Source organism: Schistocerca serialis, chromosome 5 (genome assembly GCF_023864345.2).
Source record: "Schistocerca serialis cubense isolate TAMUIC-IGC-003099 chromosome 5, iqSchSeri2.2, whole genome shotgun sequence".
In the NCBI taxonomy this organism is placed as follows: Eukaryota; Metazoa; Arthropoda; class Insecta; order Orthoptera; family Acrididae; genus Schistocerca; species Schistocerca serialis.
The window spans coordinates 567,302,944-567,447,122 of NC_064642.1; the positions used below are offsets into that span (position 1 = coordinate 567,302,944).

A 144,179-nucleotide genomic window follows, 5' to 3' on the forward strand; every position below is an offset into this window, starting at 1 on the left:
GAGAGGTTCCCTAAAAGTTTTTGACATTGTCTTCCATTCTCTTCACATTGCTATTCGAGATTTCTCTTGGAATAAACTTCGGCTTACTTTGTTCCCCATGCAATTCAGATTTCTTCTTCTCTGGGTGGGACCCTTATTCATTTTAGGGTATCTTAAGGTGTTCATTAAGGACCACCTGCCAGATGATGAAAGGGGAGCCATCTCAGGAATGATTTCACATTGTTCTTGTAAAGTCCTTCGTTGACTTTCACTCTATCAGTTAGACTGGCTTCGTCCAGTTGCATTGCAGGCACACCTTGCATCTCAGATCAGTAACGGCAGATCACGAGCATATACATCATATCATATGGGCAGTCATCACCCTCCATTATCCACACCATGAAGTCTTTCATGCCACCGATTGCTGTTTGTGTAGGGCAGGGTTTTCTTCATCAGTGGTGTCACTGGGAGCAAAAAAATTCAGGAGTAATGACTTCGGGCTGAAAGTGGTAAAGTCTTGTGCTCCGGAACCCATCAGTTACATTTTTCGGTGGCAGATCTATATGCCACACCTTTCAGAAAAGATTCCTGAGTGATACTTTTGTTATTTTCCTGTGAAGGTTGTTTGACTACAAACAACTTTTCATCCTTCCTGCACATGTTTTTTCCATTTCTAAAAAGCCCATTTTAAAAAGGAACTCAGAGGTTTTACTATTCTCTACAGGTTTCCTTCACAAGCAGCTAAAAAAAAATAATTACCCCAGAGCTTAGGAAAAGCTTATCTTAGTAGCTTAGCAAAACCCACCAAAACCAAAGATTCTCATCTGCAACTGAACAACATAAAACATGGCATCTCTTCTTCTCTTTTGTCACTAGGATGCTATTTCCGGTCATATAGGTACTGCCATTTGGCAGATTTGACTGGAAGTTTCTAAATTAAAGTGCAGTGGCCTTAATAGGGACTGTGTCCTTGCTTGGCATACCTACCTTATGTCATCAAAAGTGTTACAAAATAACTAAGTGGAAGGGCTAGGCTGAGGTGACATTACATTTTTATTTCCAAAACTCCCATTAAAAGAAAATAATATTCAAACCTTCATTCAGTTTAGAAATAACTTAAGTTTAAAACATTAAAGTCCTTCATTAACTCCTCAGGAATTACAAAATGCAACTACAATAATTTGTGAAACACACAATAGTCAAACAAGTCCAGTAAACAAATTTATAAATCCCCGATCATCCATGAATGGAAAAATACTGTGTGACATGAATGACATTAAGCCTCAATTAGATTTAAAAAATTTGGCTTTAATGGGCTTTGGCAGCAGACAAATGATGCAAATGCATTTGATTACAGCACAACACTGCCTGCAGTGCCTCTCATGGGTTCATGACTATTTTGGCTGTACCCTAAACGATAGAAAACATTGACCTGGTCATATGAGTCCCCATTTCAGTCGGTAATATCACATGCCTGAGGAGCTGTAAACTGCGTAGCAGAGGAAGTTTAAATTAATAATGAACCATTTCACATTTTTCCCAGAGGCTCAACTTCCCCAAATTTGTCTTCAATGTTTTTGACACAAAATAATGTTTTGCTGCAGTAACGTATCCACACCAGTCTGAGAACGTACCAAGTACTGTGTGAAGTGTTTAGCTCCCAGACATCTGGCTAGTCCCATTTTTCCATGTCATAGCCAGGGAAGGAAATCTCCCCACACTGTAATAACCTTTACCGCCTGAAGAGACTGCTGGGGTCTTGCAGCCACCAACAGAAGAAAGTTTAATTCACTTCATGTGTGAATCATCTGTCATGGTACCACCCATTTTAAATGGGGGCATTCCCCAAGGGCGCTACCCAACCACAGCAACAGTTACCTGGCTAGTAAATCATTGCCTAGAGTCCCCGTGCCCCAGCCTTGATGGGCACATACTCCTTGGCTTGCTGTCGTGCTTGGATAGTTTCTAGCGCAGGCACCAACATTGCGATCCCAGTATGGTCAGATATCTACTACCATGCAGGTACTTGAAGACTGCCCTCCTGCCCCCCCCCCCCCCCCCCACACACACACACACAGCAGAATGGCTACATGGTGGCTTTTGGGCATAGTACCCGTGCAAGAGAGGAAGGAAGCAAACAGAGACAAAGGAATAAAATGTGGAATATAAGCCACACTGAGTGACTTTCTCTGCACAATCCATAGCACTCCGTCTTCAGGCCACGAGTGGCCTACCGGGACCATCCGACCACCATGTCATCCTCAGTGGAGGATGCGGATAGGAGGGGCATGGGGTCAGCACACCACTCCTGCACAATCCATAGATCTGTAAAATTTGGAAAAGGGATAGCAGGTCAGACCCAACAATGGGGATCATATAGCTAAGGATGAAAATTTGTAGAATGTCGGAAGCAGAGAAGACAAGTGCCCAAGATCACAAACCAAATCCAAGCACAACTGGCACCAAGAAGGACATCAGATAGAAAGGCACAGAGGTAAAAAGAATTGTAGGAGAACAGAGAAGTGGAAAGTGAAGTAGCATGTGAGGGCTGGTGTCTCATGGTGGCCAACTACATATTCACAAAAGAGATGTGAGCCCCCAGGGAGGGGGGAGGATGTCGCATTCCTAGGTATTTTCAGCTGATTATGGAAGATTTCAATATCCCACAGTTAGCTGACAGGACAACAGAAGAGAGCAGTCGTCCCTGGAGTGCAGGAATCATGGTCGTACCAAAAAAGTCTACGGGTCTTTTTAGACAATACAGGTTCTGCTGTAATTACTGTCACCTGAACAGCAAGACTGTAATGTATGCATACTGAGACCATTGATAACTTGGGACAATGTCAGTACTTTTTTAACATGGATTTGAGGAGTGATTACCATCAATTGGCAGTTGTTCCTAAAGACTGGCCAAAGACAGCAGTTTTGGTACCATGTGCCTACAAGCAACTATGAGAACAAATGATAAGTGGTGAAAGTGATGTCACATACACAATGGAATAGAAAATGGATGTATATTGGGGATGAAATTTTGAAAACTGTTTGGAATGGCAGGTATGGGTGATATTAAGAGAATTAAACAAAACTGAGGAAGTAGTAAAAAATTTGGCAGATAGAAATAAATTAGCAGAAGAACGGCACACTACACAGTCAGAGAACTTGGAGAATGAAGTCGTTAACAACACATAGTTATTATGGAAATTAACAAGTCAAGAAAAGGATTACACTAGGGCATCATAGGAAGTGACGAATCAGAATCCAGGAGTGCTGCAAGCATGAGTAGAAATGTTGGAGGAGAGAATTATAGTCACAAGGTTTTGCAGGCATTAGCGGATAGCACATGGGATGCACAACAGGCAGTGTGCATACAGAAATGAAAGAGGAGCAGTTACAACAGTGTCGAAGGGGGAAGGTCACAGTTTGTCCAACCCAAGTAACACAAACCAGCCAGAGTACTTGAGAAGTCCAGTTGTTCTTAGCCAGACAGAAGGGACTAGATTGTCTGAGAGATATTGTAGAACCCAGAGTGCATTTCCAGCAAGCAGGTCTTAATTGGATTTACTCCATTTATGATGACTTGCATCCACATTTGTATTGGCCAGATGTAGCTTTGGGGTTGTTACCAGTACCAAAAATAACATTTCTGAATCAAACTCTAGAATCTAGCATAATCCATTCCCTGTATTAATTCATTGCCCCACAGTAAGAGCATATTTCAGCCAAGCAGTTAATGCAACATTTAGAGCATTTTTAGAGAAGGATAATGATGAGTGATGGTGATTTTGAGCGCCATAGTAATAAGTGCCACAGTGGCTTTAACTCTGCTGTGCATAGCTTTTATTCTTTTGAGGTGGAAAGCCAATCATCCAGATCCAGTAGACTGGATCCATACAGCCCAAGAGAAAGTAAGGGTGTAACATAGTAGTGTGAATGCAAAATAGATGTAAATTTAGTGTTACCAGAAAAGGAAGCTACGCAACAAGGCATCATGGTTTAAATTGCTAGAAGCGAAAACAATAATGATAAGTAGATTTGTAAGCAAGTAATATAAGCAGCATAGTAAGAGTGGATGTAGTATCTAACCCAAGTGGGAAAGCTGCCAGTTTCACCGTATTTCATAGGAACACATATTGTGATACAAAACTGCTCTTCAGATGGACCCAGGGGACCATATCTTGTCCATAGAGGGAGTAATGTAGCATAACAACCATATATGGCAATATTGCAGCAGCACTGACAGCGGGTGAGAGCAGGACGTTGTCACTCTAATAAATTAACAAAGCCAGAGCAATGTTGCAAGGCAGATAACTTGTTGAAACAACAAACTCAGTGGTACTCCACAGACTTATGCATTGAGGGCAAGACAGATTTCCACACTGATAGTGGGAGTATTGTCTTTTGTCTTCATATACATGGCTAATAGTGGCACATGTCCGCAAGAAGTGAGCTACTGCTGACTGTGAGTATTGGTCATTTTTGTAATATATTTATTGTGAGTCTTGCAGCCCACCCAGGATGATGGGGCTTTGCTGGATCTGGATGAGGATGCCATATGGACCTGCCAGCAGAAGCAACCAGTTCAAGGCCAAGATAGGGCAACAGCTCTACACACATTATCTCCTCCAACCCTCCCCCACCCCCCATCACCTCCCGGACTTAGTGCTACAGTGCAGCTGGCCACACCAAGTCATCTCTATCAGCATGGCCAACTCCTGTCCAGGGCACAATGGGTCACTTCCTGTGCACATCAGCCATCAATCTGCCATCACGAGATGGACACCTCTGTCTGGTAGGTATCCCCCACTGTGACACAGCCATATTTCACCAAGAGCCATAGCACATATGCCGTCATTAAGAACATGACACTGGCATAGAAACAGTGTATGTGGATTATGTAATGCAGGCACTGGCTCAGTGCAGGAGCTGCGTCAGCATTGGGGCATACGGGCCACCACACAGCAGAATTCAGCAGCCAGCCAACCACTGACTTAGTGTGTCATGAAGAACAGATTCACCAATAAAAGAATTTGTCGCATTTGCAGCTTCCTTTCTCTGGAGCCTTCATGGCTTCCACCTTGCCTCCACCATCCTGGCCCACAACCGCCCCACCCTACACCAAGGGATGCTATAGACCCTTTAATAACTCCCATTGGCAATGGGTTTTATTTGAGTTGTTCATTGTGCTGAGGGTCTTGGTATTTGCAGCATGGCTTGTTGTTCTGGTGTACCTTCCCATGGAAACCCAGAGGGCCTGTGCGCCAAAGCATGTGCACAGGTGCTGGATTTGTAACTTTGGTCCTTTCCAGACATCCTAACTCATTGCTTCCCTTTCCATGATTTCTTTTGGTAACTCCCTGCTTTTGTTCTCTCTCTCTCTCTCTCTCTCATCAATGATGATTTTTTAAGCTTCTCTCCCAAAAATCAAAACATTGTCAAATATCTTCTACAAAGAAACACCCTTGTGCTATAACGTAAGTGTAGCTACAAACTGTGAATTTTTATTTGGACAGAGCTCTTTTTAGGAACCTAGATTTAATGTTCTCTAGTTTTTTTAGGTTTTTCACCATCAAATGGGTCCATATTAGTGGAATTCTATATGTAGCAGATGGCATAACTTTGAGCTTGAACAGCATTATTGCAGTTTGCAGAGATAAATTTTGTAGCTTGGGATGTTGTAAATGGCTTCTGTTATGCGTGTTGCTTGCTCCTGTATATGCAAGTGGTTCAAGTCATTTGTATCATTACTCCCAAGTATTTAAAGCTGGATATGAATTATAATGCTGATCCACCACACTTGAGTCAGACTCTCTTTGATATTCTTCCTCCTCTACTAAATTTCATTGCTTTCATCTTTGAGCTGTTTATTTCCACTGAGTATCTTAGTGCCCACTTTCTGAAGGTTTTCCTTGGCTGCTTGTAGGTCTTCCTGGCTCCTGGAGAGGATGAACATGTCATCTGCAAACACAAGCAGTTTTAGGTTTGTTGCATCTATAGTTTGTATGATATCTGCTGTCATTACATTAAAGATTACTGGACTCACCAGACTCATTGGATTTCCGGGTAGCACGCTCTTGTTTGGATGATGTCCTTCCATACTGATATGCCATCGTATATTGATACATGGTTTGCAACTGGAATCAACTACCTATTTCTAGTTCATGGCTTGATTTATCTAGCATATTCTCTAGCTTCTGTACGAGGACCTTCCTGTTCATACTGTTGAATGCTTTAGAGTAGTCTACAAAGACGCGTACAGTGGGTAGTGGGTTGTGCTAGGGTCATTATTTCTTAAACGACTTCTTCAACAGTGTGCAGTGTTGATCCACCTGAAGGATAACTATATTAATTCATTGGGATATTAATGCATACTCTTTGTTGAATGTGCCCTAATTTGATTTTAGAGAAGAGTTTTTGTGGGTGTCAATAGTGGCTCGCATTGCTGGCTGGAGAGCAGAGGAATATTTGTGGATGGGTCAAACACAGCAGTGCGTTCTGACTCTTGATATGATGTAGACATGTTGATGTGTCACACTTTGTGGGTGTGTGTATTGTGTATTGAACTGGGGATCTAGAAACGACGGAGAGGCTTCGTCCCCCCCTACCTCCCCCCCCTCCCCCCCACCCTTCCGAACATCTGATACCAGATGAGTGTAATCCCAAATGTTTGCATGGTAGACTAATTATGGTGTATGCGTATGTGGAGACAGCGTTTGCATAGCAATTGCCGACATAGTGTAACTGAGGCGGAATAAGGGGAACCAGCCCACATTCACTGAGGGAGGTGGAAAAGCGTCTTAAAAAGCATCCACAGGCTTGCCGGGACATCAGACCGCGACACTAATCCATCGGCACACCTTCCCACTCGGGAAGCACTTTGTGGGTAGTATATTCACTATCAATGGTCTTGACTTCAGTACTGGGACATTCCCTGTCACCCAGTAAGGAAATATGGTCATAAATTTGAATATAATGCTCTCCAGAGAGATTCCTCAATAGGAGTTTGGATCATCTGTCCTACCTTTGCCTTTGAAGAGTACAGTTATAATTGTCTTCTTCTGCTGTTGTGGTACTGAGCTGTTCTTGAGGCATCTGCTGAAGAGGCACACTAGAGGTTCTGTCAGATCTTGGATTATATCCCTCAGGTGTTCCATTTATATTCCACCCGGCCGGGCTGCGCTGTTATTCTTTCTGTTCCATATAAGTTGGGTGGCTTCCTTGGCTATAATTAGAGCCATGACCTGTGCATTTGCCACAGGTGGTGTGAATCAGTGTACATTTTTCTTCTTCTCTGAAGAGGTTGCGGAGGTATAGTTCCCATTACTCTATGTTTGCACATCACTTTTAGTACAGTAAAATAGATAGGGGCGGTCGGGGTTAACTGGACCTAGAGTTTTTTCTTCCCTTGAAATTTTAATTAAAAATGTTTTTTTTCTTTTTTTAAAATTTTTATTCATGAAACTGAAGAAAAACATGTACAAAAGCTATAGGTACTTTCATTTTTTCATTATCTCACAAGGATTTAACAGAACTGGAGAAGAACTTTCAGCCTACTTTTGGTCCATTTTACCCCCAGTAGCTGGCTTAACTGGACCATATATCAGGATTAAATGGACCTCTCAGTTAAATAAATGAATTTCAGGATACTAAATATAAATATGTATTGCAACAACATTAGTAACAATGCTAAACACGCAAACACAGCACCCCTTCCACACCAAAAATCCCCCCCCCCCCTCCCCAAACAGCCTGGCTACCCAAGGACAACACATCTCCACCATACCTACCCCAGTATGCTGAGGGTCTCACCAAGGCCTACATTGACAGGATTTACCCTCAGGCCTAGTCCGCAAAAAGGAGATCTTCCATGCCATTTCCCCTCACATCCTCAATCCTCACAACATCCTCAAGAACCAGCTTCAAAGCTTCATCACTCAATACTACCCCGGACTGGAACAAATGAACTACATCCTTTGTCAGAGCTTTGATTACCTGTCATCAGGCCCTGAAATGAGGGACGTCCTACCCAGGATTCTTCCCATCTCTTCAAAAGTGATGTTCCATTGCCCACCCAACCTCCACAACATCCTAGTCCACCCGTATGATACTCCCAATCCTCACCCCCCCAACCCCTTGACACAAGGATCATCTCCTGTGGAAGAGGACCCACTCAGCAGTTCCCATTCCCATTCCTACCTATCAGAGGTCGCACCACCTGTGAAAGCAGCCATATCATATACCAGCTCTATTGCAATCATTGCACAGCTTTTTATATTAGTACGAGTACCAATCATGTGTCTAACATGATGAATGGCCACTGCCAAACTGTGAACAAGACCAAAGTAGACCACCACGTGGCACAGCACGCAACTGAACATAACATGCTTGATTTCAATGGCTGCTTCACTACCCAAGCCATCTGAATCGTCCCCTCCACCACCAGCTTTTCTGAACAGTGCACATGGGAGTTATCCTTACAACACATTCACCACTCCTGAAATTATCTGAGCCTTAACCTATGGCAACCTACTGTCCCCACACACTCCACCCAACTGTTTCTACTCCCACTTACCTTACTACCTCCTCCCGATTCTTCTCTCTTTGTGTGCAGCCCTCTGCTAATGCACCCACCTGTCTTTTCCCTCTGCTGCTCCTCTCCTTTTTTCGCTCCCCACTCCCCCCCCCCCCCCCCCCGCCCCCTCCACTCCCCTCCTTGCCCTCTGACATTGTACTTCTTGGCAATCTAGTCCCGGCACACACTGCCAGACAGCACTCTTCCCTCCCCACACTCATACCCTGCTATCCATTCCCCTTCCCCGCCCCCTCCAGACTACTGCTTCCCCTCTATGTGACAGTTGCATGCCAGTCCAAGATGCCAAAGATGGTGGTCATGTGTGCATGAGGTGTGCCTACTTGTATGAACGAATGTGTGTTTGTTTCCTTTTTGGTGAAGGCTTTGGCCGAAAGCTACGTGCAAGTGTCTTTTGTTTGTGCCTGTCTGCAACTCAGTGGGTCATTTTTACGGTGAGTAGCAATATATCTTTTCCTTATATTGATAAACACACATTTATGAATACATTGATGAAACAAATCATGGACATAACAAAACTAGTGCACACTGAATTTATCAACATCAACCTGGAACAAAAGCATATTTTTATAGCGGGTCCTAGTGAAACTTATTGGATTCGGTAGTATGGCAGTTATTTCATTTGAAGCAACAAAGGTGTCACCTACTTCCGCAGCTGCAAATTTTGTAGTACAAACAATATTCCTATAAAATTTTACTTCACAGCCCTCATTTTACATTTGAATGACTCAATCAATCAAATAGACTACTCGTGGCAGTTTTCCTTTGTTCCCTAACTACTATGAAGTCCTCTTACTTCACTGTTTCAACAGTTACATCGCCACTTGTGCACAAATCAGCATTAGACGAATCAACATACTGGACATGTTTACATCTTCAGAGTTACTATTGCTCTCTTCCAATATTTGGCATTTGAATGATGGCTTTATTTCGTTCATTTTATGCTTCATTGGCAATTGCTTTGATCTTCTGTATTTTGCTGCTGCCTCTAACTGTTGTTTGAAAGGTGTGTGATAAAGGCAATTGATTTTTCCTTTCTTTCTGCCTCTTGGTGTTTTCCGTGCACCAGTCTTAGAATATGGCCAAATTGGCACATGATGTGAAATTTCTGTTTGCTGATGTAGCTGGGGTTCAAGATACTCCACATTATCATCTGCTGGTGTGCTTGGATCTTCTCCGAGTGAATAATCTGCTGTTTGTTGGTGAATGGGAAGAGGTATGTCCATTACACAAGATGATGAAGTCTCATAGTCAGTAAATATGTTTCAATTGGGAAAATTGATACTACTGACACCATAGTCTTTCAAGATGTTTGAGGTAATAAATGCCAAAGGATATGCTACACCTACTAGGCCTGAAGTGTCCCATATGGCGATTCTTGGCCCAGTGGTAGGTGTTTCTTTCAAATTAGTGTTACATTTAGCCTTTAGAGTTGCAAATACAGTCAACTCTAATTCTTGTGTTGTACCTGCACAATTTACAAGCATTTTCTGACAGAAAGTAAGTTAAACTATAAGTAAAATTGTTTTCATCTACGAAGGGCAAAGTTTACATATACAATATTTAATTTACTTCATGTTTGTATCAATTTTATTTACATTCATCAGCAACTTTCTGGGGTTTAACGTAACCAGTCAACGTAAATCCAAGCTTTTTCTGGTCTAGTCAACCACCATCAAAACGGATGGAAAGTGGCTCCATGCACAGCTTATATTTCATGAAGCACCCTACAGTAATAAAGACTGAATAATTCACACAGCTCAGCTGATTTAATGAAACACATTTATGGTATTAAAAAATAATTTTCCTTCTTAAATGGTTTATTAATGTGATGTCAAGTTAACTGTAATGTTCAGCTAACCACAACCTCCCTATGCCTTACAAAAGGCAGGGTAGAAGATTTTATTTATTTTTTAACTTGTCCATTTGATTGGAAGACCAAATTTTGTGTACAAAATTTATGTGGGCTATACTTTATGTAGTCTAAAAGCTTTGAAATTTCAGATTTTTTCAGTTTTTTCAAATATTTTGTGCTCCTAGCATACAACTTTTTTTCTGCACTCCAAACCAAGGGTGCTCCATAGACAGATTTATTCATCTTGTAACATACAGTTTTAAACCACTGTTGATTTGATGTGTTGGAGGCATATCAGGGTTTTTATTTTATTTTATATACCTTTCCAAGACATTTCTATACAATTACATGCTGCAGTTTCCAGTACGCAAAAGTAAATGTATAATTTCCTTGTTAAACTGTCACAGAATTCTTCAATAGAATAGTAACACTTTTCCACAAGACGGGTATAGAGTAATCTTTTCATTGGACCTAACTCCTTGTTAAACGTATTACTGACTTTCATTTTATGTTCATTAGTAAGCCTTCCTGTGAAAGCCATATTCTCATGAAACAGGATAGTTTAAAATTAGGCTAGTATTAAAAGACAACTCGGTATCAGCAGTGATATTTTCTAAAGCTCTCTCTCTCTGTCTCTGTTTTTCCAGTAGTTTTTCCTTATTCGGAGGTGTTTTGGGAGTAGCAGACAGTGAAATTGTTTGAGTAACATCTCGGACTGACACTGTTAGTTTCAAAACAAGAAGTGAACATCCACTGGATGTAAAACTGGAGAAGAAGGAAGGAACTTTAACATCTATCAATGTCAGGATCATTAAGGATGGGACATCTGAAAAGTTGACCCTGATAGGCAAGGACATCAGCAGCAGCCTATTAGACTAGGACAACAGAATAACTGATTTAGGGAAGCCAAAAGAAACTTAAAACTCTGAGCAATTAATGACAAAGAAAGAAATTTACAGAACCTAAATCCATACTGTTTCAAAAGGAGGGGGTGTATACGTCTTTGAAATGATGATCCTCATTTGTCTCTCTCTTCTTATGTCACTTCTTTCATCCCATTCCTCTTCCTGGCCTTGCTGTGTTAAGACGTGTGTATCGTCGTAAATATATTGGTGTGAATAATTATCCATCTTGTACCTTTAATGACTCTTGTTTTATTATTTCTTAACATTAATCTTATTCTTGAGTTTTTAAAAGATTACCTAGTGAAAAAATGGGTGTGTTGTACAAACTGTGATAAGTATCTTGGGTGAAGCTTGTGTAGCCACCATTGTGGCCATCTGACCGAAATAACTCCCAATTGTAGTAATTATTTAGAAATAGCTCTTCATTTAATTAAACATAATTCTGTTAAACATCACACTTGAAACATTCCAAACTCACAAAGCTGCGAAAATACTAAGCCAAGCCAGTTATTCTGAGAGAGTAATATTTTGTGTCTTAGTATCCTTAAATCTGTTAACTTCTCACCAATTTAACTTACCCAGTTCTTTTTACGGTGAGTTACAACCTATATGGTCTTAACCCTTCCTCCCTCCTTTTCATAGTACTAGTGTACTCAGATAGCTGTATTAGTACCAGCTACTAGTGCTGAATAGCAAAAGTTAGCTTATGAGCTTGATTTCCCCAATCTAGAGTGGATGACATGATAAAACATAGAATGAAATTTTTCACTCTACAACGGAGTGTGGGTTGATATGAAACTTCCTGGCAGATTAAACCTGTGTGCCGGACCGAGACTCGAACTCGGGACCTTTGCCTTTCGCGGGCAAGTGCTCTACCGACTGAGCTACGCAAGCACGACTCACGCCCCATCCTCACAGCTTTAATTCTGCCAGTACCTCGTCTCCTACCTTCCAAACTTTACAGAAGCTCTCCTGCGAACCTTGCAGAACCAGCACTCCTGAAAGAAAGGATATTGCGGAGACGTGGCTTAGCCACAGCCTAGGGGTTGTTTCTAGAATGAAATTTTTCACTCTACAGTGGAGTGTGCGCTGATATGAAACTTCCTGTCAGATTAAAACTGTGTGCCGGACCGCGACTCGAACTCGGGACCTTTGCCTTTCACGAGCAAGTGCTCTACCGACTGAGCTACCCAAGCACGACTCACGCCCCGTCCTCACAGCTTTAATTCCGCCAGCACCTCGTCTCCTATCTTCCAAACTTTACAGAAGCTCTCCTGCGAACCTTGCAGAACTAGTACTCCTGAAAGAAAGGATATTGCGGAGACATGGCTTAGCAAGTTTGGAAGGTAGGAGACGAGGTACTGGAGGAATTAAAGCTGTGAGGACGGGGTGTGGGTTGTGCTTGGGTAACTCAGTCGGTAGAGCACTTGCCCGTGAAAGGCAAAGGTCCCGAGTTCGAGTCTCGGCCCGGCACACAGTTTTAATCTGCCAGGAAGTTTCATATCAGCGCACACTCCACTGTAGAGTGAAAAATTTCATTTCAGAAACAACCCCTAGGCTGTGGCTAAGCCATGTCTCCACAATATCCTTTCTTTCAGGAGTGCTAGTTCTGCAAGGTTCGCAGGAGAGCTTCTGTAAAGTTTGGAAGGTAGGAGACGAGGTACTGGCGGAATTAAAGCTGTGAGGACGGGGCGTGAGTCGTGCTTGGGTAGCTCAGTTGGTAAAGCACTTGCCTGCGAAAGGCAAAGGTCCTGAGTTCGAGTCTCGGTCCGGCACACAGTTTTAATCTGCCAGGAAGTTTCATGATAAAACATGGTGGTTTTAGACCCGTAGGCTTCCTTTGCCTCAATACATGATACCAAGCTTCACCCAAGTCAGTTGGGTAATTTATTCTCTTTTCTTCACACAGATCTGTTCTTGTTCTCAACAGGATGCCTGTCAGACCAGTTACATCAAACATATGGCCAGAGGCTGCCTTCGTACTGATGTAAAATACTGAAAACAATAGGAAACCAAAATGCCAAGTGAGTTGGTGAATGAGAGAATTGGATTGCAAAAGAAATCAGCATGGAAGTAAACTTATGCAATGTATGACTTTTAAAGTTGTGGAATATACAATTAAAAATTTTACTCAATTGTCTTGGGGATTTAGGATAATTAATGATGATCTAGCCATAAATAAGAAAAAAATGGACATCCAGTTTCTAGAAGCACTTATTGTTAGGGGGAGGTTGACAATTACTTTGAGATTCTTAGCCTCAGAAAACTCCTCTACCAACTTCAAATATCTTTTTGACACCTCCAAACAAAATATTGCAAATAATGCCTGAGGTCTGTTATGTCAACATCGAGGTCGTGAAAGAACATATGCAGGTTGGTTGGTTGGTTGGTTTGGGGAAGGAGACCAGACAGCGTGGTCATCGGTCTCATCGGATTAGGGATGGGGAAGGAAGTCGGCCGTGCCCTTTCAGAGGAACCATCCCGGCATTTGCCTGGAGCGATTTAGGGAAATCACGAAAACCTAAATCAGGATGGCCGGACGCGGGATTGAACCGTCGTCCTCCCGAATGCATTTGCAGGTAAGTGAAATAAAACACTGTAACCACAGAACAGTATAAATTTAATTTTCTTACCAAGGAAGTCAGTAACTATATCTTTTTTCCCAGTTCCAGAAATGGCAACTTCGTTTTGCTACCTACGTCCTCCCATGCATTCTCATAAGTATTTTCGTTGTGTTTGTCTCTGTTCTTTGGATTCTGCATCATTTACTTTTTCAACTATTCTGTCAGGGCAAAACATATTTCACTGTTCATTTTTATTGTACATGAACAGATGAAATACCATCTCAACTGAACAAGCAGAGTACATTGAAATTGCTTAGCTGCAGGATGGTAGACTGGTCTGCCTTGGGTTGCTGCATGGAAAGTTGACTGCAGCAGCCATGTGCTGCAACATGGTTCCAAATGCACGAGATACAGCTGCAATCACTGCAACAGGTGGCTGCCACGTTCAGCCGATATGCAACTCAAGGACCCATTCAAACAAAGGCCACAAGTTCCGCTGCTTGAGGTATATTTCAATCCCACATGTAGCTACATTATTATGTAACTCATCCAGATGGAGTACTGCTTGCCTGACTATGCTTATTATGACGGAAGTATGGCAGATGTTACAGTGTGTGCCTGATGTCACACTCATCTTTGGTACATAGTAGCCACTGGGATTCCCTTCATGGAGGTTTCTATTATTCTAATGTAGCCATTTGTAACCTTCCATATTACACTTAATAGTGATTGCTGAAGCATGCCCATAGTTTATGGTAACTGTGATTCTTCAGTTTCTCCCTGCGTATTTCTTGCTCGAACAGTCCACGGGTGTCGGCGATCAGACATGTCACCATCATCAGGTGCACTGACAAACTGAGCTCCCGAGGGCGGGTGTCCGTCTTAAATCCCCTCCCCTCGCAAGGCATTGTCTCCGTGGTCTGCGCCTGTGCCTCGGTGGTTGCTGAGACGCTGGCATCGGCATCTGTGGTGGCATCAGTGTAATTGCCTCGTCTGCCCTAGTTGCTCGTTTGTTTCCTTTGCTGAGCATATTTTTAATTACACTCAGTGCCGGTTCACATGCCCTGCTGAGGTTGTACCCGCAATCTCAAGGGCGACTAGGGCAGATGAGGCAATTACACCGACGCTACCACAGACGCCAATGCCAGCGTCTCAGCAACCACCGACGTGCGGGCGTGGAGACAACACCTTGCGTGGGGAGGGGATTTAAGATGGACGCCCGCCCTCAGGAGCTCAGTCTGTCAGCGCACCTGATGATGGTGACATGTCTGATCGCCGAAATATTGTGCCCATTGGACACTATAGACTGACAGTACACCCATGGACTGTTCGAGTATATGGTAACTGACCTGAATCCACTTATTGCAGGTGATATCCCTGAGGGGTATGTCACTATTATACATGATCTAGATGAATTTAGAAGACAATGGAAACAGTACTATCATAACCTGTGTCTGTGTTCACTGACTTTACCAGTTATTAATTAATGCCACCAGATTTATTTCTGCTGTCAAGGTATACATGTTCTAACATAAATTACTAGGAAGTATGGGGGTCATTCAGTAATTAAAGAGACAAACTGCTCTGGAGAAAAAAGCGTTTATTTTTGCAAAACAATACTTTTTCTACTTTTCAACACAATCCCCTAGAACATTTATGCACTTGTTCCAACAGGCTACAAGCTTTTTTATTCCAGCTGCAAAGAACTCTTTATCTTGATGTTTGAACCAATTTCCCACTAACTTTTTCATGACCTTGTTGTCCTGGAACCTCTTCCCATGTAATGCCTCCTTCAGTGGACCAAACAAATGGAAATCACTAGGTGCTAAATCAGGACCGTAAGGGGGGATGAGGCAGAACTTCCCAGCCCATTTTGTCGATGGTTTCACACGTTAGTTGAGCAATATGAGGAAGTGCATTGTCTTGCTGGAGAATCACACATCTCCTCTGAGATCCACGACATCTCTCTCTCATGGCTGGTTTCACCTTGTTTAAAAGTAAATCCGAGTAGTATTGGCTGCTCATTGTACGATGCTCTTCGAGAGAATCACAAAAAAAACTGGACCTTCAGCATCCCAAAACACCGTCAACATGAGTTTTCCTGCTGACGCTTGTGTTTCAAATTTTTTTCTTGACAGGTGAATTGGTGTGCTTCGATTCCAGGCTTTGTCTTTTTGATTCTGGGGCATAACAGTGAACCCAAGCTTCATCACAAGTTAAAATTTTGTTGAGGAAGTGCTAACTTTCTCTTTCATAACATTCCTTTAGCTCTGTGCACACTCTCATTCTTGTTTCCTTGTGCAGCAGTGTCGACTCCTTTGGGACCCATCTTGCACATGTTTTGCAGAACTTCAGCTTGTTACAGATAATGTTATGAACTGTACCAGTAGTAACTTGAACCTTATCAACTGTCATTTCCACAGTTGTACGGGGGCTGGTATGAATAATGTCATCAATTTGACTTTCAAGTGAGGGAGTTGAAAATGCAACTGGTTGGCCAGAACGGTGTTCGTCAGTCACTGAGTCGCGACCATTTTTGAACTGCACTTGTAAAAATTTCCATAATTCATACAACATTCACCATAAACTTTAGACATTCTACAGTATATATTCACTGGTTCCTCACCTTCAGCAAGTAAAAAATGAATAACAGAACATTGTTCAACTAATGTTGATGCAAGCAGACTCGCCATCTTGAAATGTATTTTTGAGGTTATAAACAAAACAATGTTGATACATCAACAGACCAGGGCTCATCTCAGTGATGAGCCATAAAAGTACCAAACTTGCCATACTAACAGTTTTTTACCCAGACCAATTTGTCTCTGTAATTACTGAATAACCCTCGTAATAGGATCTGTAGGCATTCATTTGTAATGTCAAAATAACGTGCTCTCTGATTTATCTCATAATTTGGAAAAAACATTCCTCTGAAATATCACAGAGATTTTGTGCCATAAATTCATGTCATTATGACTTTAGTGCAGAAATGTATGAGTAGAAATATATTCTTTCCAGAAAAAAAAAGAAAAGAAAAAAAGAGCAAGTAGACAGGTATATCCGAGATCCGTGATGTACTATATTTCAGAAAATAAAAATCAAGCAAAAATAAATTAACAAAACCACTTTGATATCTTTCCACCCTGTTGCTCCCTACGAAACAATGAACACAAATTATCAAATTCTGTACGTCTTGCAGTTGGTAGAGTTGGTGATGAAGTACTGCAGGTTCTGGAGAAATCACCTAAAACTGTTATTGTTTCCTGGGACTCACATATTGTCTTTATTTGAAATGAGCCAAATACTTTACACAAAACTTGCATAAAAGCATCTCACAGTGTCTTCAAACAGTAGAACACCTACAGCCACATTCAGTTTATACAGAAACAAATGGATGAACAAGTTCATATTTCCCGGAACTGCATAAACAAATGAATGAATACCCAGTTGTATACAAAATTCAACCCTCCCTCTCTCTCTCTCCCTCCCCCCCCCCCCTCCCCACACACACACACACACACACACACACACACACACACACACACACACACACACAACAGAAATTTTACACTGTACAAATAAAGAAATGATAATTTCGCAATTACATTACAGTCCATAAAATAATATATAGATTACCCCACATTCAAAAGACATCCACTTCCTGAAATGTAAGCATATCTGTGTACAGTTAATAATGATCTGCATTTAATTTTGGATATATATTTCCTTTACAAAATGTGTGCCATTTAATTGACATGATTTCATGTGGTCTTTGTAAACTGAATTATTAAATAATAAATGGCATACATGGGTCTTGATTTGTCACACAACTTCCACTGCAAAAGCAATGATCTTTATCACTCACAACAGAAAACAAACAAAACAGACAAGACATAACACTTGAAAATATAATACAGTTCAGTCAGTTGCTTGTGCAAATCTCTGTAATCTTCTTCGCCTGATCTCTTCTTGTTCAGTGGGACTTGAGTTATTAGCATCACTGGATGAATTTGAAACAGGATATGTTTCTGCTCTGTGAACATAAAAAAATCAAATGAAATGAATTGCAAAAGTAATCTAAACAATGTGTAAATGAAGTAAAATATTTTGAAATATTGTCTCATGCATCTAAAGAATCAATGTTCTCTCTCATTTGTACTCAAAAGTCAATGAAGATTTTCAAGTCTTCTATATGTTCCAATGAGATATAACAAAAATATAGTTTACAAAGAAATGTGATTTGATCCTACCTTCTCGTATCATTGAATTACCAATGTGAAAACTAAAATACAAATAACTTACATAGCAAGGAAGCACAAGAGAACTGAGAAGGTCACAATACATACTTCACCGAGTTTGTGAAAGTGAGCAAACAAATAATGTGTGACAGCCATTTTAATTATTACTCTTTAAAAGTAGATGAGAAAATAAAGACACACAGTTAAGGAAGGAAAGCAAAGCAGTAAGCTGAATACACAACACACAGAAAAATTTAGTGGAAGTAATATTCTCCATGCCACATTCTCAAAAAAGAAAAATATATAAATAAATTAAAAAAGGAAAAGCTGATAATAATTCCAATTGTAAAATTAAAAATCTACTACCGTGCAATATACACTTACGAGCCAAAACATTACGACCACCTGCTTAATAGCTTGTTTGTCCATCTTTGGAATGAAATACATCACTGATTCTGCATACCAGGGATCCAACAGCTTGTTGGTAGGTTTGTAGAAATATGTGACATTAGATGTCTACACACAGGACATGTAATTCGTGTAAACGATGGGCCACTGATTTGCGTACGCCATGATGCCGTCCAATAGCGACTGAATGGGTTCCGTAGGATTTACATCAGGCATCAATGTGAGTTCACTTTAATGCTCCTCAAACCACTGTAGCACAGTTCTGACTCCAAGACACTGACACTTATACTGCTGAAAATGACATTGCCATCAGTGAAGTCATCAAGCATGAAGGAATGCAGGTGGTTTGCAGCTGTCAGTGTGCCCTCGATTACTATCACAGGTCCCATCCAACGCAGGACAGTGTATCCCATAGCAAAATACTGCTCCCACCATTCTCCATTTGTGACACGCTTCATGTTTTGAGCCGCCATTCACCTCAACGGTGGCGTTTGTGGAGACAACCATTGACCTAGTGCAGCAAAAGTGTGATTCACCCAAAGCGCCAGCACATTTCCACTGATAGATGGTCGAATCCTGACAGTCCCATTCTCTATGCAATCATAACTAACGATGTCATTGGGTCAACATGTGAACTCATATGGGTGGTCTGCTGTGGAGCACCATGTTTAACAATGTATGTTGAAAGGTGTGGTCTGAAACACTTGTACATCCACCAGCATTGTGCTCTTTTGGCAGAGATGCCACGGATCACAGTCTATTCTACTTTACAGAGCAGAAAAGCCTCTGAACCCCACTTTCTGTGAAGAGCTGTGGATGTCCAACTGTTCCACTGTCCTCCAACCTCTTTCTGTAGATTGCTCACAACAGTAGTACATAAATATTCGACCAGCCTTGCTATTTTCGAAATATTTCCCGCATAATTATAAACTGCCCTTCGTCAAAGTCACTTATCTCAATGGATTTCCCCATTTACAACCCATATCTTTGCTAGGGTGATCCCTCATCCATGTCTGCTACAATTACATACTTCTGTTATGGCTTTACGTGCCCCCAATGCCACCAGGTGGCATCCAACATTGTGGGGGACCGTGATCATAATGTTTTTGCTTATATGTGTGTAATGTTCTTACTAGCACATGTAACATCAGTAATTGACCTAAAGTATGCAATTATTAGGCCTTTTTGTGGGAACAGTGATTCCTTATGTCAACAACAACTAGCCACTCTAATTACACAATTTTCCCCAAATTTTTGAGAAGGTAATGCAGTCAAGAGTTGTCACCTTCCTGTGCAGTTATGTGCTACTTAATCAATAACAGGCCAGATTTTAAAATGGCCTTTCCAATAAGACAGCTATTTATATGTTTACCAAGCACATGACAAAGCTTTTAAAGGAGAAAATTATCTCTAGTTTGGACTGCTATTTTTCAAGGAATTCCACTGTCAATTATTACTATAAAAGCTGCCTTCTTTCATTAGTATTTCATGCAATGTGTAATTGGTTTAGCAGTTATTTAAGAAACACAATTTAGCAAGTTACAGAAGGCTGTTTAACTAATTTACAAGCATATACCACATCAGCCGGAAATAGAAATTACAGTGCACATTCAAAAGGTCAATCAAATATCCGCTACTAGGGGCATGAAATTTTGCGAAAATGATAATGCAAAAAATAATGCAAAATTATTGGATTTTTGCCAATTAAAAATTTTATAAATCAAAAGATGGCAGTTTACTAATATTCATAATTGATACTTGTTGTTTGTTTGTTGTGGTCTTCAGTCCTGAGACTGGTTTGATGCAGCTCTCCATGCTACTCTATCCTGTGCAAGCTTTTTCATCTCCCAGTACCTACTGCAACCTACATCCTTCTGAATCTGCTTAGTGTATTCATCTCTTGGTCTCCCTCTACGATTTTTACCCTCCACGCTGCCCTCCAATACTAAATTGGTGATCCCTTGATGCCTCAGAACATGTCCTACCAACCGATCCCTTCTTCTGGTCAAGTTGTGCCACAAACTTCTCTTCTCCCCAATCCTATTCAATACTTCTTCATTAGTTATGTGACCTACCCATCTAATCTTCAGCATTCTTCTGTAGCACCACATATTCTCTTCTTGTCCAAACTATTTATCGTCCATGTTTCACTTCCATACATGGCTACACTCCATACGAATACTTTCAGAAATGACTTCCTGACACTTAAATCAATACTGGATGTTAACAAATTTCTCTTCTTCAGAAACGCTTTCCTTGCCATTGTCAGCCTACATTTTATATCCTCTCTAGTTCGACCATCATCAGTTATTTTGCTCCCCAAATAGCAAAACTCCTTTACTACTTTAAGTGTCTCATTTCCTAATCTAATTCCCTCAGCATCACCCGACTTAATTAGACTACATTCCATTATCCTTGTTTTGCTTCTGTTGATGTTCATCTTATATCCTTCTTTCAAGACACTGTCCATTCCATTCAACTGCTCTTCCAAGTCCTTTGCTGTCTCTGACAGAATTACAATGTCATCGGCGAACCTCAAAGTTTTTATTTCTTCTCCATGAATTTTAATACCTACTCCGAATTTTTCTTTTGTTTCCTTTACTGCTTGCTCAATATACAGATTGAACAACATCGGGGAGAGGCTACAACCCTGTCTTACTCCCTTCCCAACGACTGCTTCCCTTTCATGTCCCTCGACTCTTATAACTGCCATCTGGTTTCTGTACAAATTGTAAATAGCCTTTCGCTCCCTGTATTTTACCCCTGCCACCTTTAGAATTTGAAAGAGAGTATTCCAGTCAACATTGTCAAAAGCTTTCTCTAAGTCTACAAATGCTAGAAACGTAGGTTTGCCTTTCCTTAATCTTTCTTCTAAGATAAGTCGTAAGGTCAGTATTGCCTCACGTGTTCCAGTGTTTCTACGGAATCCAAACTGATCTTCCCCGAGGTTGGCTTCTACTAGTTTTTCCATTCGTCTGTAAAGAATTCGTGTTAGTATTTTGCAGCTGTGACTTATTAAGCTGATAGTTCGGTAATTTTCACATCTGTCAACACCTGGTTTCTTTGGGATTGGAATTATTATATTCTTCTTGAAGTCTGAGGGTATTTCGCCTGTTTCATACATCTTGCTCACCAGATGGTAGAGTTTTGTCAGGACTGGCTCTCCCAAGGCCGTCAGTAGTTCCAATGGAATGTTGTCTACTCCGGGGGCCTTGTTTCGATTCAGGTCTTTCAGTGCTCTGTCAAACTCTTCACGCAGTATCATATCTCCCATTTCATCTTCATCTACATCCTCTTCCATTTCCACAATATTGTCCTCAAGTACATCGCCCTTGTATAGACCCTCTATATACTCCTTCCACCTTTCTGCTTTCCCTTCTTTGCTTAGAACTGGGTTTCCATCTGAGCTCTTGATATTCATACAAGTCGTTCTCTTATCTCCAAAGGTCTCTTTAATTTTCCTGTAGGCGGTATCTATCTTACCCCTAGTGAGATAGGCCTCTACATCCTTACATTTGTCCTCTAGCCATCCCTGCTTAGCCATTTTGCACTTCCTGTCGATCTCATTTTTGAGACGTTTGTATTCCTTTTTGCCTGTTTCACTTACTGCATTTTTATATTTTCTCCTTTCATCAATTAAATTCAATATTTCTTCTGTTACCCAAGGATTTCTACTAGCCCTCGTCTTTTTACCAACTTGATCCTCTGCTGCCTTCACTACTTCATCCCTCAAAGCTATCCATTCTTCTTCTACTGTATTTATTTCCCCCATTCCTGTCAATTGCTCCCTTATGCTCTCCCTGAATCTCTGTACAACCTCTGGTTCTTTTAGTTTATCCAGGTCCCATCTCCGTAAATTCCCACCTTTTTGCAGTTTCTTCAGTTTTAATCTACAGGTCATAACCAATAGATTGTGGTCAGAGTCCACATCTGCCCCTGGAAATGTCTTACAATTTAAAACCTGGTTCCTAAATCTCTGTCTTACGATTATATAATCTATCTGAAACCTTTTAGTATCTCCAGGGTTCTTCCATGTATACAACCTTCTTTCATGATTCTTAAACCAAGTGTTAGTTATGATTATGTTGTGCTCTGTGCAAAATTCGACCAGGCGGCTTCCTCTTTCATTTCTGTCCCCCAATCCATATTCACCTACTATGTTTCCTTCTCTCCCTTTTCCTACACTCGAATTCCAGTCACCCATGACTATTAAATTTTCGTCTCCCTTCACAATCTGAATAATTTCTTTTATTTCATCATACATTTCTTCAATTTCTTCGTCATCTGCAGAGCTAGTTGGCATATAAACTTGTACTACTGTAGTAGGCGTGGGCTTCGTATCTATCTTGGCCACAATAATGCGTTCACTATGCTGTTTGTAGTAGCTTACCCGCATTCCTATTTTCTTATTCATTATTAAACCTACTCGTGCATTACCCCTATTTGATTTTGTGTTTATAACCCTGTAGTCACCTGACCAGAAGTCTTGTTCCTCCTGCCACCGAACTTCACTAATTCCCACTATATCTAACTTCAACCTATCCATTTCCCTTTTTAAATTTTCTAACCTACCTGCCCGATTAAGGGATCTGACATTCCACGCTCCGATCCGTAAAACGCCAGTTTTCTTTCTCCTGATAACGACATCCTCTTGAGTAGTCCCTGCCCGGAGATCCGAATGGGGGACTATTTTACCTCCGGAATATTTTACCCAAGAGGACGCCATCATCATGTAATCATACAGTAAAGCTGCATGCCCTCGGGAAAAATTACGGCTGTAGTTTCCCCTTGCTTTCAGCCGTTCGCAGTACCAGCACAGCAAGGCCGTTTTGGTTATTGTTGTAAGGCCAGATCAGTCAATCATCCAGACTGTTGCCCTTGCAACTACTGAAAAGGCTGCTGCCCCTCTTCAGGAACCACACATTTGTCTGGCCTCTCAACAGATACCCCTCCGTTGTGGTTGCACCTACGGTACGGCTATCTGTATCGCTGAGGCACGCAAGCCTTCCCACCAACGGCAAGGTCCATGGTTCATGGGGGGGAATTGATACTTATTGAATGTTAAAACTGCACTTTAACTTCTAATTGCCTCAAGGCTGAGGTTCGTGCATAATCTTAAACTGGCAGTTCATTTACTATATAACAAACTTTGATGTGATGATAAAAATAGCACAGAACTTAGCAAAAGTAATATGGAATTTGACAAAAAATGTCAAATTTGACAAAAAACAAAAAATTATCAAAATGAATACAACACCAAGTTTGGCAAAAAACGTAGCTGCATTGGGAGAAAATAACACCAACTTTGGCAGAAAATAATATCAAATGTGGCAAAAAAGATAAAAAATATGGCAAAAAAACAACACATTTGGTAAAAACAACACTAAATTTGATAACAAAGTACCAGTACATTTCACAAAAAACAGCCAATTTAAGCAAATAAACCAACATCAAATTTGGCAAAAAGGTAACACCAAATAGGGCAAAAACACTAAATTTAGCAAAAAAGTTCATCAAATATAGTAAATTAATAATAATGAATTTGGTAAAAGTATTAATTAAGTTGCAAAATAACAATGAATCTCACAGAAAATAACACTGGTTTTGGCAAAAATAACACTGAATGTAGCAATAATGCAAAACAATTTTTTCCCGTCCCTATCCATTACTAGTATATGCTGATGAATATTCATCTCCATATTTGAATTAGAGGCAGAATTAATCCTATTTGCAAAAATTTACAAGTTTTCTAATTAAGCCAAGCAAAGCACTATCACTGGAGAACACTGTATCTGATATTTTTTTGTGAATTAGGTGTGCACAAATGGGATAGCTTTAAACTTTCAAAAATACATCTCTATAGTCAAAAATTCACAAGATTCATTAGCATAATGGACAAGTAATGACAAACAGGATAGAAAGTGCTAAGTTCATGTATACTGATTAATATTTATACTGTAACAGTAATAGCTTCAGGTACTTCTCACTTGAGAATAATGGCCAACTTGGAAGACATAGAAGTAAATAATCTATCTTTCCAAAAGCCTCACCTTTTGGCCCACTCCAAAATTCCAGTGGAAACCATTTTTCACTATCAACTCTACAAATCAAGCTCGACCCAAACCCAATATTGAACCGCGTCTCTCACAATTTACTTTTCCACCTAATGTAGTGATCCATGTCAGTTGTGGAAGGGCATGTATCACGCACTTCAGATATAGAGCTCACAGTAAAGATGTGCGTGACTGCAATTAGTTTACAAACATTGGGCCACATATGGTTGGGGAGCATTTGTAATCTCCATGGAGCAAGGAGGAAAGAAGGAGCTCTGGTACCATGGAAGACCTCCGGCACAAAGGAAGACGAATATGCTGTATATAAGTGAGTGCTGTTTTGTACTGTTCAAAGACATGTTAATGAGAAGTCTTTGAGACAGTAATATTAGTTAGTTCTGGGAGCAGTATCTTGCCATGTAATGTGTAACAGTTTATGGAAGCTTGTGACATTATACAGAGTTAATTGGAACTATTCAACACATTATTTAAGTACAACACATTATTTAAGTAGAGTAGCAGTGTTTTGTTTTATAGCCACTTCACTTTTAGAAATCTATATGGAAGAAAAAAGTTTGATGACTAGGAAGAACAGGGCACAGCATAGCTGGACTCTGGATTAAATCACAGGAGTTGCAAGGCTGAACCTTTACACCAATCTAATAAGTGTGTGTTAAGGCGAAAGTGTTAGGTGTAGCTGTATGGATTAATAGGTCTAGAACAGATGTTCTTCAAGCATTCAAAACATCGCCAGACAAGCTAAATACAGCAGTTATCAGCCATTAATAAACACTCCATGTGGCATGGTATGGTTATAAGCAGAGAAAAAACAGACTGAAAGGAAGAAATTCCGCAATAGATCAGCAAGAGATGTGTTGCCATGGATCATAAACAACAATGTTGATGGGCTAGGGCTAAACACATCCATCTAAACCGACAAAACATGCAGCCGTATGTGACCCTCCAAGAGCCAGCATACAACCAGCAACGTCTGGCCAGCATGCAGCCCTCAATACATCACCAGTGCACACACTACACCACCACAATGCCAGCATATAGTCTACTCCAACGCGACGCCAGCACACAGTCTAAACCATTGCATCATCATCACACTACTGTCGACTACCAGACCATCGCCAGCATGCGGTGCAACTATGGTGACCTATGTCAGTATTTCACTTCAAAATTGTTTTTGTGGGTGTAGCGCAGTGATTCGGTAATATTTGTGAGTTTGTTTATGTTGGTGATAACAAGGAAAATGTTGACAGAAGTTAATATGGAAATGTTTCTACAAGTACTGGAAGACATGCAGAGACAGTCAAATGAAAAGTTTTCAAAAGTAATAAAACAATCCAATGACAAATTTTCACAGATCAAAAAGAGATTCGTACAGCCATGGTAAATTTCAAGACAGTATTAATGATTACTTTGTGCAACTATGTTAAGACAGAAAATCAGATTAAAGACACTCATTAGCAAGAAATGGAAAATGAAGATAGACTGTGACAAGAATTAGAAACTCAGATTAAAGACACTCATGAAGCATTACAGGCACGTTTAGGACATAAGCTAGATCGAAGACACAGTGTGTTAAGAGAAGGAATACACACAAAAGTCTTGGTACAATGTGACTTGGTTCAGGAGGAGATACATGAACATATTAAAAATTTGCGCATGGATGTAGATAGTTTACGTAACTTTGCAGAAACAGAAAGAAAGTTGGTAAAAGATCAGATATCAGATATACAAAGAAATTTTAGAACAAAGAAGCGACGAGACAGAGATTCCATACATCCACACAAGATACAATCAGTTTCGGAGGAAAAAATAAAATCATTGTTGGATCAGAAATTTCAGGAGACTTTACACACTTTAGGAAATGGGCAGCTTTCTGGCGAGGAAGTTACTAACACCACCAACGAGTTTAAAAGACTATGGGATGAATTGGCAAAAACTAGAAGGTAATTAACAGTAAGTCAAGTTAAAGGTAAATCTTTCAATGCAACAATACTGTTAGAGGAACTGCAGAACTGCAGTTGGGAAGTAGAATGAACTTTTATAAGCATTTTCCAAAGTTTAAACCAGATGGGGAAGTACATCCAACATACTATAGACAAAGTACATCTAGCAAAGATATTGGTAAGACATTTACCATACTATGTAAGAAAGGAAATTTTATACAGAGTTTGGTCTACCGTAAATCAATTTCTGTCATTAGTTGAAAATCTAGATATGATTAATAATGAGCACAATAATCCCAGTCATGAGGATATGTGCCAGGAAGAAGATCAGTTTAACTCTAAATATCAGAAAAAAATGATAGGTTAATTATTGTCAGGTAAATAAAATTCAGAATAGTAAATCTAAACAACAAAGATGTGGAGTACAAAGCACTGATACACAAACATTTACAACTAGTGGCCTAAAGGAAGGTGCTAGAATAGTGTAGCATCTTTTGACACACCACACAACGATAGTAATGGAAAATGATCAACGTCTTGGTCTAGGGGATCACGATTCAGGAATGCCCAACTAAATGAGGAACCATAAGAAAAAAAGTTCGTTGTGTGGTGTCACCGCCAGACACCACACTTGCTAGGTGGTAGCCTTTAAATCGGCCGCGGTCCGGTAGTATTCGTTGGACCTGCGTGTCGCCACTATCAGTGATTGCAGACCGAGCGCCGCCACACGGCAGGTCTAGAGAGACTTCCTAGCACTCGCCCCAGTTGTACAGCCGACTTTGCTAGTGATGGTTCACTGACAAATTACGCTCTCATTTGCCAAGACGATAGTTAGCATAGCCTTCAGCTACGTCATTTGCTACGACCTAGCAAGGCGCCATTATCATTTGCTATTTATCTTGTGATGCATGTACCGTCAGACCGATGTTCACCAATTATGGATTAAAGTTAAGTATTCCAGAAGCTACGTACCTTTTTTGTTAGTATAATTACTTTACCTGTTCCAGACCTCACGCCAGCCTGCGTGAGCTTAAACGCATGCCTTTCGGCTACCTCCTAGTGGCTTGGCTGTCTTGCCAAGTCACAACAGTTTGACGACGAGGATTTTGCGTTCGTATTGATACCCTGATTTACTTGTCATGGCTTCGCCACCATCTCCAGATGTACTGTCCGAATTTTATCGCTTACAGAACCAGCAGACGCAGGCCTTATTGGATGCCCTTGGACAGCTCATCCAGGGTCAACGTACAATGCAAAACGATGCGGCCGCCGCCGCTCCACCGCTCCCGCAGCCACAACACACAGTTGCACCACCTTTCCGTCCTTTTGATGCGGCACTGGAAAGCTGGACGGAGTGGTCACGCCAATTTGGTTTCCATCTCGCCGCCTACAGAATTCAAGGTAACGAGCGGCAGCCTTTCTTATTATCGTGCGTCAGCATGTCCACGTACCGTGTGATAGTGAAATTATTTCCCCGACGCGACGTAGCAACTCTGTCCTACGACGAAATTTTGTCTGCATTAGATGCATATTTCAAAGAATCAGTCAATGTAGTTGCCAAACGGTATACGTTCTTTCGTACAAAACGTACGGCTGGTCAAACTAATAGGGAGTGGGTTGCAACTTTGCAAGGCCTTACTAGGGATTGTGCTTTTGAGTGTGAATGTGGACTCCCTTATTCAGATACTATGGTACGTGATGCAATTGCACAGAACGTTTCTGATGTTCGTATACGGGAACAGATTTTGAAACTAGTCAATCCCTCCCTTCAACAAGTGATAGACATATTGGATCGACAGGACACACTTGACTTTGCTCAGGAATCATTTGAAACTTCACCAGCCGTGTGTCACGTTAACCGGCCCGCCGGGCGAGCTGCATGGAACAGTAAACAGCCCTCGCGCCCGTCCGCGCAGCTGCCGCCAAGCTCTCAGCCACGTGTGCCGCGCAAGCAAGCAAATGCAGTGAAATCATGCCTGCATGCCTGCGCTGTGCTACTAGACATTCGCATGAGAATTGCCCGTCACGCCAAGCTATTTGCTTTTTCTGTAATAAACGAGGACATTTTCAAAGTGTTTGCCAGAAAAAGCTCCGATCGGACACTCACATCCATTCCAGGCCCTTTGCTTCGCGCCGGAATTGGAATCGAACCCAGAATACTCAGGCTCGTGAACCTTCGCCCATGGAAATTCATGTATTTCATTCCACTCCGCCCAGTGCCACTCTCTCTAACAGTGATTGTGTTCGTCCCACAAATAGTGTGCGCCGACATCACCGGAAATCCCGTCATGTCACAAGTGATTCTGTACCAGTGTCAGTTCACGTTGCACGAGACAGTCGCTCTTGTCGTCAGCAGGACAATAAACTTTTTGTAGACTTGGACATTAATGGCAACGTGATACCATTCCAGCTCGATACCGGAGCTGCAGTTTCCTTGATCAATCAATACACGTACAAATAGCTGGGCACCCCTCCATTGCATGCCGCAAATGTTAAGTTAAGTAGTTATTCAGGACAAGCAATCCCTGTGTTAGGACAGTGCAGCCTTCTTGCAACATACAAAGGACAAACAAAACTTGTGTCATTGTACGTCCTTCGTTCTTCTTCTGCAGTGAACTTGTTTGGTTTCGGTTTGTTTCAATTGTTTAACTTGTCTATAGTCAATCTGGTCCTATCAGTGAACCAGACTGTGCCTTCAGACAGTATTTCTCGTCTACATGAAGAGTTTGCAGACATTTTTGCACCGGGCCTTGGTTGCGCTAAGAACTATGAAGCACATTTGGAACTGAAAGTAAAAGCACAACTGAAATTTTTCAGAGCGCGCAATGTTCCCCACGCATTGCGTGATGAGATCCCAAGAACATTAAACAATTTGGAATCACAAGGTGTAATTGAACGTGTGCCGGCTTCTCTCTGGGCATCACCCTTTGTAATTTTGCAAAAGCCTTCCGGAAAATTGAGACTTTGCGTGGACTTCAAGGCAACAGTGAATCCACAATTAGTGACTGCAACTTTTCCTTTACCCCGCCCAGAAGATCTTTTTGACAAACTGTGCCCGGGTAAATATTTTTCGAAGCTGGACCTAGCAGATGCGTACTTGCAAATACCGGTGGACGAAGAATCCCAGTGCGTTTTAGTGGTTAACACACATCTTGGTTTGTACCGATTCAAACGACTGCCAGTCGGGTGTGCATCCGCCCCTGCATTGTTTCAGCAATATCTACAAACTGTTTGTGCGTCGGTCCCTACTACAGCAAACTATCTGGACAATATTGTGATCTCCGGAAAGACGGAAGAAGAACATTTAGCCAATCTCAGAACATTATTTCAGGTCTTGCGACAAAATGGTCTTCGCTTGCGGAAGGACAAATATGTGTTTTTTTGCTCAGGACTTACCCTACCTGGGCCATGTAATCAATGCCCAAGGCATACATCCCAGTCCAGAGCACCTCCGTGCCATACAAGACTTGCTTTCGCCGCAGAATTTGAAGCAGCTATAGAGTGTGCTGGGAAAAATAAATTATTATCATCGCTATGTGCGCCACGCCTCTTCCATTTCAGCTCCGCTTCGTCGCTTACGCCCTAAGGGTGTTCCTTTCGTCTGGACGACGGAATGCGAACGCGCCTTTCGCCAGTTGAAATCGGCGTTGCTTTCCAATACTTGCCTTACGCCATTCGATCCCCGGAAGCCCCTTTTGTTGATGGTGGATGCCTCGGATTTCGGGATCGGTGCTGTGCTTGCGCACAAAGATGGTTCGCACAATCGCCCTATTGCCTTTGCGTCCAAATTGCTCTCGTCTGCACAAAGAAATTATTCACAGATCGAGAAAGAAGCATTGGCTCTCGTATTTGGTGTTACAAAGTTTCATGATTTCTTGTATGGTCGTCACTTTACCATCATCACAGACCACAAACCTTTGACATTGCTTTTTCATCCGAACAAGCCTGTACCTCCACGTACAGCGCAGAAATTAATTCACTGGACTATTTTCCTCTCGCAGTGCCGCTACGATATCTTGTATCGGTCCACTGCTAAGCACGGAAACGCCGATGCGTTGTCCCGTTTGCCTGTTGCTGAGGCTAGAGCATTCGATTCCTCCGAACTTGCTTGCATGTTCATTGATTCGGAAACCGATGACGTGGTCGATTCGTTTGCAATTGATTTTCGTCGTGTAGCTACAGCCACAGCTGCTGACCCTGTCCTTGCTACCGTTCTGCGTTTTGTTGCTATGCAATGGCCCTTGTCAAAGTCACGGATCGGGGATCCGTTGGTTCGCCGATTTTTTGCTCACAAGGAGAGACTTTTTGTTCGACGTGGTGTTTTGCTGTTGCATTCTGATAATGATCAGTCCAGGGTCGTGGTCCCACATTCGTTACAGTCCTCTGTCTTACAGCTTCTCCACCAAGGACATTGGGGTATAGTGAGAACGAAACAACTTGCTCGTCAGCACTGTACTTGGTTCAGAATCGATGCTGCGATTACGAAAATGTGCTCTTCTTGCATGGCGTGTGCCGCACAACAATCCGCACCACCGCAGAAATTCTTTGCATGGCCAAAAGCCACTTCCCCTTGGGAACGCTTACACATCGATTTTGTTGGTCCATTCTGGAATGCTCGATGGTTGGTTGTGGTAGATTCATTCAGTAATTTTCCTTTTGTTGTCCGGATGTCTTCCACGATGTCTTCTGCCACCATACAAGCATTAGCCACTATCTTTTGCATTGAAGGTCTTCCACAGACTATTGTTTCCGACAATGGCCCACAATTCATGTCCGCTGAATTTCAGTCATTCTGCAAGGTCAATGGTATTCAACATCTGACATCCGCGCCATTTTCGCCACAGTCCAACGGTGCCGCTGAACGTTTGGTCAGGACTTTCAAGTCCCAGATGTTGACGTTGAAAGAGTCGCATTCTCGGGAGGACACGTTATTGCTCTTTTTGTCCTCGTATCGCTCTCAGCCCCGCGATGGTCGCTCGCCGGCTGAGTTGCTTCACGGTCGCCCTCATCAAACCTTGATGTCTTTGCTACATCTGCCGCATCAGGTTCCTGTGCAGCGGCAGACACCTGCTTTTGCCCCAGGCGATGTGGTATACTATCGCAACTATCGAGGTTCACAGCGTTGGCTCGCAGGGCGCATTCTTCGCTGCCTCGGCCGCGCTATGTATCTGGTTTTTGGGGCCTCTGGTGAGGTGCGTCGGCATCTCAATCAGCTGCGCCTCTGACGTCGCATGGGTTCTGCCGCTCCCCGTCTGCTTTCAGCGACGGTGCCGTCCGGTCAGCGCCCTGGGGACCCATTTACTGGCTCGCCACAGCCCCAGGTGTTACCGACGATGCCTTCCCTTTTGCCCCATGGCGACACGCCGCCACCGCCACCGCCGCCTGTTCTCCCGCCAGCGACGCCCGCAGTGGACGCGTCGCTGCAACTGCCGGGCGCCTCCCTGGGTCACGCGCCGCCGATCGCTTCCCGTGATCCGTTGTCCTCCGCCATGGACTTCTTGCCCGCTCAGGACCACAGGACGTCTTCGCCCGTTGGGTGCCCCAACCCGATGGAGGTCGACCCTTCGGTCCCTCCTGTCTCTCTACGAGCGCATACACCGTATGTTGGCGTGCACCCTGGAGTAGGTTTTCAGGCGTTTCCTAGCTCCCCTTGGACCGAATGGCAGGGTGTGGGTGGCACAGCCTCGCCTGTTGTTCGGCTCCCCACCTCGTCGCATACGTCAACATGGGGTCCTCCCCACGGCGGGCGGAAGCCTTATAACACAACCGTACGCCGATTTGTGGGGGAGGAATGTGGTGTCACCGCCAGACACCACACTTGCTAGGTGGTAGCCTTTAAATCGGCCGCGGTCCGTTAGTATACGTCGGACCCGCGTGTCGACACTATCAGTGATTGCAGACCAAGCGCCGCCACACGGCAGGTCTAGAGAGACTTCCTAGCACTCGCCCCAGTTGTACAGCCGACTTTGCTAGCGATGGTTCACTGACAAATTACGCCCTCATTTGCCAAGACAATAGTTAGCATAGCCTTCAGCTACGTCATTTGCTACAACCTAGCAAGGCGCCATTATCATTTGCTATTTATCTTGTGATGCATGTACCGTCAGACCAATGTTCACCAATTATGGATTAAAGTTAAGTATTCCAGAAGCTACGTACCTTTTTTGCTAGTATAATTACTTTACCTGTTCCAGACCTCACGCCAGCCTGCGTGAGCTTGAACGCGTGCCTTTCGGCTACCTCCTAGTGGCTTGGCTGTCTTGCCAAGTCACAACAGGTTGCCTTTATTGAGGTAAAACCACTGTGAAATAAGTTACTTGCTGATGAAAAGGAGAAAGAAACACTTATCAAGTTTACTAACCCAGTAGTTTCAGGAATGACTGACAATCAGGAATAGAGTGTGTAAATAGATTTGATGAGTGAAATCCCTACACCAATGTAATAAGAGTGTGTTAAGGTGGCAGTGTTAGGTGTATCTGTACGGAGTAATAGGTCTAGAACAAATTTTGCTCAAGCAGTCACATCATTGCACAAGCTAAATACAGCAGTCATCAGCCATCAAACAATACTCCACACAGTCATTCAAATGCCACTTCTGTGGAAATTTTTGCTTTCTCAAACGCCTTCAAACTTCATGACATGACTCTCTATTGACTGTCTGACAAGGAAGGATGAACTCTGAGTTATTTGTGGTCAAGATGAAAAGGAGCCTTCCATTGTGACGTCTGTAACTTAATTTCATTGTCATAGTCATAAATCGATTTTGGAGACCAGTAACAAACTCTGAAAGAAAGTTTGAATTGCCTTGAAGCAGCAGTTTAAGATCTGTGAAAACATTGGTATGATGTTTCCTCTAATCCTGATGCAGCTATCATGGCATAAACTTAGCAACAATTTTTTTTCGTGTTCAGTCATTTTGACAGAATACATTCATAGGTATCATCCACAAGGAAGAGGGGAGATGAGGTACTGGTGGAAGGAAAGCTGTGAGGGAAGGTTGTGAGTCATGCTAGAAAAGCTCACTCGATAGAGCACTTGCATGCAGAAGACAAGGTTCGAGTCCCGGACTAGCACACAGTTTTAATCCGCCATGAAGTTTCACATGTATCATAACCTATCCCCATAATGTTGGAAAGCTTTGATGCCTCTAAAAACTTCCTTTGACATATATTGCATTTCTTCAGCAGATTTGCAAAGTTCAAAACAAAATTTTGAACACTTAATCTATTCTTCCAGGTCAGTCATTGCAGAGAAGCAAATTCAAAGAAAAATGGCAATGGAAATATACTCACCAACAACTAACCAAACCACTCAGTTCACAGGCAATTGCCACACAAGAAGGAAGTCATGGGGAGACACATAGCGGTATTTCAGTGTACTCTTAATGATTTGCGCTTAAAATCCAAATTTCTGGAATTTTTGGATACCAGCTCATTATCATTCCAAAAATAAAATAATTTGGTGAAGCACAAGACAATTTATCTCTCATTAATCCCTCTGGGAGAGCTATGAATTACATGCCATCATCTTTGAACTGCCCGTCATGGTGGTGTAGCAGAACACCCAAGAAATCTCTACGACATGTCTATATTTCATCTAGTTGACTAATTTGTTTCTATTATGTGCAACATCAGAAATAATATGTTCACTCAGAATAAACTGTTCTTCCATTAATATGATATTACAAATCTGATTATACGCCAATTGGTAATGCTGTACCAATTGGACAGCTGAAAGTTTTATCCTTTTAGTCTTCTTACTTGTCTTCATCATCTTCACGTACTGACTTTCATTAGTTGATGCTGTTATTTTAAACTTAGTATCATTTATATTTTGAAAATAATGTAGATAGCTCAAATTCGTCCATGCATGAAGTTTTCAATCATCTTCATTCTGGTGGCCTTTATCCAGCCAATGCCAGGTAAGAAGTGATATGGGGATTTTTCCAGTTTCAAGGAGAAAGAACCATACCTGTATATAGTCCATTATTATGATGGAGTCACCATTTCCAAAGGCACTCCCCCCTTCCCATGATGAGGAATCTGTGAATCCATTCTGTATGCATGTTGTTTACTCCACATGGCCAAATGTAACAAAGTTTTTCAAAGTGTTTGTGCATTGTGTAACTGAGATGGGATGTGGGAACCAACCTAGTATTTACCTAGAAGGACATGTAAAACCACCTGAAACACGCACCCAGGCTGCCTGGCACACCGGGCCCATCCTAATTCGTGAGGCAGATTCGATCTGTAGCTGGTGTACCTCCTCAAGTCCCAGAAGTGGGTGCTTTGAAGAATGGTCACCTACCCGGGCATGTTACCAAATTTTCGTTATGTGGTATAATTATGAGAGAAGCGTGCTACTTAAAATCAAGCATAAAAAGTACAGCAGCTACAACAATAATGAAAAACTTAACATAAAAGAAACTTCATTTGCTCATGCAAGGGGGAAAAAAAACATCATTATCTGTGACAAAAACTGACATTACATGTTACAGAACTACAGTTTCCTTCCTGATGAACTGTGAAGAAAAAAAAAAGCACAGAAGAGTATGACCAGTGAGAATGTGTCTTTTAAATACGATAAATATTCAGTATTAGTTTCTCTAGGAATAGAATGCAACAGCAGGTCACTTGAACAGCATGAAGAAAAACAGAAAGCCTTACTAAATGGACATTTTACATACTAAAGCAAAGATAAACTGTCTGCTAACTATAATCAAATGTTAATTACAACACACTTTGCAACAGGATATTATATATGTAGCTTTCAGTATTCTGTCATCAAACCCCTATTTAAAATGCAGACACCCAAACAAGAAACTGAAAGAAAACTATGTTACTACTGTTTTTTTACAAACTGATAAAGGCACTTTCTGTGTGGAATAAAATGCAATCTATACCAAATCTCAACTACCAATGAAAAGTGAAGAGAGTGTACGGCAGGATACTGATTAACTACAACATGCTGTGCCATTTGTTATTCCAGGCTCACTGCCCACCTGCTGCTACTGCTGCTGGAGCTGCTAGCACTGCTTGCAAGAGCAGATGCGACATCAGTTGACCGTCTTGTTTCACCTGCAGCTCCTGTCTCTGTAGTTGCTGGACCCGTATTTGACTCTACATCATTACTTCCTGTTCCATTAACCAGCACCTGATCATTACCTACTTTTGTTGTCACTTGTTCTATCCTATAGCAGACACATAAGCAACACTTAAATATATGCCATGTTTGTAACTGCAGAGGAACTTTAATATAGATGAGTCGAGCTACATAACACATGCAAGAAGATCCTTATAAATAACAAATTAATTAGGCAAATAGTCAATAAGTCTCACAAATGACTGTTAGTTGACTGGGACATTCAGCAGTTCTTTCAAACTCAGTTGCAAGAATATCAACTACCCATTCTCATCCTTCACTCAGCTACTCATGCTAATCCAAAAATATACATCCATTTACTCATCAGATACACATACAGATGAAATAAAAATGTTCTGTTACCAACAATGGCACTTGCTGGAATACTATATTAATCTTTGTGGTTTTTTTGTGTGCCTACAACTAGTTTTTGTAGAAAACCTCAAAGGATCATGAAGATGAATAAAGTATTACAGCTGTTGTCATATTGTCTAAGTCTACAAATACTGTTGCAGAAATCTAAAATTGCTAAAAAGCCATTGTGAGCTTATAGTTTATTAGTCAATGTGTCTGTGGAAAGATAGTTTAATCAAATTTCCAACAAGGTAAATGATCTGCATTATTGCAAGAAGGAAATTTCTTATTGGTCATTGCTACTTCTGCTTTGTTTCTGAAATTTTGATAAAATAAAAACTGATTTGTTTCTTATTCCAAAAAAAGCAATTATTTTATATACCACTGATGGTTCAACATCTATGCAATAAATACATGTGCACTTGTTCATCTTCGCTACTTTGAAACACAACTCTTCTAATGAATAAGTGTTCATAACTTTTAAGATATCCATTTTAGAGCATATATTTACTGAACTTTTTTTCATGTTCTGGTCCATACTACTACTTCGCAAAATATGGAAAGCAAAGGGGCAAAATATGGAAAGCAAAGAGCTTGCATCAGAAGAGATTTGTTTCACAGTATTGAAGATCAAGAATTGCTCATAGCTCTTAAGGTGTGCATTTTAGAACCAATGTTTACTTGACTTTTTTATTTCGAATGATCATTACTGTCATACCCCTGAATATTGACCATCACTTCTGAAACACCCTGTAGACACGAATTACTGTGGTTCCACTACATCACTAACATTACTTGCGCCACAAACTGTACGAGGGTTATTTTTTTTCTCAGAATATATTTATTGTTAAGAGTCTGAATTTGGTGACAATATACATCAACATGTCTTGTCCATGTCCTATTTTCTATGTAGTTTCCATGATGTTCTACGGCCTTACGCCAACATTGTGGAAAAGCATGTATTCCCTGCTTGTAAAAGCTCTTGTCCTTTAGGCGTAGCCATGTTTTCACTCCATGACTGACACTTCCATCATCTTCAAAGTGTGTTCCCTGTAGAGGCAGAGGGGGTTGCCTTGAATTTCTTATTTTGTGGTGAACGAGGATGATGCCACTCCACTGTCTTTTTAATTTTCAGTGCGAAGTGGTGCACCCAGCTTTCACTCCCCTGTAATGATTCGTGACAGAAAGGCCTCTCCATCGGTCTCAAAATGCTCCAACAATTCATATGAGATGGCCATTCTTTGAATTTTGTGGTCTGCTGTGAGCATTTGTGGAACCCATTGTGAGAACCTCTTTGAATATCCGAGTCTCAATCCTTGCAGACACACTTCTAATGCTGACCCACAGCTGTAGAGCCAACTGTCGAATTGTGATGCGCTGGTCAGCGCAAATAATGGCATCTGCATGCTTCAGCATGTCTGGAGTGGTGGCTGTGACAGGACGTCCCAGGCATGGCTGATCATGGAGCTCTGTTTGTGCATTTCTTGAGGCTGTAAATTTCTTTACCCATCGCCCAACTGTACTCCTATCAACTGCAGCATCGCCATACACTGCACACAAACATTTATGGATGTTCACCACAGTTTCTTTTTCTGCAGACAAGACTTCAATAACAGTACACTGCTTGTAACGTGAGTCATATGTAGAAGCTATTTTGATGCTGTACTACAGCTCTGCCATCTGCCAGAATGTTACAAAGTTCACCAGCGCACAGAACAAACATCAAATGTGAAGCACGAGCAAGGACGTTTGTCTACGTATATTAATGGATTTTTAAAAAATGTGGGGCATTACTTATTGAACAACCCTCATTCATCAGAGGGCACATATAACACAGACTCAATTGCATAAAGCATCTCTATCATAAAGATTCTCGAAGCAATACTACGAACATGCAAGATTTTCCCCACCCTGGTTAGAGGGACGGTGTGTTGTACTACAAATAAAATTATGGCTTCCTCTGAGTTTTGTAGAATTACAATTTGTACCACTCTCCCTCCTGCCTAAAAATAGTCTTCTACAATCATTTACTCCATATTTGGCATGGGAAAATATCTTCCTGTAGCAGGATGCAGTCATCCAGTCCCAAGTATCTGAGAATGCCTCCATACTCAGTGGACTTCAAGCAAATCTTTGAGCAAATTTAGGCCAACAACTCAAGTCTTTGGTCAGAACTCCTTGGGCAAGTCCTTCCTAAATGACAGCTCAGGCCTTTGGCAATGTTGTAAGTAGATCACTTAATGCAGTAACATGAAGTCATCAAATGGTTTAGTCTATTCTTCCTCTGTACAACTGGATTGGATTTTAGTGACAATGCCATGCTGAGAACTACTTCATCAAGCTATGAGATCCTAAAACTTTCCATGAACAGTGTTTGGCAGTGAATATCATTCACTGCCATCATATTCCCACCAAGCCAAAACGGAAGCACTGAGTTTCCATGCGATATCTTGTTTAGTGAGATACTATTTTGCCTTGAGTGTCTGCCAGAAATCCTACTGATTTGTGTGTGGTACGGAAAGAAGCAGGGTTGCCATCCTCCAAATGTGAGTCCAGTTTCTAACTACTCTGCCACCTCACAAGTCTGATGTATAACACTTCAGCACAGTCAATGCCAGTGGTTGAAAATGGTTTCAATGGAAAGTCTCAAACAGCAGATAATGGAGGGTCTATTTCTTAAGTAAAGTGAACTTTTACTGTCTCATATCGAAGACATTCAAGTAGCACATTCGATTGTCTGTTGTGCTCTAAGGATTTATAATTTTGCTGTCATGTCAAATGAAACTATGCACATTCCAATGTGATGAGAGTAATACAAATTTGCTGGGTGAGCAAGTGACAAATAATGTATCAAATAGGCTAGGATGGCACTGTTGTGTTTAAGTAACGCTACAAACAAGAGAAGGAGGAGGAGGAGGAGGTGGTTGATGATTATAGAGGCAGGGAAAGGGTGGGTGGAGATGTGTGGATCGAAGAGGGTGCGCAGAAATGATGGGAAGGAGGGATAAGGGGGGATAAGGGGAGAGAAGGGGAGAGTCAGACGGCTCTCAACAGCAGTGTCAGGTTCACGTGTGAATTACAATAATGTCAACAATTGTAAAATTTAAGGGGGGGTGGAAATTCATTGTTGAATCGAAAATTGCAAGAAATGTAAGAATGAGACAGGTTAGTAGTGAGGGGCAAACAGAGTCAGAAGGGGATGGCAGAGAATGAAGACTAGAACTGGTGTATGCAAGGATGGGATTTCAACTGAAAATATGCTCGATGGTCGTCATTAATGCCTATTTCCTCAGGCATTGTTAAAAATAAATATTCAAGATTTCATGGGCAAAATGATGATCGTAATACCACTGTCGAATATGTTTGTCTCCTTCAAACCTTATGGTGAGAATCTAAGTAACACTGCGAGCTACAGGGTAGTAGGCATTACAACATATGGAAGTTTGGGTCAGCCCGCGAAGTGAGCCTACATAGTCAAAGTGGTTAAGGCGACCACTCACGACAAGTGGAAAATCTGGGTTCAAGTCATGGTCCAGCACAAATTTTCATTTATCATCAACAGATAATATCTTCATACCTAATGCAGCTAATGTCAGAAAGATTTCTAACTGTGAATACATTTCCAAAAGTATTGAGCTTCAAATAAACCCCTTTGCGTACAGCAGAATTACATTGGTGTATACACTCAACTTGTTAACTGCTTCTACAAAATCCTTTTAACCTGTAGCTTTATATACCACACAAGAACCTGAGTTTATGGATCATGGGATCAGCAAAGAAAGAAATAAACTTGGTTTTCAGTACTTGTCTCAGCATTCATTTCAATTAATTTGATGACTCTTTTCCACAATTGAGAGTGACAGTGTTCCTAAAGAGGAAAAACTGATTAACAGTGAAGGAAAAACTGTAGATTATTTACAACAGCTAGTGAGGAGTACACATACATATAAAATGAAGTTACACTGTAGTGCAAATAAGAAATAACTTTTTCTTTTTACAACCATAAATTAAGTAACCTACATGTATGAGAGAAATTATTTTTAGAATTTCAACATTTTGTCCCTAGCAGCATGTCTCACTTAAACTACATTAAACATTAATTTCCCAAAAACTTGCAACACATCCACTTCTATCCATTCCCAAAAGCTTTTTGTATTACCTGACTGCCACTGAAGCATATTGCTGCATCATGGCAACTGAAGCATCAAGCAGTAATTGAATGTTACGAAGGCACTGCAAGCGAGCTTCCACAGCCTCCCTGGTGTTGCCCTCCATACGATGAAGCTCCTCTGTAGTGAATGCAGCAAGATTAGGTGGTGGAACAGGTGGTGGCGGAACTGTTAGAGAGCACAAACATTATATTAGTTTTATGCCTTCAGTATACAACATGTTGCAATTACATAAAAAGACTTGTTTGAAAAATGTGATTTATAGCAGCCAAAGTCACAACTAACTTTTATCGCCTTCAGCATATACTCCATTCCTATCTATACACCACTGCATACAAGCCTTCCATTGTTCAAAGCAATGCAGTAACTCAGCACTTACCACCCATTTCAACAACTCCGAAATGTTTGCTTTTAACTGTTCCATAGACTGATACGTCCCCCCTTAACCCTTTGACTGCCGTTGACAAGTTAACTTCATTACACTTGTCCGCTCCCCAGGGTGCTGTTGACGAGTTTAAGCATGGCCAATGGGCATTCCTTGAGTGCTATAGCCAAATTAATGGCCAATGGGCTTTCCTTGAGTGCTACAGCCAAATTAACACAGCCTGTTAGCTATGGCCACAGCACTAATGGTGAGTACAGTCATACTACCACTCAGGTATCTCTGTTTTGTTTAAGCACACAGCAGATTTTCCACCTCTCATCTCAGCAGCTTTTCATAGTTTTGGTTGCTAAGTTGCGCAGGGGCATTTTGTCTGTTGTGGAGCCATTTTGTTGAATTCGATTTTGCTTTACATCTTACAGTGCATCAGGATTGGCATAAACATTTTTCTCATCAACCGTGCTACAGAGGAATAGACTGTCGAGGTACTAATGAAGAGTGACAGTGAGGATGAATTATTTGATGTTGATGTAAACAATAATTTCCCACATATTCTGAAGGGAACAGTTTTAAGCTGTCTACATCAGGAGGAGTAACACGACAGTCTCATGACATATAACTTTTCTGAGTATTATACCACGTCGTAATGTAAAATACTGCACTGGAGAAGCCAAAGTTTGAGCCATGGTTACAGTGGCCTCCTTTTGGGTCTAATGATGTGCTGTAGTTGTGAGGAGTCATTTACATTTTGTCATTGTCCATCACTGAGCATGACGTTATGTCATAATTTGAAAAGGTCGTAGTTATGATTGATCAGCTGAGGCGAAAGAAGCAGGAACTTTATTATAAAAGGTTGCTGTGGTGGAGGGACTGGAGATCTGCTGTTATCTCTTGCTTCAAGCATTGGTTACTATGATTGGTGCTCACTGGTGAATGAGGCAGTGGAAGCAGTTACTCGCTGGCAGCGATCCAGGTACGTGTTGTTGGTGTGCCCTGTTTGTCTCCAAGGGCTGGCAGCCCGGATGGGGCAAACATGTATCCACTCTCTTTGTTCATATTGTTAGGGTGTTTTATTATTTCTATGGCTTCTCTGATCTAGTGTTTCATCAAAGCTGGCTGTTTAGCTAGTATGCAGGTTTCATTAACCAGCTTATGGTTGTAGCCATTGGTCATGAATGTTTTACACAGCCTTTAGAGCTCATGTGTTATGTTTTGAGCATTGCTTACGTGCTGTGCACAGATGTCCAAAGAATGGATAACAGAGTTGTTCTGTGCTGGGTGGTGGCTGGATTGGGTGGGCAAATACTTGCCCACATGTCTAGACTTCTAGCATACTCTGTGTCCAGCAGGAGGGAAACAGGAGCCCACACCTCACTCGTCAATGAGTACCAATCACACTAAACAACGCTTGAAGCAATAGATAACAGCAGATCACTAATCCCTCCACTGGAGCAACCTATTATAATAAAGTTCCTGCTCCTTCCACCTCAAGTGACCAATCATGACTATGATATTTTAAAATTATGATGTAAAGTCATGTATAGTGAGTGGCAGTGACAAAATATAAGTGATTCTTCACAGTTAAAGCACATCGCTAACCCCAGAAAAAAGCCACTGTAACTGTGACCAAAACATTCATTCCTCCAGTACAGTTTTTTACATTATGACGTGGTACGATATTCAGAAAACTTTTATGTCAACTGACTCTGGCTGCGGAAGCCTACACAATTATACTACAGACTCACGTTTCACAACAGATGTAACTGATGGTTCATCTGAATCCGAATAATCTGAAACTGAATGTGTAATGTATAGGAAGAAATCACTGTTTACTGACACATTTGATAGGAACAAAAATGATTTTTGTCCAATTACTCGTGTATTTGAGCCTTGGGGACACAAGGGTCAACTAGGGAAATATCCAATTATTCTGCCATTCTTCATGTTCTTTTTGATAGAAGATACTATGATGACAATTATACAACTGGGGGTTTGTAGTGCTGTGATGTGTACTTTGTTAGTGAAGTACACAAAAGTAAAAATACAGTACACATTGTGACAGACAGACAAAAATAATATATCATCATCTATTTATGACAGGGGATTATTTGAATATCAACAAAAACTATCCATACATCTCCATTTCCATAGCCTAGACGATTTTATTACACAATTATACATGAAGCTTATCGTTTTCATATACTTTCATTAACTGTTCAGGCCCACACCCATCTTGTCCTTTGTGACCTTCTACAAGAGAATTTTTGTGCCAAAAGTAGACAAGAAAAGATGAACATTTCGGAGAATATATCTTTATTTCAAAGGTTACATTAAAGTTACAAAAATATTACTAACTGCATGAGAGAGAACTATGTCGTCCATTTCTGAAGGACAAGTTATCGAAAATTTAAGAAATGCATTATCAAATTTCCAACAGGATGAGAGCTGTACTGCAGATCTACTGTTTACATAGTGTACCTATTTCAGATAAGCAATCTCTCCTCCTCCAGTGATAAAGTACTTATTAGCAAGTGAAAAATCATTCATATAGCTGCCAAAGAAGTCTCATGATACAATGAAAATTGAAACATTGTTAATGTAGTTTATAATGAATGCCAATATCTGAGAACAGTGTCACAGACAATCAGTGTATTTTGTTCACCATATAAAGTAACAGGAAGCTTTTGACTACAAAGGTACCCATAAATGAAAACTATTATTGAGGGCTTTCATAACTCATGCATAATGAAACAATATAGTCTGCACACAACAGAATGTAACCAACAATATGTGTTACAAACATAAAAATCCAAATTCCTTATTTCATTATTTTGTAGAGTGAAGTATACATACAGTACAATAGATATTACTGATGTGTAGCCATGGAAGCACGCTGAACTACTGGTGTGTTGGAAGTAACACGTAACTATCAGAATCGGATACCAAAAGCACATCAGAAACTACTGAAGGAAAAGCCATGTTCACATCCCCGTGGATTTGTAATAATCATTAACCAGCATGCAACCCTCAATGCAAGAAACCAATCTTTACACATGTAACTATGTTCCACTCGGCAGTGACGAATCTTACAACAGTACCAGGAGACAACATGGACAGCACTCCAGAAATATTCAGCACTGGGCAAAGCAGGCCACTCAGGTAGCCCCAGCCCAGATAGAAGTCCACACACAGATTACTATACATTATACAATAATGATACAGAGTTCAACTCAGAATATAGCAAGCATGTCTGCAGCAGCCAAAAGGTTAAATGCATGTTTCACTTTTGGGGGCAACTCTAAAGCACTTAGAGCAATATCTGGCAAATAAGGTGGACGATGGAGCACAAGAATGCATTTGTCTGCTAAAAACACAGACAGGGCTCTGGTGCATCTTCTTGGTGCAGAATCTGTAAGTTTTTCTTCCCCAAATCTGGTCTTCTTTACTCTTTCCCTCCACTAAATTACGACTACTACTACAGTATTTCTGATTACTGGTTTGACCTTCATGCTCCTGTTCAGTCATAATAACAGACTTGAAATCAACAAAAGACATCAGCCTTTCCTTTAGGTCTGACTTGCTCATTTGTGCTTTTTTCATTCTTGGTGATCAAGGAGTCTTCCATTGCATCAACTGATGAACTGTTTCGGAGCCGTATAGAAAAACCTGTACTTCATCACCTGTAATGACATCTGAAAGCAAAGCTCGTTGTTCTGAGAGTTGTTCCATGATGTCAGCACAAATGTTTTTACCACTGTCTTTCTGTTTCAGAGTGAGGGTTTATGGGAGCAATGCTGCACAAGAAATTGTTCTTATTCTCTAAATGATTAATGGAAAATCTCATATAAAGATGTTAGAATTTGTTCTTATTCTCTCTTTGTTTTTACCATGATAGTGGTCAACTGAACACTCAGATGTCAATCTTCCTGCACAATGTCATTAATTTTCTAAACTTTTCCTTCAGTTCATGCAATCACAGGTCCATTAGGATGTTCATCATCTTCAAATTCTTCCCAAACTTCAGAAAACAGTTCGTGCATTGAAAAACTCATTCACATGGTATATTACCAAACACCCCCTTTAATGTTTGAAATCATTATGCCTGCACTTTTTTAAATTACAGGAGACATTTTAGGTTAATGCACAACTCAACTTTTAAATGAACCAGGACTATGGCACTAACATCTACATCTACATCTACATCTATACTCCGTGAGCCACCTTGCGGTGTGTGGCGGAGGGTACTTATTGTACCACTATCTGATCCCCCCTTCCCTGTTCCATTCACGAATTGTGCGTGGGAAGAACGACTGCTTGTAAGTCTCCGTATTTGCTCTAATTTCTCGGATCTTTTCGTTGTGATCATTACGCGAGATATATGTGGGCGGTAGTAATATGTTGCCCATCTCTTCCCGGAATGTGCTCTCTCGTAATTTCGATAATAAACCTCTCCGTATTGCGTAACGCCTTTCTTGAAGTGTCCGCCACTGGAGCTTGTTCAGCATCTCCGTAACGCTCTCGCGCTGACTAAATGTCCCCATGACGAATCGCGCTGCTTTTCGCTGGATCATGTCTATCTCTTCTATTAATCCAACCTGGTAAGGGTCCCATACTGATGAGCAATACTCAAGAATCGGACGAACAAGCGTTTTGTAAGCTACTTCTTTCGTCGATGAGTCACATTTTCTTAGAATTCTTCCTATGAATCTCAACCTGGCGCCTGCTTTTCCCACTATTTGTTTTATGTGATCATTCCACTTCAGATCGCTCCGGATAGTAACTCCTAAGTATTTTACGGTCGTTACCGCTTCCAATGATTTACCACCTATGGCATAATCGTACTGGAATGGATTTCTGCCCCTATGTATGCGCATTATATTACATTTATCTACGTTTAGGGAAAGCTGCCAGCTGTCGCACCATGCATTAATCCTCTGCAGGTCCTCCTGGAGTACGTACGAGTCTTCTGATGTTGCTACTTTCTTGTAGACAACCGTGTCATCTGCAAATAGCCTCACGGAGCTACCGATGTTGTCAACTAAGTCATTTATGTATATTGTAAACAATAAAGGTCCTATCACGCTTCCCTGCGGTACTCCCGAAATTACCTCTACATCTGCAGATTTTGAACCGTTAAGAATGACATGTTGTGTTCTTTCTTCTAGGAAATCCTGAATCCAATCACAAACCTGGTCCGATATTCCGTAAGCTCGTATTTTTTTCACTAAACGTAAGTGCGGAACCGTATCAAATGCCTTCCTGAAGTCCAGGAATACGGCATCAATCTGCTCACCAGTGTCTACGGCACTGTGAATTTCTTGGGCAAATAGGGCGAGCTGAGTTTCACATGATCTCTGTTTGCGGAATCCATGTTGGTTATGATGAAGGAGATTTGTATTATCTAAGAACGTCATAATACGAGAACACGAAACATGTTCCATTATTCTACAACAGATTGACGTAAGCGAAATAGGCCTATAATTATTCGCATCTGATTTATGGCCCTTCTTGAAAATGGGAACGACCTGCGCTTTCTTCCAGTCGCTAGGTACTTTACGTTCTTCCAGCGATCTACGATAAATTGCTGATAGAAAGGGGGCAAGTTCTTTAGCATAATCACTGTAGAATCTTAAGGGTATCTCGTCTGGTCCGGATGCTTTTCCGCTACTAAGTGATAGCAGTTGTTTTTCAATTCCGATATCGTTTATTTCAATATTTTCCATTTTGGCGTCCGTGCGAAGGCTGAAGTCAGGGACCGTGTTACGATTTTCCGCAGTGAAACAGTTTCGGAACACTGAATTCAGTATTTCTGCCTTTCTTCGGTCGTCCTCTGTTTCGGTGCCATCGTGGTCAACGAGTGACTGAATAGGGGATTTAGATCCGCTTACCGATTTTACATATGACCAAAACTTTTTAGGGTTCTTGTTTAGATTGTTTGCCAATGTTTTATGTTCGAATTCGTTGAATGCTTCTCTCATTGCTCTCTTTACGCTCTTTTTCGCTTCGTTCAGCTTTTCCTTATCAGCTATGATTCGACTACTCTTAAACCTATGATGAAGCTTTCTTTGTTTCCGTAGTAACACACTGTACAATCACAGTTCAAAAGCTAACTGAAGCAGACAGAGAGGTGAAATAATGGTTGGTAGCTCCAGAAATATCAAGTTCAGCTACATTCAAATACCAAACTCATCTCATGTTTCTGCACTGAAGACATGCTGTCACATTAATCAGTTATCACATCTCGTATTTTTACCAAACATTGCTAGGGACAAAGTATCAACATGAAATTTCTGTTCTGTGACCTTTATGCCTGCTTCATCATTTAAGCTGTTTGGATTTTACACCACAAAAATACTGTAGAACTTCACAAGTGGGCATCTGCAACATGGTATATGCTCAATTCGTTACTCATCTCGTTGTGCCTCATACTACAGCGCCCTGATGGTGTCACTCCCTTTTCACTTCCCTGCTTATTATTCCTCCAAGTTTCTGACATTGCTGTTCTTTGTATCAAGATTCCTTTCACTTCTTTCATATCAATGCTTTCCTTCTTCTTCTTCTTCTTGCGTTGCGGCCTCTGTAGGACCACAGCCAGCTCCTTCACGGACTGCATTTTCCTCTTCTTCTTCCAGAACCTCTTCATTCTTTCTCTTCTTCTCTCCCGCTCTTCCTCCGAGATCTTCAGTGTCCTTTTCTCCTGTTGTCTCCACTGGAGACACTCTAATCTTTTCCTGTATTGTTCTCTGTCATTGATCTCCGGCATATTGTTCGATGTATATTTGTTCCTCCAATTTTCCTTTCCTTCGACCTTGATCCCCAATTCCAACCACTCCTCCTGAAGTTTGACAACCAACTTGGTTCCTGTCTTTCCCCTTGTCCTCCCTGTTGTTTCCCACACTGTATTTGTCATTCTGTCCATACTCATCCTAATTACATGTCCAGCTAACCTTGCCCTTTTGAGTCTGATTTCCTCGGATATTGTTCTCATGCTCCGGTACAGTTCTTCCCTAGGTCTTCGCATCTATCTCTCTCCACCTCTTTTGGGACCTAGTATTTTTCTCTCTTCTTTCTCTAGTTTTTCCGCCCCATTTCTTCCTGGTGTCATCGTCTCAGCAGCATATAATACTGCATTCCTCACCGTTGCCTTGTAGTGGCGTATCTTTGCCTCTGTGGATATATTCTTTTTATTGTATATTTCTCTCATCATACAGAAGGCTGACCCCATCATCTTTATCATCTCTGTTATTCCCTCCTCACTCCTGTTCCTTCCTGTTATAAATTATCCCAGGTATTTAAATTTGTCCACCATTTGCACAGTGCCTTCCGATGTTTCCCTTTTCCTTTCTTTATTTCATTTTTTCAGTTTCTTGATTGAATTTTCTCATTTTGCGATTACCAAAGAAGTGATCTGTTTCACTTGCTAAATACATTCTACAGCGAAGATTGTATAAATATTTATTTATTTAAAATGATTGGTTTTGACAGACACAAGGTGCTATATATTTTTAGATATTTTAGTTATGACAGAGCTTTTATAATGTGCTGATTTTTATCCACATAACAACTTGGTGTGAAGTCCTATGTACAATGAACATGTTTCATAACAAAAAGATTTTTTCAGGTTTGTGAAGGTACAGTTCCACTTTCATTTTTTGTACTGCCAAACTGAAACTTGAATGTCAAATATTATGTCTTAAATCATGTTATGAGATGTATTCTATTTATATGCACTTTCTTACAGACTTCAAGATGAAAGCACAGTTTGTCGAACCTGGTTGTTTTGAATAAACAAACATTTATGCACTCTTGGCTCTTGAATGTTTCTTTTTCAGTTTCTGTTGTTTTCCTTCCTCCTGACCTTCACATCTCAGCTAGTTTTTACTTTTCTTTTTTCTTTACCACTTTATTATCTGCACATCTACTCCCATAGTACTTCCCTCCCAAGATTTATGCATTATGGACTGTTGAAGCTACCACTTCTAATTTTCAGATTATCAAGAATTAATCTATTGCTCGTATCTCACTGCAGGTTCCTCTCAACCCTGAGCATTCTCTTTCATCTGATCCAATACTGACTGGTTTTTATGGGCAATTCTTAAATCCTCTGAAACTTTCCCTTATTTACTGGAAATGCAACATTTATTTCAAAAAGATACACCACTCCTGTCAATTTATTTTACAGTTTTCTTTCTTTCCAGGTGTATAAGTAATGTTTTTTTGTTATTAATATCTACAATGTGCTACTAAAGAAAATATTAACTGCAAGTTTATATTAAATCTTTTAGTTTTCTTTCAAAGAATTGCTAATCCTATTGAAATATAAAAAAATGAGAAGACATTTTTAAAAGAACAAGGCTGTCTTGAGTGATTAATAAAAAGTACCATGATGTGGAACAATGGGACACTAGGAACATAATGAACAAAAATATTCATCAGATTATTTAGAAGCAGCACTGCCAAGTGCTGATTCAGTTGCCAAAGAAGAATTGAAGTATGGCATCTTTTATTTTTAAATTCTTATCAGAACACACTTTTGGTTAGTAACACAAATGAAACTATGGTTATTAGCTTTCTCTTCATTTAGAGGTGGTAAATGCAGTGTAACTTGTATGAAATGTAAATTCAATTTAAAAAACTGCTAAAGTCACAATGTGACTTAGTCTGAGCAGTATGTACATCCAGGACATGCAGTTCCCAGTATCACTATTATAAATGCATAAAAATGGGACTTCGTATACACAGCACCCTTTTCTGGGAGAAAAGAGAAAATAGTTGGGAGACACTGGTATAGGGTCCAGATTATAATTCATGGTGTGGAGAACTATGTGCCTAAAAATGGATTAAGGATGGAAAAGAACCACCTTGGTTTAACATCGAAATCTGGAAAATGCTGAGGAAGCAAAGGTTGTGACACTCTTAGTTCAAAAGAAAATGCGCAAATGACACCACATAGGTTAACAGAGATTTGTGAGTCTCTGAAAAAATCTGTGTGTGATGAATATAATAACTCACCAACATACATTATCGAAAGATCTGTCCGAGAAAATTCTAGCCCTAAGTAAAATCAGTAAGCTGGGCTATGGCTTTCATCCTTTCACTCAATCAGTCTGGTCTGGCAGTTGAAGATAGCAAAATGGAAAGCTGAAGTTTTAAATTTCACATTTAAGAAATTGTTCATACAGGAGAATCATACAAACATATCATTGTTTGACAATCAAACACACTCCTGTATGGTTGTCATAGTAATAAGCATCTCAGCAGTACAGAAACAACTGAATGAGTTGAAAACAATTAAGTTGCCAGGTCCAGATGGAATCCCAATTCAGTTTTACAAAGAGAATTCTATGGCATTGCCCCATTACATAGCTTGCATCTATTGTGAATCTTTGCCCTGGCGCAAAGTCCCAAGTAATTGGAAAAAAGTGCAGGTGACTCCCATTGTAAATGAAGAGTTAAAGAAAAGACCTGCAAAATTATAAATTAATATCCTTAACATTGGTTTGCTGCATAATCCTTGAATATATTTTCAATTTGAATGTAATACATTTTCTAGAGACTGAGAAGCTTATATCCATGAATCAGCAGTTTTAGAAAACATCCCTTGGGCCAAAATCAGCTTGTTCTTTTCTCACATGACATACTGCTAACTATGGATGAAGAGCCATGGGCAGGTGCCACATTTCTAGATTTCCAGGAAGCATTTGACACAGTGCCCCAGTGTAAACTGTTAACAAAGGTATGAGCATATCGAATAGGTTCCCAGATATGTGAATGGCTTCTATTATTTTCTATATACTCAAATGCTCTGTTGGGCACGGTGGGCAGCATCTGCAGCTGTCTGCTGACACTGCTGTGGTGTGCAGGAATGTGTCGAAGTTGAGTGAATGTAGGAGGATACAAGATGGCTTAGACAAAATTTCTAGTTGATTTTTCTAAATACAGAAAAATGTAAGTTAACGCGGATTAGTAGGAAAAACAAACCCATAATGCTCAGATACAACATTAGTAGTGTGCTGCTTGACACGGTCATGTCATTTAAACCTGGGCATAATGGTGCAAAGCAATGCAAAATGGAATGAGCATGTGAGAGAATTGTGGTAGGGAAGGCAAATGGTCAACTTTGGTTTATTGGGAGAATTTTGGGAAAATGTGAGTCATCTGTAAAGGAGACCACATACAGGATGCTAGTGTGACCTATTCTTGAGTATTGCTTGAGTGTTTGGGATCCACACTAGATCAGATTAAAGGAAGATATCAAAATAATTCAGAGATTGGCTGCTAGATTTGTTACCGGTGGGTTCGAACAACATGCAAGTGTTATGAAGATGCTCAGGAACTGAAATGGGAATCCCTGGAGGGAAGGTGATGTTCCTTTGAGGAACACTGAGAACTGGCATTTGGAGATGTCTGCAGAAGATTCTGCTATTGCCAGCATACATTTCACATAAGGATGACAAAGATATGTGAAATTAAGGCTCCTACAAAGGCAAATAGACAGTCCTTTGCCCCTTACAGTATTTGTGAGTGAAACATGAAAGGAAATAGGTCACCTCACCAGGTTTATTAAAGGAGAAACTGAGGAAAACTAAGGTCAGTAGTGACACAGAGAGACCTCCAACCAAGTCTAAAGAAAAATTCTGTAGCTTACCTAAAGTTCAAACACAGCAACATATTACGTAATACACACAAAATGCAAAATCACCACAAACCCTTTTTTTTCACTGCAAACTTTTTCGAATTTCACATTGTATCTTACTTCCATGTAAACATCACATTAACTACAACCATTAAGGAAATGATAACCACATCATCATGAACCTGACATATAAAGCTATAGGTAACACAAAAATGATTTTTCTTTAACCGGATAGTTCCTGTAAAATCGTTTGAGAAAGATTGATTCTGTCATCACCAACCTGCCAAAACGTGGCAAATGCCATTGGGGTACCCTTCCGAACAAAGAAATGAACTTCTCCTAGGTTTCGGGCGAAAATTGGTGATTATACATCGGCCAATGTATCCTGCATGGACTGTAACTAGCACATGTACAGGTTACCCTCTACCACACACTATATGATGGCTTGTGAAGTATGCATGTAGAGAGGAGTGGAGGGAGAAATAAATGAGATCCTAAGTTAAGGAGGACACATCTGTTTGTGTGATACTGATGTATGACCCCTTTAGTTTTGTGATAGTTACATGAAAGGCTATGATTACAAGTTCTGCAGCTCCCTCCCGCTTTCACCAACGAAGAAACATTGTTCTGAACTCTATGAGTCCTATGTTCTGTTTTATATTTCTATAAGCAATACTGTGTGTTTTGCCTCTTGAAGGTAAGAACTGGGCAATATTTCAATTAGTCTTAATAGAAGCAACATTTTAGGTTTCAGAAACAAAATAAAAAAAGGTATGGGCAATTAAAGTGAACATGAGAGGACTGTAGTTGACAACACTTCACTCACATGTCTAATAGACAGTAATATGACAAAATGAATACTGAGATCTTGAAATAACAATTACAACATATCAATAACAGTCATAATGTAACATTAAGATACCCAGAACACTGTATCCAAAGTGGAAAATTTAGCAGTCAATCAAGAATGGATGGAAAAAAATACTGAGTTTCACATCCCGTGAACACCAAGGTGAGCACAAACTCAACTTGACACAGATGGGGAAGGAAATTGGCTGCAACCGTTACAAAGGAATCATTTCAACAATCAACTTTAGCAGAATTTGGGAAAACACGGAAAACTTAAATCTGGGAAGATACAAACAATAACATCGTGTACAAGTAAAACAGATAATTTGATGATGAGTCTATACTAATAAGCAGAGACACAGTGGAAAAGGACAGATGAATTCCTCAACAAACAATGGAAAATCTGGGGTGGAATGTAACAATATTACGAAAAGGATAGTTGCTACTCACCATATAACAGAGATGCTGAGTCACAGATACGCGCAACACAAATGACTCTCAGAAAATGAGCTTTCGGCCAACAAGGCCTTCATCAGAAACACACACACACACACACACACACACACACACACACACACACACACACACACACTCTCTCTCACATACACATACAATTACAACCATCTCTGGCTGGGCCTCAGCAGCCAGAGACTGTGGTCGTGTGTGTGTGTGTGTGTGTGTGTGTGTGTGTGTGTGTTCCCGATGAAGACCTTGTTCGTGGAAAGCACACTTTCTGAAAGTCTTTTTGCTGTGCCTAACTGCAACACAGTATCTCACTTATATGTTGAGTAACAACTATCCTTTTCATAATGTTGTTGAATTCCTCAACATTTTTATGCACACGAATAACAGTATGGAAAAAATTGTTTTACAACTGCAACAGATACTCACTCTTGAAATAATACTCCAGAACTATCATTATAGGAACTGTTGGTGATGGTAATAAAACTACAATGCAGATGAGGGGAATAAAGAACTTTAATCAATGCTAGAAATCAGTTGCCATAAAATTGTGATAGAACACCTACAGCTTTAGAGAACTATTACTGTAGAGTTTTTGTGCCAGCTTCAAATGGTATGGAATGTACTGAAAGCAAACCCATAGAACATTTCTCACAGTAATTGTTGGAAATTGCAACTGTTGATTGCATCCCCAGACTGATTTCTATAGATTCCATAAATAACTTTCACATTTTCTGTCACATGTTTTGTAATTAAATTTGATTCCTAAAAATGTCCTTTTACTTGATGAATGACACATTATCTGCCAAGTAACAGTTTGTAGCAACTTGATAATATTACTGCAAAAGGAATGTGACTTCCTTAGCTTTCATCTAACAACAATATAAAACAGGACAGATTGCTACCCACCACATAGAGGACACGATTGGTGGCAGAAAGGCAGAATGAAAGAAGAATGATGTATATGATTGGCTAAAAGTCTTCTTTCAATGTGCCTGTTAGCTGCTCAATGCTTTCTTTATGTGAGAAGTAGCAATCTATACAACTGAATATTATCATTATTCCATCTCATGTTTTGCACCGTATGATTTTATCTTTAACCTAAACATTAATAAAACTATAACACTGCCTCTTCATAAGCACTGAAGCATAAGAACAATGCCACAAGATAATCAAGAAGCCACAACAACAGTGTCTCAGTGTCCTGCAGAATAAAACAAGCAATTAAGTGCAAATTTTGAATCTTTTCAACTCTCCCTCCCCCCTTTCCACTCCTTCCCATCCGCTCTTTTCTGTTGTGGCGACATTAGTTATTTATACTCAATCTTCCACTCCTTCCCATCCACTCTTTTCACATGTGGCAACATTATTTATTTATTTATTTATACTTAATCTTAGTGGAAACCTAACCCTCTGAAATTATGCAATAATTTGTAATCATTCTGGTTTTCTCAGCAATATGGTCAATTTATTAGTTTGCATCAGCAGAATTACTTACTAAAGGGCATGAAAGGGAATGGTGGGCAAATAAAAGGCATTCCTCCTGTCCCAGTTCCTCCCACAGATGTTGCTCCTGCAGCTACTCCTCCAGCTGCAGATCCTGAGGCTTGTTGCTGACTGGCAGTGCCATCCGCCGATCCACTAGCAGCAGCTCCTTCCAAGAAAGCATGCATATGTATTAGATTGACAGATTATGGCTAACCTACAAAAGGGAGTATCACAAAGGGGCTTGACTGTTCTTAAAATAAAATAACTGCCCACGGAACATCTTTGTTTTAATTCTATTTTAAAATCTCTGCTGCAGCATGAAGATTCATTCTGGTGATTTTATTTGACAATTCATTTCTCCATGAGGTGGAGGTTCAGAATTATATGAGGCAAACCTAAGTATTTTGAAGTATATCAGAAAGTAACCAAAGAAACCCTTTTCATACAAAAAGTAATGTTTTCAGAATTTATTTTACTAGCATTATGCATCTTAAAACATTTTCCTATGTGGTTCTTCAAGAATAATGAATACCAAGAGACTAGTTTCCTTTTACTACCCCTGAAGAGGGGGGAAAACCACTACTCCTGCATACCCCAAAATGCTGACAATAAATGGATCTTCTCCAGTTGAAGCAAGAAAGTATCTGAGGAATAGGTTAAGTCCCAATGGAATTTGAGATTATTTTTCCCATCAAAAGTTCTTGATCAAATTTCTTGTTTCTTAAGTTGCAAACTGGCTGACAATAACTTGTCCATCTATCAAACTTTATTAAACTTTCACAAAAATGTCTTGGCCATTTCACCAATTATTTGTTGATCATCAGAAGCCTCTCACATTGCTGACAGTGAATGTGTATTGGTTTCATTTTCGTTGTAATCAGAAAATGATAACAGATAAGATTTTACAGCTAGTTTGCTGATCAATTTTTGTAACCTTTTGGAAGTACACATCAACTCCATATTGATAGTCTGAAGTTTTCTTTGTCTGATAGTGACTTCCAGAATGAATCTTTCACTCTGCAGTGGAGTGTGCACTGTTTTGAAACTTAACGGTGTATAAGAACTGTGTGATGGACTGGGACTTGGAACCACTTCTTACGCAGGCACTACTCGTAGCATCTGAGCTATTGAGTTACACCTCACAACCTGCTTTCACAGCCTTGCATGTGACAGTACTTGTCTCCTACTTCCCAAACTTCACAGCACTTCTCCTACATTCATAGCAGAACTAGCACTACTGAAATGAAACAATATCAGGGAGAAATGACTTAGCCATAACCTAGGGGATTGTTTCCACAGTGAACCTTTCAGTCTGCAGAAATGTATGCACAGTCATTAAACTTCCTGGCAGAATAAAACGTGTGCCATGGAGGAACTTAAATGATTCTGTCTGGTAACAATTCCCTTAGGTGTGGCTATGCCATTCCCCCATGGTATGTAGTCCCACTAAATTCGCAGGGAGAACTTATGTAGAGTTTCGAAAGGAGAAGTAAAGCTGTGAGGGCAGTTAATGAGCTGCCAAATAGCTCAGTCAGAAAGAGAATACACTACAAAAGATAAGGCCCATGTTCAAGTCCTGTCCAGCACGAGGTTTTTAAGTTGGGAGTAAGTACTAGTGACCTTTAACAACTGGATGAAGCTATCGGTAACTAACAAGGTCAGAACCAAAGTACTATACTGACACTGATGGTAAATTTCCTGAATGCACCAAATTTTTCCAAGAAAAACACAGAATACATTTTTGTGGACATTTTGATGTATACCAAATGACAAAAATAAATAATAATAAACTGCATATGTAGACCTATGAGTGTTACCTGATGGTGCAGAAGTGCCTGCTGCTGCTGCTTGCTGTGTTGCTGCTGTGGATGGCTGGTCTGGCCTCTGTTGAGGTGGTTGTGGCTGTGGCTGTGGTTGAGCTTGTACATGTGGTTGAAACATTTGCCAGAATGGAAGTGGACCAACAAATGGTGGTATGTTTAGGCCACCTGCATATGTGCAAGAAACAGGCATTTTGAGACTGTGTGGCAGATAATTCAGTGGTTATACAACAATATATTTACAATATGAGAGTATTTTGTGATACAACAACCAGAAAATCCTTTCCGCTTGCCAGTAAAGACAGCTAGATATATTTTAGCAAGAATGGTGCCTAATTAACTCAGGGGTATAAAACTTATTTTGTGGTCTTAGCAATGATACCATAAGCTTTACTGAAGAGACAACAGAAGCAAAACCAGAATAAAAATTTGTGAATAATGTAGTTACTTGTATTTTTAGCAACTGCAACTAGTCATGGAACTCTTATCAATTTATTTTTATTTGACAGGAGGCAAATTGAGATCAACAACTGCTGTAGCAGAACAGACACTGACACTTCACACTCATCAGGAGCTAGCAGAGGCACACTAACAGATATAGCTCACTTTGTTTATAATGAATGTCAAAAACACGGAAAGTGTGATAATCCATTCTGAAATTCATCAAGCCTTGAAACCAAATAAGCTATTTTATTAGCATAATAACAGACACTATCTTGTCAGGTGCTACAACTAATTGTTATGAATTCTCTGGGAGTGATTTAAGGGAACAGCCAGCTTACAGGATTTATTACAGCAGTAACCATCATTATCATCATGATCAACTGGTCTGTCTATGCCTTCCTTGATAAAGGTGAACAGCCTCCATCTTCCCCTTTTCTGTGATTTTCGTACTGATACAGATGTTCTTTTTGACAGAGTAATTTAGTATATGAGGGGTAGTCACAAAGTTTTAATTATCACCTCAAAAAATTCAAGTTGTCACCATATAACTGTATGATGGTGTGAATCCTCTACAAATTCACTCTTCAATGCAGTAGGCTTTTTCAAACAAATGATAACTTTGTGGAGTCTGTGTTTGTTGAAGTCTGCATTTTGGCTGTTCAGTAAATATTCCCAGGATGCACTGTCCTGACAACCTCCCTTAATCTCATCAGGAGGTTTCAGCAGTATGCTCCTGTGATGGTTTGTCCCTTACAAACATACACTGAGGTGACAAAAGTCATGGTATACCTCCTAATATCACGTCGGACTTCTTTTTGCCTGGAAAAGTGCAGCAACTTGACATAGGATGGACTCAACAAGCTGGTGGAAGTCTCCTGCAGAAATACTGAGGCGTGCTGCTTCTATAGCCATCCATAACTGTGAAAAGTGTTCTGGTACAGGATGTTGTGCATGAACTGACCCTCGATTACATCTCATAAATATTCAATGGGATTTTTGTTGGGCGACCTGGGTTTCCAAATCATTTGCTTGAACTCTCTCGAATGTTCTTCAAACCAAATGCGAACAGTTGTAGCCAGTGACATGGTGCATGAAGTCCATGAATGGCTACAAATGGTCTCCAAGTAGCCGAACATAATAATTTCCAGTCAATGATTGGTTTAGATGGACCAGAGGACCCAGTCCATTCCATGTAAACAAAGCCAACACCATTATGGAGCCACCACCAGCTTGCAGAGTGCCTTATTGACAACTTGGGTCATGGCTTCATGCGGCTTGCACCACACTCAAACCGTATCATCAGCTCTTATCCACTCAAACTGGGACTCATTTCACCAGGCCAGGGTTTTCCAGTCATCTACCGTCCAACGGAAATGGTGATGAGCCCAGGAGAGTTGATGCAGGTGATGTTATACTGTTAGCAAAGGCACTTGCGTTGGTTGTCAGCTGCGATAGCCCATTAACACTAACTTCTGTTGCACTGTCCAAACGGATACGTTCATCGATCATCCCACATTGATTTCTGTGGTTATTTCATGCAGTGTTGCTTGTCAGCTAGGACTGACAACTCTACACAAACATCATTGTTCTTGCTTGTTAAGTGAAGGCCATCAGCCACTGTATTGTCTGTAGTGAGAAGATACTGTGTTGTCTGTGGTGAGAGGTAATGCCTGAAATTTGGTATTCTCAGAACACCCTATACACTATGGATCTTGGAATATTGACTTCCTTAATGATTTCTGAAATGGAATGTCCCATGTGTCCAGCTCCAACTACTATTCTCTGTACAAAGTCTATTAACACTTGTCATGCAACCATAATCATATTGGAAACCTTCTTGCATGAATCACCTGAGTATAAATGACAGCTCCGTCAATAAACTGCCCTTTTGTGCCTTGTGTATGTGATACTACCACCATCTGTATCTGTGCATATCACTATCCCATGACTTTTGTCACTTCGATGTAATCCGTTAGCACCACACCACGGCAGTCCCAAAACACATTTAGCACCACCTTGTCCGATGATGGTTGGATCTTCATCTTTTTCAGAAGAGTTTTGACTGCTCACTTTGCTCCTTTGTCTCAGCATCATAGAGTGATACATGCAGCCTACATCAATGGTGATCAGGTAGCTACAACAGTCACCTGGATACTACATTCCACTTATACCTCAATTCAATGGGCTGTTGAAATGGGTGTGAGCAGTAGCAGAACTCTATCACATTCAAAATGATGTGCAAGATGTTAAAAACTGATCCATTACTGACTTTTTAGCTTTCTCCACTATCGCTGAAGGAGAAGTTTCACACTGCAGAAACCTTGGAAAGCTTCTACAAATATTTCCCACATGAACAGTTTCCATTATTATTTAAAATAGCTGCTCACGTGCGTAATTTTTTTGGAGCAACATACCTGTGCAAAAGTGTTTTCTCCATAATGAAAGTGACAAAATTGAAGCTTAGGCGTAATCTTACTGATGTTCATCTGATTGGTGCAGTGCACCAAATGACCAGTAATTTCACACCAACTATCATGATGCTAGTTCAAAATCACTGTAAAAACATCCAGGGTGATGTAAATTAATGCCTATGTCCTATTTGTATGTAGTACCCCTCCTCTGAACTACACATTTCTGTGTAAATATAATAAACATTTACAATACAAATGTTTTCGTTTCTTAATCCTTTATGTCTGTATACTACTTGTGGCCATGAAAGTAGAACATGTTACAATGATTCGAAACTGCGTTTCACCCATACATGACCAACCGTTGCATGGCACAGGATACACAAACTTTGGGTAAGCACATTTTACACTTACGTCCCACACACGCATGTTGTCCCACATATGACTGTGTATCAGTGTCATGTTCACGGACGCTGCATATGCATGAAACGACCTCGGACATGTGTGTGTTCCACCTGCACTATGTACGTTAGCTTGTCCATACTCAGCTGTGTGCATGAAGCGCTCTCACAGCAGCACAGTTGCCCCCCCCTCCCCCCACCTCACCTCCTCCCATGCAGTGTGCATACCCAAGTGGCCAGCCACATCGCACAGCTCTGCTACCCCCACTACATGCCCTCACAGCTGCTCAGCATTGCCCTCATGGCTCACAGTGCTCACAGGCAACCATGCAGGCAGTTCTTGTGCACACCACTGATTTGGAAGTTTATTTTACTGACCTATAATGGGCTTGGTTACTGGGACTACTTGGTCGAAATATAATATGGATCTTCTAATATATCTTCCCCTCTCTCTTTCAGCTTTTCATGTTGTTATTTCTTTTTACCCACTTTATTTAATCTTCTAGAACATGACATCATGGACAAGGAATTCTACAGTACCTACATTAAAACGAATTATTGAAATAAGCAATATTTTAGATGCAATAGGGTACACAGCTAAAATAAATTATTTTAATGACAATAATCTTCACACTGGATTAGAATATACCTTCCTTTTGTCTTTTTCCAACAGTGCACAGTTTTGTACGGGCAGCCATTTTCAAGTTTATGCTGTAACCTATCAAGTAGAGATATTTGGGTTACTGTTGGAATGTTGTTGCTCATACATTTTAAAACTTTAGTTGTATGGTCAGACTTTGCTTTGAAACAAAAAGTGGCATCTGGTGTATTAGGGCCTTATTAGAACAGTTTGCCAGTATGTCTTTGTCTTAAGAAGTACACACAGTTAAGTGAAGTCATCTATAATTTTTCTCAATTCACCTGGGAGGTGAAGAAAATGTGGCCTTCAGCGATTTACTTGCTCAAAGCGAGCATCCCTGAGCAGAAAAAGATAGCAACACAGCAATCTGAATGGAAAAATTATTCTGCGATCAAAGATGTGGACATACAATTTCCTGTGAAATGGTTTTTCATCAAAGAAAGTAGGTCCTATAGTAACGGAGATGGAGTGCCTGGTGCTAACAGGGCACTTACAATAAGAACACGAACATGATGGCAAAGCAGCCTTCTAAGGAGAGACAAAGTTTTAGGAAGTTGTATTGGAGGACGTGGAGCATGTAAGGCAACAGTGAGTGGTGGTATAACAATACTGTGTACCACTGCCCACAATTACGTACTCACTTTATGTGATTCCTTCAACAGACACATCTTTTATTTGATTGTATGCTAAACTTAACTTTTCATTCTCTTTGTTCTCTCTGTTGCTGTATATCTTTGTCTACTCTAAACCTCCACCTCACACTTCTCACCACTTTATCACAGTCTTATTTACTCCTCTCTCTACTCTCTTAACTTCTCAAGTTTTTAAAACACATTTATTGGTGGCATTTCATCGTTTGATTATCTGTCACTTGTTTCAGATTTACCTGATTTGTTAGGTTGGTATCTTTATAACATTCAGTTAATATTTTATAGTTCTTTCTACCCTTTTCGGTACTTCTGAAATTCCCACTACCCCCCCCCTCCCCCCCCCACCCTCCCCTATACTGTGTCTCCCACCATAAGAACTTAAATCTTTGTTGTCTGCAGCCTCACTTTACAATGTGATTAATACTTTTAAGAATAGAAGGTATAACAAGGACAATGTGGATGCAATGAATGGAGGAATGGGGAGGGAAGAGTAGAGGTTGGGGAAGGAAGTTTGAAGGTTTTGGAGTGAAGGAGTGGGGGAAGTAAGAGTACAGGAATGGGGAAAGAATAAGGGAGAGAAAGGGCGGAGAAAGAAGAAGGAAGTAGAAAGGTGGAGACGGAAGAGGGGAGGGAAGGGGTGAGGTAGGAAGAAGGGAGGGATGGGAGAGGAAGGGAGTGGGAAGGAAGGGATGGGAGAGGAAGGGAGTGGGAAGGAAGGGATGGGAGAGGAAGGGAGTGGGAAGGAAGAGTATGGGAGGAGGGCGGGAGTGGGGAGGAGTGGGTAAGAAGAGAGGAGCATTTGGAAGGAAGACGGGAGGAGTGGCTAGGAAGAAGGGTGAATTTGGAAGGAAAAGGGGAGAATTTGGAAGGAAGACGGGAGGAGTGGCTAGGAAGAAGGGTGAATTTGGAAGGAAAAGGGGAGAATTTGGAAGGAAGAGGGTAGAATTTGGAAGGAAGAGGGGAGGATTTGGAAGGAAGAGGGGAGGATTTGGAAGGAAGAGGGGAGGGGAAGGGTGAGGGTACCCTGTTGCAGCCAGGAGTTTTTAATAAAGTAGTGGTTTCACACCATATATTCCAAGATATATCTCTGTTATTCTCTGTCTCATCCTCAGGATGTGATAAACTCCTTCTTTCTTGTAATAAGCTTAAACAATATGCACAATTCACATTTTGCATGTGGGAACGTCAGCCGATTCAATTGAAGAAAAGAAACTGATTTCAGTTCCACTGACCATTGTCCAAAGTCTGTAGGTTCAGGCATTGAAATCAGCTGCACTTGGGCCATGCACCTACTGGCATAATGCTTTGAAAAGATCAGTCGTCTTCGGCTGATGTTGGTTGTCGGTGCAATGGATCGATGTCGGGCCACTATGACTCCAGCCTATGGGATCAAGGGAGCTGGTGAAGGTACACCTCCCATCTACACAAAAAAACTAGTGCTAGGGCAAAGAATCTTTCACAGATTGGATCAGCAGTGAATACAGTACCACTTCGAGAGAGAGTGGGACGATTAAGTGAAAAATATTCCACACCTCAGTACTCAGTGCCTTGACAGAGGGAAAAAAAAACAACAAAAAAAACGCTTTACTCCTACCTTTTCGGGTAACAGTAGCCCCCCTCCCCCCCCCCATAAAGGACTTATATTTACATGTGAAACTATGTGTCAGTACGCTGAATGATGGCATGAAATCAGTCCTCCATCTGTGTCTGACTGTTTTACTCACACATTGTTATCAAAGTTAATGTTTACATAGTACACGCACATTAAAATTTACTCTATACCTGGTGGTGGCATCTGGGGGATTAAAGGAGGTGGTCCCACCAGAGGAACTTGTTGTGGCTGCTGCTGTTGCTGCTGTTGTTGTTGTTGCTGCTGCTGTTGTTGCTGCTGCTGTTGTGCAGGTTGTGACGGTGCTGGAGTGCGAAGTATGTTGAGTCGGCACGTGGGGCATGTCTGTTGCCTTTGGAACCACGATCGTAAGCATGCCGTGTGGAAGATATGATTGCACGGCAGCTTTTTAGATGCTGTAACAGAAGATAATGGAATAATCAACGCACTGCATAGAAACAAATGTTTTTAGCCTAATATGAATGTCAACACCTAGTTTTTTCTCAGGAAGAAAACAAGGAGGAAGAGGTAACAGTATCAGTGGTATCAAACAGTTTGGTTATAATTTTCATGAAGCAGGGTACTGAATATTTCGTTTATAACTTTCAAGATGTGGATTATTAAACAATTTATTGCTAGTTTTTGAGTTTCATAGTACTGAATCTTTCTTATATGGATGTGGTTCTGCCAGTTTAATTCAGTTTTGTCACAATTCTACACTTTGTAATAAATACATAAATTAGACACATCAGTGTGAAAATCACTTTTATTTTTCACGTTTCTAAGGTTTATGTATTATTTTACAATGAACTATGTAACAAATCATTCCACTTATAATTTTCCATAAGAAATTCAGGAACTGTAAAGACACACATGATCATGATGTTAATAATGATCAAATTAAATAGAAGTGTTATAGAAACATAGTGCTCAAAATTAGAAGCAATTAAAAAGCATTAATGTGTAACAATGACAAAAGTTTATACAAATCAAAACATTAATTGCTCTGCTGCATTACTTTGCTTTGACACCATTGTAGCAGTGTTTAGTGAGACCTTATGGTGAGCAACTGTTTGAAAAGAGTAGTGTGGTAGACAGACTGGGACGTCAGATGTAAATTATGCGAGACATGGAGAATGAGCACCAACTTACTGTATCAAGGATGTGAATATCAAGGATAAATAAAAGAAATTAACGTGAAAGGTATTCAAATATGGGTACTATAAGCAACATCAGCACCTACAAAATGATTTTTGCCATTTAGCACTTGCACCCTGGAGAAGACTATATCGGAATTCATACAAAAGCCAACAATCTGGATGAATACAGAACCTAAGTACTATTCTTCAGTTAATACTGTACGTCCAGATTTCTAAGATCAACTTTTTACATCATGTGTATTTTGGGCTAATGCAATATTTTTTGTTTGTGCACACATTTATTGGAAATTTTGAAACTTATATAGATTATGGTTCAACCTACAGTAAGTGATGAGTTCATTAGAGATGCAGCACAAGCTCAAAAAGGTGGAGGATTGAAAGGAAATCGACCATGTACTGTTTAAGAAATAATGTCACCATACACCCCAATTGGTCATCCTGGGCAGATATCTTTGGCATGAATGAAACAGTCTCCATAAGTACTCTGTTTAGAGCAATACATGTTTGCAATTCAGATGACAGCTGCTGCAAAACTTTTCATTTTCTGTGCATGCGTAATCCCAATACACTACACATCAAATGCGTGTCTACAAGCTACTGCAGTTAGTAATTCCTTATATTCAACAGACAGTCATGAAATAAAAATAGTGGGAAGCACTACAGTCAATCCATGAAAGGTGACTGTGAATTGTTCCTCAGCATAGCACCATCAATAGCAGTACTGAGACAGTTGTTTGTCATGACAACTAAACCTACTTACAAAAATGTTTCTCAAATGCATTACTCATTCAAAACTTCACAGCACCTGACGTATGCCTTTATGACAAATAGTTTCGTATCTGAAAATGCTCCACTTACAACAGTTCAATTTAGACACTAAAGGTTAAACTCAAATCACCATTAGGTGAAAATTAACAAGCTACATCTGTACTCTACATTACTGTATACTATAGTGAAAAGCAGCTGGAGTAACAGCATTTTTTTGCTTCCTTTCTATTCAACTCAGGGTTGCCATGTTTTTTGTGAACAAACTCGACATTTTTACAAAACCTGGACAAAACACACTTAGATGTAAAACTCGAAATACAATATAGCAAAGCACTGAATTTTATCTTATTGATATTTCTGCTTTTTAACCTTCTTAGTAGGACTTCCCTTCTCCTCTGTCAAGAAGATGACGAAACTGCTGGCATGTATACGAGTAATTCATCTTCACCATTAATTCAGCTTTTAATGTAGTAATTGACAAACACTTTCTTTCAGCTTGTCAAGTGTTCCTCATAAGGCTGAAAATTCTTTCTGGACAATCTATGAGGTACAGAAAACATGAAACAGACAAGTTTGAAGAGGTTTTCATAAGGATGGAAAAATTTCATCCAATTATCATCACACTTGAGCTTAAAAAAGTTCTCATCTTCTTCTGTCAATAGTATGAAAAGGATAGTTGCTACTCACAATATAGCGTCGATGCTGAGTCACAGATAGGCACAACAAAAGGACTGTCAGAAAGTAAGCTTTCAGCCAACAAGGCCTTAATTGGAAACGGAAACACACACACACACACACACACACACACACACACACGAAACCATCATTTGTCAAGATAGTCTAGACCACACTGCAAGTAATCAGATGCTTCTCTTTTGAATATTTTGACATGAGGGGGCATCATTTATCGATTTCAAGAAGACAGAGAGTGCCACAGAGCCATAAAACTGATCTTCTTTTCTTTGTTTCAGAGAGGTTATAAAGTGATTCATAAGTCTGTTATAAGTACATCAACAGACTGAAGTTTTGCATTTAATGATGCCAAATAACCACCCATGTACATTATAAAGCCCAGATATGCCACCAAAGATAATTCACCTTCGGAAAAGTCTCTGAGTATCTTTGGTGTGTACTCCTGTGAGAGGAATTATGATTTGATTGTTTCAAGTTTTCCACTACTCATTCTATGGCTGGAGATAGCCAGCATTTTTGCATGTGTTTGAAAATCTCCTACCATTCAACATCCATCCAAGTAAAAAATTCCTTTAGTTCACCGACACTTTTAGTAGACCGATGGAATTCATTATATATCTTGAGAACAATGGCTTCTACATCAGTCTGAAGTGCATTTGCTACTTGCTTTTTGGTGTTATTCAAGAGAGGACAGTTAAATTCTGCTGCTAACATGTATGGATTCGCTTTGCATAGCTCAATGTACACAATTTTATTCTTTCCTAAATTAACACAGGAATTATCAGCAGAAAAACGGCTGATATTCCTCAGTGACAAAGATGTTTTGGTACGCTCACTTTTTATTCCTACCACAATTGAGTAAGACATTTCACTTTCATTGCTATAAAATGACGTAAGTCTTGTACATACACCTTCTTCACAAGAAAACTTGTGTACTGCCAGTGGAAAGGTTTTAATGTGTCCTTTGTTGGATGCCCCGAGGAAAAGAGTAATACATAAAGTTGTCCAACTGCTTAACTGTTAGCTCTTCTGAATACAGTCCCAGTACCAATTAAATCATTTTCATTGCTTTAGTGAGTCCCCATGAACATTTCTCAGATATTTTTGAATTTGGAAACAGCTGTGAGGACAAATTGCTGCAGCAGTCCACAGAAATATAACTATTCCTATGTGTACTGAGTTAAACACGAAGGATGCTCCTGCAGCTGTTATTTTTTTCTTCCTCAACACTTCCATGAGAGGTAAAAAAAGAACTTACTTTCATCTGTTTTCATGGACAACTGTTGAATGGAAGGTTCTGTGTGTTGCAGTGTTTGTGTGTTTTTTTAACATCATTTTGGCCTCGATGGAAACACTGAAATAAGAAGGGCACATAGTACAGTGGGCATTATGATCATTTTTACCTTTTCGAAGCTATGAGTAAATTTTACACCATTCCCCATGTAACTTAGCTCTCACCTTTTGTTTCTTTTTTGGCACTGACAAATCTTTAGTTTTGCTGTCTGATGACAAACCGGTATTTCTACAAATGCTTCACACAGCAAACTGCACAACACTACTTACTTGCTTTTGCAGAGAATGACTAAGCATTGTTTCGTTCGACTTCTGACAAGCTATTTGAAAACAATGGTTGTTAAAACAGGTTTGCCAGCTTAGCTCCCCAATTAAAACCAAAACCAGAATTTTAAATTTCAGTAACTTCTACAAGATTGCCTCTCAGTTTTAAACCCATAAGAACAGTTTAAAGTGGAGACCATAGTATTATACTGTCCATTTTTGTGTGGTTGGAATTTTTATCTATGCTGACAAAGTTTAATTAAGAGAGGGGTTTTCAACTGGAAATCTGGGAAAATCCTACCTAAATTGGGATACCTGGCAATCCTGATTCTACGAATGAACTGCATGTGGGTAGAACCACCATTACTATGCCTCTCTATGAGCCTGAACTAGTCTAATTTATCATCAATGTCATAACAAGTTGGATGTGGGAGGAAGGCAAATGTATTATTTTATATCCTTGAATATTATACAGCTTTCCTGTATCATCTTCTACTGGAGTTTGACAAGCACTTCTGTAATGTCCTCATGCTGACATAAAACAAGATGTACGTTTGCTGGCATTTTGATCTGGTAAAAATCACATAACATTTAATAAATTTGCTTATTTGTATTTCAATGATTAGGCTGATTACCACTGTATTTGTAATCATTTCTATTTTCATTGAACAAGATTCCATTATTGTAACAGATCCCTGTATTTCAAGTAAATTACTAATATGGCATTTAAGTATCAAAAAAGTTCAGGTCGCCTAGCCAGTCTATGTGGTATCACACATTTTTAGTGTTATTTCTAAATATTATCCACTTAAATTTTCATCTGCAGTCTTCCTCAGCATCACCCGACTTAATTTGACTACATTCCATTATCCTCGTTTTGCTTTTGTTGATGTTCATCTTATATCCTCCTTTCAAGACACTGTCCATTCCGTTCAACTGCTCTTCCAAGTCCTTTGCTGTCTCTGACAGAATTACAATGTCATCGGCGAACCTCAAAGTTTTTAATTCTTCTCCATGAATTTTAATACCTACTCCTAATTTTTCTTTTGTTTCCTTTACTGCTTGCTCAATATACAGATTGAATAACATCGGGGAGAGGTTACAACCCTGTCTCACTCCTTTCCCAACCACTGCTTCCCTTTCATGCCCCTCGACTCTTATAACTGCCATCTGGTTTCTGTACAAATTGTAAATACCCTTTCGCTCCCTGTATTTTACCCCTGGCACCTTCAGAATTTGAAAGAGAGTATTCCAGTTAACATTGTCAAAAGCTTTCTCTAAGTCTACAAATGCTAGAAACGTAGGTTTGCCTTTTCTTAATCTTTCTTCTAAGATAAGTCGTAAGGTCAGTATTGCCTCACGTGTTCCAACATTTCTACGGAATCCAAACTGATCTTCCCCGAGGTCGGCTTCTACCAGTTTTTCCATTCGTCTGTAAAGAATTCGCGTTAGTATTTTGCAGCTGTGACTTATTAAACTGATAGTTCGGTAATTTTCACATCTGTCAACACCTGCTTTCTTTGGGATTGGAATTATTATATTCTTCTTGAAGTCTGAGGGTATTTCGCCTGTCTCATACATCTTGCTCACCAGATGGAGGAGGTGGCTTACAAGACACTGGTTCGACCTATGCTTCGGGATTGCTAATGAGTGTGGGATCCGTACCAGATCGGGTTGATGGAGGAAATAGAGAAGATCCAAAGAAGAGCGGCGCGTTTTGTCACAGGGTTACTCACCTGCACAAAACCATCAATAACTTACTTTTAAAGATGTCCGCCATACTGGAATTGCACATCACTGATGGATGGATAAACGTTCAAGAAACAACAACAACAATAACAATAAAGAGAGAAAGGAGAGACGTGGAAGAGAAATTATCACGAACACAAGAGATGAAGTTTGTGGTTTCCACAGCAACATTGATTCTAGTGAGAACATGAAATTTCTATACTATTTAAGTACACAGCTATTTTGAACCTATTAACTTTTTTCTAGTCTTTAATTAAAAAATGGGGATAGGAAAATTAATACTCCAGCACATTCTCATAGTTGTCTTACATGTACATTCACACTGGGGCATTAAATACCAATGAAAAGAATCTGTAGAATATCCGAACAAATAAAATACAATGATAACAAATAATCACCTGACACCATCTCCTCTCTGCAGATGATGCAAACATTATCGGCAGCTGCTAGTTCCTCTGGTGTAGCATCAGGATACAATGTGTTCATGTTTCTTATAGCACGCCGAGACAGAATAACATCATTGAAGGCTTTTTTAAATGACCTGGATGAAACAATTTCCATAATTCATCATTAAAATTCAATTCACACAAATCTGTGATAGACAGGTAGTATAAAGTAAGGATTAAGAGAGAAATTTACATACTTACTGACTTTTATGGACATCACATGCACAAATAAAACTGAGATAATATACAAATTGTGCTCAAATTTGTTAAAATCACTACACATGATATGGAATTTGAAAATGAAGGACAGTGAAGCTCCATGTCTATAAATCGTACATGCATTACATTATTTAAATAAAATAACATTATTTTCTGTGCACATCTGTAATATATGCTAACATTACACAAAACTCACACAAGTACTGTTAAAATGTGTGTTTCAAATGTATTGGTTTGCCGTGGGGAAACAAAACCAGTAAGTTAACTAACACTTACAGCATTAAAACCTTGGCAAATTGCTATTTCTATATAATTAGTTACAGTCTCTTAACTGTCACTTCTCACTGATAATTATACCATAATAAATTGGTCACTAGTTAAAAGGACAAGAATGATGAAGGAACTCACTGCATATTGTTGAATGGATCATGGATTGCCTGATGTCATTTAATGGCATTACTGCTTGATCACAATGTGAACCCACCTTCCACAAGATAAAAAACCATGTAACCTCATTTAGTTGTGTTAATGGTTCAATTGTTAACTGTTTTGTTGCAATAAGATACATGAATAAATATTAACATTTCTGTGTGTCCAACTACAGAATCTTAAAGGACTTCATCAGCTTACATTTACATGCCAGAACATTTATGCTTTGAAGCTAATGTTGGAATACAAATAAAAATTAACTTGAACTGTGATACACCACAATAAAAGATATAAAATTATTTCCATCTACCGTATAAAATGTTCCTATCGTGGTGCAACAGCTTTAACAAATTACTTCCAAATGTATAACAGGAAATTTTGAACTACCAAAACTTGCAAAGTAAAAAGTTTTTCTTACAGTCCGTTACATGTTATCAGAATATTGTTTTTTTGTGTGCAAATCCTTTGGCAATGTGAGAAAAACAGTTCATTAAAAATAAATGACAATTAGTAAAGCTACTATTCTTCAATTAATAAGCTTTTCCACATTACTGTCAAGTATCTCATATAAGATATTCCTCAGTTGCAAAACATAATTGGAAAGATAGCAGCTCCATTTTTATTCCCAAAGTAGCAGCTTGATGATCGTCATGTAAGATGCTACTGCGTATATTTTTGAGTGTGAAAGAGTATAGCACAAGCCCTTATTTGTTAATGTACCCTATATGCGTTTCATCTCTATGTTAATGTATATTCTGAATATAATAGAGGGAAACATTCCACGTGGGAAAAATATATCTAAAAACAAAGATGATGTAACTTACCAAACGAAAGTGTTGGCATGTTGATAGACACACAAACAAACAAACACAAACACACACACACACACACACACACACACACACACACACACACACACAAAATTCAAGCTTTCGCAGGACATCTCTGCCCAAACTCTTTGCCTTTACAAATGTCTGCTTGTGTCTGTATATGTGCGGATGTATATGTGTGTGTGTGTGTGTGGGCGCGCGCGCGAGAGAGAGAGAGTGTATACCTGTCCTTTTTTTCCCCCTAAGGTAAGTCTTTCCGCTCCCGGGATTGGAATGACTCCTTACCCTCTCCGTTAAAACCCACATGCTTTCATCTTTCCCTCTCCTTCCCTCTTTCTAACGAAGCAACCGTTGGTTGCGAAAGCTTGAATTTTGTGTGTGTGTTTGTGTGTCTATCAACATGCCAACACTTTCATTTGGTAAGTTACGTCATCCTTGTTTTTAATGTATATTCTGACTGATTCCACCTACTTGGCAGGTGCCCATGTGAAATATCATGTTTGGTAATCAATGATAATAGAAAGCAATCCTAGATCATCACATAACATGATACACTATGTGATCAAAAGTATCTTGACTCCTCCAAAAACATACGTTTTTCATATTAGGTGCATTGTGCTGCCACCTACTGCCAGGTACGCCATATCAGCGACCTCAGTAGTAATTAGACATGGTGAGTGAGCAGAATGGGGCGGTCCACGGAACTTACAGACTTTGAATGTGGTCAGGTGATTGGGTTTCACTTGTTGTCATATGCCTGTATGCAAGATTTCCACACTCCTAAACATTCCTAGGTCAATGTTTCCAATGTTACAGTGCAGTGGAAATGTGTAGGAATACATACAGCACAGAAGTATACAGACCGTCCTCATCTCTTAACTGAGAGAGACTGCCGACGGTTGAAGAGGGTCGTAATGTGTAATAGGCAGACATCTATCCAGGCCATCACACAGGAATTCCAAACCGCATAAGGATCCACTGCAAGTACTATGGCAGTCAGGCGGGAGGTGAGAAAACTTGCATTTCATGGTTGAGCACCTGCTCATAAGCCAAACATAATGCTGGTAAATGCCAAACAACGCCTTGCTTGGTGTAAGGAGCGTAAACATTGGACGACTGAACAGTGGAAAAACATTGTGTCAAGTGACAAATCACAGTACACAATGTGGCAATCCGATGGCAGTGTGTGGGTATGGCGAATGCCAGCGTGTGTTGGGCCAACAGAAAAATTCGGAGGCAGTGGTGTTATGGTGTGGTCGTGTTTTTTATGGAGAGTGCTTGTACCCCTTGTTGTTTTGCGTGGCACTATCACAGCATAGGCCTACATTGATGTTTTAAGCACCTTCTTGCTTCCCACTGTTGAAGAGCAATTTGGGGATGGCGATCGCATTTTTCTGCATGATCGAGCACCTGTTCATAATGCACGGCCTGTGGCAGAGTGGTTACACGATAATAACATCCCTGTAATCGACTGGACTGCACAGAGTTCTGACCTAAATCCTACAGAACACCTTTGGGATGTTTTGGAACACTGACTTCATGCCAGGCCTCACCGACCAACATCAATACCTCTCCTCAGTGAGCACTCCATGAAAAATGGGCTGCCATTCCCCAAGAAACCTTCCAGCACCTGACTGAATGTATGCCTGCAAGAGTGGAAGCTGTCATCAAGACTAAGGGTGGGCCAACACCATACTGAATTCCAGCATTACCAATGGACGGCATCACAACCTTGTAAGTCAGTTTGAGCCAGGTGTCCTGATACTTTTGATCACATAGTGTATGTCAACAAATGACTTCCTAATACTGAAAGTGTCATCAAAGAGTAGTTAATAGTATTACAAGACAGGCAGCGTAACAAATTAAGTAGCTGCATACAGCCCAAATCCTAAAATATATTAACAGCATGCTGTATTATTTATCAGAAAGCTTTTCATGAAGTGTCATCAGCCTCAGCAGAAAATAGGCTATTAGGATACTGGAGAAACATCTTTGTACACAACTTACTGATCACTGACGAAGCTAGATTTCCTGCAAAGGTCAGTGGTGATTTTATGAGAAAATTCCGCATATGAATTGTTGCGTACTTCAGGAATGCCACTTTCTTAAGTAAAACAGGCATGATTTTTTCATGGCACATTTTGTAGACAACATGCTACAGCAGTCATCACATTATGATAAAAACCCTACTCCACATAGACCGCAAAAGTTACTTTAGAATTTTAACTTCAGTTGTATTAATTGAACAGGGGAAAAGGCAGTGTTTGTTATGTTCAATCTTTAAGTCAGACTATCTTTATCTTCATTTTTGATGAAAGTGACTACAGTTTATAACTTCAAACAAAAACCACTGTGATCTGTTTTGCTGATACAAAATATGCAACTTGAATGAAGAAATTTGGAAATATCAGACAAAGTAAAATGGCAGGTAGCAAAAGAAACACAATACAAAAAGATACTTAGAATAAGTGCCAAAAAAAACTGTATAATGGTTTAACAGGCAAATGTAGTAATTGTTTATTCAGGTCTTTATGATCTAGAGCTTCAGAAGTCAGAGTGCCCCTTGTTACTGTTTCAATGGAAAATGGCTATTATGGAGGAATTGTACAGAACTACTACAGGAAATCTTATTCAAAGATTAAGAACTCTAAATAATTCTTGTGATGGGCTTAGTTTACCTGACAGAAAGCTTTATGGAACTATCAAAGTAGTCTTTAATAGAGAACTTAGAGAATTCTGCTAGAGTGCTTAGCCATCTCCTAAAATATGCTCACTTGAAATTAACTTTTAGCCACTGGAATCTTCTCATAATCTAACATTAGCTCTGGCTACAACACTGCAATGTTCTGGAAATATGTTCTGCTTAAAATGATCATTAACTACTAAATGCCAATGATGTTAATGATAACCTAAATCATGTATCACTCTAGCCAAAAAAAGGTAGCACAATGCTTAAGGCACACGACTTTTATCTGGAAGGAGGGAGTCTCAAATCTACTTCAGACCATAGAGATTCAAGTTTTCCATGCTTTTCTAAACTACTTCAGGTGATTGACAGAAAAGTTTCTTTAAAGCCAGAGGTAATTGGCAGCCTCATTTTTGTAGGATCTGCACTCCTGCATGGCCTCTAAAAACCTCGTAACTGATGGGGTATTAAACCTTAACCTCCGTCTTTCTTTATAATGCAAATTGTGGTAAATATTTAATTTGTGAAGCTAAGTACTGGCACACTCACATTTTATGAGAAATTAATGTATATCCATCTGAGTAACAATCTTACATCATTATCCAGTTTTAGTGACTGGGGTAGCAAGGACTGAAAATAAAATGGATAGCCTCAGTGCATTTAAAGAAAGAAAAAAATAATTTAGACAACTGGTAATAGAGAGAGACTGATAAAAGTTTTATGCTGATTTCATGAAGAATTAATTTCTGTCTGTCAAAAGTTTGTAGTCTTTGTATATTTAGTTTCTAAACAATATACTGGGTTGGTGCATAAGCTTGTAGCATTTTTCCATTAAGTTTAATAAACACAACAGAGACTTTAGTTACCAATAATATACTCTCCTTCACTATTTCCAAAACTCTGCCAATGCTGGGATAAGTTTTAGATTCAGCGATTGTAAAAAACACATGGTTTTGAGGTGAAGAACTTGTCGAGCCATGTTCGGGGTGCATTTTCATAATAAATGCAGGCAGATGTTATCATGGATTAGCATCACTTCACGCAGTCTTCCTGGTTGCTGTTCTTTGACTGCATCTCAAGATATCTCAGTTGTTGCAATAAATGTCAGCAGTGATGGTTACACCTCAGGGAAGCAATTCACAGTACACCATGCCATCGCTGTTCCACCATGTGTACAATATTATCTTTTGTGGCGAGAGCAGGTCTTTGTATGGGAAATTGCTGTGTTGTTTCAGCTCAACTATTCTTTTCTTTTCCTTATGTTAACATAGAGACACCATTTCTCATCACCAGTAACAATACGGGATTGGTGTTGTTCATGAAGTAATCGATGACAAGCAAGCAGAGATGCACATACGGCCACCCACTGATTTTTGTGGTTTTAGCAAAGAACAGGCTGTATCCTTATAACCGATTTTTGAACCTTCGCCCCTCCCTCCCACTTCTTCCCACCTGCATGCAAATGTTGCATGGTGGTGGAATGATCACAGTTCATCACATTTGCCAGTTCTTGAGAACAATGATGTGGATCATTGTGGATTAATGATCTTCATCAAACCCTTATGATCTTCCTGAACGTGGAGAGTTACTAACATCAAAACGATACTGCTTAAAATGAGAAATCCATTTGCTTGCCATGCTCTGTCAAATGACATTATCTCCATACATGGCAAAAATGTTTCTGCCTGCCTCCACTGCTGTCACCAATCTACTGAACTCAAACAGAAGAATATGTTGGAAATGTTCCGATTTCTCCAGTTGGCACTCCATGAATATGTTGGAAATGTTCTGATTTTTCCACTTGGCACTGCATTTTCTAGTCTCCACAGCTCCAATCACTATCTCCAAATGACAGTATGTAGAATCGCAACAGTGAACTACAAATAAAAACTGATACTTGATAAATAAACCAACAGCAACATGCACAACGAAAATGCTACAAATTTATGGACCAACCTAATATACACAAGACCCTAAAGCATGTGCAATGATTACACTAAACACAACTGAGAAACAAGAAAAAAATCTGATGTTTAATAATTTTTTCAATCTTCTAATATGTAGATAATGACACACAAAAGGCAGATAGAGTTAATTTTAAATCATGGAAAAATAGTGTATTTTAAAGTACGTAAGAAGCTTGATGTGCTGCAGCCTGCCAACTTACCTCATAGTGTAATACATTGGGCGGAAGGCAAACAATGGTAATGTATAAATTCGGACCATTATGGCAACAAATGTAATATACAGAATAACCTTGATGAAACCTGTTTGGGGGCAAACAAAATGAAATGAACATTTTTACACCCATAAATATGAAAAAAAGGCTTAAATTTCTGTTTAAAAAGGTTTATACTACCACGTTATAGCAATAATTGAAACTAACTGAACACAGATACTAAGAGTACTCATAAATGCAAAATATTACATTAAATAAACAAGATTACGACATTGGTGAGGCGCAGTGAAGAAGGCCACAGATGAAATGTAAAATAAAATATTTACTACACTTACACCATTTTATGTTACATGTCAATTTAAAACATTCCTTTACTGCGTACACATAACTGAAACAACATTCATTCACAACACTCATGCTCATGGAGCACTTGATCAGTCAGTGCCTGCAGTTTATTTTATTTCTGCAGAATTTGTCCCATCAATTTCATTATTACTTGTGAAAACAAGTACAAAATGGTACATGTGCAAGGTTGGGTAAGTTGGATGGATATTCAGACCATTAACACTAAACTTAGAAAACTAGTTTTTAACCAATAGTGACTAGAGAGCAGAGTCCATGTCAAACAGCAAAACTCAGTGGTTTATGAACTGTTTCATGTTTTCTTCCGAGAACAGCGCAGTGGAGGATAATCAAAATAAAAATTTCATCATCACAATGCAGCCACCTGGGGAAACATTTCCATTACTTTTTCCTTTGCTTTTGTTTATGTGAATGTTTGTCTCTTTTACAATGCTCTCATCTTCCACTCAGGTGATTATTTTACTGAAGGTCTTAGAAGAGACATGTTTGTTGGTGTGATGATTTTCAGAAAGCTGTTATTTGTACTTGTCATTGTAAAGAGGTCACTCACCACTGAAATAATAATACTATCTTCTTCACAGGGAACAGTGTATTTTAAAACAGTGATTAACACCACAATGCAGGTTCAAAATTTCATGCAGAATACTTTCAACATTCCCTTGTGAAATTGTCTTGAGGTGCAATTTTGCAACTTGGTAGCCATTTATCTGCCGAATCAGTATGATGAACTTTATTCTGTGACAGTGGTGAATGTGGACAGATGATCACATAGCATCAGGTCATCTTCAATGCTGGTTCAATGTTCAACAAACTGCCTACATCACTTGAATATTTACAGTTTTGACACTGTCACATTTCCATACAACTAATGCATAACCACAAGTGATGACTTCCGCAGTAACACACAGACTATGATGTTTTCATGTCGCTTGGCAGATGTCTCCTCATTTGAAGATCTGACAACACAAAAACATGAAGCTGATCACAGTACCAATTACTTGACTAATGGCAACTGTACAATACTTTTTACCAATTGGAGGCCTTCCCTGTTAGTAGTGCATATACAATAAACATAAAATACTGTCAGTGATTGTCCTGCTATCAACTTCATTTTGGTTCCAACAATCTTGTGACCCCAAACGGCATTAGCAGTACACATATGTCTTAAAAGTGCTTTTTAAGTAGTGTTATAATAATGATGGCTGCTGGTCTCATAGAAGCATACAGCAATTAATATTATGTACTAAATAGAAAGAATGCTTTTTTTATTTCCCACACAGTTATTTTTATCTAAAATCGAGACAAATGCATCCATCTACTTTTGCAGATTTCGATTAAAGCCAACTTCAAGCACCAGCTCAGGAATCCATTCCAATTACTAGTCTTGTTCACTGTTTGTGAGTTGATTTGTGCATATGGTTGTCTGCAAACACTGAAATTGTATGTCTCACATATGATTCTTCATAAATACTTCCTATTAGGCACTATACCCAGATTTTGATGACTATGGGCATTATATTCCCATGACACAAATTTGAACATTGTAGTCTACTACTTCTATTTCAGTAAAAACAACACATTCAACTATGAGATCAGTCAAAGCAGTGATTATAAAACTAACCAACATTTACTGCGTTACATTTAAGCTTGAAAATGCTGTGAACTCAAATGCAGATAATTAGTTAAGAAGTACAATTTTCTCAACTAACCCATAACAAGTTCAGTATAGAGAAGGAAAACGGCCTTGTTTTCCCATGGACTATCACTGTTGAGATCGATCGTATGAAGAGTGTATTTTATGGTTATATTGAAGACGATAGTGAGCAGAATAGCATATTCAAAACCAAATACCAGTTGCACTGATGCTCCTTTTGTTACTGTGGAATGGTATGCATGCTCAACAAAATGCATATCAAGTCCCGCTAACATCATCAGCAGAGCTGTAACAAATAAAAGAAATTCAAAATTTATAAACTATTGATATTCTTTAACCAAATGAGGGAGAACTTTATTTCTTTGTATTATTTCTTTGTATCAAACATCAAATTACACATGCCAGAACATATTTTCTATTCAAATTGGAAAAAAAAGTTTCTCGGTTATCTTGCATGTCTTTATCAATGAGTTATAATATGAAGTTTTTATATAAATATGAAGAAAATTACATAATTTATCATAATATCTTATTTAAAAGGCAAAAAAGACACAGGGTTCCCATTTTTATACTGCAAATATTAAGTAGCCACACATGTTCTATGGAATCACAAAATCTCCATACTAATATAGGGTGTCCCAGGTGAAATGGTCAATATTGTGAGATGACAGGAATGATCATTCAAAGCAAAAAATTGTAATATACATGGTCTCTAAAATGCTTACCTTAAGGGCTATGAACATGTCTTCATCTTCAATACTGTGAAGCAAATCTCTTCTACTGCAAATTTTTTTAGCTTTCCATATTTTGAGAGGTGGTACTATGGACTAAAACAAGAAAAAAGTCCAGTAAACATGGGCTTTAAAGTGCATACGTTAAGATCTATGATCACTTATCATCTTCACTACTGTGAAACACATCTGTTCTACTGAAGGACAACTCATAGCTCTTTAGGTATGCATTTAAGAGCTCATATTTACTAGATTTTTTTGCTCTGAATGATAATGTCTGTTATATCCCTGAATACTGACCATTCCTCTTAGAACCATTCCTCTGTATAAAGCTGTTTGCCCACATCTTCATTCAGAATGCAATTAATGTACGCAATGATAATGTTTACAACCATAATATATGAAAATAAATCAGATTTCTCACTACAGTCTCATGTGACTGTAAACTAACTTTTAATTTATGACCCACAAAAAGTGTTTCTCAGTCATTGTAAGAGGTTCTATCTACACTTCATATACAATACCAAAGATAAAAATGATTCAAATTCTTCCCAAATCAACGTCACATAAGCCCTTAAACTACAATATCATAATATCAGAAGCCACTTATGTACAGTTATCCTGACCAGCCAAAGGAACCAGAGGTTTGCCACACTTTACAAGATACTTCAATAATGTCACATGCTCCAAAGCTTACATTAATCTTGTAATTGGATACTACTGGGTAAAATTGGTTACTTTCTTAGTTACGGACATCATTTCGTATTCATCTGCATTTAAATTTAAAGAGAACTCCCATTCAATACACAAAGTGAAAATATTGTCAGAGCCATGTCCTTATGATAATCCAGTGAAGATACTTTCCTGTAAACATCATCATCATCAGCAAGCAATCTGACAGCGTTGCTGACTCTCTCTCTAATAAGTCATTTACATATATTGTAAACATTATTAGTCCTTAACATTTCTCTGCAGCACGCCAAACATTACTTCCACTTCTGATCAACACCTCACGTTCAGTATACATACAGCTGACGTATGGTGCCAGTGTATTGTACATTAACATGTTTTGTTTCAAATTTGTTATTACCTCAGAAACAAAAATATGTTTAAGATTTTCTTGACTAAGTCCACATTGATGAGAACCATATCATTTAGGATTTTGTGGAAGGGGCATTAGCATATATCCCTCTCTGTCTTTTTTATGGTGTATTCTTATATTATGACTTGTTGCCAATCTCTTTGCTATGGATATATGAAACAAAAAGTATATCTCATCCAGTCTAATCTAATCACAATGAAACATGTGACACGCAGTCTGGTGATCCACAGACTCACAATACACTTCACAGGCATGGAAGCCCATTATCCTATATTCTTCTTGGATTTTCCTGTTATCAATGGTAGGCTGTTCAGTGGCTTCTATACCAGATTGCTTTCACTGCAGTGGTGGCTCATGCGAAATTATACCCATGTCAATACAATGTGATGGCCTATAGCCTTTTGACCTTCAGGCACAACAAAAAGATTTTTACACTAAAAGTTTTTGGCCAATGGCCTTTGTCAACAAGACACACACACACACACACACACACACACACACACACACAAACGCAACTCACACAACGACTGCAGTCTCAGGCAACTGAAACCACACTGCGAGCAGCAGCACCAGTGCATGATGGGAGTGGCGACTGGGTGGGCGAAAGGAAGAGGCTGGGGTGGAGAGGAGGAGGGATAGTATGGTGCGGATGGCGGACAGTGAAGTGCTGCAGGTTGGGCGGCAGGCAGGGAAGAGATGGGGGGTGGGAGTGGAAAAGGAGTGAAATAGAGAGAAATAAATAACAAAATAATAAAATAAATATATTAAATGACTGTGTGTGGTGGTGGACTGATAGCTGCATAGTGCTGGAATGGGAGCAGGGAAGGGGCTGGATGGGTGAGGACAGCAACTAACGAAGTTCCCATAACCCTTCTGGCCGCAACCTTCGTTAGTTGCTGTCCTCACCCATCCGACCCCTTCCCCGCTCCCATTCCAGCACTACACAGCCTTCATTCCACCACCACACCTAGTCTTTTTTATTTATTTTATTATTTTTTATTTATTACTCTCTACTTCTCTCCTTTTCCGCTACTCCCCCCTCCTCATCTCTTCCCTGCCCGCTGCTCAACCTACAGCACTTCATTGTCCGCCATCCTCACCATACTCCCTCCCCCTCCCCACCTGAGCCTCCAACTCTACCCCCCCCCCCCCCCCAGTTGCCACCTGCCACTCCTATCATGCACTGGTGCAGTGTGGTTTCAGTTGCCTGAGACTGCAGTAGTGTGAGAGAGTTGCATTTGTGTGTGTGTGTGTGTGTGTGTGTGTGTGTGTGTGTGTTGTTGACAAAGGCCATTGGCCAAAAGCTTTAAGTGTGAAAATCTTTGTGTTGTGCCTATCTGTGACTCAGCATCTCCGCTATATGGTGGGTAGCAACTTTCCTTCTCATACTATTTTTACATTCCATCTTGGATTTTCCACTGTTTGATTAAATGGAATATATTAATTTTACGTATATCAATTGAATTGTTTCACTATATTTAAATAATTGATATATATATATATATATATATATATATGTCTAAAAAGAAAGATGATGAAACTTACCAAACAAAAGCGCTGGCAGGTCGATAGACACACAAACAAACACAAACACACACACAAAATTCCAGCTTTCGCAACCAATGGTTGCCTCGTCAGGAAAGAGGCAACCATTGGTTGCGAAAGCTGGAATTTTGTGTGTGTGTTTGTGTTTGTTTGTGTGTCTATAGACCTGCCAGCGCTTTTGTTTGGTAAGTTTCATCATCTTTCTTTTTAGACATATTTTTCCCACGTGGAATGTTTCCCTCTATTATATATATATATATATATATATATATATATATATAGGGAAACATTCCACGTGGGAAAAATTATATATAAAAACAAAGATGAGGTGACTTACCGAACGAAAGCGCTGGCAGGTCGATAGACACACAAACAAACACAAAATTCAAGCTTTCGCAACAAACTGTTGCCTCATCAGGAAAGAGGGAAGGAGAGGGAAAGACGAAAGGAAGTGGGTTTTAAGGGAGAGATAGTAATCATAAATAAATTGAATATATTATTCTTACATCTGTAACAAAACTGTTATTTTTAAATTTTAAATTAATGGTTCGACACTGTGAAGGAAAAAAATTGTTAGTATTAGCGGGAATCGGGCCCGGGTTCAAAAATTACCAGTCTAAGCTTTAGACCACTTGCCCACGGTGGAGTCATGACAGCAGAGCTTTAAACATCGCTCCATTCTCTATGACTGCACAATAAGCCACATGCAGTTTCAAATAAAAACACTGACCTGGTGCTGTGAGCAATATAGCACTTTTAGTGCCAGAATATATGATTTACATCAAAGCATGCACAGTAGAAAACAGAAAACTGTATCACTTCTTGACTCAATCATAGTGAAGCTGACTGTCATTTCAGCACTCGAGACTGGTTTCTAGTTCTCACACACAGGGCGCTGAGAAACACATTTTTGTCCATTTTATTCAAATACCCGCATGCATTCAAAGAGAAATGGCAATTTTAGTGTCATTTCCAGCTCACTTTTGAAGAGAAATGGTGTAATTTTAGAGTGATTTCTGGTTCACATTCGAAGCAAAATGTGCTGTAGCACATTAGCACATGATAACTGCCTGCCAATGTTTTACTGTGTATTGGGCTGTAACTGTTCAGATGTCTTTGACCATTCACTGAGGTAAGGTGTCTTCCTTTTTGTCTATTCCATCTTTGCCTTCTCAGATTGGTCAGTGAGCTGCTTAGATGATTGCAAGGAACTTCTTCAGGGCACACCTGTTGATGAGGAGGGAGAAATTCATGCAATTACTAGGCACTGATCAGTTCCACTTTTAAGCCTCTCCTTTTTGACAGACCCCTCTCTCCATGTTAGGGTTCATGCTACTTTAGGTAACTTCTGCTAGAGTTGGCAATAAGCAACCTGTGATCAACTACTAAGTCTCACTGAGAGCAGTATCTGGCACTAAACGACCTGCACCAGACTGAGGAAGCATATTTAGATACAGAAAAATACACACCCAACACTTAACTGATACTAGTCTACAATTCTGTAAATCCACTCGTTTACCATTTTCCATAAATTAGAATGTTCTGTCAACATAAACGTTCATGCATACAGCTGCATCATTTGTAAGATAACTGTTGCTGGATCAACAGAACTGATATTTCAGCCAAGGTAGTTGTGGCTTGCATTTGTGTCTACTGGTGTACTGTCCTGTCAAGGATCCACTTATATTTCATCATGACACCTTCCACTCGGCATCATACTAAGCCACTTAAAAAAAAAGTTCATCTGATTTAGTTCCCATGGTGGCAGGATTGGGCAGCTTTATCAGACTGGTTTGCTGTGGTGGAAGAAGTGGGGATCTGCTGCTGACTGGTGCCAAATTTGGTACAGGCCATAACTGGCAGTTGACAAATGTCATGTAGATTACAGTGATTGCTGTTTTCATATTGTGGAGTATTGGGTGTGTAATGACTTTTTAAACTAGTAATACTTTGATCTCAAGTTGTTAGTGTGGCCTGCTGGGCACTGATAGCTGACATACATGATGGTGCAAGCTTACAACCACCTACTCTATTCAGAATGTTTGGGTGTTTTAACATTTCAGTGGCCTCCCTGATCCCAACGCACTAATATTTCTGGCTGCTCAGTACATAGGCACCTTTCCATATCTCTGGAACAAACTTTTCAATAAATTCCACAACAAATCTTCCCAGAAGGGAAACAAAGATTTCATGTGGGAGAGAGGAGACATATGGAGCCCACCCATAATTTTTATAGCTATTACTAATTAGAATGTGTAGAGTATAGCTGATATGTATATTAATGGCCACAGTTATTAATTAGTATAATGAGGAATAAGAATAACAATTAATGAAACAGTGGTCATGAAAATTTCTGTTACCACATTGACACCCCAATGGTAGTTCAACAATTCATATGAAATTAGTACGTCTCAATAAAAAAAGTTGTGAATCATGTACTAGTTCTAGACAGAAACAAATTATTTACTTACATACAATTCGGACGTGGAAAAGATGAGAGAGAACTGGACTACGTTCCATCTGAAACACACACAATAAATGCAAACAGGAATTTATAACTGTAAAAGAAATGTCTCACAAGATTCTTCCAAATACAGAAAAGTGATGACTCCAGAACTTACAAAGTCAACACGATCCTCAGCTAGCCAATGGAAGCATTTCAGGAACAGAAGCAGTATGAAGAGTGCCACAAACTTTGGACTGAAGTCATCTCTGAACATAGTGAAAGCAAGGCAGGTTTCTGTCACTGCATACCATGATCGTTCTACCAGATGCTGCAAAAATTAAGAAGATATACACTGAGATGCATGAATTTTAAACATAGTTTCCATTCAAAAAGCTGTACTGTAACACATCCACCTCTTGATTATATACGCATTTGATTACACAGAGATAATTTTCAAGGTCTAAAATGCTTGTATCCCCTTCCCTCTCACAAACAAATTTCATAACAAAGAAGGAAACAGACTGATCATCAGTCGCAAAAGCATGAGACATTAATTTAAAGGAGTACTGACTGCTGGAATGGTTACATGTAGCATGTGTCAATGTCTTTGATGAGAGATCCAGACAGCTGGGCAATTGAATCTCACTTGAAAAGAGTGAATTATTTATACAAACAATGGAAACTCCAGGTAGGAATATCAACAATATAAGGAAAAAGACAGATTCCTACACAACGTAAAGATGACACACTGAGTTGCAGGCAGGCACAACGAAAAGACAGTTACACATACAGCTTTAGGTCAAAGCCTTCTTCAGAAAAGGGAACACAGACATACACATTCACACAAGCACGTACACCTCATGCACACATGACCGCCATCTACAGCAGCTCAGACTGGAATGCAACTGTCACGCAGAATGAAGCAGCAATCTGGAAGGGATGGGGAAGGTGAAGAAATAGCAGTGTACAGGAGGGGGGGGGGGGGGGAGGGGCAGGAGAACACTGTCTGGAGAAGTGGGCAGGGAGGACTGGGAGGCTGTGCAGCAGGGAGGTGGGGAGGGGTGCGGGGTGGGGGCAGGGAGCTTGTAAAGAGCGGAACAGAGGAGGGGAAAAATGGGCGAGTGTGTTGGCAGAGGGTGGCACACAAAGAAGGTGAGGGGACAAGAATAAGGAGGAGGTGATAGGACAGATGGGGTGGTAACTGTTTGGTGGAGAGTGTGGGGATAGTAGGTTACTGTAGGTTGAGGATGGGATAACTTCAGGAGCAGAGAATGCATTGCAAGGATAACTCCCATCTGCACAGTTCAGAAAAGTTGGTGGTGGAGGGGAGGGTCCATATGCCCTGGATTGTGAAGAAGCCACTGAAATCAAACTTGTTATGTTCAGCTGCACATTGAGCCACAGGATGGTCTACTTTGCTCTTGACCATAGTTTGGTAATGGCTGTTCATTCTAGTGGACAGCTAGTCAAAAGTCACACCAATATAAAAAGCTGTACAGTGATTGTACCAGAGCTGGTATATGACACGTCTGCTTTCACAGGTGGTCCGGCCTCTGATGGGGTAGGACAACCCTGTGACAGGACTGGAATAGCAAGTGCTGAGTGGGTGGATTGAGCAGGTCAGGGAATATGATCCCTATGGCACAGGGTAGGGATTGAGAATGGCACAGGGATGGACTAGGATTTCATGGAGATTGGGTGGAGAACTGAACACCACTTTAGGAGCGGGTGGAAGGATCTTGCGTAGGATGTCCCTTATATCAGTGTGTGATGGGCAACATGATAGGTAATCTAGGCCCTGATGACAGATGTGGTTCAGTTGTTCCAGTCTGGGATGGTACTGGATGATGAAGGAGGCTCTCCTTTGTCACTGGTTCTGGGGGTAATGGGAGGATTTGGGGGGCAGGGACAGGAAATGGCACAGGAGACCAGTTTCTGCACAGTGTCTGGGGGATAGTGTCTGTCCGTGAAGGCCTTGGTGAGACGGTCAGTGTCACTGTAGATACACAGTCCTGGGTGGCTAGGTAGTATGAGAGTGATTTTTTGGTGTGGAAGGGATGACAGCTGTTGAAACACAGGTACTGTCGGTGAATTTCGTGTGGATGGAGCCATCGGAAAGGAGGTCAACCCAGAAAGGTGGTACGTTGGGTAGAGGAGGACCAGGTAGAGCAGACAGGAAAGAAAGTGTTGAGTTTATGAAGGAATGAGGATAGGATGTCTTGGTCCTGAGCCCAGAACATGAAGATATCATCAATGAATCTGAACCAGACTAGGGATTTGACATTTTGGGAGGTGAGTAAGGTCTCCTCTAGATGGTCCATAAACAGGTTGGCATAGAAGGGTTCCATGTAGGTGCCCATGGTTATGCTGCGGATTTGTCTGTATACCTTCCCTTCAAAGGAAAGGAAGTTGTGGGTTAGGGTAAAGCTAGTAAGGAGAATACCACAGTAGGTTTGGAGGTTGAAGAACATTAAAAAAGGTAGCATTCAGTAACGGTAAGACAATGGGTATGAGGGGTGGTGGTGTATAGGGAGGTGGCATCAACAGTGATGAGTAGGGATCCAGGAGGTAAAGGGGCAGGAATGTGGAGAACCAACGGAGGAAGTGGCTGGTTTGTCTGACGTGAGAGGCTAGATTAGGGACAATTGGTTGGAGCTGTTGGTATTCTCTCAGTGGGGGTACAATAACCCCCAAATCAATTTCCCTCCTCATTCCCATACTAACCTGCACACCCTCTTTCTACACGCTCCCAAAAATCCACAAACCCATGAATCTTGGACACTCCACTGTAGCTGGTTACTGTACCCCCACTGAAAGAATTAGGGGCTCACTGACCAACACCTTCAACCAATTGTCCATAATTTAGCCTACTATGTCAAAGATACACCCCTTTACCTTCCAGATTCATACTTGACACTGTTGACGCCACCTCCTTCAGGCTACAAACCCACTATCTTATTCCTCATACACCATACTAACTTTATCATAACTCAAAATTACTTCTCCTTTCAAGATAGGATATACAAGCAATTCTGCAGCACAGCCATGAGCACCTGCATGGCCACCTCCTGTGACAATCTGTTTACGGGGCACCTAGAGGAGACCTTCCTAGCCTCCCAAAATGTTAAACCTCTAGCTTGCTTCAGGTTCATTGATGATTCTTCATGATCTGAATTCAGAACCAAGACACTCAGTCCTCATTCCTTCACAACCTCAATACCTTCTCTCCCATCTGCTTTACCTGGCCCTCCTCTATTCAGCAAGCTACCTACCTGGACATTGATGAATTCTTCCTCTCTGATGGCTCTATCCACACATCTGTCTACACAAAATCCATCAACCACCAACAGTACCTGCATTTCGACAGCTGTCATCCCTTCCACACCAAAAAATCCCACCCCTACAGCCTGGCTACCCGAGGATGTTGCAATATACTAAGGGCCTCACCAAGGCCTTTACAGACAGACGCTATACCCAAACCGAGTCCGCAAAGAGATCTCCCACCCTTCTGAAGATGTGTGCCGTCACCCACCTCATCTCTATAGCAGCCTAGTCCATTGTTATGCCACCTCCACTCCCAATCCCAACCTCTTGCCACAGGGATCATATCCCTGTGAAATATCCAGGTGCAAAACCTGCCCAATCAATCTACATCTACATCAATACTCTGCAATCCACCTTACAGTGTGTGGCATTTGCATACATACTCCACAAGCCACTGCACAGTGTGTTGCAGAGGGTATTGTGTAGCACAACTAATCATTCCCTTTCTAGTTCCACTCGCAAACAGAATGAGGGAAAAACGGCTATCTGTATGTCTCCATATGAGCCCTAATTTCTCGTATCTTATCTTTGTGGTCTTACATGCAATATATGTCAGTAGCAACAGAATTGTTCTGCAGTCAGCTTCAAAAATTGGTTCTCTAAATTTTCTCAATAGTGTTCCTTGAAAAGAACATTGTCTTCCATCCAGGATTCCCATTTGGATTCCTGAACATCTCCGTAAGACTTATGTGTTGTTCAAACCTGCCAGTAACAAATCTAGCAGCCCACCTCTCAACTGCTTTGATGTCTTCCTTTAATCTCAACAGGTATGGATCCCAAACTCTTGAGCAGTATTCAAGAATAGGTTGCACAAGCATCCTATATGCTGTATACTTTACAGATGTACATCACTTTCCTAGAATTCTCCCAATAAACCGAAATCGACCATTCACATTTCCTACCACAATCCTCACATGCTCGTTCCATTTCATATTGCTTTGCAACATTATGACCAGATATTTAAACAACATGACTGTGTCAAGCTGCATCCAAACATGACAGGTTTGTTTTTCCTACACATTTGCATTAACTTACATTTTTCTACATTGACAGCTGGCAGCCGTTCATTACACCAACTAGAAATTTTGTCTAAGTCATCTTATATCTCCTATAGTCACTCAACTTTGACACCTTACCATACACCACAGCATCGTCAGCAAATAACTGCAGATTGCTGCCCATCCTGTCCACCAAATCATTTATGTATGGTTCAAATGGCTCTGAGCACTATGGGATTTAACATTTATGTATATAGTGAATAATAGCAGTCCTATTACACTTCCTTGGGGCCCTTTGACAATACCCTTGTCTCTCATGAATACTCACCTTCGAGGACAACATACTGGGTTCTGTAACTTAAGAAGTTTTGGAGCCACTCACAAATCTGTGAACCCATTCCAAAGGCTTGTACCTCCTTCAACAGTCTGCAATGGGGCAATATGTCAAATGTTTTCCAGAAATCTAGAAATATGGAATCTGGCTGTTGCCCTTCATCTACAGCCTACAGTACATCATACGAGAACAGAGTTTGACATGAGCAGTGCTTTATGAAACCACACTGATTCATTAACATAAGCTTCTTGATTTCAAGAAAATTTATTATATTTGAAATGAAATATTGGCCTGCAAGTTTTTGGGTCTGTTCTTTTGCCCTTTTATACACAGGAGTCACCTGTGCTTTTTTCCAGTCACTGGGGCTTTGCACCTGGAGATAGATTTGTGATAAATGCAAGCCAAGTAAGGGGTCAATGTCATAGAGTACTCTTTGTAAAACCTTATTGGGTTTCCATCTGGACCTGGTGACTTACTTGTTTTCAACTCGTTGTTTCTCTGTGTCAGGGATGCTTGTTACTGCGTTATCCATAGAGGAGTCTTTTTAATGATCAATAAATGGTACGTTTGTACGATTCTCCTGCTTGAATGATTCCTTGAATGTGCAATTTAAAACTTTGGCTTTCATTTTGCTATCTTCAACTGCCACACCAGACAAGTCAACAAGTGACTGGATGGAAGCATTAGACCCACATAGCGATTTTACATAGGACCAGAATTTTCTTGGATTCTCTGCCAGATCTTTTGCTAAGACATGACAGTGATAGTAGCTGTATGCTTCATGCATAGATCTTTTCACGGGTGCACAAATCTCTACTAGCCGTTGTTGTCAGTTGCATGTTCTCTTTTGAACTGAGAGTGCAACAGCCTTCGCTTTCTCAGCATTTTCTGAATCTCATTATTAAACCATGGTGGGTCATTTCCATCCTTAATCCATTTACTAGGCACAAACTTGTCCAGATCACAATTTACAATTTGCTTAAACTTTACCCATAATTCTGCTATGTCCATGTTAATGGAAGTAAGTGATGTCCATTCACTGTCTAAGTGAGATGCTAACAACTGCTTATCAGCCCTTTCTTGCAGAAATAACTCTCATAACCTTCTTAACTGATTTATTAATTTTCAGAGACATAATTGCTGTAATGAGTTCATGATCGCTAATTCCAGTTTCTATACTGACACTGTCGATAAGGTCCGGTCTATCTGTAATTAATGTGTAATGTGTAATGTGCTGCGAATACATAGAAAGACAGATCCCTTATCATTTAGCTACAAAATAGCAGGTCAGCAACTGGAAGCAGTTAATTCCATAAATTATCTGGGAGTGCGCATTAGGAGTGATTTAAAATGGAATGATCATATAAAGTTGATTGTCGGTAAAGCAGATGCCAGACTGAGATTCATTGGAAGAATCCTAAGGACATGCAATCTGAAAACAAAGGAAGTAGGTTACAGTATGCTTGTTCGCCCACTGCTTGAATACTGCTCAGTAGTGTGGGATCCGTACCAGATAGGGTTGATAGAAGAGATAGAGAAGATCCAACGGAGAGCAGCGCGCTTCGTTACAGGATCATTTAGTAATCGCGAAAGCGTTACGGAGATGATAGATAAACTCCAGTGGAAGACTCTGCAAGAGAGAACCTCAGTAGCTCGGTACGGGCTTTTGTTAAAGTTTTGAGAACATACCTTCACTAAAGAGTCAATCAGTATATTGCCCCTTCTACGTATATCTCGCAAAGAGACCATGAGGATATATCTTGCGAAGAGACCATGAGGATAAAATCAGAGAGATTAGAGCCCACACAGAAGCATACCGACAATTCTTCTTTCCACGAACAATACGAGACTGGATTAGAAGGGAGAACCGATAAAGGTACTCAATGTACCCTCCGCCACACACCGACAGGTGGCTTGCGGAGTATGTATGTAGATGTAGATGTAGAATTACACAGTCTAACAAATTTCCATTGTGTGTAGGCTGCCAAACTGGCTGTTCCAGACAATTTTGAGGTGGCATGTTCAAAAGTACTAAGCATTATTGTCTGTCTGTGCCCCCTACAATGAATCCATAGACATCCCAGCCTATACTCGGTAAGTTAAAGTTGTTATTTATTTATTTACTGCAACTAGTAATGTGTGATCTGGGTACTTACATGCTACTGACCATAGACATTCTTTGAATGACTCAAGAATGTCACAGAATCAGGTGGCCAGCAAAAACACCCAAAAATTAACTTGGTTTCACCTAGACCTGTTACACACAACCGGATAACATCACTGTCGCACTCAATTTCAACCTCAATAGGGAGAATATTTTTCTGAACTGCAATGAACATTCCTCCCCCTCTGGCCTATAATGTCTTTCCAATATACATATCATGACTCATTAAATATCTCAGAGTTTTCCACTTTGGCTTTCATCCAGCTCTCGGTCCTGTGAATAATTTTAGTGCGAGAACATTCCAGGAGGCCAGTCAATTTGGTAACTTTTTTATGAATACTTTGATAGTTTACTGATAAAATTATTACAGTTGAAGTGTTTTACTCTGAACACAGTCTGATTTCCTTTGTTGCATACTGACTGGTGAGTGTTCATCACAGTGCCTCAAACTACTGCCTAGCCTAAAAAACCCTTGTGTGCACTCCACAAGCACTCCGCTACCCAAGTAGCTGCCTCCTTTGTGTACTGCACTGCTGGCCTATCAAGGGAAGTCCTACAAATCCCCAACTGATAATGCAAATCTGCAGTCAAGACTGCCACAGAACCGATGAATCCTTTGGTTGTGACCCTCCACTCAGTTCCAAACCAAAGGACCCCAACCAACTCTGCGAAGAAATTGTGAGCTCTGCCTTCACACCACGTATAAGGCCTCCATCCACCCAGCACTTCCTATTCCAGTCCTGTCACAGTCTAATCCTACTCCATCAGAGATTGACTCACCTGTGAAAGCAACCATGTCACATACCAGCTCTTCTGGAATCATTGCACAGCTTTTTATATTGGAATGAGAGCCAACCAGCTGTCCACCAGGATGAACGGCCACTGCCAAAGTAGACCATCCTGCGGCACAAAATGCAGCTGTACATAATACACTTGATTTCAATGGCTGCTACACAAACCGGGTCATCTGGTCCTCCCCTCCACCACCAGCTTTTCTGAACTGTGTAGATGGGAGTTATCCTTTCAACATATTCTCAGCTCCTGAAATTACCCTGGCCTCAACTTATGGAAACCTACTGTAACCACACCCACCAGGTTCCACCCCCTCTGTTCTATCACCTTCTTCCTGAGTAATGAATATGAAATGGATGATGATTCACTATGTGTTATGTTATGGACATGTTACTCAATGGGATACATTCTATTTAGAAAAATTCATAATCTAGAAAGAATTTAAAAAGACATTTAATGAAAAGTACTGGTCAGAAACAGCACAAAGGAAACCTCAAACAAGATTACTAGTACATGAGAATATAACTGAACTACTAACAGTCTTTTGAATTGTGTAACACATTAGATAATTGGGATAAGTCAATAGAGTCAACTGATGGATAAAGTAATTAACAGTTTACCAATAAGAAATGATAGGTAATTATGAAATAAGGCAAACAACTTACTATACTTTTGGGAGAAAATTTGGTATGTTATATAAATTCAATGAGCAGGGATTCTTATAAGGAATCACAATTCACAAGGCAGAGGGGAGAAAAAGAGGAAATGTTTGCAAAGTGCAAAATAGCAAAATCAATTAACTGAATGGGAGCAAAAACAGATATAAATTTGAAGAATAAATGTAGGGAGAGAACAAGGGAGATCTCAGAAGGGGACAGAAGGTGTTCTGGAGATAGTTTCAGCTTTTGAAACATGGACAGTTAAATGGATTGCATTGACTATTCCCTTTAGTCTGGTGTAAGATAGAGAAGTTGATAATGGAAGAACTGTTATATGAAGGTAAAGTAGAACCAAGTTGCAGGTGAGGAAACCCATTGTGACAGGAAACTCCATGAATGAATAAATCAGTACTGTGTTAGATTCAGGGGCTGAAACAAGTGTTATAGTCTATCTGATCCAAAGTATCTCATCACTCCTAAGTAATGTGGAATTGGCTAGTAGATGTCACGAGAGGTGGCCTCACCAGTACGAAAGAAAGTGGGGAGTATTGTGTTGTCAGCAGTGTAGCAAAATGGGTCAGTCAGAAGAGGTTAGTGACTTAAAACATGGAATAGTCATCAGATGTTGCCTGAGTAACCTATCCCTCAGTGATATCTCAACCCTTCTAAGGCTGACCAATTCAACTACAGGGGACGTGACTGTGAAGTGAAAATACAAAGCAACAACAACAGCTAAACAAGACCATACAGACCTCTTGTAATGACAGACAGGGACCATTGAGCATTGTAGACGGTGTTCATAAAAAATCACATGAAATCAATGGAAAGAATCATTTATGAGTTCCAAAGCGCTACCACCAGTCCAGTTAGCACAGTGACTGTGCGTAGAGAGTCAAAATGGATGAGATACAATAGCTAAGCAGCTCCTCATATACTAAGGCGACAAAAGTCACGGGATAGTGTTATGCACATATACAGATGGTAGTAGTATTGTGTACATGATGTACAAAAGGGCAGTGCATTGGTGGTGCTGTCATCTGTACTCAGGTGATTCATGTGAAAATGTTTCCAAAGTGATTATGGCCACACAACGGGAATTCAGATTTTGAACCTGGAGTGGTGCTTGGAGCTAGACACATGGGACAGTCCATTTTGGAAATAGTTAGGGAATTCAATATTCCAAGATCTACAGTGTCAAGAATGCGCCAACCATAGCAAATTTCAGGTGTTACCTCTCACCACGGACCAAAGGCAGAGGTGTTTGCATCGAGTTGTCAGTGATAACAAGCAAGCAACACTGCATGAAATAACAACAGAAATGAATGTGGGATGCATGACAAACATATCTCTTAGGACAGTGCAGGGAAGTTGGGCATTAACAGGCTATGGTAGCAGATGACTATTGCGAGTGCCTTTGCTAACAGTATGATATACCTGCAGTGCCTCTCCCGGGCTCATGACCACATTGGTTGAATCCTAGAGAACTGGAAAACCTTTGTCTGTTCAGATGAGTCCCAGTTTCAGATGGCAAGAGCTGATCATAGGAATTTGACAGTGGCACAGACCCCAGAAAGCCATGGGCCCAAGTTCCCAACAAGGCAATGTGCAAGCTAGTGGCAACTCCATAATGGTGTGGGTTGTGTTTACATGGAATGAACTGGGTCCTCCGGTCCAACTGAACCGATCATTGACTGGAAATGGTTATGTTTGGATATTTGGTGACCATTTGTACCCATTCACGGATTTCATGTTCCCAAACAATGATGGAATTTTTATGGATTACAATCCACTATATCACCAGACCACAACTGTTCATGATTGGCTTGAAGAGCAATCTGGACAATTCGAGCAAATGATTTGGCCACCCCTATCAACCAACAAGGGTCATAATCGGGAGCTCAGTTTGTGCACAAACTCCTACATCAGCAACACTTTCACTATACTAGACAGTTATAGACACAGCATGGCTCAATATTCCTGCAGGGGACTTCCAATGACTTGTGGATTCCATGCCATGTTAAGCAGCTGTGCTGCACTGGGCAAAAAGGGGTCTGACACCATATTAGAAAGCTTCCCACAATTTTTGTCACTTCAGTGTAAGCCACATATTACTGTAATAAATGCAAAGTGATGCTTGAGGTGGTCTAAAGAGTGATGCTACTGAACAGTGGGTGACTGGAAATGAGTAACCTGGAGTGAAGAATCATGCTATATCCTGTGGCAATCTGATGGGAAGGCTTGGGTTTGGCAAATAACTGAAGAACGTTACCTGCCAACTTCTGCAGTGCCAACGGTGAAGTACGGAGGAGGCGATATTACTGTATACGGATGTTTTTTGAGGTCAGGGTGTGATCCCCTTATTGTGCTTAAGAAAATGATCAAAGCAGAAGTATATGAATACATTTTACAGTATTGTGTACTGCTTACATAAGAGGAACAGTTTGAAGATGTGATTGTATCAGTACGACAATGGATTGTAGCATAAAGCACCATTTGTGAAGCAACAGTTTGCAGACAGAAACATTTGTGAAATGGATTGATCTGCCTAGATTCCCAACCTGAACTCAATGGAACACCTGTGAGATGACGGATTGTTGACTTTACTCTAGCCCCTAGAGCCCAAAATCATTACTTTCTCTGGTTTCGGCTCTTGAGAAAGAATTCCTCCACAGATATTCAAATACCTCATTGAAAGTGTCTAAAGCAGAGTTCAAGCCATCATAAAGGTGAAGGATGGACACATTCCATATTACTGTCCACTAATAGGTGTCCAAATACCTACATTCTGATAGTGCAGCAGATGTGGAGACAAGTAAGAAGGGGAAAGGGGAGCAGAAAAGGAGAGAAGTAGAGAAAGTGAAAGAGACTGTTGGGTGTGTTAGTGGAGTAGAAGGCTGTGTAGCACAGGAGTGGCAGCAAGAATGGGGATAGGTATGTGAAGGACACTGACTAGTTAAGGCTGAGCCCAGGTGGTTACAGGAATGTAGGCTGTTTTGAAGTGGGAGTTTCCACCTATGCAATTCAGAAAAGTTAGTATTGGTAGGAAGGATCCAGATGGTGCAGGCTGTGAAGCAGTCATTGAAGTGAAGCATGTTATGTTGGGCAGAATGTTCAGCAAATGGGTGGTCAAGCTGTCTCTTGACAATAGTTTGTCAGTCGGCATTCATGCGGACAGCCAGCTTGTTTGCTGTCGTGCCCACTTAGAAAGCACCACAGTGGTTGGAGCTTAGCTTGTAGATCACATGACTGCTTTCACAGGTAGCCATGCCTTTGATGGGATAGGAGATGCCTGTGACTGGACTGGAGCAGGTGGTGGTGGGAGGATGTATGGGACAGGTCTTTTGCAGAGATATGAGCAATGAGACAAGCAGTTCAGACAGGATTGGAGTAGGGACAGACAAGGAGATTGCGAAGGCTTAGTGAGCAGTGGAATACCATTTTGGGAGGGTTGGGAAGGATAGTAAGTAGGATATTCTTCATTTCAGGTCATGATGGAAGGTAGTCAGAATCGGACTGAATCCTGAGGGGAATGCTCCTTTAGGGCAGGATTGTGGGTATTTGGGAGATGGTACGTGACTGGAGAGGCAAGGCACCGAAGATCTGTTTCATACAAGGTTAAGAGGGTAATTTCAGTCTGTGAAAGTCTCAGTGAGATCCTTGGTATATTTGGACAGGGACTACTCATCACTAAGATACAACAAGCAAGAGCAGGAGGGACTTATTGGTATGGAATGGATGGAAGCTGTCAAAATGCAGGTATTGCCATGGCATGTTTGATGTGGATAGAGGTGCTGATAGAATCAGCCTTGTGGTGGAGGTCAACATTGAGAAAGGTTTCTTGTTGGGTTGAGGAGGATCATGAGAAGTGAAAGGGGGAGAAAGTATTGAAGTTCTGGATGAATGTGGGTACGGTGTTCTCATCCTTGGTCCAGATCACAAAGGTGTCACTAACAAATATGAACCAGGTGATTGTTTTGAGATTCTGGGTGGTTTGGAAGATCTCCTCTATACGGCCTATGAATAGGTTGGCACAGGATGGTGCCATGCTGCTGCCCATTGCTCCACCACAGATTTGTTTGTAGGTGATCCCTCCAAAGGAGGAGTAATTGTGCGTGTGGATATAGTTGATCATAGTGATCCATAAGGGGTTGTAGATTTGGAGTCAGTGAGGCACTGAGAAAGATAGTGTTCAATAGCTGCAAGACCATGGGCATTGGGGATGTTTGTGCAGAGGGAAGTGGCATTAACAGGGATGAGCAGGGCACCGTGAAGTAAAGAAGAGGAACTGTGGAGAGTTGGTGGAGGAAATGGTTGGTGTTTAATATATATAACAACGTACGTTACAGGTTTTGTTTTGTTTTGGAGTGCGAAAACAATTACGCGTCCATGTCAGATCTGTACAACACAACGGCAAAGAGTGGAATTAAAAACAACTACACGCCAATCCCAACTGACAGAAGAGAAGACAGCTAAAAACAGGGCTGTGAAGAAAGGTCTATAAAATCTGCCATAAAGAAATGGAGGTCCAGAACTAAAAATTAAATGTCTTCGCCATGTTGACACCTTTTCTGGAGCAGGTGGTAGTGGAAGGAAACGATCTATTAACTTAGCTGCAACCACTCTGCTGCTTTCTATCTGGGCACGACAATTAAGAAGCTGTGGCCGGACAAACAGTGGCCAAGAGACAGTTGGACCACACAGTTGCTGAACATGTGCACAACACAGTGTGCTTCACTTCAATGATTGCTTCACAGCCTGCACCATCTGGATCTTTGCTACAAATACCAGCTTTTCTGAGCTGCGGAGGTGGAAACTCTCCCTGCAACTACCCCCTTCCCTCCTCCCACCACAGCACTACATTGCCTTCTACTACATCAACATGACCACTACTCTTTTTCCCCATCTTTGCTTCTCTCCTTTTCCACTCCTCTTTCCTCCTCCTCTGCTTCTCTCCTTTTCTGCTCCCCTTCCCATCCCCCAAACCCCACAACTGCACCTAGAATAGGACTTCTAGGTGCCCCATCACATCCCTGCATCATCCCTCAGGCAGCGCTACACCTTCCCCCACAGGAAATGAGGCATTAGAACACTTGCCCACAAAAGGCAAAGGTCCCGAGTTTGAGTCTCAGTCTGGCACACAATTTTGATCTGCCAGGTAGTTTCATATCAGTGTACACTCCGCTGCAGAGTGAAAATTTCATTTTGGCACATAAATCTACTTGGTGATGGAGGTTTAACCCTTCAAAATGTGTTGTGTATACAAATAAACAGTGCCTGGGAACAGTAAACTTGTTGTTACATTCAACAGCATGGAAAGCATTTCTGAAGAAGAGAAATTTGTTAACAGTGAATATAGACTTAAGTATTAGGAAGTATTTTCTGAAGGTATTTGTCTAAAGTGCAGCCTTGCACGGAAGTGAAAGCATTTCACACAAAAGAAGAATAGAAGCATTTGAAATGTGGTGCTACAGAAGAATGCTGAAGAATAGGCCTTGATGCGTAGATCATGTAACCAATGGCAAAGTACTGAATAGACCTGAAGAGAACATCACACCAGTCTTCAGACTGAAAACAACAAGTTTACACATTTGGTTAAAACAATTAATTCTATTCAACTGAAGAATCCCTAGAAACTAAATAATCTAGTTATTTTCTCTGTATGTGATTACTGAGTAAAACATGACTGCACTGTAAACTTTGATGAATCCAACTGAATGAAAAATACAGATTTCAATTAAGCATCTGCCTGAGCTGGTGATTTTGTACAGCATATTCATCCAACTTTATAGGAAACAACTGCTCTTACATGTACAGTCCACTCAACACGTTATTTGTGGGGCTGAGTGTCACACGAGATGTCAATCTTTCAGCACATATGGTAAGTGATGGTACAAGTGTTAAACTGGCATTGTGGGACATGGCTCAAGTATTATTTCCATAAAGGCTGTAAAGACATGAAACAATTTTTCTTTACAAATTGTAAAACATGTTTACTCTTCAGTTCAAAAGGTGGGACAAGAGCCAAGAAAAGTTTAAATTACTGCAAAACAGATAACCAGTTTCCGTGACTGGCAGTGTTAATAACATCCGTCACCATCAAAAGTAAGGAGAATGGTTTTTATTGGTTTCAATGTTAACAGCAGATACACTTACCTCAAATTCAGCAGCTCGTAACTGGCCAAAGAACACTTTCCGCATCAATTTTCCAGCAAGTATAACAAGAATAAATGCCTGAACATAAATCACCTGCAAATAAGAAAATGATTGAAAACTATGTAAGCAAGTATCCCCTCTAAGTAAATAGTATCCTGTCTCATTATACAGAAGGTGATACACATTAGAAATCAAATGTAGAAATATATTTATAATTGGGGAAGGGGGGGGGGGAGATTTTATGGATACCGTGAACTGAGGTAGATCTTTTAAAAAATCTCGCACCTCACATAATTATTGAGTGATGACAAATGTTATGCAAAAAATGTTATCAAAAAATAAATGATATTTTTCATCATCATGGACACATTTCATACCATCACTTTTCAAAAGTGGACTGATCTTATCTAAATTTGTTAGTTATCAGCAGTAACTTTGTACAAAATGCTATTCAACAGTTCATGTATAAGTAACTGCACAGAAAGGAGAAAAAACTAACAGAGAGAATTAATCTAATACAAGGAATTTGGAACCTTGGGATTTGATGCAGCTTTTGAACAAAATAAGCAGTACAGTTTCAATGTCATTTGACATCCTCAGATAGAAAATGATCACCTCCAGACTTCTCCATCCATTACAGTCTTCAGTGACAAGCACTCATGTTTCTTCTGCAGTATGAATTATAATTTTATTCATAGCTTCCGGTGAATGCTTTGGAATATAAAAATTACTTTTGTGATAGCTAGAGGAAGAAATTAACTAAATTTCAAGGCCACAAATGAGATGCAATATAATTTTCTCACAAGGGGGTCATGAATCTCAATTCCCCATTCTTAAAGCCTCCAACATTAGTTGCACTCTCTCTCTCTCTCTCTCTCTCTCTCTCAAGCGAATGCTCTGGGGAGTATGGTGGATGATACAGTACTTCCCAGTCCCATCATCCGAACAGAGTAGCCACAGCTTGCGCTGTATGCGCCCACGCATTGTCGTGCAAAATGATGGGTGGGTTGTGCAGAAAGTGTCGCCGCTTCTTTTGCAAAGCTGGTTGCAGGTGATGCTCAAAAAACAAACAGTAATACTGTGCATTGACGGTATGCCGTGGACGAACGTAATGCATTAGGATAACACCGTCACAGTCATAAACAAGAATCACCATAACTTTCACCATACTGGGGCTCTGACACTCTTTCGACTTTCACGGCGACTCATGTTGATGCCATTCGTTGAATAGGCAGTTCAGTTTTGGCTCATACAATGTGGCCCATGTCCCATCCGTGTCATAAAACGGCATACGACAGCTTCTCCTTCACACTCATTGTGCTCCAAGTGCATCTGGGCAGTGTCGTAACACATCCATTTCTGCACTTCCATCAAGTCATGCAGAACCCATCGTGAAGCAAATTTTTAGCATGCCCAGGCGTTCCTTCAGAAGGCGAAGCACAGTTGTATGCACTAATCCGGTTTTGTGGGCAAGCTCACGAATTGTATGGCGTCGATCACTGTCCACTAATGCGACAACAGCATGCACTTCTTCTTCTGAGACGCTAGGACAACCTGCCCGATGCATGTCTGCCAAAGTCTGTCGACCTTTGTTGAAGGCTTTTACCCAACATGCCACTGTTCTGTAACGGCAATGCCGATTCCCCACACGCCTCTTGAAGACCTTGATGACACTGTCGTGCTGTATGACCTCTGGCACATTCAATCTTGATCCAACACTGGCCTTCCTCTACAGTCTGTGCTCCCCATATTCTCCCCTACTGCCAAATTAATAACTCCTTGATGTCTCAAGATGTGCCCTATTAACCTGTTCCTTCCTTTAATCAAATTGTTACTTAAAGCACTTTTCTCCCCAAATAATGATTCAGTACCTCTTTATTATGAGATCAAAGAAATAAAATATCTCCTCATTAGTTATCCGATATGCCTATCTAATCTTCATTATTTTTCGTAACATTACATTTCAAATGCTTCAGTTGCCAGCTCATCTTGCAGAACAAAAATTTCATAGTGTATTTCTCTGAATGCGTCATACGATAAATTAAACTGAGCCTCAGAAACTGTTCAGTGACCATATTTCACTAAGATATAGATGCGAAATAGGGATGTTTTCTGATGGATTGATGGCAAATAATGACCTACTTAAAAAGATTAAATGCAATATTTCGTTCTGTGAAGCAGACTTTGATGGCAGGACAGCATTCTCAATAGCCTGCATCAGATGAAGATAAGCCACTGCACTGAAATATGGAATGAAAGAAAGAAGAGGGCAGTTGCATTGAAAGGTCAATACAATTCCATCGTTCATTAGTTTTTCTTATGACCAAATGAGAGCTGACTTAACATGCTGATGGGGTCACCATGGGAAGTGCTCTTCTCCCTTGGTGGCTAACATGCCATGGTGGTTTTTGAGAAGACAGCCCTGAAATCAATAAACCTTAAAGCGACCATTTCTTGGAGGTATGTTGATGTCACATTCACAGTAAGTCCAAAGATAGTAAAAAAATAATGGTTTTTTTTGGACAGTATCTCAACTCCATCCACACGAACACCCAGTTGCCATGCAAACAGGAAAGATGGTTGTTTGCCTTTCTTTGATGTTTTGGTTACATGGAAAAATAGTGACTTCCTGTGTCATTCAGTTCATCACAAGCTCATTCACTTGGATTTGTATTAACAACCTTTGAGTTGTCATCCTCTGTAGCAAATCATGGGTGTACTTAAGACACTTGTACAAAGAGCACACACAGTTTCCGAACCTGAAAGTTTGCCTAAGAAACTTGCCCATCTAAGAGCAATGTACAGGGAAAATGGATACTTAACATACAAGATTAACATGGCACTTTCACCTAAAGTAAAAAACTAACAACCTAATAAGGAGAGTACAATATGCAGCTTTTCTTTCATATGCTGATAACACCTTTTTTTAAGATAAGCAAGATAACCTAGAAATTCCAAATTAAAATGGTTACCCATCCACCATCTAGGACAGAATCCTTCACCACTTGGATTGATATAAGATTATATTTATTATTGCAGAAGACTAGAGTTTATTAAATACCCTGCCAGTGTGGCATTGCCAATGTGTGTTAAATTACACACACAGTGACAGAACGACTTACAGGACACCAATGCTGCACCCGCTTCTGTGACCCACAAAGTCTGCTACTACTGAGCACTGGACATTCATCAGAATATGATAACACAACAAGTGTGATTGTCACTACTTTCATTTTAGTATTCTATTACTAAAGAGCCCATGGAGATGCACATAGCAGAAAACATTATTAGCTGGGACTGTAGTTATCAGCTGGATAATGCACAGAATCCTATTATTTCCATGATCTGCTGTCAGCACAGATGACAGAATACTTCAAGGGCCACTGAGAGTGGCAACCCACCAAACAGAAGAGGTTCAAACTACTGCTAAGTGTACTGATTGCAACCGCGTTTCACAATGATCACTTGTTGACATGTTGACTCTTTGGCTTCTGTCTTAGGTTCTTTGGTCAACATCTGTTTGATGATTTTTCTGATGTTTCACCGGAATGAGTGGGTGGCATTGCCAAAGCTTCACCCTCCACTGCTAGTGATGGACTGGGGGTGAGTCAGCAGCTGAAGATTATATATACCTGGCTATTCCCTGGTGATTACTACTGTGACTCTTCTCTTCCTACCTGCAACAGTTATTCAATGCACCATGAGAACCCATGATCCACTGAGCTTGAGGCTTTCCTTTTTGTTGTTGAATTTACTCCCATGTTGCTGGATTTGTATGGCTTCCCTGAACAAATTGGCACAGAAGCTCTTCTCCACAGGGGAAACTCTTTATTGATGTATTTTATTATGTGGGCAATAAAACAAAGCATGAGCTCTGCCACAGCTAATTTCTCTACTTCTCTCAACCTGCAAGACACTTTAAGTATGGTATCCTGCCATTGATGGATTGTTCAGTAATTGCCACAGACTTCTCCACATATATAGGGTATACGGTATATTCCAGACATTGAAAGCGAGTCCCAGTTTCATTGTCAGGAATATACTGCATAATCTGTATGTGGGAATGACTTCCCAACCAGTATCACCCAAGTCTGTGTAGCCTTGGCCAAATCGTTGGCACCATTTCACTATGCCTAGATATGACCTTGCATTTTGTTTATATTCTTCCAGATTTTTCACAAAGTATCTGCAATTTAGACATTTTACCTATAAGAATTTTACTGTCCCATATACTTCAGCTTCGGAGTTCATTTCCAGATGGTGTGCCATTTCAACTGCACACTGTTATGCACTCGTTATCTGAACCACAGCAATACTGTGTCTGCAGAAAACCAAGAACATGTACTCTATTCTACAATGCACCACTCCTGTTGTGCAATAGTCTTAGCATGGGTCAACATGTGTAACTTACTTTCTGAAACCCCAACATATTTCCAGAGAACTTTTACCTCTACAGTGTGGTGTAACATTGATGTGATCCTCCTGGATAAAGTATTACATGGGTAAAATAGTTCCTTATTCAGATTTGCAAGTTGGGAGGATATTACCATCAGAAAAAATAAAAATAAACAAACAAATCAGGCGTTACATGAATTGGAGTGTGAAATTTTAGATCTTTCACTTGTGTAACTTGTCCCGCGAGGTCAAAGAAATTGTTCATCACATCAAGAGAGATTAAAATTTAATTTTGATAGGGAGGTGATTTTGATTGCAGCGAAAATAGTAGAACAACACAGACTGTGAGAAAGAAACAAAAGAGGAAGCCAGCTGGCAGAATTTTGCACAGAGCATGATTTAATCATTGAAAACACTCGGTTCAATAATCATAAATGAATGTTTATGCAGAAAAGACCTGCAGCCAGCACAAGCTTTCAAATAGTTTACCAAAGATAGGAAACAGATTTATAAACCATGTTTTAAACGGCTAGGATGAGGCCTAAGTGGAACAGGCAAAATGAAACAGACACACTTAAAAGAAAGGGCAGGATAAGTACAGTGTCAATGCAGGAATCGATAAAACAGAAATGCAAATCTGTTAAAGCATGTACAGCTATCAAAAAAGATAACTGCTGCTTGCAGAAAAACAGAAAAAACCTATGAATGAAAGAAAGCACCATTATGAACATTGAGAGCTCAGGTGGTAAATCAGCTACAAGCAATGAAGAGAAGGGTGATAGGAGGAAGAAACAAATAAAATGACTACAGAAAGAAATGATACTTCACAGTATTATGGGAATGAATTTGAAATGTGTGATGGGGTACCGTGAGAAGAATTTAGCAGGATGCTGAAACACCCTAGTCAAAGCAAGATATGTGAGTTAGACGTGGTTTTAAGATCCTTGCCATAACAAACCATAACAAAACTGTAAACTGGTATGCAGGATGGTTGAGAAATATCAATACGCTTCTTCACCGAAGAATGTAACAATCACAATACCAAAGATAGCTGGTGACGACAATAAACCAGGGTGTCTTTAGGCTTTGACCACTGATCTTGTACCAAGCCCCAAGAAGCAACACAAACATCGTTTCATGATGGCAACCAATAACCTTACAAATTTTTATGGCATGACAGATAATATAACTATCTAGTACAAAATAATACAAATTATTTATAATAAATACTGAAGCTAACAATACTGTGGTGGGAAAATAAAGGTAGTGGGTGGGGACGTACTAAAGTATAACACAACAACTACAGAATCATATAAATAGTGAGGTAACGCAAATTACAACATAGCAAAAAAATCAATACAGTAATCATAAAGAAGATTGTACTACACACCTAGCGAAAAATCATGAAAGCCAATAATACAGAGCTCAACTTGAAAGACCAACTGCAGTTGTTGTCTGCAGACCGGCCAGAGCAGCCAGAGACAGTGGTCATGTGTGGGTGCGATTTGTGTGAATGTTTCCTACTTCAGAAAAAGGGCTTTTGGATGAAAACTTAAATTTATAGCAGTCTTTTCATTGTGTCTGTCTGTTACTCATTTTCAGCTCTTTTAATGCTGATGTTAGTCTGTATCAATTTCCTTTTACTGAAACTGCAACTCACTGACAGGTAAAAGAATTGTAGACAAAGTGATAGAACTGATAATAATTAGAGATTTATGGAGGAGCCTGCCAGATTACCACAGTGAGCCCTGCAAAGTATGTTTGCATCTGAGAATAATTTGGTACTAACACTAATTTGGACCTGTATTGGAAAGAAACTTCAGGAACAGACTTCATGATTACTGCATGAATGACATACCAGAGGCAAATCACTGTATAAACCCCTAAGCTTGTTGAGACAGCTATCTGCTGTATTGTACTGAGACCTTGGCCTTCATTCCCTTTGACTTCAGGGAACAAAGAACTCACATGCTGAAACTGAGTTATTACCAGAGAATCTGACACAGGCTTGTAGAGTCATATCAGTTCCATCATACTTGTTTTCCAACAGGCATCCGTGTGCAGCACCACTGGCACTTTGCACACAATCTGTTATCAAGTTATAATGTTCAAAATTATCACCAGGATTTTGCAAAGCAGCAATTTTAACATTTCATCACCCTTATTTTTATTTATTATGACAACAGTTACGGCAGAGGGTGAAACCTAATGTTAAAGCACAGTTTACTCCTCAATGAAAGCTAGTGACCTACTTATCCTACTGGTAACAAGTTGATACATGTCCTGTAAGTTTAATATTCTTCATTTTCTTTCATAATCTGACCTGAATTTCAGGCTTTCTGACCATCCTTAAGGGCTGTGGTCTGTCCAGGCGAAAGAGTGCACATATGGGCAAATTTATTGCAACTAACTACATACCTCATAGCAAACTGACAATGAAACAAAATTTTGTAAAGTTTTGTAGTCCCCTAGTCACTAAACTAAAAGAGCTCTCCGTAGATGCAACACACTGCTATGGCACCTATCAATATTCACTGAAATATACAGACAGTTTAGCTGCTGGAAGATTGGCAACATGAGCCTGTTCATAGCTTGTGAACCTGGCTTGAATTAAACGAGGTCTTTGATACTCAAGCTACACTAGATGCCAAAACAATTATTTGATAATCACATTTTCTGGTTTCACAAACACAAACCAAACTGCCAACATAACCTAAACTCAAAAAATCAATATGGTCTTAAAAACATTGTCCAAATTCATTTCTCTTTTAGTTGTGCATGTCTTATGATGCATGCCACAATACCGATAGGTTCTATTGACCCCCAGTAACTATCAAACTAAGGGTAAGATGCAGGAGATGCTTGTCATATACTATTTGATGAGCATATCTGGCTAAAGACGACATAGCAAGCACTGTCCTCTTTCAGTATTAGATGCTTTGTCATTTCATTTTATGTCCCACTATATACTAATAATGTCTGTAGCTTAAAATACTCAAATACTGTTGAGTTATTACTATATTTTAGATACTGAACCTTGCTGAAAAACATGAAAACAGACAACTTATAAAATACATGGAGAGAAGGCAGCTGATTTATCAAATAATGCTCACAGGACTCAGAGAAGCCGTTTTCATTGCATGACTGACATACATTCACAGAACATGAAAATGATAATCACACATAGGATTCCTTGGACATTACTTTTATAAATGCAATGTTAATGCCTTCATTGTTCCCTCATATTAATGTGGGCCTAATTTATACTATTATCTTTCTTTTTTTTATTACATGGTGTTTTGTAAACAGAGCACTACTAACTTGTTTTGTTTTCAAATCAACGACATTGAAAGACTTTATCAACATAAAATTAACTCACCTATAGAACCTGTAATATAGAATTTAATTTTTTTTTGTGTATGACAACTGAGTGATCCGGTGTAAGTCTTTCAAATGGTTGGGACATGGTCAACTTGTGTCTCCCTAAGCATCACAACAAATGCTACTGTGGATAGGGGATCTACAGTTTAATGTGGAATCTGAACCACCTGTCATTCCTGGAGACTATCCATATCACTGACAGGTGTAGGCTACTATAAAGGCAGGTAAATATTCAGTGGTATAACTGGGTTTCGTTCCTCTCCAGGCACACACTTTTCCACAGGACCACCTGGGCAGACTGCTGGTTCTACAGCAATATAATGTTAGTTTGTAAATAAGTTAGAGTATATGTTCAGTTGTCATTATTTCAAAGCAATGTTCTATTAATCATAATACATTTTCTGACATTCCATTTTCTTGTATTTATTACAAATTCATTCTCATCAGTTATGAGGCTTATTGTCTGATCGAAAATACTAGGTGAGCTTTCTTCTACATCCACAATATGCAAGCTGTAAATCAAGTAGGCTACGCCATTAAATTTCTGAAAGTTTGACAAGATTTGTGTGAACTAGAAATTCTTTGAGGAGCATTCACTGGCGAGAAAGTGTCAAATTAAACTTTTGCTGATGCTCTTTTATAATATCAATGGTGATAATTAAACAGCTGATCTGCATATTCTTATCCTCATGAAGTGGAAAGATTTTACCCCACTTGGCCCTAGCATTTCAAATCGCCTCCGTCCATAAATACACCTATTTTCTCCTTGTAAGCATATGTGTGTGTTCAACATGTGAACAGTTATATTATTTCTTTAAAATTATTAAGTAGTTAATACTTTATGTGATACACGTTACTGGTATTTGAGGTACTCAGTACTATGACAGACAAATGTTGGTGTAAGATAACGTTAACTGTTGGACATACTTGTTGCTGAACGACAACAATCCTCAAAACGCAACTCTAGCTTTGCGCAATGCTCACATATTCGGGGCGCTCAGGTTGAAAAAGCACATTATCTTTCACAACATGTATAAATTACGTCTGCGAACTTGTAAACAAACATCGCGTCACACAAACACCGCACATAAAAAAATTTCAGAGGCATCATCATTAACCATGATGGTGTACGCCTAACTGCAAACATGAAATATCGTTTTCAGTGCTTTCTAAGTTGTTAACTATTAGGGAAACAATAGTTTCGACTATATAAACATTATTATAATGACTTGGCACCTACCGCCATACTCGGATTTGATTTTGTGATGTACACAATTGACGGATAAAACTGTTTCTTTTGGTAATATGCATTTCCAATTACTATACTTGTTAATCCGAGGCTAATAAGTGTTATTCCAAGCGACCGCATCTCAAAAAATTTAGTGTCGTCTACTATTTTCAACTACAGCTGATCTCACATCATCCACAACTCAAAATCGACTACAGAGCACTCAGCGGTTTTGAATGACACTACGTGTCATGATCGTCCTATGTTTCAACACTACGTGTTTGTAAATATGTTGCTAGAATTTGGCGGCTGGTTGAAATTCTTGTGAGTTGATTTCGTCCGTAATTGTTTAGTAAGCTATTACATTCTGGATTTGCTTATTTGGTTACTAGATAACTGTCAAAGCAGCAAAATTTAATGGATATCGAATTACGAAACGAAGAATGACTTACGAAATATGAAGCTCGGTGTTTCTGGAACTCAACGAAAAGTGTATCATTGACGAAACACGACTCTCACTTTTTATACAAAGTTGACATTGCAAGAAGGGCGGATAATCCGACTTTCAATTACGTCCATGTACATCATTATATCATTTTTATCCAACATCCTCCATGTGTAACCCTCAACAATGTGAAAGCCCACCCAATGCAGGCTATTTTCAAGGATCCACCGTCTCGCAGCTTAAATGGATTCTATAGACGGCTGATGTGCCTAAATCATCTCTTTTCAACCTCATCTGATATACAGACTAGACCACTGTCCTAGCATTCTACCCTACGCTTCCTACTAACTACAGAGCCGTTTAAGCAGTCATAAATTTCGCGATGGATACCTGTAATAATGGGAAACCCCACTAGCTGGTACAAAGTGAAGTACCGTCTGCCATTTGGTCCACAGTGATTTTCAGAGTAGAAATGTAGATATGAGCAGGACAAAAATATTGTATGATTATTTACTATTATTATGTGGTGGTTGTTCATGTCCTGGAAATTGGAATTAATTCTCAACTTACAATCATTTATTTATTTGCTGATTACATCTTTTCGAATACAGAAAGAAGACAAAAGAAGTGTGTTTTGTTGAGCAAATCATTATTTGAGGAGAGTTAATTTGGCCCATCGTCTAATTATTATCACAGTCCATTTTCGTAAGTTGAAAAGTGCTTTCAGATTTGTTTTACTGTGTCCCAGTTGGTGAAATGCAAAGAAATATGCAGCTCTGGCACATTCTATCTGTAGACGTTGGAGAAGAAACAAAAAACAAAGCACTCTTTGAGTTCAGCTTATTTGTGAAATGTAGGATATATGCCTTCCAGTCAATTTTCATCCAGATGTAAACCCATACTTAGTACTGTACCACATGTTGGAGTCTGTTCACGTTCAAGTCACTTAATGGTGCTCAAATGCCTCGTTATGAACTGTAATTAGTCAAATTTTGTCTTTGTGGTCACTACAGGAGTTAAATCTAAGTGTCTGAAGTATGTTTCATGATTCTTCACTCAATACTGGATCTTGAAACTTCGGAAGTAGGCTTTTGCAGGATAATTGGCATCTATCTTCAGGTGTCCACCAATTCAAGTTTCTCAGCATTTTCATGATGCTCTCCTGCGAGTCAAGCATACCTGTGATCATCATTGTAGCCATTATTTGTACATATTCAGTTAGCCCCATTAGTCACATATGGTACGAGTCGTCCCAATATTCTAAGATGAGGTACACATATGTTTTGTTAAGTGTCTCCTTTGTAGAGTGACTGCACTCTTGCAGTATCCTACCAATAAACTGAAGTCTGTTGCATTCTTTAGTATAGCTATTTTTATTTCTGTTTTCCATTTTTACTTCCATAGTAGATGATTCGAAATGCTGTTCAACATTGACATAATCAAATTCTTTTCCTATTGTATAATATGGACAGATTTTTGTGTCAATACAAAATGCTCTAACTTATGAGTTTCTTTTGCAGTGGGAACACAGTTGTGACACATACCTTCTTGATGTAATTGTCAAAGAACCGAGACCATGTAACTGACTTCTCAGGATTTTGATCAGTTGGTGTATGGTACTTGATTCAGCACCTTTGCTCTTTCTGCAGGGATGGCAGATTTTCAATTCTCTGCAATGAAATATGTAAATTATGTATAAATGCAAAAGAATGAAGTATCTCATAACTGGAACAGTGGAAGCTTCATGAGACTGATCATTGATGATGCTGTTGTCTATAGGGAGGTTACAATGCCAGAAAATGATCTGTACCTATGTTTGGGCCTCTGAGACTCTTCACGTCCAATAGGTCTGATGTGTGTCTAAAATCTATTAATACATGGTCGATCTGATAAGGGCACGGGTGAGGGCAAGGATATCTAACACAGCGAAAGGAGTCCCACCCAGGGCACAGAAATATAATATAACAACTTTAGAATCAGCGGAAGTTAGAGAACAGTATCAGGAGAAGATAACTCGGATTCTGGAAAATGCTGGAGAATCTAACAATATCGAAGATGACAAACTGCCTATTGGCTTCTGTCTCGGGTTCTTCAGCCGACGTTCATCTAATGATTTTTCTGACGTTTCGCCAGCACGAGTGGCTGGCATTGTCAAGGCTTCGCCCTCCATTGGATCATTGGAAGCAATAAAAAAGACGGTGGAGACATCGGCAAGAGAGATACTTGGAACTGGGACAAGACAAGTAAGACCATCATGGTTTGATACTGAATGTGAAATAGTAACTGAAAAAAAGAACAAAGCATATAGAGGGACACTGCGATCACACTGTACGAGGAGGATAGTAGAAGAATTATAAAATAATAATAATAATAATAATAATAATAATAAACCCAGATGATTGAAAAGAGGACTCACCAAAGAAAAAACAGGGAATGGATGAAAGCAAGTGTCAAAGAAATGGGAAGACGGGGCTGTACCAATACGGATTCCTGACCGGGAAGTCAAGTATAGATCAAATATTCACCTTAAGACAAATCCTGGAAAAAACAAACGAAAATGGGGTTTGCATGCATCACCTCTTTATAGATTTCAAAGCAGCTTATGATAGCATAAATAGAGAGCAGTTATATCAAGCTCTAGATGAACTGGGAATCTCGAGAAAGTTGGTAAGGTTGGTGAGAATGACAATGAGCGAAACACAAGGTAGTGTAAGAATAGGAGGAATGATGTCCAATACATTGAGTATTAAAAACGGAGTGTGCATTGGCATATCTTCTCTTTAATGGTGCCCCGGAGAAGATGATGAGAAATGCAAACCTTGTGAATAGGGGAATGATCTTCTATAAATCAGTGCAGATATTGGTCCATGCGGATGATGTAGATATAATAGAAAGAAACCAAAAAGCAATGGAAAAGACATTTACAGCTCTCAAACAGGCTAGTAGGAAGATGGGGTTAATTATTAATGAACAAAAAACAAAATATATGGCAGCTGGAAAAGGACATAGAGAAAATATGCCAAATGCAATAACAATGGGCAATTATACATTTGAGAGAGTTGAACATTTCAAGTACCTGGTCTCGACAGTTACGCATCTAAAAGATACCTCCTATGAAATTAAGCAAAGATTAATACTAGCCAATAGAGCCTATTGTGCTCTAACAAAACGTCTATGCTCAAGGCTCCTGACTCGTACCACTAAATTAACTGTCTATAAATCACTTATACGACCAGTGCTTACATATGCCTCTGAAGCCTGGACATTAACAACTAAAGATATTTAAAAACTGGATGCATTTGACAGAAAGCTACTTAGATGAATTATCGGCCTAATCTGTAAAAGAGGAAGATGGAGGAGGAGATACAACCATGAGCTGTATATCATATACAAAGCCCAACCCATCAGAAGGATAGTGAAATCATCCATACTGAGGTGGGTGGGACATGTGGTTCACATGAATGATACAGAAGTACCAAAAAGAATATTACAATATTACAGAGAGGACATGGTCGACCAAGAGCCAGATGGGAAGATGGAGTAATCGAAGATCTTAGGAAGATGGGATATAAAAACTGGAGAGTATTGGCAAAGGACCAAGAGAAATGGAAGGAAATTGTAGAAGAGGCCAAGGCTCATCATGAGCTGCAGAGCCAAGGAAGAAGAAAGAAGAAGCAATGCCAGAATACTGTAGTGAAATGCAGGAAGAGCTGCAGAGGACTGACGATTGGTGCAGTAAGTGGCAATTGTCAATCATTCTTAAAAACAAATCTCCACTTTGAAATGAGCAACCATTTCTTTTCAGGTGGAAAGATCATCTTCCAAAATACGGTCCATTTACGTTATCAAGTGAAGCCTTGACTCCAGAAGTACTTTCCAACACTTGAAAAGTATAACAAGCTATAAGAATATGCTGTGGCTGTAAAATCTTTATTTGCGATTATTAAGAAACAAAATTGAGATAACAGCATACATCAGTAACTGTCAATAAATACAATTCTTTTATTGATGGAAAAGTGAGATACATAATAATACAAATATAACCTGTTCCTCGTGATGGGGTGATTGAAACACAATCTTCGGATTTTATGATATTTGCCATGAGATATTAGAGAAGCTCTCAATGTGAATACACTTGGTTGTGTGTATTGGTTAGAATCTTTTAAAAAGTAAGTTATGGTTCTGTATGTTGCATTTCGTAATGTGAGGATTGTGGTGACACTTGTGGGGAATTGTGTTTCAACTTGCTTAGTCTCTTGTACAACATTACTTGATAACTAAGATACCACTCACAAACAAAAAGAAAATCTGATTTAAATCACCTCCTAACGTAGGATGGCACCAATAAGTTGCAGCGCCTCTGATGTCTGTTTTATGGAATGTACTTTGAAACTTTCTATGATGGAAGCACATCTCTATGTAAATGTTACTAAATTCACTGAATTTTCTGTAGCAGTGGCTGAAAACTGAAAACACAGGGACAGGGAATCAACCATGAAAAGCAGATCTATTAGACTTACTTAGAAAGGTACAAAGCAGATCTATTAAACTTCCTTAGAAAGGTACTGCATATAACATCCGCAGACATTCGTTTTGCCAAATTATCTGCTTGAGGGATCACAAAAATAATTAACTCTCTAAAAAGAAGTAACTCGTCTGGCTATTACAGTATTTCAACCAAGGGTCTTAATTCTCATGCTGACGTGATAGGGTCACACTTGAGTTAAGCCTGTAACTAGTTGACGAGTCAAGGTGTATTTCCCGAAAGACTGAAGGATGCTATAGTAATGCCCACATTTTAAATGTAGACATAAGCAAAGTGACCACTTATTATTGATCCATCTGTATTCTTCTCATGTTCTCATACATTTTCGTGAATATATCCTGCAAATGAGTTGTGAACCACTTTTCTGAGAGTAACTTTTAACAACAGCTCAGTTTGGTTTCTCATAGATACTGTGCTGAGGAAACTAATATATAACCACATAAACTCAGCTCTGGTAAAACTGAACAAGTAAAATTACTGTACTGACATTTTATGCTCTTGCCAGTGCCTTCAACAATGTGGATCTTAAAAGTCTACTAGCATAATGAAAATAGTGTGGCATAAAAAGTGTCCTTTGAATAGCTGAAGTCTTATCTTAACAACAGAAGGGAAAGGGTTGCATTAACAAATGATACAAAAGTAATAAGACTAAATTTATAGGGGGGAAATGTTAAATATGGTGATCCACTCATTTTTTTGACATAAATACATGATATACCTGAAATAGTGAAGGACTCTTCAGAAACTGTGGTGCTTGCTAAAAAAGATTCCAAACACATTCACACCAGACACTACCAGTAAAGAATGGACAGATTTAAAACTACACTCCTGGAAATGGAAAAAAGAACACATTGACACCGGTGTGTCAGACCCACCATACTTGCTCCGGACACTGCGAGAGGGCTGTACAAGCAATGATCACACGCACGGCACAGCGGACACACCAGGAACCGCGGTGTTGGCCGTCGAATGGCGCTAGCTGCGCAGCATTTGTGCACCGCCGCTGTCAGTGTCAGCCAGTTTGCCGTGGCATACGGAGCTCCATCGCAGTCTTTAACACTGGTAGCATGCCGCGACAGCGTGGACGTGAACCGTATGTGCAGTTGACGGACTTTGAGCGAGGGTGTATAGTGGGCATGCGGGAGGCCGGGTGGACGTACCGCCGAATTGCTCAACGCGTGGGGCGTGAGGTCTCCACAGAACATCGATGTTGTCGCCAGTGGTCGGCGGAAGGTGCACGTGCCCGTCGACCTGGGACCGGACCGCAGCGACGCACGGATGCACGCCAAGACCGTAGGATCCTACGCAGTGCCGTAGGGGACCGCACCGCCACTTCCCAGCAAATTAGGGACACTGTTGCTCCTGGGGTATCGGCGAGGACCATTCGCAACCGTCTCCATGAAGCTGGGCTACGGTCCCGCACACCGTTAGGCCATCTTCCGCTCACGCCCCAACATCGTGCAGCCCGCCTCCAGTGGTGTCGCGACAGGCGTGAATGGAGGGACGAATGGAGATGTGTCGTCTTCAGCGATGAGAGTCGCTTCTGCCTTGGTGCCAATCATGGTCGTATGCGTGTTTGGCGCCGTGCAGGTGAGCGCCACAATCAGGACTGCATACGACCGAGGCACACAGGGCCAACACCCGGCATCATGGTGTGGGGAGCGATCTCCTACACTGGCCGTACACCACTGGTGATCGTCGAGGGGACACTGAATAGTGCACGGTACATCCAAACCGTCATCGAACCCATCGTTCTACCATTCCTAGACCGGCAAGGGAACTTGCTGTTCCAACAGGACAATGCACGTCCGCATGTATCCCGTGCCACCCAACGTGCTCTAGAAGGTGTAAGTCAACTACCCTGGCCAGCAAGATCTCCGGATCTGTCCCCCATTGAGCATGTTTGGGACTGGATGAAGCGTCGTCTCACGCGGTCTGCACGTCCAGCACGAACGCTGGTCCAACTGAGGCGCCAGGTGGAAATGGTATGGCAAGCCGTTCCACAGGACTACATCCAGCATCTCTACGATCGTCTCCATGGGAGAATAGCAGCCTGCATTGCTGCGAAAGGTGGATATACACTGTACTAGTGCCGACATTGTGCATGCTCTGTTGCCTGTGTCTATGTGCCTGTGGTTCTGTCAGTGTGATCATGTGATGTATCTGACCCCAGGAATGTGTCAATAAAGTTTCCCCTTCCTGGGACAATGAATTCACGGTGTTCTTATTTCAATTTCCAGGAGTGTAGTTCACAGCAAACAGTGTATAAAGACTTGTATTTTACAATTTGAAACAAATAAAAGTGACTTACAGATACCAGAAGTGCACAGCAATCACTGAGGCTGCTTGTACAAAGTCCCCTGTCATTCAGATGGATTATATGGTACTGCATGTGAATAACACAACCAAAAACTGAGTTCTACCTAATTTGCAATTAAAAATCTTACTTGTAGTGCTGCCCTGCAGATGAGATTCTTAAATACGTTCTCAATACTGCTCTATGGTATAATCTTCTGGAGCAATGCAGCTAAGCTCAAAAAATATTTATTCTACAAAAGTACGCAGTATAGACATTGTGTAAAGCTGATAACTGAACGTCTTGAAGAAGCCTCTTCAGGGACCTTGGTATTCTCACCCTCACATGCAGACACATATACTCATTAATGCAATTTATGGTTAAGAATGAGAATGAATTTTGGATGAATTGTGCAATTGACAACCACAGTACCAGCATACTATAATACAGCATCTGAGTTTTGTAAGAGGAATTGCAGTGACTTTTGAAAGTAACTGTTCTGGACTTCCCCTCCACTACCAGCTTTTCTGAACTGTGCAGATACTTAGAACACATTCTCCACTCCTGAAATTATCCCAGCCTCTGCACCCTCACCCAGCAGTTTTTGCCCCCTGCCCTATCACCTCCTCCCAGTTATGTGTCCTCACCCTCATTGTGCACTGCTCTCTGTCAACACACCCACTGGTCTTTTCCCCTCCTCTGCTGCCCTCCATACCTACTCTCCCCGCACCCACCCTCCCCCACAGTCATCCTTTCTGTGTTCCTCTCTTTTTCTGCTCACTCCACCCCATCCTGCCCCCAGAGCCACCCAATGCTGTGTCTGGCAGCCTTGTCCCTGCATGCTCTGTCAGGTAGTGCTCACTTCTCTCCTCCTGTCTGTACCCTGCTATTTCTCTCCCCTTCCTCGCCTCATTCCAAATTCCTGATTCTGTTCAATGCTGTTGCACTCTGAACGGTCATGTGTGAATGTGTCTGTTTCCTTTCTGAAGAAGGCTTTGACCAAAATCTCAATGTGTAACTGTCTTTACATTGTGGCTGCCTGCAACTCAACATGTCATCTTTACAGCGAGTAGCGATCTCGCCTTTCCATAATACTGTTAAATATTTTCGATGTAAGAAATATAAAGTAATTTAGAAGTAATCACAGTCATCATCCATGAGAGTAGATTTGCACTAGTCTTAATTTGTTGTTGGTATACCTTACAGAAGTAGCCTTGTGTGGTTACTTCAGTCTGTTAATTTATAACTTGACTGGTTCCAAACACCTGTAGGTTTTCCTTTGTGATGGAATGTATGGAAAAAATATGTAAATGAATGCAAAAGAGAAGTATATTGTATCACGGAATCATAAGCAATGACCCAATCATACTGTTAGAGAGAAACTATTTATTCCTGAAACACTGTTGACAACGTTTCACCCTAAAACAAATGAGGGAAGATTAAATAAAAGCAGGAGAGATTGATAACTTATGGGATTAAAGTATCTAAGTATCTTATGCTAGAAAAAGAAGACTCTACATAGTTCAGAGGACAAACTGTAATCAGAAGTTGAAACTCCAGTACCATCAGTATTGTAAAAAACTTCAGTCTGTAATTGTAAAAAATGTAACACATGCACTGGGTACAAAGTAAGCAAATACTAAATGCATAAACAATTACAAGAACATAGAAGTATTGCAAATAAATGGAGTTAGCAGGAAAGACATTACACTGAAATCAGTGGCCACTCAATCGAGTGCTATTCACTACATCCCTAAAAAGCAGTAATTGTTGTGGCTATGGAAGTTTTTGTAACTGAATATTAAAAATTTTTACTGACATGATAGCCGGCCAGGGTGGCCGAGCGGTTCTAGGCGCTACAGTCTGGAACTGCGCGACCGCTACAGTTGCAAGTTCAAATCCTGCCATGGGCATGGATGTGTGTGATGTCCTTAGGTTAGTTAGGTTTAAGTAGTTCTAAGTTCTAGGTGACTGATGACCTCAGAAGTTAAGCCCCATAGTGCTCAGAGCCATTTAAACCATTTTTTACTGACATGATAGCAATACCATTAATGTGTCAATGATGCAGGGCACACTTCCTGATAGACTTAAATGTCTGCCTTTAAAACTGGAGGTAGGCAAACCACCTCTAATTAAACCCACTTCATTCCTCTGTCCTTCCAGTAGCTTTCCTGAAAAGACCTGTGATATAATACTATATCATTTTTCTGAGCAGAGAGCTCTTTAACAGCATTTCTGTTTCGATTTTCTAAAGGATTCTCCCCATTAGATACCATACAAAGCCATATGATTGCATGGCATAGCTAAACAAGAAAATACATCTTGAAGATATATTCTGTGGCTTGTTAAAGCCATGGTGTGAACCACAAAATCCTGCTTGGCAAACTAAAATGTTATAGCACTAATGGCATCCTTCTTACCCTCAACAGAAAGCAGAGAATCACGTTCGCAATCATAGGTATAGAACTTAACTCAAAATGGAAGAACTGAACAAGTTAGTTCCAACAGGGATCAGCACTGTGTCCACGTCTGTCATTAACTAACATAAATGTTCTACCAATGAATTTAACCCCTTCACTGATCATCAACAGTTATTCAAGGCAGGCCAATTTGTTCACGAAGTACTATCTTCAGATAACTCGTGTGTCTTTCTGTACATTTCTTGCTATCTATTGGGCACGATTTTGTCTTCAGTTAATCTTAGTTTCGTTTATGGCGTATGGTTGTTAGCATAAATTTCTGTATAATTTAGTGAGCTATTGTTTCGTATCAGGTCAACAACATGGTTGACTGCATTACGACTTCCTTTGTCAAAATGGTGGGAAATGTGTTAGCAGTGTAAGTGGGTATTGTCATAGAAAAATTTCTGGGCTGCCAAGTGCTGGATAGCCAAGTAAATTGTGATGAAAAACACACACTATGTCAAAAATGCACCAAATCCACAGTTTTGGAGATAAGGCAATTTGTACCACGCTTTACACGAAAGTAACACATTTACGTATAAAATCCTTTGATTATATACATTCATCTTTTTTTAAATGAAATTTGAAGTTTTATTTTCAAAAAATAATATATGTTCCTTTTTCTCAGAACATATTCAAGATATTTCTACAAAAATTTCTCTGTTTCCTCTCTTTATATCTTATAAGCTTCTCTCATGAGGTTTTTGGAATAGGTCAAATAGGAGAATTTTCATAAGTTTTTAATTATAATTCCACAAGTACAATTTTAAATTCATGCAAAATTCCAAGCACTTTGTCCCATATCTCAGCTTGAAATCAGAATTTCAAAATTTTCTCTTGAGACAACGTTTGTTAGGTTTATAGAAATGTGTGTACAAAATTTCATAATTCTAGCATTCATAGAATCTGAGGAAAAGGTACATAAACTTTAAAAAACAAACTTTTCAGGAAACGCAATTTGAAGTTCAACCTAGCTTTTTTCTTATGTCACTTCTTCAGAAGGCACCACATTTGTACTCTAGGCCATCTTTCCCATCAAGGTTTCTCTTCTGGTTTCTTGTTGTCTGTCGTCTTCCCTTTGTCAGGTCTTCAACTGACTTTTCTGCTGCAGAGATGTGCTGTAAATCTTATTTTTCTCAGGATGTCTTGAGTAAAATATCCTACCTTGAAGCCCATTCTTTCTAATACCTTCATCCTCCTGACGTTCCCATCATTAAATACAATAACTGCATCATAAGTTGCAATTGTGACAACTGTAGCAGATGCAAATGTGTTTTAGGGCATCGTTTCCATATGGGTGAATTTAGAGGCTCTTTTGGGTTTTGCCATGAACACACTTTTTGAGAAGTGCAGGATCAGCCAGAAACCTGTAAGTGGGCTTGACAAGATCCAGGATACAATTTGGAAGCCTCTCCTTGTGAATGTAGGGGTTGTTATCCCTCTGAGCTTGTAGATATTTACACCAACTAATGTGGCACAGATTATGAATAGGGTGTTCATCTGTTGACAACATGTGGAAATATGTTGCCCATACTGCACTTTTCATGCCATTTACACTGGATAGGTTCTGTATGATAGCCTTACCATAATACACTTGAAGAGAGTCTATCATCTTCTTTGTGAGTATGTTGTATCCACCAATGCCCTTTACATCTTCCAACTTTTTGCCTTTCATGTCACTGACAAGTTTCCTCGATCTTGAGCCATTCTCTTCTGGATGTGACCTATGCATTCAAGTTTCTCAATTGAAAGTTCTCCATAAGGTTTGCTGTCATTCACAGACTTGAATGCACTGGAGTCACCATCCCCAAGATGTTTCACATATCTGACACAACATTCCTTGACAGATCTCTTAAAAATAATTTGCATACCAGTTCCTTCCATTCCACCACTAGAACCAGAAAATGTTTTGCTGGAGTTATGTCCTTTTACATCTTCTTCACATTCTCCACTAAGTGCACAGTTATGGCAGAATTTGCTCATAACTTCAACATCTAGTACCTTCCCTGTGTCAATACTTATGACACTTGGCACACCATATAAAGATGTATGCTCTCTTTTCATGAATGTACCATCACATGAGACAACAATATCTGTTCTAACATGACCAGAATCGTTCTCATCTAATGGGCCATTGTCTGCAATAGCTTCTACTGTAGCTGCTATAATACTGTCCTCACACACATCAGAAATTATATTTTCCAGTACACGGTCTATTTGTGTAAATCTCAGACTTGGCGATGGCATATTCATTATTCCGCACAATAAATTTCCCCCTTCTCTCCCATCTCCAGTGCACCTCAATCCATAGGTAAACCTCATATTATCTTCATAGTACCAGTTTTTACATTTAGAAGTTTTGAATGAGCTATCAGCATCACATTTTTTACACACGATATGCAGATTTGCTGCCAAGCCTACTCCCTTACCATAATCTATAATCTGAATGTTATCACTACCACACATTTTACAAACATGAGAAAATTTCACTGCTGCAGTCAATAATTCATGGTCAATTAATCTGAATCCAGTGTACCGAGATTCATCACTGTAGTATGCAGCATTCACCTCACCAATTTTTTGCTTGGAACTGCTAGGAGACGAGTTCACATTTTCAGCAGATTTTCTTACTTCGGACGTAGCCTCATTGCTTGTTTGTCGTTGTTTCTCACGTCTTCCATTCACTAACTTATTCAAATACAATTTATCCAGTTTTTATACACTCTTTGTGATCATGGCATAACTGAATGAAGAAAGAATCGAACAGTTATATAAACCTCCGTTAGTATCACAAGGCAAATGATGAATTGCTTCATCGTAAATGATGCAGCTAGTTTTTTATTGTTTATAGTATACGGAACAGAGTCAAAGATGATCTTTAAAACCAAAGAGTATGTATCACGGCCTTCTAGATGTATCCCGTACACACTTGGTGGAAAGTAACACATAGAATCGTTGTTCACTGAGCTGGTATTGAAGTGCTGCTTCAAAACATGGGCGTGGCAGGGAGGCCGTCACACACTTTTAATTAATTTTCAGGCACTTTGGATGCAATTTCAACATTGAAACTGTGGGAACTTATTGTCCATGAGTTGTACTAACAAATAAAAAATAAATTGAAAATTGACATTTTTGGTCAATTTCATCAACTTCCTCCCTTAAGCTGATGTTTCCATTTTCAAGTCCGTTAGTGATTAGCCATTGTACAGTGAAACAGAAATTAATTCTACACTGCCAGGGGAAAAAACAAAAATAGTAGCACAGCTGGAAAAATGACGTCAATTTTGATCCAATCTTGGCGTATGCCACCTGGGCAATAGTAGATGTACTGATAATGGTTTTAATATCATCTTCCAACAGATAATGTAGTGGCATAGCTACCAGAGTGCCATCTGTGTCTACACTTTAATCGGCAGTACTCACATCCAGAAATCTCAGTGTGGTGCGAATGTGTAAAACAACAGGCAGCCAAGCCACAGAGATGGACCCATGCTTCCTACAGTCAACTGAGTGAGTTTGAAAGGGGTCAAATTGTGGTTTTCCAAGTGGAAGGATGGTCCTTTCAGACAATTGCCAATCAAGTTGGACATGTTACATCAGTTGTGCAATGATGCTGGCATCAGCAGCCACATGAACATTCTCATACCCGTAGAAGAGGTTCTGGATGTCCACACTCCACAGATGCTCATCAGGACTAGTTACTGTAAGGGCAGCAGTGGCAGATCATACAGCTACCACAGCACAGATAAGAGGGCTTGTGAGCTCAGACATGTCAATGAGACCTGTTGTGAACTGGTTACTAACAGAGGAACTATTGCTTGCACACCTCTAGCCCATCTTCCACTCATGCCACAGCACTTATTTGCATGGCTCAACTGGAATGGCATACCAAGGTCTCTAGTGATGAAAGCATATTCTGCCTGCATGCAAGTGATGATCATTTGTGCATACAACATAGGCCAGGTAAGCACTGTCTTGTAGAGTGCATTCGTCCAAGACACACTGGCACCACCACAAGCCATGTGACCTTGGTTATGATCAGCTACAACTCTCGTTCATCTTTGGTGTTTCTGGCTGGGACACTAACAAACACTCAGTACCTGCAAAATGTTAGACCCATTCTTCCACCAGGAAGGTGTGTTGTTCCAACAGGATAATACTCGCCCACACACTGCCTTTGAAACTCAGTGTGCTCTGTAAGATGTGCAGCAACTTCCCTGGCCAACATGATCTTCAGACTTTTCTGCAGTCAACCACATGTGGGATATGAAGGAACGAGAAGTGACGTGTGATTCGAGAACCAACAACTCTTACAGTACTATATGAACATGTTGAGCGGGTGTGGCATAACATATTCCAGGACAGTATTCCCCATGTGTATGATTGACTGGATGCCAGAGTCAGCACCTTCATTGCTGCCCGTGGAGACTGCACCATGTACTAATATGGATGTTTCAGCATTTATCAATACCTGGTACCTCAGGACTGCTTGTGCTATTAATCTGTAAATGTAATCATTTCATGTTCTCTATGTGCATGCTGTTGCAACAATATATCTTGAGTGAATTGGAAATCTCTAAAAGGGTGTACTATTTTTTTCCCAGCAGTGTGTTACAGGTGAATACAGAATCGGCCTAGTTGGGTGCCAAAATCTACCAGGACAGGGATAGCTGTGGGCAAACTGGAGTTAACATGAGCAGTTCTTACTTGTTGTAAGGGGTTCAAGTCTTCCAGTGGGCATGGTAAGATCCGTAGATATTTTGGGAGATGGGAGACCTGTGGTGAAACAGAAGACAAACCAGCAATGGACATATACACAGTCCTTCATCCCACCATTCAACTTGATTCTTCCATGAATATGAACAAGCCTTTAATTATTCCACCTGGCTAATATAGTCTTTCAAGTCATTACCTTCTTCACATAATATGCCACACTGAGCGGCAGGCATAGTCACGGACAGTGGTGCCAAGAGGCAAGTTGTTTACTCAGTCAAGCGCCATCCTGGTACACTGCCTCAGTGATTGTGGTGCAGACACTTCACAAGTATTCATACAGCTGCAGTGTGGAGCAAGGCCAGCCAGCAGTGTCTTATGTCTTTCTAGAAGGCTGCAGCATTCCTGGTGGCATGGCGATGGTGTTGGCCAGGGTTGACCAGTGGACTGATCACTGGTGAGCTGGGGTAGGCAGCTTATGCAGCGTTGGCGGCTGGGGCTGGACAGACAGACAGGCAGGCAGGCAGGCAGGCAGGCAGAGGTCCTTTGTTCGCAACACAACCTGGTTTTGACAGAGTTAAGGCAACAATTCTAATTGACACAGGCTGGGCATCACTTACTGCCCAACTGGTTGAACGAAGATGAGCTGGTTTGCCCATGGTTAAATATTGCTCTCCCCCTACTGATTCCCTTTTAACAGCGGTGTTTCTGGGCTGTGTTGAAGTATCTAGAGCATGTCAATGGCCAAAATGTGGAGCATAAGCGGTGTTGATTACATAATGCCAGGCTGTGGCATGGTTCGGCACTGTGGTCTGATGACTTAGGAGCTGATCACGCAGTTCAGTGACCAGTACCTGCTGTCTGGGGCTATGGCTTTGTTACATTTCTGGACTCTGACTTCTGCTGCAGATTTTCCAATAACTTTTCCCTTTTACATTCCTCTCCACAATGAAGAAAATTTGTCCTGAATTTTACAGAAAAATTATGAGGGTCACTCCAAAAGAAATGCACACTTTTTTTTTAATTCCATCTTTTATTCTACATGTCTGAAAGTTTTACAGTGTGTAGATACATCCTTTAGGAACAATATTTTCATTTCTCCACATAATTTCCATCCCACTCAACTGCCTTACGCCATTTTGGAACCAGCACCTGTATTCCCACACGGTAAAATTCTGGACCAACCTGTTGGAGCCACTGTTTGGCAGCGTGCACAAGGGAGTCATCATCTTCAAACCTTGTTCCATGAAAAGAGTCTTTCAGTTTCCCAAAGAGATACATCTACACCATTCTCGTTTACAGTGTGTAGATACATCCTTTAGGAACAATATTTTCATTTCTCCACATAATTTCCGTCCCACTCAACTGCCTTACGCCATTTTGGAACCAGCACCTGTATACCCACACGGTAAAATTCTGGACCAACCTGTTGGAGCCACTGTTTGGCAGCGTGCACAAGGGAGTCATCATCTTCAAACCTTGTTCCATGAAAAGAGTCTTTCAGTTTCCCAAAGAGATACATCTACACCATTCTCGTAGTGTCCCAAAAGTTCACTGCATACCGTTTTTCTTGTTTCTTTGTGAGCCACTGTCAACATCCTGGGAACCCACCTTGCATAAACCTTTTTTAACGCCAACACTTTCAGTATTCTGCAAACACTTCCTTTCCCTATCCCAACGTAGCTTGACAATTCGTTCACTGTGATGCATCTGTCAGCAGTCACCAATTTGTTAACTCTCTGCACAATGCCTGGAGCGTGTGTAGTACGGGGCCTGCTGCCGCGAGGACAATCCTCAATATTGCCATGCCCGCTTTCATCACGTAACCTGCTTGCCCACCGACTAACTGTACTGCGATCGACAGCAGAATCTCCATACTCCTTTTTCAACCTCTTATGGATGTTTCCCCACAGTCTTGTTTTCACAGCACAGGAATTCTATGACAGCACGTTGCTTCTGACGAACGTCAAGTGTAGCAGACATCTTGAAGACATGCTGTGACGGCGCCACTCATGGGAACAGGTTGAACTAAGTTTGAAAACAAGCGGGAAGGATGTACCTACACACTGTAAAACTTTCACACATGCAGAAGGAAACTTGTATTTTTACAAAAATAGTGTGCAATTCTTTTGGAGTAACCCTCGTAGTTTATTTACACTTTGTGTTTGTTCCTCCACTCATGGTATCACATTGTACATTATTTGTTGAACTTCACTAGCAGTTGTCTACCCTTCTCACAATTACTGAATCCATATGTTCTCACTTGTAAGTTTTTTTACATCAGTTCACTTTTAGCCTTGTTAACAGGTGTATTATTTCACACCATGCGCATGGTATGGGGTCCAGGTAGGCATCCTACCTGCTAGTTATTCTGCTTCATATTTACCCAGTAAAATTCGCATCTCTCATATTCTCAGTTGCATACTTCATATTCCTCTAACCCCTTGAATAGAAGTCATACCTCACATGTAGCCAAATGATATGACATGCCATCCAGCACTAACTTAAAAAAACCAGGAACTTCTTAACTCGTACACTTCTCTTTTTGTTCTATATATGTATACTGTAACCTAACAGGTAACGGAATCTATCAACAAGTTTACACTAATATCTTGCAACCTACAATTATCAGCCAATAAGGAAAATACATGTACTGTGACCGAAGTTCTACAAGCACCCTAGGTGTAACAGAACTGACCTATGCAAAGAGTATGATTCATGCAGTGTGCTATTGCTTAACAATACTGGCCTGTGTGAACTCTGTGGTTTGTGCACTGTCCTTTTACACTGTACTGTTATACCATAGCAATTTGCAAAAGTTTATTGACAACAGTAGGAGATCCATGATAACCTTACTCTGGTCGCTGTTTCAAGACGTCATGATTTGAGGATTTATCCAAAATTTCTTCCTTGTATTAATTCCCTAATTAATTCCTCTCACTCAGAGTTATCCAGTGGACATGCTTCATGAACTCTCTACAGGCGCTGTAACTGCTTCACGTGTGCTGTACAAAAACACTAAGTTTTTCCAGCCACAGGTACTATATCAGCCCCACATGTTGTACAACAACAAAAAATCCCTTTAACATCTGATATATTTTTTCACTTGGTGGGCTATTACGAGTGGATTTACCACTACGTGAACATTACTTCTTGAGGGACCTGGAGTGGTTTAATTGATGACATCACAGCCAATGGCATCTCTCAACCGCGTGGTATCTCAGTGCTTTGGCTACTTTGAGACAATGGCGTATGATGGGAAGACAGTAAAGCCTAACTACTGTTGTGACTCTTTATTCCAATTCTCACTTGTCTGCATCAAACCACAGCTTAAAACTATCTTAATACACTAGTACCTGTTAAATATTTTCTCTGGGTGTCACATTTTCGAGATTAAATCTCCTAATATTCTTGGCATACCCAGTACCTTAAATTATGCTTCTCTCTGATTACTGATATACAAATTACTTTTATCGTCCTTTCTCATCTGGTAAGCATACTTCACACAATTCCTTATTTACAGCAAAAATCCTTTATGCCTCTTCTGGCTTAACTTTATGAAATTACCAAAGTTTTTGGGGTACCCGAGGTTTTCCACACCCGAGCCAGGCACACACACTGCACTGGCTGGCATAATGCCCTTTTTTTTTTTTATGGCAAACCCAGAATTCTACAGGATTTGACTTGGTGCATATGGCAGAGTGCCCATGTAAACTGCACTGGGTGCATAGTGCTGGAGTTACTAGTTTGGCCTTTGGTCCCATACCAAATGCTACGGTGGTATCTAACCCTGACATTATGGAAAAGCGTAAAGAAAGTCCAAACCAAAGGATATAGGGCATCCCATGAGTGAAAGTACAAAAGTTTGTTTTGCTGCTTCCATATGTTACTGTGCCTGTTGAATCAGTGTGTTTTCTTTGTTATCATTGATCGATCAGTCTCCATACCATCTCATTTCTGACACCAACTATAACAGGTGTAGCCTAATCGCCCCACATTGAGTGTCTAAGTGTAGCAGGACAGGGATAGCTGCAGGCAAAGTGGAGTTAACATGAGCAGTTCTTGCTTGTCAGGATGGGTTAAAGATTTCCTGTGGGTGTGGTTTGAGAGAGAGGGGAGATGTGGGGAAGTGGTAGACATATCAGCGGTGGACATACACACAGTCCTTTATTCAATCATTCAACTTGATTACTCCATGGACGTGAACAAGTCTTTAATTATTTCATCCAGCTACTACAGTAACTCAAGTGCATTTCCTTGTTCGCATAATATTCTGCACTGAGCAGCAGGCATCACATCCAGTGGCAGAGAGAGGCAAGCTGCTTGCTCAGTGGAGCTTCGTCCCAGTGCGCTGACTCTGCGATGGTGATACAGATGCCGCACCAATCTTCATAAAACAGCAGTGCAGAATGAGGGCAGCCAGCAGTGTCTTCCATCTTTACAGCAGACCGCGGCGTTACTGGTGGCATGGCGATGGTGTTGGTCAGGCTCGACCTGTACACTGACGACTGGGGATCAAGAACAGAAACTGGCACAGCATTGGCTACTTGGACTGGCCAGACAGACAGATGTTCCTCATTCACAAGGTAACCTGGTGGTAACAGAGTTAGGATGACAGCTCCAACTGACATAAACTGGGCTTCACTTATTACCCAGTTGGCCAAATGATGAGGAGCTGGTTCAGCCATGGTTAAATACTGCTTCCTCCAGCTGATTCCATGGGAACACAGTGTTTGTTTGTCGTGGTGAAGTGTCTGGAGCTTGTTGATGACTGGAAGGTGTGGTGTAATGAGCAGTAAGTCGGCCAAGCTGCGTTGATGACATGGCACTGCGCTGTGACCTGGTTCCAGTGCTTATGGCTGGATGACGCAGGAGCTGATCATGCATTTCAGTGATCAGCACCTGCTGTCTGGCTGTGGCCTCATTACAGTTCTGGTCTTTGACTTCAGCACAAAGGGTACGATTATTTGGTATAAAACTATAATGTTCATAGTTTGGGGTGTCCATTCATCCCCGCCCCCACCCTAAAAATGTCCATGTTCCTCAAGTTTTTGCGGAGCACCAAATGTCACACTTCTTGGTGATTCCACTTGGCTAAAGAATTTTATGCTAGCAATTAACTGGTCATGTATATACACTAGTTAGCACCACTTTTACAACTTGCTCTACTATCATTTATTTACAGTTAATCTTTCGCACTGTTGTATTTTTGATTGGTTTAGACCTGGAGCAACCAGAAACTTGACAAGTGGGCAGTGTCTTGGCATGTGTGGTGCCCTTTCTCATCTCATGGTAGCAAAGTTGCATAGTACATTTCCCCCATCATCCTGCTATGCTGTCGGAGTGTGAACTACAAATACGCTGCTTTAAAAGTTGCACTCAGAACATAGACCAGCTTGCATCCAGCTTGATTTTGTATTATGTTATATTAGGAAGCTCAAAAACTTGAGTTGTATGCCATGGATAGCAATATTATACTGTTACTGACTATTGATACAAGACGGTACACTTATAAAAATGAAAATAAAGTTGAGCTTGCAGCTGCATTGCATGGGCAATACTGTGGGAGCCGCATTGTTCCATATTAAAGTCTCACAACATTTCAGCTGAGGTAGAGAAAAAGAGGCAAAAACAAACAGATGGAATAAATTATCCAAGTAAACTTGAAAGGAAAAAGGATTTGTTATTTAGAATTTCTCTGCCTACAGTGCTGTGGTTACAATTCCAAACAAAATAAATCAGAAAGAGAACAAAATTTTCATCATTATTTATCTACTTTTGGTTTGTTGAAGACACAATAAAGTTGATATCTGGTACAAACTGTCGGCATGCTGCCAGACCTGCAACAGTTTATCACACAGTCGTCACTGAGGCTACATATAATTGTGACCTATTTAGTTTCATATTGTCTGCAAACTTATACAGCAAATGGGTTTTGAAAATGCTTTGAAAACAAATGCAGTGACCTGAAAACTGTTCCTGTATTTCTTCTAACACCATAATGCATTGTTCATAATTTGCATTTTCTTTAACACCAGGGCACAAAGGGAAATGAGCAGTGTTCCTTTTCAAAAGTTGTCCCTTCCACATTGTGATTTTCATTTTAAAGACATTCATTCATTCATGCATCCACCTTTCCCATTAACAGAGACTGCTTCTCACGTTGCAATGTTTTATTGTGTGTGTTCAAGAGTGCAGTCAAGTCAACTAAAAGTGCCAGGTCTGCAATCCATTCCGGATCTTTTAATGTTGGTTCCTACTTTCCATTTTCCTCCATAAATTGAACAATTGCAGGTCATATCGAAAAATCATACCAGATATGTCACTTGATTTCACCAACATACTTCGCAGGAGTAAATCATGTCTCCATACTGTTCCTGTAGCTCCATCAAAAACTGTTAAAACTGCCGATGTAATAACCCACATGAGTTTACATAATTTACTATCCAGACCACCAGATACATGTTGTGCTCTGTCCCAGCAAATTAAGCAAAAAATCTTTTTGATGTACAGAGTAATGAATTCCATACAAATCGTCTGTTGATTGATGTACTCTTAGTTCTTCACACAACGATGCTAGAGTGCCCCTCGTATTGCTGCTATGCCATCAGTGGCAACAGAGACCAACATGACCGGATTCAGGCCAACGGATTCTATTGCCTCTTCAACGGCTTTCAGTAAGTCAATCCCTCTTGTTGTGTCTTTCATTGGCATTAGATCTAACTGTTCTCCTGTCATGTGCAAATTGCTGTCATCATTGGCTGACTGCGATATGGAGCACATATCTTTGTAATGGAATGTATTTTAGGATGTGAAATAAGCACTTGTGACAAGGCCACTACAGAAAGCCACAAGCTCTGACGCCACATTAGTTGCGTGTATGAAACTAGCTTTAGATACTGAGAATTTCCATTTTCATTGTGGTAAGTGGCCTGAAGATGTCGTAGTGGATACATAACAATTTAAACCCACACGGATCGGAGCGTGGAATGTCAGATCCCTTAATCGGGCAGGTAGGTTAGAAAATTTAAAAAGGGAAATGGATAGGCTGAAGTTAGATATAGTGGGAATTAGTGAAGTTCGGTGGCAGGAGGAACAAGACTTCTGGTCAGGTGACTACAGGGTTATAAACACAAAATCAAATAGGGGTAATGCAGGAGTAGGTTTAATAATGAATAGGAAAATAGGAATGCGGGTAAGCTACTACAAACAGCATAGTGAACGCATTATTGTGGCCAAGATAGATACGAAGCCCACACCTACTACAGTAGTACAAGTTTATATGCCAACTAGCTCTGCAGATGACGAAGAAATTGAAGAAATGAATGATGAAATAAAAGAAATTATTCAGATTGTGAAGAGAGACAAAAATTTAATAGTCTTGGGTGACTGGAATTCGAGTGTAGGAAAAGGGAGAGAAGGAAACATAGTAGGTGAATATGGATTGGGGCTAAGAAATGAAAGAGGAAGCCGCCTGGTAGAATTTTGCACAGAGCACAACATAATCATAATTAACACTTGGTTTAAGAATCATGAAAGAAGGTTGTATACATGGAAGAACCCTGGAGATACTAAAAGGTATCAGATAGATTATATAATGGTAAGACAGAGATTTAGGAACCAGGTTTTAAATTGTAAGACATTTCCAGGGGCAGATGTGGACTCTGACCACAATCTATTGGTTATGACCTGTATATTAAAACTGAAGAAACTGCAAAAAGGTGGGAATTTAAGGAGATGGGACCTGGATAAATTGAAAGTACCAGAGGTTGTACAGAGTTTCAGGGAGAGCATAAGGGAACAGTTGACAGGAATGGGGGAAAGAAATACAGTTGAAGAAGAATGGGTAGCTTTGAGAGATGAAGTAGTGATGGCAGCAGAGGATCAAGTAGGTAAAAAGACGAGGGCTAGTAGAAATCCTTGGGTAACAGAAGAAATATTGAATTTAATTGATGAAAGGAGAAAATATAAAAATGCAGTAAATGAAGCAGGCAAAAAGGAATACAAACGTCTCAAAAATGAGATCGACAGGAAGTGCAAAATGGCTAAGCAGGGATGGCTAGAGGACAAATGTAAGAATGTAGAGGCCTATCTCACTAGGGGTAAGATAGATACTGCCTACAGGAAAATTAAAGAGACCTTTGGAGATAAGAGAACGACTTGTATGAATATCAAGAGCTCAGATGGAAACCCAGTTCTAAGCAAAGAAGGGAAAGCAGAAAGGTGGAAGGAGTATATAGAGGGTCTATACAAGGGCGATGTACTTGAGGACAATATTGTGGAAATGGAAGAGGATGTAGATGAAGATGAAATGGGAGATATGATACTGCGTGAAGAGTTTGACAGAGCACTGAAAGACCTGAATCGAAACAAGGCCCCCGGAGTAGACAACATTCCATTGGAACTACTGACGGCCTTGGGAGAGCCAGTCCTGACAAAACTCTACCATCTGGTGAGCAAGATGTATGAAACAGGCGAAATACCCTCAGACTTCAAGAAGAATATAATAATTCCAATCCCAAAGAAACCAGGTGTTGACAGATGTGAAAATTACCGAACTATCAGCTTAATAAGTCACAGCTGCAAAATACTAACACGAATTCTTTACAGACGAATGGAAAAACTAGTAGAAGCCAACCTCGGGGAAGATCAGTTTGGATTCCGTAGAAACACTGGAACACGTGAGGCAATACTGACCTTACGACTTATCTTAGAAGAAAGATTAAGGAAAGGCAAACCTACGTTTCTAGCATTTGTAGACTTAGAGAAAGCTTTTGACAATGTTGACTGGAATACTCTCTTTCAAATTCTAAAGGTGGCAGGGGTAAAATACAGGGAGCGAAAGGCTATTTACAATTTGTACAGAAACCAGATGGCAGTTATAAGAGTCGAGGGACATGAAAGGGAAGCAGTCGTTGGGAAGGGAGTAAGACAGGGTTGTAGCCTCTCCCCGATGTTGTTCAATCTGTATATTGAGCAAGCAGTAAAGGAAACAAAAGAAAAATTCGGAGTAGGTATTAAAATTCATGGAGAAGAAATAAAAACTTTGAGGTTCGCCGATGACATTGTAATTCTGTCAGAGACAGCAAAGGACTTGGAAGAGCAGTTGAATGGAATGGACAGTGTCTTGAAAGAAGGATATAAGATGAACATCAACAGAAGCAAAACAAGGATAATGGAATGTAGTCTAATTAAGTCGGGTGATGCTGAGGGAATTAGATTAGGAAATGAGACACTTAAAGTAGTAAAGGAGTTTTGCTATTTGGGGAGCAAAATAACTGATGATGGTCGAAGTAGAGAGGATATAAAATGTAGGCTGACAATGGCAAGGAAAGCGTTTCTGAAGAAGAGAAATTTGTTAACATCCAGTATTGATTTAAGTGTCAGGAAGTCATTTCTGAAAGTATTCGTATGGAGTGTAGCCATGTATGGAAGTGAAACATGGACGATAAATAGTTTGGACAAGAAGAGAATATGTGGTGCTACAGAAGAATGCTGAAGATTAGATGGGTAGGTCACATAACTAATGAAGAAGTATTGAATAGGATTGGGGAGAAGAGAAGTTTGTGGCACAACTTGACCAGAAGAAGGGATCGGTTGGTAGGACATGTTCTGAGGCATCAAGGGATCACCAATTTAGTATTGGAGGGCAGCGTGGAGGGTAAAAATCGTAGAGGGAGACCAAGAGATGAATACACTAAGCAGATTCAGAAGGATGTAGGTTGCAGTAGGTACTGGGAGATGAAAAAGCTTGCACAGGATAGAGTAGCATGGAGAGCTGCATCAAACCAGTCTCAGGACTGAAGACCACAACAACAACACAATCATTGTATTGTCATGCCAAAATGAAAGTGTAATTTTGACACCAATATAAAAAATGAGTTTTCTTTTGTCACCCTTAGTGGAGAAACTGTTGAATGCACAGCAATGGAAAAAATTATTCATATGGGCTCTGCATAAGATGGGATAGTGGCTGAAATTAGCTGGAGATAACACAGGCAGATTGATACAGAACTCCTGGACATGGGCTAGCGAGAGACTCCCAGATGACTGGACCACAGCCGTTACGCATCGAATTCACAAAAATTGAAGCATAACAGGTCCATTAACTACAGAGGAATACTGTTGCTTGCAGTCACATAAATCATCGAATGACATGTAACAAGGCAGTTGGACAGTGAGTTAAGGGAATATCAACAGGTTTGAGAGCATTGAGATCGTGTACTGAACAAATGTAAAACCTCAAGCCCATCCTCTAATACAGCAAGAAACGAGCCAGACAATGGGCATCTACCTTCATAAACTTCTAAAAATGTTGGTAGAACCATTCTATTTTGAATACTAAGAGAAACAGAACCCACTGAAAGACTCAGTAGGTTGATCCAGGCTTGTACAACACGAAATTCAAATTAAAGTATAGAGGACAACTCTCATAAGAGTTTTCCGATCACTACAGGGCTGAGGAAGGTGTTGGTATTTCAAGCACATTGTTTAACAGTGTTCTGGAAGGGGGGAAAAATAATGTCAGGGAGGAACCAGATCTCTACCAGCTAACACTGGATTAAGGATGGGGATCAAAGCAGATGATCTAAGGATCTCGTGTCTGCCTGTTGCTGATGACCTGACTGTACTGGCCACCAACATGCAAGAGGCTTCTATGCAACTCCAAGCACTACATTTAATAGCAAAGAAAAGTGATCTATCGATCAACATCAGAAAGACCAAATTCACTACAAATATTAAAGATATCTATAGAAGGGTGAGAGTCAGCACTACCAAGTATATCAAGAGAGCAAAACTGTAAACTGTCTTTGAGAATGGATCTCAGTGAAACTGTTACTTCCAAACAAAGGAAAATCAAACTAGATAGAGCATACCATGCATGCAGAAAAATGTATGTCTCTAAACACCTACCAATGAATATCAGACTAAAACAGTGTAACACAGTACTCAGACCATCAATCCTTTGAGTGGCAGAGTGCCTATCCCTAACCAAAAAATCCCCTAATAAGAATCCTTGAATTACAAGAAAAGAAATTCCTACAAAAGACAGTGGGACCGAGGATTCTACCAGATGAGAGAGAATGGCACAAACCTAATTGAGAATTCTGCCACAACCAAGGAAACCTTAATGATGCCATCAGAAGAAGAAACAAGCTTTCTATGGCCACCTGTACGGGATGGACCCCCAAAGATTGTCCTATAAGATCTTCAAAGTAGTCAACAAGGGTAAAACTACTGGATCCCTGTGGATCAAGCAAATAAAGAAATTCCTTGCAGAATGACATTTTATTTATTTATTTAACCTGGCAAGATTAGGGCCATGAAGCACCTCTCTTGCACCTAACCAGGCATTCTACTTATTTTACATTCATATGTTTTAGTAGGCATGTTAAACTACATCTAGTACAAAAAGTGAAATGAACAATTACAAAGGCACACACGGAAAAATACATACATATAGAGTTTATATTCGTAGATGATAAGTACTGTTATAATTAGACATTATGAAAGAGACAGATTTTAGATAGGAGTGCTAACAGCAGGGAGTATGAGGGAGACATGGTGAAGGGAGGAGAAGAATAGAGACATGACGTAACATAAATAAGGAAATATAAAGGAAAAGAAGATTGCGTGGTTAATAGAGATAGATGAAGAGGAAGAAGAGAAAGGAGCAAGATAGGAGAGACTAGCTTTGCTATTTGACAGAGGAGAGGATTAGCCTTGTACATTAATTTTGTGGAAAACGTTATCATGATGGTAGTAGGAAACACTTCAAGTTCTTCTTAAAAACAGCAGGGGATTGAATTTTGTGCAAGGTAAAGGGCAGTTTGTTCCAGAGGCGGACAGCGGCAATTGAGAAGGAGTTTTCAAAAGTTTTTGTTTTGTGAGTAGGTACAGTTAGGATACCAAATAAGAGTGACCTCGTGTTTCGATTATGATGGCATGAAAGGTGTTTAAACTCTGAAGCAAGATACTGGGGTTCTTGCGGATGAGGAGTCAGTGAAGTAGACGTAGAGTGTGGTAGTGACGCAATTTGTCCGGCCGCAGCCACCCTAGCTGGGAGTATGAAGCACTACCATGATCTTATCAGCAAATGTTGCAGGTGTAACGCACACAAGCATTCATAGTTAGTTATAGCCGTTGGTTGTTTTCACTACTCATGCCTTGTTGAATTACATCACAATAGTGGAGGTTTGGTAGAACGACTGCTTGCACGAGCTGGCGTTTCAAGTCCTGTAGAAATACGTTCTAAAACTTTTTGAGAGCATAGAGACAAGCAGACATCTTTTGGCACGCTGCGACTGTATTCTCCGCCCACTTGAGAAGCTCATCGAAAGTTACACCTAAGTTCTTAACTGTTTTCTGATATGGTATTGGAATACCATCGAGCAGAATAGGAGGCAGCCGTTCTCGGGAATCTGAACTTGTTAATTTCTGATGCGCTATTAAGATTATATGTGTCTTTTTTGCATTTAGTTTAAGCCCCAGGTTTTTCACCCATGTCACTACTGAAGACAGAGCATCGTTCATCTGAGCGATTGCAGTGTTTATATCTTCAGGTCTGACGCTTAGGTAGAGCTGGAGGTCGTCGGCGTAGAAATGATATTTACGGGAGGACAGAACCGACGAAATATCGTTGACATATAAAGAAAACAAGAGTGGTCCTAACACTGATCCTTGTGGCACTCCCGAGGAGACATGTTTCCATGAAGATTTTTCATTTACGCAGACAACACATTGCTGTCTGTCTTTTAAGTAGCTTTCAAGCCATCTCATTGCACTATTTGAGAAATTAAGCTTTTCTGAGCAATATGTCAAAGTTAACAGTATCAAAAGCTTTGCTGAAGTCTAGTAGCATCAATATTGTTGCCTTTCGGCTGTCGATGGCATATTTCAGATCATCAGCTACTTTAATTAGAGCAGTGTTTGTGCTGTGATGTTTACGAAAACCGGATTGAAATTTGTCATATAGGCTGAATTCATGCAGGTGTTCAGTGATTTGATCATGAACAATATATTCAAGTGCTTTGGAAACAGCAGGCAGTATACTAATTGGTCTGCAATCACTAGGCAGTTGCGGGTTTTAGATCTTAGGGATGGGTCGAATTATGCTTCTTTTCGATGCAGCGGGGTATATTCCGTTCACGAGGGAAAAATTAAATATGTCAGTTAAGACAGGTACTAAGATATCGGCAGCATTCTTAATCATGGTTATACTGATACTGTCATTGCCTATAGCGTCAGAAGAGATTCTCATTATTGCTTTTCTTGCCGTATTTATTATTACGTGTTTTAGGTGGAAGGTATCGTTGTTAGTTATCCAGTTAGGGGATTCTTGTGGACAGTAATTATCAGCCATGTGGGTATTCAGAGGTGCAGAGAAGGACTTATTTAATTCGTTAGCTGAGACATGAAAAGCTGTTTCCGATTTTGCCTTTCCGACCCCCAAGCTATGTAGATTCTTCCATAGAGTTGTGGGCGTCAGATCGCTGCATACAAGGGAGCAAGCGTGCCAGATTTTAGCATTGCGAATGCATGGTTTCACTCTGTTCCGTAGTTTTCTATATTCTTCGAAACACTCGGGTTTCAGATCTGCCTTGAAACGCCTGTGGGCAGCATCCCTATTATTCATCATTTGACGTAATTCAGCTGTCGGCCATGGAGCAGGAGATTTTCTTATGCGGATTGTGCGTACAGGTGCATGTTTGTCATAGAGGGCAGTGAGTTTATCACCAAGTTCATTAATTTTGCCATCGATTGTAGGTTCTCTGATTATTTGATGCTATGAGATTTCTGAGCAATCGGCTGTTAGAGCGTCAAGGTCAATACGTTTCATGTTCCTACAAGTTATGTAACGCGATTTGATTCTTGGGGGCTGCACAGAGTAGGCCAGGAATATTACATCATGTGCTGAGAGGTCTGGGGCCAAAATTTGACTAACATCTCTTACTTTTTCAGTCTGTTTCGTTGCGATTACATCTATAAGAGTATGACTGTGCGCCGTATGGTGTGTACGTTGTAATGGAAGAATGTTCATGCTATTGCAATTAAACAGTCTTGGTTGGTTGGTTGGTTTGGGGGATGAAAGGGACCAGACTGCCATGGTCATCGGTCCCTTTTTCCAAAGACAAAGAACACCCACAGAGAATAAAAAAAGAGGAACAGAAGAGATCACAGACGATACAGAACAAGAGAGACGGAGACAAGGACAAGACAAAACGAACTAAAACCACACAGAGTGTGACGGTGGTCGGCCGACCATAGAAATAAATAAGGAAAAGCCAACCACTTAGAAACACATTAAAAAACCAGTGGAAAATCAGAGGCCAAAGGCCAGAGTCAACACAAAACAATAAAATAAAACAGAAACACTCAGAGTAAATGATAAAATCCCCCTGCCCGAAGAAAACGTAAAACTAAGTCAGCCATAGTGGAGTCGTCTGTTAAAAGGGCAGGGAGCGTAGCAGGCAGCGCAAATGTCTGCCTGACCACTGCTAAAAGGGGGCAGGCCAGCAAAATGTGGGCCACTGTCAAAGCTGCTCCACAGCGACAGAGAGGAGGGTCCTCCCGGCGCAGTAAATAACTGTGTGTCAGCCGGGAGTGACCAATGCGGAGCCGGCAAAGAACTACTGAGTCCCTGCGAGTGGCTCGCAGAGATGACCGCCACACAGCCGTCGTCTCCTTGACAGCACGGAGTTTATTGCGCATTGGCAGTTCGCGCCATTCATCGTCCCATAGCGCCAAGATTTTGCGGCGGAAGACTGCCCGCAAATCAGTCTCTGGGAGGCCAACGTCCAGAGATGGCTGACTGGTGGCCTCTTTCGCCAGGCGGTCAACATGTTCGTTACCCGGGATACCGACATGACCGGGGGTCCACACAAAGACCACAGAGCGGCCGCAACAGGCGAGTGTATGCAGAGACTCGTGGATAGCCATTACCAAACGAGAACGAGGGAAACACTGGTCGAGAGCTCGTAAACCGCTCAGGGAATCGCTACAGATAACGAAGGACTCGCCTGAGCAGGAGCGGATATACTCTAGGGCACGAAAGATGGCGACCAGTTCAGCAGTGTAAACGCTGCAGCCATCCGGCAAGGAACGTTGTTCGGAAAGGTCCCCTAGAGTGAGCGCATATCCGACACGACCAGCAACCATCGAACCGTCAGTGTAAACAACACCAGAGCCCTGATACGTGGCCAGGATAGAATAAAAGCGGCGGCGGAAGGCCTCTGGAGGGACTGAGTCCTTAGGGCCCTGTGCCAAGTCGAGCCGAAGGCTAGGGCGACGAACACACCATGGGGGTGTATGCAAAGTAGCCCGGAAAGGAGGTGGAACAGTGAAACCCTGGAGCCCAGAGAGAAGCTCCTTGACGCGGACCGCTATTGTACAACCAGACCGGGGCCGACGTTCTGGCATACGGACGACCGACCGCGGGAACAGGAGACGATAGTTTGGATGCCCGGGCGAGCTTAGAACATGGGCAGCATAAGCGGCCAGCAAACGTTGGCGTTGGAACCGCAGCGGAGGTACACCTGCCTCCACTAGTACGCTGTCCACAGGGCTGGTGCGGAAAGCACCAGTGGCAAGGCGTATCCCGCTGTGGAGAATCGGGTCCAGCACCCGTAACGCAGATGGGGATGCTGAGCCATAAGCCAGGCTCCCATAATCCAGACGGGACTGGATTAACGCCTGGTAGAGCCGCAACAGTGTAGAGCGGTCGGCGCCCCAGTGGGTGTTGCTCAAGCATCGCAGAGCGTTTAGATGCCGCCAACACGTCTGTTTCAGCTGTCGGATATGAGGCAGCCAAGTCAACCGGGCATCGAAAACCACCCCCAAAAACCTGTGGGTCTCCACCACAGCAAGGAGTTCGTCCGCAAGATAAAGCCGCGGCTCAGGATGGACTGTTCGGCACCGGCAGAAATGCATAACGCAGGTCTTGGCTGCCGAAAACTGAAACCCATGCGCTACAGCCCAAGACTGCGCCTTACGGATAGCGCCCTGTAGCTGACGTTCAACAGCTGCAATGCCAGTAGAGCTGTAATAAAGGCAGAAGTCGTCAGCATACAGGGAAGCGGAGACAGAATTTCCCACGGCCGCAGCAAGCCCGTTAATGGCTATTAAAAACAGACAGACACTTAAAACAGAGCCCTGTGGCACACCGTTCTCCTGGACGTGGGAGGAACTATACGAGGCCGCGACTTGCACGCGGAAGGTACGACACGACAGAAAATTGCGGATAAAAATCGGCAGAGGACCCCGAAGACCCCATCCATGGAGCGCAGAAAGAATGTGATGACGCCACGTCGTATCGTACGCCTTCCGCATGTCGAAAAAGACAGCGACCAGGTGCTGACGGCGGGAAAAGGCAGTACGGATGGCCGACTCCAGGCTCACCAGATTGTCGGTGGCGGAGCGGCCTTTACGGAACCCACCCTGAGACGGAGCCAGAAGGCCCCGAGACTCCAGTACCCAATGCAAGCGCCGGCTCACCATCCGTTCAAGCAACTTGCAAAGAACGTTGGTGAGGCTAATGGGACGGTAGCTGTCCACCTCCAGAGGGTTCTTTCCAGGTTTCAAAACGGGGATGACAATGCCTTCCCGCCATTGCGACGGAAACTCCCCCTCGACCCAAAGACGGTTGTAAAGATCGAGAAGGCGCCGCTGGCAGTCCACTGAAAGGTGTTTCAGCATCTGACAGTGGATGCCATCTGGCCCAGGAGCGGTATCAGGGCAAGCAGCGAGGGCACTGCGAAATTCCCACTCACTAAATGGAGCATTGTAAGATTCTGGGTAGTTGGTGCGAAACGAAAGGCGCCGACGTTCCATCCGCTCTTTAATGGAGCGGAAGGCCTGGGGGTAATTCGCAGAAGCGGAACTCATAGCAAAATGCTCTGCTAAGCAATTGGCAATGACGTCGGAGTTAGTACAAACTGCTCCATTCAGTGAGAGCGCAGGGACGCTGGCAGGTGGCCGATAGCCGTAGACGCGTCGAATCTTGGCCCAGACCTGCGAGGGAGTGACATGGAGGCCAATGGTGGACACATACCGCTCCCAGCACTCCTTCTTGCCTTGGCGGATAAGGAGGCGGGCCCGCGCACGCAGCCGCTTGAAGGCGATAAGGTGGTCGAGGGAGGGGTGTCGCTTGTGACGCTGGAGCGCCCGCCGGCGATCTTTAATCGTTTCAGCGATCTCAGGCGACCACCAAGGCACAGCCTTCCGCCGAGGGGACCCACAGGAATGGGGAATGGCAGATTCGGCGGCAGTAACGATGCCGGTGGTGACCGATTGAACCACCGCATCAATGTCATCGGTAGAGAGAGGCTCAAAAGCGGCAGTGGAGGAGAACAAGTCCCAGTCAGCCTTATTCATAGCCCATCTGCTAGGGCACCCAGAAGAGTGGCGCTGTGGTAGTGACAAAAAGATCGGAAAATGGTCACTACCACACAGGTCGTCATGCACACTCCATTGGACAGACGGTAAGAGGCTATGGCTACAGATTGAAAGGTCAATGGCGGAGTAGGTGCCATGCGCCACACTGAAGTGTGTGAAGGCACCATCATTTAACAGCGAGAGATCGAGCTGCGACAATAAATGCTCAATGATGGCGCCTCGACCTGTTGCCACTGACCCACCCCACAGAGGGTTATGAGCGTTGAAAGGTGGCGGCAATTGGGCGACCAGTGCAGCCAGGACATGCTGCGAGACATCACCATCCGGTGGAATGTAAAGACTGCAGACGGTAACAGCCTGTGGCGTCCACACGCGTACAGCGACAGCCTCTAAAGGCGTCTGGAGAGGGACAGACTCGCTGTGCAGAGTGTGAAGGACATAAATGCAGACGCCACCAGACACCCTTTCATAAGCTGCTCGGTTCTTGTAATAACCCCGATAGCCACGGAGGGCAGGGGTTCGCATCGCCGGAAACCAAGTTTCCTGGAGAGCAATGCAGAAGAAAGGGCGAAGGCTGAGAAGTTGGCGGAGCTCAGCTAAATGGTGGAAAAAACCGCCGCAGTTCCACTGGAGGATGGTATTGTCCATGGCTGAGAAAGGCGTGAAAGGACTGGGAAGGCAATTTACGCCGCTTGTTCACTCACTGCCACCGATTCAGTACCCGGACGAGAGGCATCCATGGCGTCTGAGGGACCAGCGAGATCAAGGTCCTCAGCGGACGCTAGAATCTCGACTTCATCCTCAGACGCAGAGCGCGAAAGGTGCGGTGGGGTTGGTGCCACCGCAAGTTCTTTAGCCTTAGAGGTCTTTCTCTTGGACTTCTCTCGCTGAACCTTGGGTTTCACCGGCTGGGAAGGCTTCACCGATTCAGTCTCCGGGACAGAGGAGGATCGTGAAGCCCTACGCCCGGCTGCTGGTGAGGACTTATGCCACTGGTGGCCGTCATCCTTCCCGCTGGGGGAACCCTGGGAAGGGAGCGTCCCAAGGGAACTCTTACGGGCGAGAGTAGCCGAAGAAGTTAGGCGCTTCTCCGGCTGAGAAGCGGGGACGGACGTCCCCGACGGGTGGGAGGAGGTTGCTCCTGAGGTAGGTGGTGCAGGAGCAACCGGTTGGGGAGAGCCCCCCACGGGCAAGGGGGCAGAAGGAGTCGTACTGCTTATCGAGCTGGCTGGAAGTCTCGCAACTGATGGAGCTAGCACAGTTGTTGTAGCAGCTGCATACGAAGATGTCATTCTCACAGGATGGAGTCTGTCATATTTCCGTTTGGCCTCAGTATAGGTCAGCCGGTCCAGGGTCTTATATTCCATGATTTTGCGCTCTTTCTGAAAGACTGTGCAGTCAGGCGAGCAAGGTGAATGGTGCTCCCCACAGTTGACGCAGATGGGAGGCGGGGCACATGGAGTATCGGGATGAGACGGGCGTCCGCAATCTCGACATGTGAGGCTGGAAGTGCAGCGGGAAGACATATGGCCGAACTTCCAGCACTTGAAGCACCGCATCGGGGGAGGGATATAGGGCTTGACGTCACATCGGTAGACCATCACCTTGACCTTTTCCGGTAACGTATCACCCTCGAAGGCCAAGATGAAGGCACCGGTAGCAACCTGATTGTCCCTCGGACCCCGATGAACGCGCCGGACGAAATGAACACCTCTACGTTCTAAGTTGGCGCGCAGCTCGTCATCAGACTGCAAAAGGAGATCCCTATGGAAAATCACACCCTGGACCATATTTAAACTCTTATGTGGCGTAATAGAAACGTTAACATCCCCCAACTTGTCACAAGCAAGTAACCTGCGGGACTGGGCGGAGGATGCCGTTTGTATCAGTACTGACCCAGAGCGCATTTTAAACAAGCCCTCCACCTCCCCAAACTTGTCCTCTAAATGCTCTACAAAGAACTGAGGCTTCACGGACATAAAAGATTCCCCGTCAGCTCTGGTACAGATGAGATACCGGGGCGAGTATCTTTCGCTCTCATTCATAGCCCTTCGTTCCTCCCATGGTGTGGCCAGGGAGGGGAACGATTTGGGGTCATACACATTAGCCTTGAATTGAGCCTTGGAACGCTTAGAGACTGCTGACGGCTGGCCGCCAGCAAGAGATGATGTACCACGCTTCATTGCGGGTCATCCGCCCTGATGCCACCTACTCCGACCAAGGGCCCTCCCCACGGGCGCCACCCAGCCACAGCAAAGGCCACCTGGCAGGATGGCCATTGCCGGGAGTCCCGATGCCCCAGGGAGATGGGCATCTACTCCTTGGCATACGTGGGGAGTGAACGGCGCAGGCATCAGTAGAGCGATCCCTGTGTTGTCAGGGGGCTACAACCAAGAGGGTACATGGCGACCCCACCACAACGGACTGGCTACCGTGCTGGATCTTAGGTGCAAAAATGGCCAAGGTCGTCGTCACAGTTAAAAGAAACACTGCGGAGTGCAGCGTGGTAATCGCCCAAGAGATCGAAAACGAGCGGGACACCATTGCAACGACGAGAAAGACGGCTATAGGTCTAATTGCACGAAGGATACAGTGCACCATGTAAGGTGCCCTTCCCCAATTGGCTCGCTCTTCGGAATAATTTAGATAGATGGAGGTCAAACCCGAGAGGGGACCATCACATAAGGCCGAAACGTTTGAGACTCCTTTTAGTCGCCTCTTACGACAGGCAGGACTACCGCGGGCCTATTCTTACCCCCGAACCCGCAGGGGGATTAAACAGTCTTCTTAGGTTTACTGCGGAGGGGGTCTCTCTTAGCAGGTCTATGTTCAAGTAACCCATTACGATGACATGTTCGTATTGACACTGAAGTGAATGTAATTCCAACTGAAAGGAACTCATTGAGCTTATTTTTGGTGGCTTGTACACAACACCAGTCAAGAACGTTGGACTTTTTATATTTATTTCAGTGAACATGAATTCAGCCTCTTTTTCTTCAGCAGGGTTTGACACACATAATACTTTCGCTTTGAGATCTGTTCGTATATACACACTGACCTCGCCACCTCGCTTTTTTGATCTGTCTGCCCTAAGAAATGTGTACCCTGGGAGGTGAATATATGTAGATGATATGTGTAGTTTTAACGACGTTTCGGATAAGAGGATTACGTGGTAGTTTAGTTGGTTGAAGAGGAGGTTAAGTTCTTCGTAATGTGCAGGTAAAGACTGGATGTTGCAGTGCACTACTAAAAGCTCTGACGCATTCCGCTGGGCAGCCTGGAGTAGGGCGTCAGACTGGTTTGTCCCTTTGTTAGGCACTACCTGCCGCAAGGGGCACTGGCCGCTGCTTCTGCGAAGTGACATAACACAGAGGTGTCCAAGATTTTGCGCGCCCTGTTTGTGATCCCCCGAGTGCCGAAAGAAAGGAGATCGCAAGAGATTTTCTGAGGTTGCAGTGGCATAGAAAATGGAGTAGTGGTATTCGGTGCAACGAGAATATGACCAAGGCAAGACTTAAGGGGTGATTACCATTTAGTTATTGCAACTAGACCTTTGCTAACATCCTCTACAGGAGTTGACCACATTGAGACCAGGAAATGGTTTGAGAAATGCAAGATAGAATTTAGGAAGAAAATGAAAGAATACAGTAATACCCCAGATCTACGCGGTAGCTGGGACTGAGCTATAACCGTGTGGGCCAAATTTGTGCAACAAATTATTTTCGATTGGGACCAGAGACTAAAGAAAACAATGCAGCTTAGAAGAAGATGTTTAATAAAATGTTCAACAATACAACAAATTATATTACAGTACACTATTATGCATTGCAACGGTATAAATCAAAGTTATTGTGACACAGAAGTTTTCATAAAATCTAACGTCATTTGATGAGTCAATTTTTTTTCTTGTCACGCAAAATTTTGTCATAGTATGCTAATAAAATTTTTATTCCCTGTTTTGTAGCAGAAATGCGCATTTCACTGGAGTCTATTTTTTTCTAAAATTTGTAACCCTTTTGCAGCAAAACTGAGGCCTTCTGTGAAGTTTACAACCATGATTGACCTTCTGGTTGAAACGGATCTGCAGAATCAAGTTGTTCAGTTTTGCTCTTGCTCAAGCATTTCTATAAATCGTCGCCATCAACCTCTAAATTTGTCTGGCAATATCAATCCCTTCTTCAATCACATTATCAATTTGATCAGGATCTGGTGCATATTCAAGTTGTTGTTTTTTTTTTTGTGACGTTTCATAACAAGGCTGTCCAGTAATTCTCATGGCATCTAAAACATTGAATTGCTTCCAAAAATCTTTAACAGAGAGCTCATTGTTTTGTCTCATATCTTCACATAGATGTGCAAACAAATGTCTCATATAATAAGATTTAAATGTTCAATGACACCCTGGGACCATCGGTTGAAGCAAGCTGGTTGTATTCAGTGGCAAAAATACAATTTTCACATGTGGATTGAAATTAATTAGAGTAACAGGAGAATGAGCTGGGCCACTGTCGATTAAGCAGCACTTTAAAGGAGATTTGTTTTAATTGGCAATAACATTCAACTTCAGATATGAAGCGATGAGCAAATCAATTCTCAAAAAAAGAAGCTGTCACCAAACTATAGCTTTTAACTTACAAACCAGGAGCAACCTATCTTTAGATGTTTTTTTTAAAGCTCATAGGTTTTCTGAGCAATAAATTAAGAAAGATTTCAATTTACAATCACCAACTGCCTTCACACCAAGCATCACTGTCAGTCAATCTTTGGCAGCTTTCAAGCACGGAAAGGTTCTCTCTTCGTGTGCAATAAAAGTTCTTTTAGGCATCTTCTTCCAGAACAGAGCAGTTTCATCTACATTGAATATGGTGTGGCTAGTATAGCCACCTTCTTCTATCATTGCCTTGAGTTTCTCAGGATAGAGCAATGCAGTCTCTTTATCAGTGGTTGGTTGGAGTTAAAGGGACCAAATAGCGAGATCATCAGTCCCTTCGTCCTACATGTATCGAACTAGGAATAATCCTCACAGGAAGGATACAAAAGGCAAATCATGGGACGCCTGATTGTAACCAAATCGCAGTAAGACAGAGATGGAAGCAAGGACAGGTAGGAAAGGGGGTAAGATGGTGAGCCGCCCTGCCCAGAATGCAGTTGGAGGTCTCCAGGGCACGGTATGCAGTAGAAGATGCACCATCTGCATCAGACCAGTACTGTCTGTTACCATAAGAAAATGAGCAGCACAGACAAGATGATAAATTTTTGGGAAAGACAAAACATTAAAAACAGTAACTGTAAAAGATAAAGAGAATAAAAAAGTGGAAAGAGTAGCAGGAGGCAGGCTGGACCACCAAACATGGGCCGCCATGTGTCCTCTTGGCCAGAGCAGGTGAGGGTGCCCCTCCGACCTCTCAGCCAGTCAATGAGGCCAAACTGCCCTGCCTCACAGAGACAAGTAGAAACAACCTTCACAGGTGAAACATCAAACAAGGTCAGCCACTTTGGTGTTGGCCGCTAGCACCGGAGGTAGCATGTCAGGAGGTTATGATATGGCTGCAAAGAGCCAAATTTGGGCAGTCAAGTAGGATGCGGATCACTGTCAGGTGAACAGCACATCGACAGTAAGGTGAGTCCTTCCATCTGAGAATGAGGCCATGGGTCAGCTAAGTGTAGCTAATGCATAGCCGACAAAGGGCAGTTCCCTGTGAGAAGCGTGAAGGTAAGACTGCCACATGGTTGCGGTCTCCTTTATTGTACTCAGTTTGCTTGGGGAGTCCAAGGCAGACCATTCCAAATTCCAGACATCCAACAGTTGATGGCATAGGGTCAAGCAAAGGTTCAGTTCTGGGTCACCCTGGTAGCCAGCTAGTCAGCATGTTCATTCCCTGAGATGTCAAACAAAGACAACTGGCTGTCCAGCTTGATGGAAGGCAGAAAGAAGATCCTGGATAGTCGTACAAATGGGTGACAATGACAAGGGTAGCAATGGTCTACAGCCTGAAGGCTGCATGGGGAGTCACTGCACAACAGAAGCATCTTGCTGGTTCAAGAATTAGCATGGGTCAGGGCTCATTTGATGGCCACCAGTTCAGCAGTGAGGACACTATATCCATTTGGCTGTAAGCGTAGATCACTGCACCTTGCATGAGCGCATGCAAAACCAGTTTGTCCACTGACCGTTGAGCTGTCGGTGCATACCACTTCTAAACCTGGAAATGCATCAAGAACGGCCAGGAACAGGCAGCAAGAAATCATGGGGTCAACTGAATCCGCCCAAAAGATAAATCAAGACAGATCTGTGGTCAAGTTACATACTATAGGGGCATGCATGATTGCTACGT

The 144,179-nt window shown here is 41.0% G+C and overlaps 1 protein-coding gene across 2 annotated transcripts; it reads right to left on the reverse strand.

Annotated features, from left to right (window-relative positions):
- Positions 1 to 17,573: 17,573 nt before the first annotated feature.
- LOC126481192 (E3 ubiquitin-protein ligase synoviolin) lies at positions 17,574 to 106,219 on the reverse strand. Of its 2 annotated transcripts, XM_050104782.1 has the most exons (13): positions 106,001 to 106,219; positions 96,985 to 97,077; positions 82,736 to 82,888; positions 82,586 to 82,634; positions 76,792 to 77,022; positions 74,708 to 74,807; positions 68,329 to 68,471; positions 62,177 to 62,419; positions 55,849 to 56,019; positions 54,042 to 54,197; positions 40,205 to 40,382; positions 35,552 to 35,740; positions 17,574 to 17,923 (listed from the first exon to the last, which is right to left on the reverse strand). In XM_050104782.1, exons 1-13 carry the CDS (start codon positions 106,127 to 106,129, stop codon positions 17,809 to 17,811), a joined length of 1,950 nt encoding a protein of 649 aa, XP_049960739.1. In that variant the 5' UTR covers positions 106,130 to 106,219; the 3' UTR covers positions 17,574 to 17,808. The 2 variants fall into 2 exon arrangements, with proteins under 2 accessions (XP_049960739.1, XP_049960740.1); XM_050104783.1 differs by lacking the exon at positions 35,552 to 35,740 and having other exon boundaries at positions 106,001 to 106,218.
- Between the last annotated feature and the right edge of the window lie 37,960 nt (positions 106,220 to 144,179).

Bases quoted from the DNA above. Each gene is read 5' to 3' on its own strand.
- LOC126481192 (XM_050104782.1), bottom strand. From the start codon at position 106,129: ATGCGGTCGCTTGGAATAACACTTATTAGCCTCGGATTAACAAGTATA. The intron at 82,889-96,984 runs GTAAGTGTATCT...TAATTTTTGCAG, and splicing joins TACGAGCTGCTGAATTTGAG to CATCTGGTAGAACGATCATG. The intron at 62,420-68,328 runs GTGATTATTTGT...CTTCTGTTACAG, and splicing joins CAGAGAGGAGATGGTGTCAG to CATCTAAAAAGCTGCCGTGC.